Source organism: Betta splendens, chromosome 21 (assembly GCF_900634795.4).
Source record: "Betta splendens chromosome 21, fBetSpl5.4, whole genome shotgun sequence".
Taxonomy (NCBI): domain Eukaryota; kingdom Metazoa; phylum Chordata; class Actinopteri; order Anabantiformes; family Osphronemidae; genus Betta; species Betta splendens.
In genome coordinates this window covers 13,926,230-14,068,420 of record NC_040899.1, presented here as the reverse complement: position 1 = coordinate 14,068,420, position 142,191 = coordinate 13,926,230, and the positions used below count along the sequence as shown (strand labels likewise).

General features: G+C 41.7%; 7 protein-coding genes and 1 long non-coding RNA gene across 16 annotated transcripts; 2 read left to right on the top strand and 6 right to left on the bottom strand.

Annotated features, from left to right (window-relative positions):
• Window positions 1–20,762: 20,762 nt before the first annotated feature.
• Window positions 20,763–26,852, bottom strand: LOC114847181 (uncharacterized). Its single transcript, XR_003784157.3, has 3 exons — window positions 26,695–26,852; window positions 25,652–25,729; window positions 20,763–25,012 (listed from the first exon to the last, which is right to left on the bottom strand). It is a non-coding gene; the product is annotated as an uncharacterized LOC114847181 (long non-coding RNA).
• Window positions 26,509–47,579, top strand: slc39a10 (solute carrier family 39 member 10). 5 transcript variants are annotated; one of them, XM_055504965.1, is made up of 11 exons: window positions 26,509–26,553; window positions 33,499–33,576; window positions 35,698–36,939; window positions 37,187–37,364; window positions 41,368–41,543; window positions 42,007–42,171; window positions 42,247–42,355; window positions 42,430–42,738; window positions 42,896–42,976; window positions 44,835–45,025; window positions 45,210–47,579. In XM_055504965.1, exons 3-11 carry the CDS (start codon window positions 35,719–35,721, stop codon window positions 45,360–45,362), a joined length of 2,583 nt encoding a protein of 860 aa, XP_055360940.1. In that variant the 5' UTR covers window positions 26,509–26,553; window positions 33,499–33,576; window positions 35,698–35,718; the 3' UTR covers window positions 45,363–47,579. The 5 variants fall into 5 exon arrangements, with proteins under 5 accessions (XP_055360940.1, XP_028992488.1, XP_055360938.1 ...); XM_029136655.3 differs by lacking the exon at window positions 26,509–26,553 and adding an exon at window positions 26,908–27,037; XM_055504963.1 differs by lacking the exon at window positions 26,509–26,553 and adding an exon at window positions 26,923–27,037 and having other exon boundaries at window positions 32,898–33,576.
• Window positions 47,580–47,941: 362 nt separating this feature from the next.
• On the bottom strand, window positions 47,942–99,821 carry dnah7 (dynein, axonemal, heavy chain 7). Of its 2 annotated transcripts, XM_029137063.3 has the most exons (66): window positions 99,556–99,788; window positions 99,199–99,289; window positions 98,934–99,099; window positions 98,674–98,737; window positions 98,307–98,487; window positions 98,136–98,208; window positions 97,813–97,938; window positions 97,323–97,442; window positions 96,883–97,066; window positions 96,501–96,680; window positions 95,616–95,888; window positions 95,318–95,445; window positions 94,945–95,023; window positions 94,622–94,846; window positions 94,314–94,460; window positions 93,988–94,167; window positions 92,950–93,090; window positions 92,486–92,853; window positions 91,842–92,028; window positions 86,874–87,067; window positions 84,406–84,604; window positions 83,994–84,134; window positions 82,782–82,994; window positions 82,543–82,652; window positions 82,291–82,459; window positions 81,499–81,601; window positions 80,693–80,820; window positions 80,346–80,558; window positions 79,423–79,521; window positions 79,020–79,268; window positions 78,013–78,162; window positions 76,160–76,342; window positions 75,018–75,194; window positions 74,796–74,927; window positions 73,489–73,710; window positions 72,900–73,097; window positions 70,617–70,772; window positions 70,249–70,417; window positions 69,604–69,730; window positions 69,040–69,259; window positions 68,284–68,910; window positions 67,932–68,177; window positions 67,546–67,775; window positions 67,112–67,442; window positions 66,672–67,018; window positions 66,018–66,198; window positions 65,504–65,689; window positions 64,738–64,901; window positions 64,336–64,490; window positions 62,714–62,904; window positions 61,329–61,462; window positions 60,900–61,235; window positions 60,610–60,736; window positions 58,499–58,693; window positions 56,498–56,590; window positions 56,225–56,401; window positions 55,894–56,055; window positions 55,601–55,801; window positions 55,296–55,457; window positions 54,583–54,768; window positions 53,681–53,818; window positions 51,926–52,156; window positions 50,930–51,082; window positions 50,070–50,247; window positions 49,267–49,370; window positions 47,942–48,236 (listed from the first exon to the last, which is right to left on the bottom strand). In XM_029137063.3, exons 1-66 carry the CDS (start codon window positions 99,622–99,624, stop codon window positions 48,030–48,032), a joined length of 11,976 nt encoding a protein of 3,991 aa, XP_028992896.1. In that variant the 5' UTR covers window positions 99,625–99,788; the 3' UTR covers window positions 47,942–48,029. The 2 variants fall into 2 exon arrangements, 1 of the variants encoding a protein (XP_028992896.1); XR_008693381.1 differs by lacking the exons at window positions 47,942–48,236; window positions 49,267–49,370; window positions 50,070–50,247; ... (5 more) ...; window positions 55,601–55,801; window positions 55,894–56,055 and having other exon boundaries at window positions 56,261–56,401; window positions 58,528–58,693; window positions 99,556–99,821.
• A 583-nt stretch (window positions 99,822–100,404) lies between these two features.
• esyt3 (extended synaptotagmin-like protein 3) lies at window positions 100,405–108,229 on the bottom strand. The gene is made up of 23 exons (XM_029136241.3): window positions 107,549–108,229; window positions 106,943–106,984; window positions 106,715–106,849; window positions 106,533–106,609; window positions 106,399–106,468; window positions 106,233–106,322; window positions 106,091–106,146; window positions 105,900–106,020; window positions 105,643–105,819; window positions 105,240–105,322; window positions 104,926–104,974; window positions 104,702–104,791; window positions 104,507–104,569; window positions 104,361–104,417; window positions 103,101–103,172; window positions 102,901–102,987; window positions 102,461–102,610; window positions 101,929–102,347; window positions 101,749–101,847; window positions 101,518–101,649; window positions 101,335–101,440; window positions 101,189–101,238; window positions 100,405–100,833 (listed from the first exon to the last, which is right to left on the bottom strand). The coding sequence occupies exons 1-23, from the start codon at window positions 107,900–107,902 to the stop codon at window positions 100,794–100,796; spliced, it is 2,619 nt and encodes an 872-aa protein (XP_028992074.1). The 5' UTR covers window positions 107,903–108,229; the 3' UTR covers window positions 100,405–100,793.
• A 485-nt stretch (window positions 108,230–108,714) lies between these two features.
• On the bottom strand, window positions 108,715–119,112 carry parp14rs1 (poly(ADP-ribose) polymerase family member 14-related sequence 1). Its single transcript, XM_029136240.3, has 17 exons — window positions 118,938–119,112; window positions 118,739–118,839; window positions 118,329–118,359; window positions 115,817–116,023; window positions 115,454–115,675; window positions 113,123–115,371; window positions 112,637–112,870; window positions 112,317–112,535; window positions 112,117–112,195; window positions 111,722–111,868; window positions 111,467–111,532; window positions 111,121–111,297; window positions 110,799–111,026; window positions 110,108–110,719; window positions 109,892–110,028; window positions 109,528–109,702; window positions 108,715–109,435 (listed from the first exon to the last, which is right to left on the bottom strand). The coding sequence occupies exons 1-17, from the start codon at window positions 119,110–119,112 to the stop codon at window positions 109,152–109,154; spliced, it is 5,343 nt and encodes a 1,780-aa protein (XP_028992073.1). The 3' UTR covers window positions 108,715–109,151.
• Window positions 119,113–119,199: 87 nt separating this feature from the next.
• parp9 (poly(ADP-ribose) polymerase family member 9) lies at window positions 119,200–128,391 on the top strand. Its single transcript, XM_029136242.2, has 8 exons — window positions 119,200–119,331; window positions 124,005–124,901; window positions 125,058–125,270; window positions 125,437–125,661; window positions 126,264–126,342; window positions 126,760–127,223; window positions 127,305–127,464; window positions 127,611–128,391. The coding sequence occupies exons 2-8, from the start codon at window positions 124,020–124,022 to the stop codon at window positions 127,919–127,921; spliced, it is 2,334 nt and encodes a 777-aa protein (XP_028992075.1). The 5' UTR covers window positions 119,200–119,331; window positions 124,005–124,019; the 3' UTR covers window positions 127,922–128,391.
• Window positions 128,388–132,223, bottom strand: faima (Fas apoptotic inhibitory molecule a). 4 transcript variants are annotated; one of them, XM_029136244.3, is made up of 5 exons: window positions 132,073–132,223; window positions 131,425–131,555; window positions 131,119–131,347; window positions 130,220–130,269; window positions 128,388–129,996 (listed from the first exon to the last, which is right to left on the bottom strand). In XM_029136244.3, exons 2-5 carry the CDS (start codon window positions 131,536–131,538, stop codon window positions 129,847–129,849), a joined length of 543 nt encoding a protein of 180 aa, XP_028992077.1. In that variant the 5' UTR covers window positions 131,539–131,555; window positions 132,073–132,223; the 3' UTR covers window positions 128,388–129,846. The 4 variants fall into 4 exon arrangements, with proteins under 4 accessions (XP_028992077.1, XP_028992079.1, XP_028992078.1 ...); XM_029136246.3 differs by having other exon boundaries at window positions 131,425–131,558; window positions 132,073–132,201; XM_029136245.3 differs by lacking the exon at window positions 132,073–132,223 and adding an exon at window positions 131,643–131,974 and having other exon boundaries at window positions 131,425–131,558.
• A 1,954-nt stretch (window positions 132,224–134,177) lies between these two features.
• Window positions 134,178–136,759, bottom strand: cxcr2 (chemokine (C-X-C motif) receptor 2). Its single transcript, XM_029137845.3, has 2 exons — window positions 136,438–136,759; window positions 134,178–136,049 (listed from the first exon to the last, which is right to left on the bottom strand). The coding sequence occupies exons 1-2, from the start codon at window positions 136,507–136,509 to the stop codon at window positions 135,012–135,014; spliced, it is 1,110 nt and encodes a 369-aa protein (XP_028993678.1). The 5' UTR covers window positions 136,510–136,759; the 3' UTR covers window positions 134,178–135,011.
• Between the last annotated feature and the right edge of the window lie 5,432 nt (window positions 136,760–142,191).

Here is a 142,191-nt window from a genome sequence, read left to right as displayed (position 1 = left end):
TCAGGGCAGGACGACTTCCCATTCATTCTGCTCTTTTACTTGCAGCCCGTGAGCGATCATTGGATTCAAAGCATGGAAACGTAATGCCAAGCCCTCTATGTGCTGCACACAGAACAAGGCAGCAAGAGCCTCAGAGTGTGAGGTAATGATTTTGCCTCCTAGTGGAGCTGTGCCCCATACAGAGCGCACTAATAAGGAAGAAAAGAAGAGGAAAAGTCTTTTTACTTTTTATCAATCCAACTTTCAACTTTGGTTGATGCAGACTATTGTATTACTTGACTTAATTAGTCTAGTGACTTCATACTGTGCTGCTTTCATTTCCATGCCTTTCAGTGTGTTGGAGCAGAGAGCGATCAAACAAATCTCAGCTTTAAATAAAGAGTGAAGACACAAGGAGACCGACAGTGAGGATAAAGCTTTACACAAACTTTGCCTTGGATTAAAGCGAAATATGCGCCCGGTATTCCTCTCTCTGACTTGCTATAATATCCACGTTCCTCCAAGAACAGGACACAGGTGCCCTTCATTCAATCACCAAATAGCACAGGGACAAGAAAATATTTAGTGCTTCCGAGAACGACGCAGTTGCAGATGAAACGGGATCCTCGCATTCTTGCTCAACCTCACAACATTTGCAAACTCTAACCTCAGCCGTCGCAGCACAAAGCAGAGGTCTGACAGCCGCATACTGCAATCTGCAGGGAGCTAGGCTGAACATTCCTCCTCTATGAAAATGAAATATTTCAGGAGACAAAACAAGATTAGAAACCCATTCAAACTGGTTCCTAGCGAATTAACACAGTAGTTCCTTCATTAGGAAACACAATAAGTCACTCTCCGGATCGTACAGTGTGTGTCCTTTATCCTCTCATCTCAATAAGCTGAAAGCAGCATTTAATTATTCCAAGCCTTCTACTCTTAGTCATTGCTTAAAGGCGTCTATTGGCAGGTTCCATTTTTATAATTACTGGTTGGTGGTTGGATGTCCCATTTGTTTGCATAAAAACTCTCCAGATGTGGGGGTTGAGCTTCCTGGGTTTGATCTGGATGGGGTTTCTGGAAAAAGTGTGCTTGTTCTCTCTGGCTGGCTGGGATTCCACCGTGTGCTGCTGCCACTTGCCTTCAGGGCAAACTAATTGGAAGCTCACATATCATATGATACATGGTATAATATGAATGAGTTTGTCAGTTAGTAAGTTATTTGTTTCACACAGTTAAATTGGATTAAATTACTTCATTTAGGAACCGCCTGCTCAAGATCACCTGTGAAAACCCAGCTTGAGTCAGTTAGAAACAACATGGTAACCTCCAGGTTCTGCACATCCCTCACTCCTCTGTCCAGGTTCTTCCATGTTCAACATAAAGGATGAGTTCACTATACAATCATACACAAATAGTCAGACTGAAAACAGTAGATGTGTGTTATAGTCTTATAATTAGAAAAAAACTATGGACTATGGTCATAATGCTGTTGCATGGTGGATACAGTAGTAGCAGGCCACAGCCAGCTGACTTTTTGTTACAATGGACTTGGACAAAATGTTCCTAAAAACAAGCGGAAACGCTGTCAAACGTTGTGTTCCCTGAGCTAAAGGAATGTAAAACCCGTGAAAAGTGAATTTTGCATAACAAACCTTTAACTTCAGAAGCAGCTTCCTTTTGCACATGCAGGTCAGGCAGAAACAATTAGCTGCTTTTTGTGAAGAAGACAAGTCTGTTTGCAGCTTGAGTCAGAAGCGCTGGAGGGTGACATCGTTCCCGTTGTGACGAATACTCACTCAGATGTGGAGTTTGAGCACTGATCCAGATTTTGCGCTGGTCTCTGCTGATACACAGCCTCATGTCCCAGTACAGAACAGTGCACTGACATGTGTTGATCACGAGCTGATCACGACCTGGAACTGTTCTCCCATGATGAGGCCTATCCACCAACAGTAACACTACCAGCTGTTTAGTTATCAAAATAATAATGATTAAAGTTATTAAAATTATGTGCATTAACAAGTACAAAGCTACTGTAGCAGTCAGTGATCATCTAACTTCATCACTGACACATGTTGGTAACGATCACAATCCAACAACCACATCGTCCTGCGTCCTGTTATTAAATGACACGAATCGCATCGTTGCTCTTGAACACGTTGCCATTATTTCGAAGAAGCAGCAGCTGAGGCGTAATCGTGTCCCATTGTTCCATCTTGCACATGCTTGATACAGTCTGTTCTCACGAGATGAGAGCTGATTATTGAATGCAGCGCTGAACATAGAGGCACAGAAATCTGGTTGTTGAGCCGTGCTTCAATAAACAGCTGTGACACTGAATGGCACCTAATGAAACTGCTTTGTGATCAGGTCAGCGTAATAATAATCTGTTTATTGTAAGAGGAAACTAAATTATGGTCTTTTGACTGACTGACTATTTGTGACACTTCCTCCTTTAAGGGTCCTCTATAGTGTAATCACTGTGACTGGGACTTGTATGATGAGCTCGTAGGCACCTTGGTGGTGATAATATGGTTGCACATCTGCTTTGATGAGTGTTCCACAAGCTGGAGGAAAATAATCAAATCACTAAATGTAAACCTAAACTGAGTCCAACTTCACCATCATCGTCATCAGGACCTGGAGTCTTCTCAGAAACCAGCTTCTCAGAGTGGGCTTGCATCACTGCCGATCTTCTCAGGTGTTACTGCAAAATGCATTTAGTGACACTGGGAGGGAACTGATGTGTCTTTGCCTGCAAGTGCCACACTGGACAATCGATATGGACAGTAATTATGATCCATTATGAATCCTACAGTACTGTATATGCAACCAACACGCACACACTTCAGTCAGAAAGCGGTGTTGGATCCAGTGGATCATGGATTCTTGGCTGCCTTTTATGTTTCATCTCTGTGTGACAAAAGAGCAAACACAGTTTTACATGTGATCTAATTTTACTGGTACAGTAGATGTGTTCCAGACTGGTTTGAAGTGTTTGACCAGATAAGCAACACAAAATCCCATTCCTGTGTGGAGAGGAAATCAAAGTGGCTGCCTTTGCATGCTCCACTCAAAGTGCTACTCAGTGACCCACAGAGTTGGCATGATCACCTTTGAGCTATCTGCAGGTACGAGTCGCCGCAGCATTGTTGTTAACCACCCACTGGAACCGCAAATAGGCATTTCTTCAGACACAGAGGCGCATCCACGCCGCCTTTTGTTCTTTCTCAGCTAACCAAGGAGACCCGGGCATCAAAGTTGGTTTCTCTGAAAAGTTCACATTTGCATTGTGCATAGCCCGGGCCAGCTCCTTGCTCACACTCTGCTCCTCTGAGGACGTGAGGCATGAATAACACAGTAGAAAACCATTACTTTTCTTACCAAAACACCCTTGTTGCTGTCCTTCATCATTATGTAGTTCAATTCTGTTTAAATTCACATGCAACACTTTTTGTACAGTATGTGAAAATATTTTTAATGCTGTGTCTCAACGTGGCGAAACATTGTGGAAACATAGATAATGACAGTATATAGAGCTACTATACAAATGTATTTGAGGAACAAAGAGTGTGGAGAAAAAATACACACAAATACAACATATGAATATTACAGAACATCCATCATCCATGACGTCTGATGAAGCGACTGCAGTAACAAACCGTCTGGTTTTATCACTATTACAAAAAGCAAGGATGATATTGGAAACCAGTGCAGGTTTCCCCAGTGCAGCAAACCTGCCGTCTGTGTGTGTGTGTGTGTGTGTGTGTGTGTGTGTGTGTGTGTGTGTGTGTGTGTGTGTGTGTGTGTGTGTGTGTGTGTGTGTGTGTGTGTGTGTGTGTGTGCGTGCGCATGTTTGTTGTTTCCTCGTTTTCATATCACGCTGAGCATTTTACTCCCTGAGCTCCGGCAGATGAAATGTTAAGTGGAAGGAGCTGCGGTGAGACAGGTGGCTCATTATCCATATCATCAACAAAGCAGAGAGGGAAAGATGGCCACCAAGGTTTTTGACATGAAGAACGCCTCGTCCTCCTCGGAGCTTTCTTACTGTATGCAATTAGCAGCTAGGACAACATAGGGGAGACCTAATGACGCCTTCGCCTTCTCAGCCCTGTTTGAAGTCAGCTCCTGCAGCTCCTGACTTTTCATGTCAGGAAGTTAAAGGTTGTCAAGGTGAAAATCTTCACAAAGTATCTTTTTGTAGGAGACAGAAGAGAAATAAATGGACAGCTAAGGAGCGATGCATAACTGTTAAGATATAGTGATTCTGTCTGATTAACGAGTGATGATCCTGTGTAAATGCAGGAGGCGCGTGCATGAAAGGAGCTGGGTTTGTTAAGGGAAACGCGGGTCTTCATCTCTGTGATTTGAGTTAACCTAGTTTCAGCCTGGTGCCTGACGAGCAGCATTAGCGTCGCCGGCAGAGACTCTTTGAAAATGAGGAAAAAGCACAGCGGCGTGAGGTTAATCGGCTGTAACTGCTCTTACATCACACCGTCCTAATGATTCCGCAACTTGCTCTTAGTCAAGAAGTACGAAATGTGTAGTACGTGGGTTTTCACAATGATATTTTTAGCTCATTGAAATATGCTAAAAATGCACAGAAGCAGTTTTTAATGACTAAGGCTGCATGTCACGCAGTTTGTGTTATAAGGAAAGAAATGAAAGTTGAATCCAACAACTCGACGTGCAAAAGCGGGCGGCGCCATCTGCTCGCTGACGAAATAATTCAGCAGATTGTAACATTCTGTGCAGCAGAACAGACACGTCCAGCGCGCGGCCGTGTTGAAAGCAGACTCTGAGGAGCGCAGAACAAAGTGGGCAGCACAAGTTAACCTCAGTTACCCCGCGCGTCTCGGTCCTGATGCTGCGTCGGTGCTCATGCAACGTCTCAACCGGACCAGAGAGCGAGAAGACTTTGAAGAGCTGAATTTTGAAGCATGAGCAGAAGCTTTTCTTTGATTTCGTGATGTCGAGATGCCGTGGACACAGTAGCTGCAGCTCCACAAACTTATACTAATATCTTTAAAACTTAGATTTTTTTCTGGCTCTACAGATGTCACATGCTCCTTTATGGCTCATCTAAGATGCTAATGAAGGCATGAGCACCGTGCTGCGTTTACTGTGCCTGCTGGAAACAACTGCACTTACAGTAATGGGAGGAAAACAAATAAAAGGCAAATAATCTCACAGGCCAAACCTAAAGCTTATTAATTAGCATATCACATTTAGGCAACTCGTATAAAACTGTGTAGATGCTGAGATGTTGGCCGGGAGCAGTGACATCATGACGTCCTGTCACTGTAGCTCACAAACTGCCACATGATGTATATGTACACGTGGTAACACACTCATCAATATGTTTGATCTGCACCCAACATGAGGAACAAGGCAGCGCGACCGGCGCCTTCACCTGTGTGATCCCGCCTTCATTTGTACAGTGTGAAGACGGAGCAAATGGCCTTCCTCGCTAGATTCATCACCGCGCAGACAGCCAGGCATCTGCAGCGGCGCTAATGGAGGATGAGTCGAGCTGGAGGACGCTGACGGCCAATTCTCCTCGTTACCCTACCTAAATCCTCAGAGAGATGATGTCCGTTAAGGCAAACTTCTGACCCGCTGCCGTCCTGAGTTCCGCAACTACATGATAAAAACACACAACAACAACGGGGCGTGTGACGTAACGGGACGTGAGATGAGGCAAAGATGTCCTCACGCGGCTTGTCACTTTTTAGTCCGCAAAAGCGTAAGGTGAAACTAAACCCGAGTCTCTCCACTTCGTCTCATCGGTTCAGCCGGAGATGAAATCATCCAGGACAGGGCTGCAATAACGCGGCGGAGTCGCAGTGCGTCTGACGAAAGGCTGGCGGGATGCAGACGACTGGTCCACTCTGACTCCGGCCCACAGTCCCCAGCCGTCTCATTATTTCCTTTGGACGAGGCTCCTCGTTGCTCCTCATTAGGTGAAGTCTGCTGTATCTACTGTGAAAACTGTGTCAGTAATGACTATACAAATGTTCCACTGTCCCTTCAGCAGATTTCCACTGGAGCCTGTAAAGGATTGTGTTTTAAGTGCGGCGCGTACTCAGATCCTCCTCATCAGTGCTTTACATTTCACGATCGGCCGAATAGACTCGTGTGTATGAGAAGTCTCATAAACAAAAAAGGCACAACCACTATTAATTCCATTAAAAGACAGTGAAATTACACAGGAAGTACGAAGCATGTGGCTCATAAACACAAGCGATTCTCTTTATTTCACAGCAATTAAACAATTCCAGTGAGTCTTGAGCTTCAGAGCCGTGTGCAGGCAGCGAGATCTGCCATTTGCCACAAACCCCGGTTATTTTAGTTTAATCTCCCACAGATGCCGCCAACAAAGGAGCTCTACTCCAACAGCTTTAGTTCATAATGACCCACATTTTTTTTGTTTTGTTGACTTGCGCGCCGCACGCCACCGGAATACACAGAAAGCCTTTTTGTCTCGGCGCAATTGTCGTATTCCTCGACGCTTCTTTTGTGACAGCTGAAAAATGAACCCGCGTGGCTTCAATAAAAGCGCTTCTTTACTGGAGCGAGCGCCGCTGAACGCGCGGTAACCAATGTGCTCTCACCTGACGGAAATAAACACGTACAGTGGGAAAGACGCTGACGACTCCTTTCTCCCACTTTCTGCCACAGATATAACAGATATATTTAACAGTAATGTGTAATAACATCTGTTTTCCTGACAGCCCAGTCATTATTGCGAGCTGGAGACCACTCTTCGCCGGACCAGTAACGACCGGGATGCATCACAAGATGACATTAGATCTTATTGATGCCTGCCATTATCCTCTAATTCGGCCTGTGCTTGTGTGCACTTGTTGTGGCCCCTGAAAGCAGTAGGAAGCTGCGAAGATCTATGCTGGCGATTTCAATAATTTTATATTTGGCTGTTTTAGGGACTCAAGGCTAAAAACTTGATTATTTCTTTAAAAAAAATAATTTCCTTTGGGTCCCAGAATTAGTGTAAGCTTGTTTTGACAGCAAGTGCTGCTCCACTGTCATTGATTATTTTTGTCTGTAGTGAAATATTAAGGCTGGCACTTTTCAAAATGTTTATCCTTTTATCTGAATATAAAAGAAAACAGAGACAGTGAGGACGGAAATCTGAACGCTCACGCACACACCAACAAACGGGGACGTTTTTTTTACAGTGCGGCCAAAAAACAAAGACATAGTTCGGATAAAAAAAGCCGAACTGTTGCAGCCACGATCTCACATCAGCCGCCGGCAGAGGAACACAGTGATCTGGGGTCTATTGCTGAGAAAGTGGAGGTGTGAAGCCTCACTTAGGCTGATGATACTAGTCCAGTTACCGCAGTAAAATCTTATATTAGGGTCAGATTTCATTTTTCCGGAAGCACTTTTTCGTAACAAGCTTGGATCGTGACCTCTTTCATCTGGTTTGACCTGCAAAACCTGGGTGTGACCCTGAACCTGGCGTTGCGAGCGTGCCGTTCTGAAATGGACTGGAAGTTACGTCTCTGCAGCCATTTCACACCTCGTCTCATTTGTTAAAGTGACGCTGTGGCGCCAGAGGAGATACGCACGCATGTAACCAGAACGCAGCAGCACATCTGAACCTAAATCAACCCGAACCAGAAATAAAGTAGATTAATTAGAATTAGAATGGAGCGGAGTGTATGTGGTAGCTGCGGCGTGTGAGTCAAACCAAGAGCAACCAATGTGCCCCTAAAAACCCTCTGTTATTTCAGTCAGAACAACAGGCTTTGACTGGGTCAGAGTTGGTGATTAATCACCATGGCAACCCTATTAATGGCCGCATTACTGCGCTGGTCAGCTGGAAGGCATCATCACACAAAGCCACAAGAGGACGGAGAAGGTTTCGAGGATTGAGGCTGATGAAAATTAAGTCTCCAAGCAATGGTGTGCAATGCATTAGGGGAGTCCCGGTTAGCGCGAACTGGGAGACAGGGCATTAATCAGAGAGATGCCAGAGACCAGGAGAGCTCTCTGTGTCGCCACACGCTCCCACCTCCCTCACCCAGTGATTGATTTGTATTCATTATGCATCGATTTGAGCTTTTTTCTCCGCAGTCTCTTGTCTACAGTCACATTGCGGCCTCAGAGGAACTCATTGTTGTGAATCACGGCCTGGATTCACGAGGGGAAGGAGTTAAAACGGTGGCTGAACAGAATGCTGAAGAGAAAAGCTGTGATGGCTAATTAAAGCTAAAATAATAAGAATGACACTCATGGGATGATACAGATTAAGGAAGCCAGGAATTGATGTTTAATATGGTTGAGCAAGTTTAATGATAACTATGCTATTCATAATACACACAAATGTACAGGATGCCCCCAATTTTAAAAGCACTGTATCAAGAACATTTTCAACTCGACATACCAATATCACATATTACTACATATATTAATGTAATTTATCCTCATTTCCTTCAACCGTCTCACACACACAGCATCTAACTTTAGCTTGAACACCTTCCAAAGAGAAGAATCAGATGTTGAGTGAGTAACTGTGGTTGATGTGAGCGCAGGCGTCGTATTAAAACTATGTCCTCAGTCATTATCCTGTTTGGGCACTTGGGAGGAATTTTTAATATTAGTTCCACATCTGCTGCAGTTCTGATTCCTGTTACTGAAATAGGCTGAGAAAATGTGTTTCTTTAGAGATTTGATCCTAATAAATAAGAACTGTAATTATTAGCACTGCTCTTCCTTTGTGCCAGTGGAGAATAAGGAAAAGCAATCAACGTTTTTAATGTTAGACGTCCACTGGCCAATCCAGTCGGATAATTTCCTTCTGTAATTGAATGGATTCAGGGGACGCAGTGGCAAAGGTTAGAAAGAAATATGGAACACAGTCAGAATCTGCTCTGGACTGTCAATTAAAACGTGATTTTACAAATTCTCAAACACACACACACAAACACACACACACACACACACACACACACGCACACACACACACACACACACACATGCACTTCTTACTTTTAATTGGCATGATTTGAAATTGAGTGATTCAGTCTGATGCTGGTATTTTAATCCATGTTTGCTCCAGTGAAAGTTATTTAGATGCTTAAAGTGTTTTCAGACCAAGACAAAAAGTTTTGTATTTTCGTCAATTAACATTTAAGGAATTTGTGAAAGGTAAATAAAACAGGAACTGTGGTGCTTAGACGCGTCACCATGTCATGATGCTGGATCTACTAGATGAATGTTTGAGGGGTTGACGACTGCTAGCATTAGGGCTGCATTGTTCACTGTGAGCACGGCCAGCCTTGATCCGAGATGAGTGTGAACCGAGCTTTATTTTTCTCTCATTCGCTGCCTTTACAGCATTCTTTCATTTAGGATAAAATCACAGCTTCAAGAGGAAGCTGGTTGAGGTGACTCACCTCAGCAGCTTTACAGTTGTTTGCTCAACGCGTGCCTCTGTCTGTCTGTTGATTATCATTTTTATTGCCAAAGAACCGCCTCTAACTGCATCGTAGTGACAGTGATTGTCACAGACTCGCACAGAATGGAAAGAGGCAAACACACACAGGCATGAATTAAATATTTGGGAGCGCACAGAGTTAACTGGTAAACAAGTACTTCAACTCTTATCTTCAAGATCAACTAGTTAATTATCTTAACATTTTCCTGAGTAAAAGTCACTAAATCTGCGCTTTCTAATATGGCGAGAAACCGGAAGTGAGGCGCCAGCGAGTGGAGCCTCAGCCCCGATGCTTAAACTGTCAGTAAATAGACTGATACAAGGCGTAATCCCTCTCTGTTTAACATTTTGTTTCCAGTATAATGTTTGCAGCCTTCAGACAGATTTATTCTACACCACAACAGACTGCCTAATGTGTTTATCCATGTTTTTCTGACATAGTTACTGATCGCGTTAAAACCGAAAGAGAAAACTCGTGGGGAGAGGCTGGACAGGTCTGCGCCTCATCCAGAAGGGGGCGCTGCTACCACCCTTTAACGTAGGGTGTCCCCACAAATGGGTTTTAATTTTCTAAAAATCTCACTGAATGACACTAAGTAAAACAATTCAAGTGCTTGAGAAGTAAATTTGAATCTTGAGTAAAGCATTCTATGTTATCCTAATGAAGAGCAAACCTGTAAAACTGATTAAACCAAACCAAACCAAGTTTTAAAAACAACATAAAACTTCACTGAGGGTCAAAATTGAACATTTACACCTCTCTATACTTTAGAATGAGTATGAATTGTGAAAAATACATGGAGGCTACAGGTCATGTCTCTTACTGCTTTAAAAGATATGTTCCTTTAAGCCCAAATATGTTCCTTCAGGTGAGATAAGAATGATGATAAAATGTGAATGTGGCCAGAATTAATATGCTAACAATTAAATAGTGAAAATACACACTTTTAAGGTATTATGATTGTAAAATCTGACTCCAGAGGACTTTGTGCCTCAGCAGCCATGAACTTTACCACACGCCACTGTTATTGACAAGTCTGCACATAAAAAACGTTAAATATTCACACAATACTCAACTCAAAGTTAAACTAATCAGCAGTTTAATAATTACAGTTAGTGCCCAGTGATCATTTACGGAGAAAAACCACAGGGTCGTTCTTCTGCCCTCGCATTTTAGAGCTTCATTTTTCAGCTTCAGCTTTTTGAATCTCACCTCCCAAAAACCAGAGCAGCATCCTGCATGGTTTGCTCCGTGTGTAAATGAGAAGCAAATGCAGCGCTCTGAACCAACAGACTCTATAAACACAAGCATTTAACTTGCAATGAATTAACAGCCAGCGATTTTACGGCCAGGATTCAGTCTCACTGCTCTCATCAGTCTGCTTTTCAGATGCAGCAGGAAGCTGGTTTCGATGAAAAGGCTCTGATAAACACATTATGAGCTGCTGTACCTGCTCAGCACAAATAAACTGTAGTTACTGTATGTGGAGCACTAGCGGGTGAATAGGACTTGTTAGAAAGCAAAGCTCACTGATCAGGCAACCGCAAACATGGAGTTGGGGGTCTCCTTTATAATTCTGATGATTCTGAAGATCTTGAAAGTAGTTTGTTGTGAAAATATATATAACTGAGCTAAAATGACTTTCTACAAGTGACTCAAATCCTGCATCGAGTTGATCAACACATTTTACGGGGCGTTTTTTCAGGGACACATTTTGAGTAGTTTTAAAATGTGCTTTCTTTCTGTTAAGAGAAGTTTTTTTTTTTTATGGAGCTTTGGACCAGGAACAAAAAGCTCCTCTCCTGCAGTTGTCAGACGGAGATCAGAACTGGCACCGTTCTCACAGAGCGCTAAATCGCCGCCATAAACCTCGCCGTTCTTATAAATTGTGGCTCTGCACTAGCAGCATTCCATGTTGTTATCCTGGCCTAATCCGCTTTTCCTGTAATTTAGTGCCTTCCTGGATGGCAACTGATGAAATATAGCCAAGACGGAACAGGCAAAGTGCGTTACATGGGCCCTGGGTGGCGATTTGTTGCCTAATGAAGCCATTAACCTCACACCACCAAATTTGATTCTGGCAAAATAATGGCTTCATTACAGGGAGAAATTGCAGCCCCGCAAGGAAGAGTTTGAGTGCACGCGTGTTGGTGGTGCATATTATCTCACCGCCCAAGAGGAGGCTCACAGCAACACAAACACAAATCTTAGCGCGTGTTAATCACGGAACATGAACGGACGCGTAGCCGAGTACAATGTTAAAGAGCAGATGCTTCAAATAATCGCCCAGGTTTTATGGAGAGAGGATTCCTTCCATCACTCATAATGATTCATGCTTTTGGTTGCGTATTGACCTCATATTCATTATAACTGAGTTATCTGCATAGAAAATGACATCAGATACGGCTGTGTGACTGCGCGACTCGCTGTGGTTCGAAGAGCAATAAGTGATAGCGTCAACTGTTATTCATCTTCCTCTCTCTGCCATCTAATATGCATGGCTGATCAGTCAGCTCATTATAATTAAGAGGTGTTAATTAGCGAGAGCCCGAGCTGGACTTTGCATCCTAATGACGGCCGAAGAACACGTTAACACCCAAGTGGACGTTCTGACCAGCTTAGAGGTGGTGAGGCAGCTGTGTGTGTGTGTGTGGGGGGGGGGGGGGGGGGGGGGGGTTCATCTTCCTTCCTTTGCTCAGGTCAGAGGTTCCTTCAGTTCCTCCAGTAAATAACAGGCGTTGACTTTTGTTTGCATCTCCCCGCTCGTTCCTTCGGTTCTCCAAGGTTCTCACCTCAGTTTAATTTGTCATTCATTAAATTATGGAGAGCTATTAGTGTCAACATTGGGAACTTGCAAATTCTTTGTGGCGTCTTGCTTAGCATATAAAGCAGAGCTCGCCGGGTTTTATGCCCAACTAAATATTGATGACAGCCCTTGTTACAGTTGATGGATGAGCTTTATAATTAGATGGTGCCACCGCTTTTGACTATTAATGAGGGTTGTGAATCAAGTCCTCCCACTCACGCTGCTGATGTTTGAGGCGTCTCACACTTGCCAGACAGAGGAGCGACCTGCACACAATAGTCTTCCTGCGGAAAACATGAATAAACATTATGGTGGGCTCTGTTGCCGAAGACAAAAAACCCTCGAGTCGCTCTCACTTTGTTGTTGCTCTTCTTTTCCTGTACTTCATCAAGGTAATTAAGGCCCATTAAGACACCTCATCTTTCATAAATAACCCGTCTTATAATGATGGGGTAATTAATGAAAAATGATTTGAAGGTTACACAATTCCATCTGATTGTACTTTATGGTAATTGGCCTGAATAGAAGTTCCAAGGTGAGTCTGACAATGCAGCTAATGCAAGCGGCTGGAAACTTCCTGCTTCTGTCAGTTTGGAGCGAAGTGGCTGAAAACTTTCCAGCATGTGGGGCTGATCTGACCCTATTTGCTGAGTGGGAGCCTCATAACAACTGCTTCGCCCTTCGCGACCAATAATAGCCAATCACTTACTTAAGCCTATTTGACTTTTAACACCGCTCAAAATCCTCTTTCCTCTGGATCTGTCAGAATTTTCCAGTCACGGTCGCGTTTGAAGACTCTGCTGCTGGTTTGTCAGCTTTGCAGAGCTCCAGCGTCTGTTCTCCACATAAAACACGTCTCTGATCCTGTGTCCGTGCACGTCTGAAGACTACTGCCTGGGCACTAATCTTTTTGTTTGTTTTTATTTGGGAAACTAATATTGCTTTTGTGACAGCTGTGTGTTAACAGCATTTCTTTTTTCCCATTTTGAGATGTATACGTTCAACGTTGTGTCACGATATAAGAAAATGACATGTTTTCATGGGACTTCAAGAAACTAGCATAAAAAAAATAACATAGGAAATGTTCACGCTGCTCATGCACTTAAAAAGGTTGCTATGAAAGCGTAGCATGGCAGTCACACACCTCTGATCCCATATTGAAAGGATAAAAGTGCTGCTGGAGACTGTGGGAGTTACCAGAGCAGGCCGTGGTTGTGAAACTGTGTTTCAAGTATCAAATGCCCAGCAAAGACGCATGCGATTACAGCATCGGTGGCAGGTCAGTGAATGCGGGTCATGGGATGTAGCATCTTAACCTAGTGTATTCCCTGCCATGATCACAAATATGCACTGGTTATCCAAGATCAGGGATATAAAAAGTAACAAAATCAGATCAAGAAACAATGAATAGGACAAAATGGGAATGCAGCTTGGATATAAAAGTCAAAAAGGAAGTCTGAAATCATTTCCTCGCCTAAAGACTGTAACAGATGCAGTTAATACCTCTCTTTAATGTTGTTCCACATCATACAAATACGTTCTCGCGCTAATAGGAGCAGGGGAACACCTGCTGCTGATTGGATTATGAATGACCACAGGTGAAACTGTTCCCCGGCAGCCTTGAACCAGGGGATTCGCTTTCTATTCTAGCCTTAAAGAGAGCTTAGCATCAGAGCTTGCTCCATTAGGAATCGTCCACAGTCTCAGATCTCGCCACGCTGAAGCGGGAGCCATTTCCTTCCCCCTGGGCACAATTTCATTCATTTTAATGATATTTCAGAATTGCCACTAGTATGTTGTCACAGTCCGAATTTTAGGTCACAGCACAGAGCTGGAGGGATGAAATATTTAGCCAGCGCTGTTCTTGCTTTACTCTGTGTTGCATTACTTATTCATTCTGGCCCAAAATGCTTCCATGACTTACAATCTGCAGAGAAGACAGTTACCTCCCAAAGGGCTGAAACATATTGTGGGTTAGAGACGCTTGCTCTTTTTTTGCAAGGCTCTAGTCACTGGAGACATGCTGCTGCTATTTTTTGCCAAACTTTGTTTATACATAATAAATACAGTATATCTCTGTCTGGAATTAGCATTTATCAAGTGCAGGCCACTTGTTTTATGCTCTGCCAAATAAGTATAGAGCTGGAGAGTTTAGTAAACATTAGGTGTATCCTGTGACAGATACTGCACTTTGTTACAGTAATAGAAAACAGGCTGGAGTACAAATCAGTCATTATGGACTTTGTGAACTGCTGCAAGCGTAACTTAAACACCAGTAGGATGAAGGAGATGGTGATTGACTTACAGAGGAATAAACCCCATAACTTAACGTTAAGCATCCAGAACCATGTTGATCCAAAGCACAAACTGGACCGGACTAACAGCAGTGTGTGTGTGTGTGTGTGTGTGTGTGTGTGTGTGTGTGTGTGTGTGTGTGTGTGTGTGTGTGTGTGTGTGTGTGTGTGTGTGTGTATCAAATGTTCCTGTTAATTCTTTTTGATTATGTACAGTCCTGCCCATTTCTGCACACAGTTTTTTTCTATCTTGCTGTTTAAGCGGTTGCTCTGTCAATTGAATTTCCCCTGTGTGGGATGAATAAGTCTTATCTTATCTTAAAAATTAGTCCTAATTCATTTCCTCATTGAAAAAGCAAAACTACTTAGTTTGGTATGTGTGGAAAGTATTGTATTGTAAGTCTACAGGAGAAGCAATAGTAGCATACAACTACAGTACAGTATATGCACCACTTTTGGTCATTAACACTGAAGTCAAAATAAATGGAATTTTTCTTTTTTAACTGGTTTAAATCTAACAATGAAATGTCTTATTCTAAACTCAAACAATAATACAGTACAGTAATAGATGCATCCAGGAGGCACAATTGAGCTTCTGTCCCTCTTCTACACTTCTACGCTGTTGATGCTGTGCAGTGCTGCGATTCAGCCCTCCGGCCTTTCGCTTTGTGCGCCTCCGCTTCTCACATCATTTCCTGTTCCTGTTTGCCTTTAGTCTAATCATTGAACATTGCTTACAGTACCTATATTTAGTAATTAAAGACTTCACCCACTCCTTTCTTTTCTTAGTTTCTTATACATTGTCATTGTTACCAGTGAGTTTGGTGTATTGTTGTTGTACGTATTGCTGTTAGTTTGTGCTTCTTCTTTCATCCTCTTTGTAATTTGGTTCTTAGTTCTGACTAGTTTGCATTTATTGTTTTCTCTTTACCCAATGTTCCTTTAGTACAAATATTTTGTGTCTTCGTGCTTTGTACCTCATTCTATTTGGTTGTATTAAAGGTTTTATTTTGTAGATTCTGGGGCCATTTTACCCGTGAGCTGTTCTACTGCTTTAGGAGCTTAGTGCTGAGCTTGACAGCCATGAAACTTGTTGCAGTGCATTTTACTGGGATGGTGTTGGTTTGCCTGCACTGGTGTGGAACAACATTGTTTGGTTTGCTGAAAATGGCCTCTGGTACCAGAGAATCCCTTGTTAATTTGCACCTTTGTTTGATACACAAACCTTGTTAATTAGTTTGTCTGCTCCAAATCCAAAAATATTTTCCCCTCTTAATTTGCATAATTAAAAACATGTTTGTATGTGCTTGTGATATGTAACAGCTCCATACATGTCTGTTATGGTGGTATTCTTTATCAACAGTATGATATTCTAAAATTCAGTTCTGAGTCATTTATCCAAATACTTTTAGGAGGTAAACTAGGCACAGCAACAGTGTGTAGTTGTTGGAGGGGATTTTGCCCTTAACTACTGACACCAGAAATGAAGATAATGTATCCAGCATTAATAATTAAGTAAAGCCCCAGTCATTTAACTTTATAGATAGTATGTTTTCAAGTATGTTTTCAAGTGTTAGTTTCAATGCTGATATATTAACATCAATATATAAATGTAAATATACAGCAATCATATGCAGTGTCTGATCTGTGAAGGCCATCTTTAACAGTGATCCTGCTTTTATTCCATTAGCCTGTCACTCTGAGGGGAATGAAACCTTCAAGTGTCTACAGGAGGACCTGCACTAGCTTACAACACGCTACTACAAGAGGGATTTCAGTGTGACAGCATGGCAGAAACAGTGTGGGTGATGACAGTTCATTACCACCCTGCTGATGAAAAAGGTCCCTCAAACAGTATCCAGTGATATGTCCTTTCTTCAGCCCTGACTCGTTTAGCAACAGGGATGTTCTAATGGAACTGGGCCTTTTACAGAGTCAGCATGTGAGCATGTTCCACTGGACACTACTTTAGATGACTTTTATTAGTGAGCTGCAACTTTAATGCATGGGTTAAAGTGTGCGTTTGCTATTTTATTTCCATCCTATTCATAAAGTTCAAAACTGCCTTTAAGAATAAAAAACTTTCTTATTATACAATATCCCATTCATTTAATAACAGCTCTGCTTTTATGGCAGGTGCACCTGGTTTCTGTGTCATTGTCAAACTGGTGCTTGAGGTGTTGCAATTTACAGCATAAGACACTGTCTCAGATCCTCACTGTGGTGCTGGATGACTGGTAAAGTTCTCTGTGCTCTGACATCAGCATTCCTGGTGGATGGCAGCTAATAAATAATGAGAGAGAGAATAAAAGCGAGCCAGACATACAGTAAAGTTGACGAGACAGAGCTGAATGGATACATTCAATAAGATAAAAGGTGAGAGTTTATGAAAAGGTTTCTCATAAATAGACTCAGATCAAACATCAGATGTTTACTTTTTATAACGCGTGCACTTCTGACCCTGGAACAGCTCAAATCATTGGTTTCTTCACGTCCTTTCTTCTTTCTCGCACAAACAACACAACAGAATAATCAAATAGGTCAGAGAACATGCTCAGCCAAGTCTCCAAAACACAAAGCAGAGGGGTCATGACGAAACCATCTGAGATGCTGGGTGGAAATAAAGGCTTCAACTACTTCGCTTTATATTGATCTCTTAAATGGCAAGCTGTATTGATGTTGTATAAGGGGCCCGATAATAATTTGTAAGTCTGTCTCTTTGTGTGTCTGTCAGTACGTCTGTAATGTCAGCTGCAGTATGTGGTGACATGCTGCTATTGTATCAGATAAAATGATACACAAGGAGTTGCACAATAGGTGCAACTTGATAAAAGGTCTAATGCATGATATGGTAATGTACATTCAATACAATCGAAATACTATAGAAAATGTACAGCAAATACTTACAATTTACAGCACAACAAAATATATTAGTATTTAATCTGTCGAACAGTATAACTAATAAAGCAACAATGTTTGACAGACAAAATGTAAAATAATTCGGGAAGTGCAACCCAATTGATCACTTTATCACAAGAGTTCACTGTTTTGACACAATGGTGGCACGGATCAGAACAATCATCCTCCCTCAGGCAGGAATCCTAGCTAAACCATCTAAAAGCACAAAGCACTGGCGCTACAGCCAGGGTTCATGTTAGACTAATGACATATGTAAAGATTTTTCAGAGTAAAAATGTAAATATCATATTGTTTGTCAGGTTTGTCTCTAACTGACTTCTTACACAAAAACATTTCTTGTTTGTTTGAAACAAGAATTGAAAGTGCATTGTGTAGCTTCAGTATGAACATATTAAATGTTTATTATCAAAAATGTAATTAGCCTTTTTTTAGCTTTTTTCTACTTTGCTTTCATGCATTTCAAGTACAGTGATGATCACTTCTCTCCTTTAAACCTTTTCCTTCAATGAACATCAGCACATTTAGATTTGCCCATCACTTAATTGCTTGAGATCCACTTGACCTTTACATGGAAAAACTCCAAGCTATCTGCCTTCACTTTGTGTTTTAGACTTGTATTAATGAACTCGAACAGAGAGGCCTTTGCCTCCTATCTAAATGTCATCGAACATCACGAAGGTCTGGGAAGACTCCAAACTACGCTTCAGGACCTTTGAAAGAAGGTTTTGTTTCCTTCTTCTTACTTTTCTCTTATTCCCAAAATGCCAAATTGTGATGACAGACTTTTCTTTGGCAAAGTTTGCTGCAGTCTGTCCAAACCTTAAACCAGCTACACCCACTGGCACCTTTCTGACAGATTCTACTTAAAAAGTTAACAAGTCACTAAACTGCAACTTTGTTGATTTGCTGTATTGTATCGAGTCAGCTCTGTGGACTAACATCCGCTGTTCAATTTTGAGCCGATTTCCAGTTTAGGGATTTTTCCTCACGCTACAATAACATAGCTTTTAAAACCAGATTAACCAACACTTGGCTGCCTCAGACATTTTGTTGAGTGTAATTGTGTTGAATGAAGCAAAATCCTGCTGCACTAATATACCAAGTTATCAGGACAGAAAAATAATTCTAGAGGTAAGGGAAGTCAAGCTACTTTGGTTTGTCTATAAGGACTTGCATTGTGGTTAAAACACAGAAGCATCTGTCAAACAGTCCAGTCATTTTCTTTCAATGAGTACAGTTCAGTTGACCTAAGGTAAGTCAAAGCTTACTACTTATTGTGTTTTATTGGATATTAGTATTCTTGTCCTTAACCTGTCTTTTGTGTCCACCTCAGCAAAATCTCCTCTTCATCTTATATGACATTTTAAAAATCATTTTTCTTTGCATTAAAAGAAGCCTTTTCATGAAGTTGACCTTTGACCTCTGGGAAATCATTGCTATTCCAGTTACTTTATTTCCGGGGCTCTTGAGTTCCCCATTTGTGTTGAGGATGAAAGGGAAGGTGCATCCCCTTTGCATTTCTCTTTCTAGTTATTTGACAGATGAAGAATGAAACATGGGTTTCTTATTGAATAACAGCATTGATGCTTGTGGCTAAGTGTGCTTGTGATCTTTCAAATTAAACTGATGGATCCTGACAGCATGTGGCAAAACTGATTTAGGAAGACAGGGTGGAGGCAAGGATGACAAGGATGGAGGCCATCAGATGAACAGTTTCCATAACAAATGTGGCTGAAAACCCGTAAAAATTATGCTTATACTTTAGTAGTGTCATAAAATGTGTATATATATCAAACCACCTTTTGATTACTGTGCTGCAGTGCGGGCTTTCATTAATTACAGACGACTGTGGAATAGGATTGTCATCATATGTGAGCGATCCCAGACTCACAGATGAAGGTTATCCTCTGAAAGCATGTGTCGGATCACAAGACAACGATGAGCAGTGCATGTACACTGCATGAGGAGGTTACTGTACTGTACAGTATGTGCTTGTGTTTCTATGGGCTCACTAGAGATGAAGAGAAAGGGCAAGAAGGAAAACAGAAGGTAAACAAGAACAGATGAATAAGAGATGACACCCAAACTGAAATCTTGTTTTTCTGAGTGCAAGGTGTTATTATTGTTCCTCATATGTGAAGAAAATGTAGAAAAAACTGAAACAATTATTGAGTCAATTTAGCTTAGAAATAAATCACCTCACTAAAGTAAAATGAAATTAAATACTGTACACAATTAGTCCATTCATTGGGTTAAAATGTATTTGGAAAAAATATACACAAACACAAAGCTAATTTTAAAGGGTCTTTTTGTAGTTTATGATGGAACGTTGCTGCAGTGATGATGGTGGTTCCGGTTAAATGATGACGGGGTTTTAGAAACATCCACAAAATCTCGAGTCTGCATCTGCACTAGCTCTAGACTTTCCCACGGTACCAGAGTTTATCTGGGCCTTCCCTGCCATGTGCTCAGACTGACAGGGTGGTTCTTAGTTACTGTGAGTTAGCCTGATGGTTAGATAGACAGAAGCACCAGAATAAAATGTACAAACATGACATTATGCATAGTAAACTTTGCTCTTAATACATAATGAAATAAATACTGAACTACTGTATAATGCTGTTATCTCACTCTGGTGTGATAGAGATCAACAGCTGTGGCTATTGGCTTGCAGGATGTTTGCAGTGGCCACGGCCCTTTAAACATCTACTGCACCCTGCACATGCTTTCGTCTTAATTACTGTAAAGTGTCAAAACAACATAACTTTGACATTTTCATTCACAATCCAATCCTGATTCATCTTATGTTGGTGGTTTGTCCTTTGTAGCCCACCAATGAACTTAGAGATTTACTGTAAAATTTAGGGGAAGTCAAAAATGTCTAGCTGTAATTCAAGTGGTTGGACAAAACTTGGACGCGTGTCAGATCAAAGAAAATCAAAGCTCAAAGAACAACCGAAATAAATGGTTTGATTTCTTGGTTTTCACCTAAAATACAGATTTACTGTTTGCAAAGCAAAGGGGAAGTTCTGTAATTCATCAACATACACACATAATATGACTGTAAGTTGGTATTATTGAGCTAAACTCTGGATATTTTTAATCCTAAATATTTTTTCACGTAATTCTAATTGTAATTATGTTTCGTATAATATTTATGAGCTTTGGGAAATGTATGAAAATGTTGGTAATTCCTAAATGATTAAAGTCATGTTTTACAGAGACCGAATGCCAAAAATCCTCATTATAATTCAATTTTAAAAAACACAACTCTGCGTCTCACTTGTGTAAGCAGGGAGTAAGTGTTTAATGCGCAAGGATTTTACATAGAATAAAATGATCATCTCAAAAACATAATCTTCACACACTGTTACAAGAGGCAAGAACCGAACACTTGCAAAACACAATAAAGACAACACTGATGGAAATGTTTCTTTTTATCTTTGTCATTTCATTAAACACAAATGAAATGCATCTCTTTTGATTGGCCCTGTAGACATGAGAGTTTATGCACCTTTGAAATTATATTTCACTGCAGGGAGCCTTTGAACATGACAGATTCCTTTCCTATAAAATCATAAAAGAAAGACATTGCAACACAGCTGTTATTGATAGAGGGGCTGGATTTAAGGAAATGTCAGGGCTGCCAGGAATCAAACGCACTCCTTTGTGCATGGAAAAAGACTTTGGCTTGAAAGCATAATGATCTTTTATTGTGAACACTTGATCTTTTAACAAAAATCTGTTCCTGTCTCATCTGAAGGAGCTGCAGCAAACCGAAGTTTTAAAGCTGATGAAACTTGCACAAAGGAGTGGAAATAATCCCGGTGAATCTGGTTTGTGCAGAAATTGATGACTATAATGTATAATTACGTTTATTATAATAAGAATTAGAGAAAGAAAAATCAAAGGTAGGTATGTTACAATCAGTGACGTGCAGTCAGGGTAGACAGGGGAGGCGGGGCCTCACCTTGCCTGACAATACCATAACCTGAGATTTCTGTCCATTGATCTGTGTTATACATATTATACAATACATATATTTTGTCTATAATTTCAGTTATCTTAACATTTTTCCGAGTAAAAATCTAATATGGCGAGAAACTGGACGTGAGGTGCCAGCGAGTGGAGCCTCAGCCCTGATGCTGAAACTGTCAGTAAATGGGCTGATACAGGGCGTAATCCGTTTCTGTTTGACATTTTGTCTCCAATATAATGTTTGCAGCCTTCAGACAGATTTATTCTACACCATGACTTTGTACAACCTGCCTAATGTGTTTATCGATGTTTTTGTGACATAGTTACTGATTGCGTTAAAACCGACAGAGAAAACTCATGAGGGGAGGCTGGACAGGTTTGTGCCTCATCCAGAAGGGGGCGCTGCTACCACCCTTTAAAGCACTGTATCCCCACAAATGGGTTTTTATTTTCTACAAAGACTTACTGAATGACACTAACTAAAACAATTCAAGTGCTTAAGAAGTAAATTTGAATCTTGAGTAAAGCATTCTATGTTATCCTAATGAAGAGCAAACCTGTAAAACTGATTAAACCAAACAAAACCAAGTTTTAAAAACAACATAAAACTTCACTAAGGGTCAAAATTGAACATTTACACCTCTCTATACTTTAGAATGAGTATGAATTGTGAAAAATACTGTATATGGAGGCTAAAGGTCAGGTCTGCTACAAAAGATATGTTTCTTCAAGACCAAATATGTTGCTTAAGGTGAGATACAGTAGGTATGATAATAAATAGTGAAATGTATTAATATGTCATTCTGACAGTTAAATAGTGAAAAATAAACTCTTTTAAGGTATTATAATTGTAAAATCTGACTCTAGAGGACTTTGTGCCTCACCAGCCATGGACCTCACCGCACCCCACTGGTTACAATTCAGCGCTCCGACCCTTGTTTTGTTTTAGTTTGTGGATCATTTGCTTTTTCTGTCTCCTATCTCAGTCTAATCAGGATCATCACATACACATGGACTATGAACGTTGTTCTCGAAATCTGCCTTGTTTAATAATTTGACTGCTTTTGATAGATTAAATGAATTAACTAAGTAAGTGCTTGTTTGTATTTGATATTGAAAAAGTTTGTTATTTTGTCTCTGGCCTGTTATTCTGTTTGTATGTGAATCTAGTTAGAGTCGGCTTTATTTTGTATCAAGTTGCTCCTGCTTATGTTTACATTATTTTAGGGAGTAGTGTATGTGGAAATATGTTTTACAAGTGACCTGCTGCACAAGCATTTGTCAACACTGAAATGATTATTTGTTCATAAATGTATTAGCAAATTTAATGGGACTTTTGATGATGCTTCAAAATGAAGCATAAACTGAAAACTAAAAGAGAATATTGGACGATCTTTCCCCAGTTACATCGATTGAGAATGTGTGACTTGGAGCTTGTGCATGTTGGTCGGCCATTAGAAGAGAATCGTATACATTATAGCCTTGGCAAGTACAACAAAACCTGAGGGGAAACAAGCAAGGGTGCTCGCCTTTCTCCAACCTCCACCGGATTAAAGGGAATGAAAAATCCATGAGTGCTCATTAGATGAGTTTATAGGTGGCTAATGAGCTGATATTTAAAGCTTGCCACTAGTTTCTCTCTCTCCCTTTTCCCATAGTCGCTCTCCTTCTTTCTTTCAGTTTGACTTTGGCTGGCTTCCAGAACACACCAACAGCAGGTCTACCAGTGTGCCAATATTGCTCTGTATCAGCAAAATGTCAGCCAGGAACACACTCATGGGATCCTGGCTGCATATCCCTAAAGCCTATTTTCATCAAGCAAAAAGACATATTCCACATCCTCCTATAACCTTAATTTGACTCTGGTAATGGAGACTACAACTCGCTGTTGTGTGTGTGTCTATAATTATGCATGTGGTCACTGTTCAGACACTCATGGCTCCACAATGGTGTGAAAAGTTATACTTGGTGTTCTCATTAAAAAGCACCTCACCTTTTTAGTCACCGTGTGATAAATAAGCGCAATTCCACCATGGGTCAGCGCCTCCTCTTTCATGGCAGCCGCTGCTCTGTGGGCATAAGCTGCGTCAGGTAGATTGCCTGTGGCCCATAACCACTCTAGTTGCAGCGCAGGAAATATTACCTCAGTAATCTGCAGCAAGAGGCGTTTCAGCAGGAAATGGCTCCCTGTGCTGGGCTGTATATATGGCCGGGGCTGAGTCAAGCTCATAATTCAATTTGGTCGTTGGCACTTTTCATCCTTTTTCTGCTGCGGCTGGATACTGGCTAAATGACAGTGAACGCCGCAGTGGCACTTGCACTGTTGTTTTACGACTGGCAGACACCCTGGGGCACCATGACTGGAGTGCTAAGTGAGAACATGGCTGCCAATCACTTGATATTAATCTCTGTGTGATGAGGAGAGACAGCCAACATGAGTGGAGGAACCTGGGTTGGGCAGTAGACCAAGCTGGTGCAAAGCCAGCAGGAATTAGCTGTGTGTGGACACGGAGCACTGAAGGGCCTCTCGCTCACCTCGACACAAAAGTGAAGGTCAGCTGTTCGCAACCTTTTCTGGGCTGTGTTACACAATAAGCCAAGCAGTGGGAGTCTAGAAGGGCGCTTGATGGCTACATACTAGCTGCCACTGGGTATGAGAATCTGAATTCTGTTACAGCCACAGCATTAATAATGCTGGCTATCATCAGAGTGCAATAATGCGGAGCAGTGGGCAGATGTTAGTATGCGAGGGTTTACGCCACGTGACCGACGTCGCACCAGGGAAAGTACCTGCTTACCACCACATTAATAGCACCAGGTGGGTGTTTAGAATTTCATGAAAAAGCAGAGCAGTACTGTATTTCTAACATACTCTATTTTGTATTTTTGTATTTGAACAGAGCTGTCTGTTCATGTTCTTATTTAAATTGTTCTTATAGTTCCTCTCCTTTTTAATATTGAGGAACCAGAAGACTTACATGATAATACAGAGGAATTAGGCTACTTACAGTATTTATACACTACCTGCATATCATAATATCTTATTGTAGTTCAAACAGCTGTATCATTAGAGTTTAAATGTGGCACAGGGTCAAATAATTCACTGACTTAGTTAGAGAGATGAGATGAGTCATAATATAGATTTGTAGGAGAATGTTGGGGAGCATTTAATCAATATGTATTCTAAAAATGTGTTATAGAATTGGGTTCACTCAGTTCAGTAATATGCTTAAATAAACTTCCCACTTCTTTGTTTTGTTCTTTCATCTGTCACACTTTATTTTTTAGGAACTAAATCTAAATTCTTTCTGTTTCTAAAACACATTTTTTTTTTAGTTTTGGAGTAAAATAACAAGTGGGAACAAAACTCACTGCATGCTGTCACTTTCCCTGAATTAAGATTTCGCCCTTTGGGTCAAACAGAATCAAAAGGATGCTTTTTGCGTAATCACTCCTTCAGCGGTGCATTTGTCTGGATGTACTTGAACCCCCTCTTGCTTCGGTCCAGGGCTGACAACATGACCCCTGGGCAGTGGTTGTATGTGTTTTTCAGCGAGCTGAACCAGCTGCAATAGAAAAACAGGTCTGACAAACAAGACCTCAGCAATGAGGCCTGCATAAGTTGTCACAGATCAATCTGCAAGAGAAACAGAGCTGAAATAGAAAATGTCGGAGCATAAACACATGTTAAGCGACCTTTGAACGTGTACAATGATTTATACAGGATTTGATGATATTAATCTAATTGATTGATAATTGATTTTTTGGTCCTAACGTACAAGTGGAGTCTTACAAATTTCTTATGCAATTGACTTTATCATTAGGGCAGTTTCGGGCAACTTAGAGTTCAGTCTTGCAAGTTATGCTGGTTCAGCGTTGGTTTTCCGAGCACACTTTCTAAAGACTGTCTTGCTTTTCATGGGCCTGAAAAGCCATAGCTCCCTACAAGTGTTTATCCTGAAGGCTCCGATCAGTAGCACCTGGACTTGCCTTTTATTTCTTTAAGCTGTTTCACCTTCTATCCAAAAGGCTTCATACTGACTGAATGAGAACCTTCACAGACATGTACAAGTGTCACTGCTCCTGATCTTGTGAGCACACACTGGCATCAAAACATCAGTGAATCAGCTCAATGTTACCATGTAGGTGTGTGATCTCTTTCCTTTTTACACCATGTGTAGTGCTACATATACCTATTCACTCACCATCTTGGGTGCTTATTCCTCACAAGGGGCTCAGGCATTCTGGAGCCTATCTCAGCTGACAATCAGTACACCCCCGCCCTGTGATGGAAAGGTCGTCAGTCCATCGATGGGACCACATATAGAGACCTACAGACTCCACAATCATCCTAATTGCATGTCTTTGGACTGTGGGAGGAAAAAGCCCACGCAGACACGGGCAGAACACGCAAACTCTAAAGAGGCAGGGCGACCCTGAAATCAAACTCAGAGGCCAGAGTGCTAACCGCTACACCGCCGTCTAATTTTGATCAGTCCACAAAACATTTTCACTGTAGGATGCACTTTGGGAACCTACAAATATAGTGCAATGAGTGTTATTAGGACATAACACACAGCATTACATATGGTATAAAAGAGCTTGCCTATTTATTTATTGTTTTCTGGTAGTTTCACCAGTTGATGAAAACACAATTGCCACTGCTTGCCACCACCTCCCTGTGTGGGTGTGTCTGTTTCACTGGATAAAAAAATGGTGTCTGCTGATATTAGTGATTATATTACATGTCATGGTCAAAATTTTAATTTTTGTTTTCACGTGTCTAAACACTCTCAACAGAGGGTCGTCTGTGTCACCATGTGATAAAACGTCAAACAAATTACAGATTAAAATTACAGTGTGTAAGCAGGGGGTGAGTTACAGTGCTTTTCATTACAGAGATTTTAAATCTTGTAAATATGATTTTACTACTTAGCAGGACACTACTTGTTGATCGTACAGTTCATTAAACTTGTCTTAGCTCAAACCTTTTGGAACACAAGGAACCAAGAAGTAAAAAAAGACAGGTTCAGCTGTTTTCAGTTCCACATTGGACTCCTCCGTTTGCCTGTCGAATTGCAGTTGTTCTTTAGGATTCTGTTATAAGGTATGTTTGTTTGGATTTTTACTTTCAATTTATTGTTGGAATCTATGCTCAAGTCAACTTATGTATTAATGGAAAAAATAAATTTGCTTCATTCGTAAATGTTTGGATACGCTGAATAACTTTATAATCAAATCATCTTACTTTACTGATGAGCCGTGTGACTGACGAAACACAAAGGGTGTGGGTTAAAGTTACACGTATTATGACAGCGTTTCCACTCCACTGTTGCGTTTGTCACAGCTGTCTGAGCACCGTTGCCTCAGTCATATGACAGGCTAGACAACAATCTGGATGAAAAGAAACGTCAGCGCGTCCTTCGGCGTCCTGCGCAGAAAACGCAGACGGTTCTCCCGCCCCTACCTCCGTCTACGTAAAGTCCGTAGAAGGCCTTGGTGAATGCCTGGTCTTGTGGCGCGTTCACGTAAAACTGACGAAATCTTTTTGGTACCGAGCGGAGAGGAGATGCACACGGCACTCGAGTGAGGTAACTATATAAAAACCCATTCACTATCACTCACTCCCACAACATGGACTCGGACGGCGTTTGTAGAGACCGCTACATGTTGCTACAAACACTGTTTACTTTTGTTACGGATTTCGGACAACATACGATAGCGTTCCCCATTCTAGGCTAAAAGCTAATTTGTCGTGAGTTGTCTGCTAGCTTGAGGTTAGCTTATTGAATTGTTGCTCTCATTTGCGGGCTAGCATTAGCCTCGTTTAAAGGGAGCGAGTGGTGACTGGTTAGCTCTTTGGTCTCGAACTGTTTCCCGGGTCTCGCTTGGCATTTTACTGAGTAGCAGTGTGTTTGTTATAGTGAGTTTCGTAGCCACAATGAGCAGGAAGATTGGCAAGCTCGCGCGGCGTTGCATTATGCGCACCACGTGCATCGTTCAAGCCCCCTTGATGAGTGGTGGGCGGTAGCTGCGCCTCCGGGACAAACGGCGTGACTTCTATCCAGATGATAGCGCATGGCTTCTTGTTTTGCTAATTATGATGCATTCTGAAAACGGAGCCTCGACCTCCGTCCATCTTATTGGTATGACGCCGCTTTATTGGGACCCTCCGCTGTGCGGTGACTGCCATCGGCCATATGTAAATGTGATGTTTTGTCTGGTAGACAAACGTTTTCTTTCCCCGCCTGATGGCGATAATCCGGTTATACTGGATTGTAGTAATGTCTGGATTCTGAGGAATTCAGAGCTTTTGCATATGCCCAACTCTGCACAATTTACCACGCAATAGTGTAGGGAGATATTGTAACAGTCAACTGACCTTTTTTGAGTATATAAAGACTTATACAAAGAAAAAGGGGTAAACCCAACTTCCATAACAAAAGCGGTAACGGTACATGAATTTTCTGCAACATTCCACCCACTGTAATAGGTATTTTAATGTATATTTGCAGTAACTTTACATGTCAGTCTTGTCACCTTATTATTCCCAGTAGTGAATCACATACATTTCTTGCTATTTTGCGTGCAATTTGTATAACATTTGGAGGAAAAAGGCTTGTCATTCCATGTTATGGTCATGTTATTATTCCACCAGGTTACCAAACAAACTCCACAAATTAACCTCCAGGTAATACTCTCAGTCTTATTTTGTATAAACTGGAGCCTGAATCAAGATAATTCTGCATCAGATACTCCCAGATTTGTATTTCAGTGTTTTAAGCTACAGGGGGCAGAACATTATGTAAACACTTAATGAAAAGATTTTACTCCCAAAGCTGGGTAATATCAGGTAAAATGGCAATCTGTTGTGAAAATGTTCATCAAAACACAAGGCCAGTAACATACAACAAAACACAATTAAGCACAATAAAGAAACAAAATAGCAGAGCAGCTGAGTCCAATCTTGATTTTAGTGGTAGAATATCCTGGCGCTTCGTCTTCCCCTCAGTCAAACACAAATGACAAAGCAATGTATGGGCCCCCAGGGTCAGAGGTTTTGTCCAAATTAACATAACTATCTTTGCTGTTGAAATGTAATTTGATGATCATCCAGCTAGTACCCTCAAATCTATCAAATGAATAATGAGTTTTAAGGACATCCTTTCTTCTTTTCTCATTCTTTTCTTATTCTCAAGAATTAGAATTTGAAATCACAGGTGACAAGCAATTTAAAAAAAAAATGGTCAAGAAAACAAGCACCAAAGGCTGAAACAGACTGATGTGTGGCATATTCTCAGATTAGCAATGAAAGTCATTGAAAACACAATGTACAGACTGAGATTTAGGTTACATGACCAGGAAATTTGTGGGTAGTTGTGAAATTTGTAGAATTTTTCTTTAAGTGTTAAGCTGCTTTAGGAAATGTTATTCACAGCTGCGCAACACAAAGTATTTCTTTAGGATTAAAATATACAACAAGTATAGCTTAAGGCAATAAGAAGTCCCATTGTTTCATTGTTCACTGTAAAATGTTTCCATGTCAATGTAATAATGTGGCAGCCACATTTAAAGTTCATAAGATTTGCATGGTAAGATGTGATTGGGATGCGGAGCCGTGCTGGGAAGGAGCATTCAGGCTTAGCTGACACCTACAGATGGGACCTTTTTAGTCCAGCGTAGAACAATGGAAGCGACTTGATCTTATACAGCACGTACACATCCCGCCTGGAATGCTGTTGCAAGGATCGCGGTTTGGTGCTTGCTTTGCTTGCTAAACGGCTAAAGCAGGCTTACTATGTGTGGACATAGGGTTTGGTACTTATTTCTGGATTACACTGGAACACAAAGAAAACAAACACAATGAACACGGGATTCACTGGTCATGTCCTGGCTCAGACTTCGTCCACACTGTAAAATATGCAGTCTAAGGTATTTTTTAACATGTTCCAGAGGACAAAGCTTCAGTATAAAGGACATTTAACAAAAAAAACTGGAATTTCTGTGTTCTGAGGCTTTTGAGGGTAAACACACAGTTAAAATCAGTTCCATAATGATCCCTTAAAATGTATGATTGTATGTATGATCATGTATGAGGTCGTTAAACCCACCTCAGTACCTTACTGTACAAACCCTCAGTGAAAGTCACTGCTGCAGCCAGCTGCTGGTTTCTAATGGGAATCTTGGGCCTGGCTGTTTGTTTTAGCGCTCACTATGCTTACAATCTGTTCCACATGTATCACCATTCCCACGCTCCTGCTGGTTTTCATACTCTTACAATATTTATTTATTTTTTTAAACATTTTTCAAACTATAAAAAAAAAACACTTTCGTGCAATGTTTGAATACAACTAATACAAGTTTACTATTTTACAGAAGTGCACCCTGCTAGAGCTCATGCAAATATTAAATCTGTCCAACACCTGTGCAGCACCATCCTGCGTAACATAGCTTTTTTATTTTAAATTCCAATGTAATGAGTATTTTAACCTGTCCGACACAGTTGCCATTGTCCATTCACTTGTCACCTAAAACATAATCATATGTTTTATTAATTTTTTTTCTCACATTATGGCCCAGACAGTTAATACAATATTGTTGCAAGCTCAGGATGTATTTTATTAAAACTGAAGGTCAGGAGTACCTGTGGAGGACTATTTACAGGATACAAGTTCGGAAAGTGGTGAATAAGGAATCAAGTCTTAGCAGTAATTCACATGTAGCCTCACACGTACAGACCATAATTAGCTGGTCAGGTGGTTGATCTTAGACCCAGCTCCCTAAGTGCTCAAACATGCAGACACACACTCCCTCCTCCTCAGACAAATGAGTTAAGTCACTGGACTTTTTTATGATCGTGGAGTCGCCGATCCGGTTGCTTATATCTGTGCTGCGGCGCGTCTGTGTTCTGGACTGAAGGTAAGCATCGCCGTGTTTTGCCAAGGCGTGGGTCCGTTGACATGTGCACAGCGTGGTGGTCAGCGGACGGTTGCGTAGCTCGCCTCTCACTCGCGCCCTTACGTGCTCCGTGATGAGCATGCTTCCAGGCCACAGAGCATCAGCAGTGCACCTGCGTCTCACCACGCTGCTCTCCGCACGCTGGCTTCTGCTGCAGCTCCCTCTTCGTACTTGTGGAGTTCAGGAGCGTGTACGTCGTCCATCTTTCACCGGCGCTAATGTCCACATGACTCAGTGGCTTCAACTTACAAAGCCGTATATGAGGATTTGTTGTGGAGTAAGGGGCTGTTTGGCTCAGGCAAGTTATAACTAGTTTTTATTTGAACCTGCGTGTGTCACACTATCCCATAATTTTATACCACAGAGGCTTGTTGGGTAATTGTTATATGACATGATGTGTATCTATTTCCCTCACACTCTTTAACACGCTGACATGGGCATTTAAGATTGGAAAGGCAAAAAATATGCATGTTTCTTTCTGATCAATGGGACTGTAATTATGCCAGCTGCTTATTTACCACACAGGTTATGACTGATTCCTCAGAATTACCTTGGCTGATCACAGCGTTGCTGCTTTGACTTTTAAAATGACTACCTTGGTTACAGCTCTTAAATGTGTTGTGCAGCAGAAGTAAGTGGTTGACTGTGTTATGTCATAAGCGCCGTGTGTGTGCGCGAGTGTACACGCTTGCTTGTGCTTTTCAAGCTGTAATGATTTCTCGTTTTGTCCGTCAGACTTCTAAAGTCTTACTGCTCAGCCTCACCTCTGCTGAGTGCATACTTTACTGAAGCTTAAGAAACAACAGCAACTTATGCTTCTCCGAGATCCTCGTCCCATCTGCTGTGAGTTGGGTCCATGTGGCAGCTGACATCTGCCCTCTCGTGTGTGTGCCTCAGGCTTTACTAAGAAAAACTCTTTCTTTCTTCCATATGTTTTTAGTTTTATGTGTGAAAAACAAATATTCTTCTCAATCTGCACCTAATGCAAAATTTTATCTACCTTAGATATGGTTTGTCTTTAGGAGCAATAGATAAAATCATATGGGTTACATTCTGAGACCTGATAAGCTGTTTTAATGATTTTTGGGTAACCATGTGTATGCTGTGAATCATTATGTAAAGTTGGTTTCTATCAGCTCCTCACATTTTAGTGTAGCTACCATTCCAGCTGAATGTAGAAAAAAACAAACTTTTGTTTGTATTTTGTAGTTTTTTTTTGGTTTGTATTCAATAGAGGGATTAAAAAAAGAGAATCTAAATCTCATTCTTTTGCAAGATGCCTTGTTACAGTAAGCACAGGGGCCCGATGCCAGTTTTTGAATACCAGAGTAGATATTTTTGCTTCATTTCTCGTTCATTCCTCCAGACATGGGCCTAATGCTGTGATGAGAAAGATGTGTTCGGTCGTGTGAGAATCATATGAGACGGCTTAAGGGCTCAGTGTGGGGTTTTTTCCCCTCAACCTGGAAAAGACAGTGAAATGTTTTAAGGCAGAAGTATATAAACAGTTTTTTATAGTGATATAAATAAAACTGATTTAAATATTACATATAATTTAGTTTGCCAGCTGTTCTCCTTTCCAGACATTCAGAGCCCCTAGTATTAATCCCAGCCTGCAGTCAAGTTGCATTCTTTAGCAAGGGGGGGATTCATCTTTTTAAAAGGAAAAAAAAACTGCATGCTATTCAAAATCATTTAATATTTAAATGTTTAAAACTGGCAGAGAAAACCCATAACCATAAATTGTACAGTTATCTTTTTGGAGCCTTAGATGAAACAAATGAATATTACAGTACACCCTTATTTATTGAAACAGAGCATGCACAAAGTTCATATACTTAATTTAAACACATTTAAAGTTAGGAACAACGTTTGTACAGTTGTTTTAATGCCATGTTGTGTTTTCTAATGAATGAAATACATTAAATGAAAGACACTCATCACCAAATCAGCCCACTGATACGATTAATTGCTGTCAGAGTTTACCAGTAGGTGGACAATTTCTACGTACTTGAGCTGTTCATTAGATTAAACCACTGTATAATTTAACCAGAGACATAATGTCTGCTCCCAGCACAAAGGTTTCTTTTTAAAGAAAGTGTTGTTGCTTTATTATCTACTGTACAACTGAACAACTGCTTTTCTGTTGTATCATCAGTAACACAGGACTGATTGCATCAGTTACTGTTGTTGCCACTAATATCAAGTTATTTGTTGAATGGGTATTGATTGTATGGGGCACAATAGAATGTAATTACTGTTCATCAGTGAGAAGCCATTTGCTCTGTTACATCAGTTCTTCAAAGTCTTAAGAACCATTGTAGCTTTTTTTTCCCACTACGGGGCGTATTGACTGGCCATAGTACACTACTGTTACTGTTCACGGATGTCATGACAACAACAGTCCATCAAGAAGCGTCCACAACACCAGAATTACAAGAACCTAAATCAACTAAAGAGAATTAACCTCTCTATTTTCTTTCCCTCTGGTAGATACGTTTCTCTCCGCATTAACCCACTGGACCCACTTCACATTGCTCAGCAGGTTTCCTGCTGGGAGTTGGAGCGAAAGCAGATCACTGTGCCTGAAATAATGACATCCATGGTGTATCAAATCCACTAACTTGCTTCCTGAGACAAACCCTGCAGGTTGCCGACTCAGGAATGACACAGGCCTTTTATTTATTTGCTACTAGTTGTAGTAACCACAAAGCAACACATCCTCCCAAGCTGTCACGTGAGTGAGCCACAGGTCAGACACTGGCCAGACCCGGCTAATAAATGACGCCAGGAAGTGAGTGAGCTCATATTTGACATTTTGGTGGTTCATTGATTGACTCTGATTTCTAAATGGGTTTGTTCAAGAGAGTGGTGCTATCAGCGGGAGGTTGTTAAACCTAAACTGGGAAAAACAATGATGGCTGTACAGCCGCTACACTGGTAGATGCAGTAAATAATTTCTCTGTAGATGAGTGGTACTGCTTTCATCATCAGTGTTCACCTTTGATGACATGTTCACTGTCCCAGGCAGCGTACTAACAGGGAATCAGTACTGATAACCCCCATTTTCTTCTATTTGTATTTTTTTCTGTAGTGCATGTTTTAGAAGAGCTGCAGAAGCCCCTCCTAGCAGCAGCGGGACTGGGGGCCGACAAGGAGGACACGTATTACGGTGAGTTATAAGCTGTTGCCAGTCGCAGTATAATGATAGGATTATTTACTTATCTGGTGCCGACAACAAATGTGATTAGATCACAGACACTTCAGGCCAATCAGTTCATGTAACAGTCTGTTTCCTGCATTCAACAATCAGACAGATTAACGGCAGGTCAGTGAAGTTTTGTCATTTATTTAAACAATGAACAGAGAGTCAATAAGGCAGAGGGCACCTAAACTCCTGTGTAATGTTTGGGTAGATTGGGGGGTGGTCTAAGAAAGTCAAATACCAAATAGAGATTCCCTTGTTTTCCTTAAAGGCCAACTACAACAAAGATCGTAATCAGGAACACACAGCAGGCTCTTGTTTCTGCATAAAGGGTGTGCTCTTAAAATGTGCCCTGCTTTTGCCCCAACCTATCTGCTGCGAGGTTCATAGGTCACTGCCGTCTCCTGTTTATAAACAGTGTCTTATCAACAGCCGTGAAGTAGGCTCGTAACCACACTCAGTGTCTGCAGTCAGAGCCAGAACGCTTTGCTCAAATCTAATTTCACACACTGCTCATTCAAAGGCACACGGCGGTAAGTTGCCTCCCTTCCAGTTTCTAAATATAACTTCAAATAAGAGTTACAGTGTTAGACCGCAGATTTCATTTGGCAAGGTGTTTAAACCGCACTGATGTTTAAGGCCTATTTAACATGTTAAATTGCACCACCTGCTTGGATTACTGAAAGAAGCGGGTCTCGTGTGGCTGCTCTAATTTTGTTGAATGTAATTTGTGCAAAAGTGATATCGACGGCAATAATCCTAGAGAAATGCTAGAGTTACACCTTTAAAATAGGCAGTCTGCTATTTACCCAGATAAAAGGACATGTTTTATCACAAGCACCTGATGATGTAAGTTTAGAGAAAGGAACTTCACCTCCAGCCATTGTCATGTTGTCATGTCGTGACTGTAGCTGATAAGCTATAGTTGTGTCATTTAGTCAACAATCAAGGCTTTAAACAACAAACACTTTTAAACTTAAAGTGTGTTTTTCTGTAAAATGCTTTTAACCTGAAGATTCTCATCCTGTATGTTTGAAAGGTCCTGTCAGCTACAGTTAACCGTTATAGATTTAAAAACTGAATAACTGCTTCAGATTTTCTGTTTATGAGCAGTACCCTCTGTTTTCAAATGAGTGTGATCATTTTAAAATGGCCTTTTTTTGTATCTTCTGCTGAGTTTCCTCTTACTGTGTATATCCACACCGAAACCAGTGAAGTTAAGTTGTTCTCCTTACTTGCTGTGCAGTCTGTAGTTAGTAGTCCCTGTATCTGCCAGGAGGATATATCGCCCTCTTCGTTTTGGACATTTGGCTTCTAATTGCGGTCTGCACAACATACATTTATTCCCTCATAATGTGCAGGCTGTAAATTCAGTCAAACTTTGTTAACAAACAGGCTGCCGCAGACGAGCGTGTGTTGGTGAGCCGGGTCCCTGCTATTACCATATTCCAGCAGTGCTCCTCATCTGACCTCTCTTTGCTCCTCTCTTCCCCCACCCCTCACACATCAACCACCCACGGGCTTCACAAGAGACCTTATGAGGATCATTTGACTGGAGTGATATTGCTGCTTCAGGCCTTTTTACAGTGGAGGAAAACAAGCAATTTGTTACACAAATCTGAGAAGAGAGTTTATTGTGGTGGTGCTGTTAGATGTGTTATTGTGAGCTAAATGTAGCAGCTTAGACTATTTCCAGTCTTCAGTATATGTGTGATTTGGATTTATTTTTTATTCTAATGTCCATGTTACTGTATATCAGTGTATTAGTGCGTGTTTGCGTTTGTAGTATTGAGTATTGAGTATTGATCCGTGATCGAATACTTGGTACTATTCTAAACTGACTTAACTTTACAGAAAATTATATGATGTTGTTTTCATCAACAACATTTTTAGTTGCATTTGGGGGCAGTCAACACATTATTCTTATTTTTTTTCAATCATTATCATTTGCTGAATTATTTGTGTCTGGACCAATTTGTTGCAAAGATTTTTTTAATTCTTAAATTAAACATAGTAAAATTTGTATTTTTTGTTATATAGTACAATAACTAATTTCAATTCTGATAGCATTGTTGCACTTTTTTCCAGGGGATCAGAAGTGAGGAGACAATGCGAGTCCACGTGCACACCAAGTTCTGTTTCCTGTGTGTGCTCACCTTCCTCTTCCACCAGTGCAACCACTGTCATGCAGAGAAACACGGCCATCAGCACAGTGGACCTCAGCATGCCGATCACAAGCACACGCACAGCGACCTGCAGATTTCTGAGGCTCCATACATGAGGGGAGCCACTGGGCCCACAGAGTCCACACGGCCCAAAGGAGACCCCTTGGAGGTGGAGCAGCACTTCTACATCCAGCAGCTGTTCAGGCGCTACGGCCAGAGGGACCGCCTCGATTTCCATGGATTTCAGAGTCTGCTGCTGAGTTTGGGTTTGGGCGAAGTGAAGGTGGTCGGTGTGGAGCATGAGGATCTCGGTCATGACCATGTAGCCCACCTCGACTTGCTGGATATGCAGAAGGGGCTTCACTCACATTCACCTGACAGTGATGGAGATGGTCAGGGACACGGACATGACCATCGGCACCACAAACCCGGCTCCCGCCACCCACCCACAGAAATAGTTTCCACCACCTGCAGCCGACAGACTACTGCTGCCAGTCCCGCTGCAGGTGCACCTTCACACCATGAACATAACCATGATCATGATCTTGACCACAATCATGGAGCTGATGCTGACCATGATCATAATCACACTAAGGTAGATAACAATGACCATAAACATTCTGGTGTGCATGTGCAGGACACACATGAACATGGCCATGACGGCCATGATCACGCACATGAAGAACACAAACAGGAACAGGTACGGGCGCAGTCGAAGGACAACAACGTCTCCTCGCAGCCTCATGATCACCACCACCACGGTGATCATGAACGTAGCCATGTTGACCAGATACAGACTCGCACAGACATTCCTCACATCAGCCAGGAACAGCTCCTCCTTGACATGGAACAGGAGCGTTCCCAAGTCCCTCAGGAAGCAGATCCCTCTTCTGTCCCCCCAGAAAGCCTGCCCAAGAAGGCCAGAAAGCCAGCGAGGGTCAGAGGTCAGCGAGGGCGAAACAAAACCCTGCCTACTGACACACCTCTACCTCACGACACTGACCATGGCCACGAATATGAACATAGTCATGACCATGATCACAGACACGGTCACAGCCATTCTCATAAAGCTAAGAGAGAAGCTCCAGGTGGGCTTCCCACCCACACTTTGCCAGTTCCTCTCCTCTCTGGGCATCCAGGGGGTGTGTCCCACCAGCACGAGGAGGTACGACACTCACATCTAACAAGTTCATTTTGATATGTTATATGATATGTTGATATGATAGCATCATGTTGTGTCTTTAACTTCCACTTATGAATGTATTAATTCACCCCTAAATGTTCAGTTTTTGATGACTGTCCCATCCTCCTCCATAAACAAACTAAATCAATTCACCAACACACATGAATCATGTACGTGTCATGTAGTCTGTGCGTTCATCCTAATGTTTGACTGCTGTTGCCTTCTCCAGTGTTTGAACTTGACCCAGTTGCTCACCTACTATGGCCTGACCCCCGAGTCGGTCATCTCCCCCAGTCAGTTCACCTACCTGTGTCCAGCCCTGCTCTACCAGATAGACAGTCGGGTATGCATTCGCCATTACCACCAGATGGATGTGGAACAGGAAGCTCTGGAGCCCATCAGTTCTGGTAAGAGCAAAACATCCCATTCACCCTACCATCAGCAGGTATCCGCCCTAGAGGCCAGTCTGAAATAGTAGACTCGTCAAGAGTGCGTCAAAGAGTTTCTCCGTGTTGTCTGTGTGAAGCTGTGTTTTGCTGTAATAAAACATTTAGTCTGTCCTACAGTCAGACACGGCTCTTAAAGTTGTGTGAAACTCTACTGTACTGTTTTATTTTTATCTGCCGCCTTTGGCCAGAGTAAACAGACATCTTCATAAGTGGGAAACCACAGCGAGATCAGATTTTTTAATGTGATGCTATCAGGCTGCATGTCCTAGAGCTGCTGTCCTGGACCAGAGTAGAAGATCCAAAAAACAGCATGTACGTTAGAACTAATGGAACTGTTGTTAAGTCATGGCAATAACTGAGGCGAGATGGGAATTGTAACCAATTCATTCTTGGCATACCCACTCTCGTTTACCTCAGTGTTCCTTTTCTGAGCTCATTGGTGAGGTATTCCCCCTGTGAGTGAGGATAGATGTATTCAGAGCTGCCGTGAATCATCAGCGGGTAATCTAACCACTTTGAACACCAGTATTTTAAAAGGATATTACTGAGGAGCACATTTGAGACTTCATGACTCAATAAATAGACTATTTCCAATTTAGCTCAACGCTTTATTTTGTATTTCCGCCCAACTACTGCTTAATTAACTTTTATTACAGTTAGACAGACACGCAACTCTCTGATGGCTTAAAGATTGTTTGTTTCAGGAAATAGCTCACACATGCCTAAATCCTGGCTATGATCTCAGTCTCACAGTGGCACAGGCGTCGTTGGCTGTGCCATTTAATCTTGATAGCGCTCATTGTGCCCGTCAGTGTATTAAAGTAAAGTCAGCCCAGCCCCACCTCGGCGCTGCGCATGTGCGCAGGTCACCCTCCACTCCCGCTCGGAACATTTCCTGGCAGGAAGTTAATGTTTGAATGAATAGACGGCCAATTCTGCCTCGTCGCGTTCAGCTGTTCCTAGCGTGGTACATCATGTGAGAGACGTTCTGAATGAGGCTCATTCAGCAGCCTGACTGCTGCCGTTCTGATTTGTGTAAGGAGCTTTCCCTCTACAGTAATATGTTCCCTTGTTAATAAATTATTCCAGTTGCCATGACAGTGAACCATTCTAAAATCACAAAAAAAGCTTTATGTCCTTTTTTATGGCTCCGGTTCTCAGACATCTTTCTCTGAATTAACGATATTCAGAAATATTTAAATGACATAAGGGGAGTTGACAGGAGCCTGTTACCAGTTATCCAGCACATGGGTAAGAATGCAAATTCTAAAACCTTTTGTTTGTCGTTAATGAATTACAGATGCAAGTCATTTAGAAATAAAGCTCACAAAGTCATAAGCTCGTTACAACTCAAGCCAGAGCCAGTTGTGCTGCACACAGGAAAGCTATGCAAGAAGCCGCAACCGTGAAAAGATGTCTGTCACCTGGTGCCTGGAATGAAGTTATCGCGAACCTCTTAATGATCCACTTCAGTTGTTCGTCCCCCATTATGTCTCAGATGCAACTGGGCTTTAGTTTTTAGTGTGTCAAAGAAGCGAGAGGTGGAGGGTCTGTCGTTCCAAAGAAATGGGCACGATGATAGGGGGTTGAAGGCAAGATGTCCTGCATAAGTGGAATATTTTTAATTAGAGCCAGAAAGTGGGTTATTGAATAACAACAAAATCTGTCCCGCTGTTTCTTGCATTTGTGAATATTTTGGATTGAATAACTTTCAAAGCCGCGGCCGCTTAAGTGCAACCCTCTCTAGCCTTTTTTCATTAAACACATGCCCTGCTTTAGAGACACCTGTGCTGCACGCACACTGTCCAGCAACGTGCACCACCAAAACCCTCCATAAACTGGTAATAAACACGAGGAAGATGCCATGAACAAGTCAAAAGGGCAGCAGTGGTCCCTCATTAGTAGAAAACTGGAGGCGCTAGAGTCTCTACAGCGGTGGACCAAGACCCAGCCGTAGACGTTGGCACATCACACAGCGCTGCCTCTCATTTACCCCCCGCTGGCATCCGCGGGGAAGCTCACAAAATGTGTAGTTTGTTTCTCTCCGGCTCCCACTCCCCTCTCTTTCTGCACTGTGCCAATTAGGAGAACCTAAGCGACACCCTGGGCCATTTTTGTGAGCCATGGCTCACAGGAGATAGGTAATTGGAGAGAAGACACAGAGCAGTGGGTCTCCTTCCCTTCCTTTATCGCCACCTTCTATCTCCCTGCTGCAGCCCCCCCCCCCAACACACACACACACACACACACACACACACACACACACACACACACACACACACACACACACACACACACAAAACCACAACAGCATAAAGGTAATGAGATAGAGAAGTAGATGAGCTTCACCGGTGTGAAGGATCTTGGGTGATGTACTGTCTGGCTGATGTACAGGTGCCTCTCAGGGTTACACAATGTTCCGCCTGACGCAACAAATAGGAAAGCAGCCAACTGTATCAGTTTTACTTGTGTAGGACACATTGAAAATGGCTGTTACCAGTAAAACGAGAAAGCGAGAGCCGTTAAAGACTTTTTTTTTTACTCTCTGGAGAATTAGCCAGTACAGTTTGGCGTTTCTGATGACGAAGCTGTTCCCTTAATACAAAACTGTGGCAGGAGGTGCAGAGTTCACACACACACACACACACACACACACACACACTGCTTTTAGAATACCTAACTCTTACTTTAACATTAAATCGTCACAACATTAAGCTTCAGCTCAGAAAAATCTCAAAGATTTCCATGTGTACACATGTCAGGACATTGTTTAGTTTTTGTGAATTCTTCAGGTTTTGTCACCGGCTTTGACAAAAGTACTGTGTGTGACAATTGGAAAGTTTCAGGGCTCTTGCACAAAACTGCAGTGACAATGGAGGTGTTTGCCAGCAGCCCTGAAAGCTTATGATAAATGGCTACGTAATCAGCGCCGGCGCGTCGGCGTCTGATTTTCCAGTTAAAATATTCCTCCCAGGAGGATCCCGCCTCCTGTTTTTTGAGCTCGGCGACTGCTGCCTGGGGAGAGGCTGTAGTTTGGTTTCATGTTTTGTAACGCTGCAGCTGGGTAATGGCACGGTAACGGCCTCTCCACAGACCACTCTGTCAGGAAGACGTGTTTCACATCGTCCCGTCACAGGAGACGCCACCTGGGGATGCGTGGACGAGGCGGGAACGCGTGTTTGACAATCTGATTTCACTCCTGCTCGTCATTTTCCCCTGGCTGAGTCTCAGCTCTGCTCCTTTTATTTGTGCGAATTAACCCGCTCAGTGAGCCGCCAATGCTAACGTGTTCAGCCAATTAGGAAGGAAGTCATATACTTATATGAAGAAAATCCAAAAAAAGGTGGTTGATTTTCTGTACTGCAGCACGGTGGCACTTTAACATTAAATCAATAGCCGAGTGTGTTGTGAGAGGCCTCCGTGCAGTCAGTTGACTGTAAGATTTGCATTACATGCATGCTGTGCTTCAGTCAATAGACGTCCTACAGGAGGCTGCGTGTCGGCGGCGAGCGACCCGGCGTCTCCGTAATAAACACACCAGCAGTTTGGCGTGACATTGAATTTTATACTACATTAAACATTTTGTCCTCTGTGACAAAGGAATCGTAAACTTTCAGGCTCTGGCTGTTTGCAGGCGTGCGCCGGACCTGACAGCCAGACTGACAGCCTAAATGATAGCGTACCTTTCTGACTTCTCTGCTGCTTCACGTCCCGCGTCTGCGGCTCTGAATGAAAAATGAGGCGAGCGCGGTTCTGCTGAGATGTCGCTTCACGTTTCTTGCTGTAGGCGTCATGTGTCATCGCAAGGACTCGTGGATTGAAAACCTATAGAGGGCTTTTTTTCCCCATCACGTGACCTGCTAGGGTGGAGTGGGCCGGCATCTAACTCCACACAGTTTATTTCAGATGTAGTGTCATGTTTTCACATTCTGACCAACTCTGTGTGTTTCTCCCCCTCCAGTCTGGGTCTGGGTCTGGGGCTTTGTGTCCATCACCATCATCAGTCTGCTGTCTCTGCTGGGCGTGGTGCTCGTACCCATCCTCAAACAGTCCTGCTTCAAGTTCCTGCTCACCTTCCTGGTGGCACTGGCGGTGGGCACGCTCAGTGGAGACGCGCTCCTCCACCTGCTGCCTCACGTGAGTACACCACACCGGGACACTCACAGTGTGTTTGATAGGAACAGTGAGAAACTAGCCTATCGACATCATAACAGGTTCTCAGGAGAAAACAGACAATCTAGCTCATTCTCCATCTCAAGGCACTGGAGCCTTGCTTTTTGTATGTCATCATCACCATGAATCCTCTGTGTGTTTGTAACTGTCACTGAAGATGAAGTCTGAATGAGACTACGATGAAATAAAAAGGCTAAAATGTGACCAAAGCAAACGTGTGTAGAGCAGTGGTGTGTGGGGGGCTTTGTTGTGAAGACACTGTACCTGTGTAGCTTGTTTCTAAACAAGAATTTCATCATGACAAGAAGATTTAGTCGGACACACTTACATAATTATCAATCATCTATATGTGGCTACACAACGAAACTGTACGACGTACGCTAGTATTAGACTGTGATCATGTTGTCTCATCTGTCTGCGTTTTCAGTCTCAAGGACAGCATGACCACAGCGAGGCAGGAACGAGCCATGACACCGATCTGATGGCCGACTTCGATGGAGTGTGGAAGGGGCTGACGGCGCTATCCGGCATTTACCTCCTCTTCATCATTGAACACTGTATTGGCATGTTCAAGCACTACAAAGACCAGAGGGTAAGAGGAACAGGGGCCGAAGCTGAACCTCACGCTCACGAGGCTTTGATCTGATGCCGGCTTCTCTGCACGCAGGGCTCCATGAAGGCGGGTGAGGAGGGCAAGATCGGCAGGAAGCTGTCAGATCACAAGCTAAACCGACGCTCGGACGCCGAGTGGCTGCACCTGAAGCCAATCAGCGAAGGTGAGTGTTGTCGCCGGATCAGTTCGGGCCCCGTCCCGTCGGCCCTGCGCTCTAATGCCCCCCGTCTGCTCCAGATCCTGACAGCACGGCCGTCTCCTGCGACAACGGACACAACGACACCCAGCTCACGGAGCTCCAGACCCCCGATTCTCCCACCAACAAGACACCACTGGCCCCCGCGCAACCCCAACAGCAGCAGCCGTCACCCACCAAGGAGAACGGCCGCGGCTCCAAGCACCACAGACACTCGCACGGCCACGGCCACTCGCACGGCGGGAACTGCCACTCTGACCAGGAAATGAAGGACGCTGGCATCGCCAGCATTGCCTGGATGGTGATCATGGGCGACGGCATGCATAACTTCAGCGACGGCCTGGCCATAGGTAACAATTCTGGGACATGATGAATGTAAGGTTTGAATGGGAAGTGAGTGAGCCGAGCTAGCGAGCTCCAGACAGAGACAGAGTGGTTTATTGCACCTTTTCATCCAAAGTTTCAACCTCTGACGCTTCCTCTGACACTGTGAACTTGTCTCTGCAGGAGCAGCATTTAGCGCGAACCTGACCGGAGGCATCAGTACATCAGTGGCTGTTTTCTGCCACGAATTGCCCCATGAGCTCGGTAAGTGCAGTGCGCCAGGTGGAAGTGTGAAGACACCTGAACAAAACACGCCATTAACTTAGCATATATATATTCTACACTGCAGCAGCTTGGCTTCGCAGCAGACAGGGACTTTGGTTTACGTGCCGGTAATCGCTGTGCGCTGCTGCCTCTCTCTCTTTAATCTGGCTGGTGTCTCCCCAGTCGTCTGTCCCTTGAAACCCGTTAAAACCCCAATGATGTCAATAATCATCACTCTTCTCTGCGCTCCAGAAAAATGTACTTTTTTCGCCAGATTAATGGCTTTTTGTCTGACAGCAGCGAAATGGCTTGTCAGGGTGTCTGTCAGCGAAGATGATGCAGCGCGCCTGGCACGCATTGTTCAAAACAGCCCGACTCAAACGCGCCGCAGCCGCCGGTGCGTTCATTTGCATTCAGATCTGTTCTCTCCGAGGACCTTTTTGATTCCACGGGAGTGAGCAGTTTTGTTCAGCGTCATGTGTTTCCTTTTTCCACTAACTAACACTCTCCTCAGCCTGTTTGTTTATAGTGGGGGGGCAAAAAAAAGGCAGACAATGGGGCCATCCACAGCAGATCAGTGCTAATGATGTGTCTCAGCGCGGTGCAGCTTCCATGCCTCGTTTGTGTGCTTGATGAATAGAGCAGTGTCGATTATTGGCAGAGAGTGAACTGGTGAATAATAGGTTATGTTTGTCTGCCCCAAGTGCCAAAATATCAGCTTTTATTGGCTGTTGCGAGGCTTCAGGATCATATAGATTCGCGCCCGAGCTTTGATTCCGATCCAGCGTTTTGCTCTTTTCTGGCGTTATTTTTACTCCACTCCAGCTTCCAGATGCTTCCCTTGTGTCTCTAGCGGCGCCGTGCACATGTGCGGGATCGCTCGCTTTTCGCACCGTGTAATTTAGCATTTCCTGTTGATTTGGACGCTGGTCGGGAGCAGCGGTTGTCGCGCGCTCACCCCCGTCGGGCCGCTTGTCAGGCAAACCCAGCAGTTTGACGAGTGAACCTCTCAGCTCCCCCCACGAACACAAAAGCCGTCCCCACGACTGGCAGCTGGATGGCAAAGATGATGATTATGAGGGTTCTTTAACCACCCAGAGAGAAGCTAATTGGCAGTGATGGGTGTGTTAATTGCAGTAGATGAGGCGGCGGCAGGCGTGTCTGAGTGTCTGAATGACTGGAACTGGGAAGGCAGGAACCGCCACAGCGAGTTGAAGAGGGATTTAAAAAAAAAAAAATCCATTGAAGTGAGGTGTGTGTGGACTGTCTTTAATTCCCCCACCCCGGCCCTTCTCTCCGGCTTTGATTGATGGATGAGAGCAGAGTGGTAATACAGTCATTGTGGTAATTAGCGAGGAAAAGAGGCCGCTTGTTACACGGCGCAGCCAATGTAGGCCACCCTCCTCCTCAGCATTCATCTCTCTCCCCAAAACCAGGGCGTTTCCGCTGAGACTTGGGCCTCTTCCCACATTTGGCCCAGCAGTGATTGAAGAGGTGGCAAGGCTACGGAATGCATATGTAATCATAAGTGTATCACAGGGAGCTAAGGACTTGTTTCTTATAGAGCAACTCCTGGTCTGTTTTTTTTTTACACCTACCTGAGACTGATTGCGGCGGAGAGTTTTAAACATGTTCACCCTCATCGCTGGCGGCAGCAGAATAGACGGAGAAATAAAAAGGCGGCCTGACGCGCGTTGAGTTGCAAACTGTGAACGGAAATTGGACACGTCGCTGTAACCTCGCACGTTTGCGCCGCTTTCATCTTCCAGCCACTTGTGAACAGCAGCATTTAGCAGCGGCGCGTGTGCATGGGAATGGCTGTGATGGTGTGTAAATGAGTGTCTCTCCTGGCTGACAGGTGACTTCGCCGTGCTCCTGAAAGCCGGGATGACGGTGAAGCAGGCCATTGTCTACAATCTGCTGTCCGCCCTCATGGCCTACGTTGGCATGCTGATCGGCACAGCTGTGGGCCAGTACACACACAACGTGACCAACTGGATCTTCGCCATCACAGCTGGCATGTTCCTTTACGTGGCTCTGGTGGATATGGTGAGTTGGCCCCATGCACAGCCCCACGGTGGCTATTATCCCCCTCCACTAACATCAGTTTAACTTTCACTGCTCCCTCTCCCACGCCGCCACTCAGTCCTTTCCTCTCCGCCGCCTGATCTGCAATGCTAATTCCAGGAAAGCGCTCTCTGATCCCAACTGGTTACTCTGTCTCTTTTCGTAGCTGCCAGAAATGCTTCACGGAGACAGCGAGGACCACAAGCGCTGCCAGCTGGGACACTTTATCCTGCAGAACCTGGGCATGCTGACCGGGTTCGGCATCATGCTGCTCATCGCCATCTTTGAAGACCGCATCGTTTTCGATTTTGGCTTTTAGTGGAGGAGCGGGGCAGGGGAGAGCTTGATGTTTCCGTGTTGTTCATCTTGGCCTTAACACGCTGTTTGCAGTGTGGCGGCCCAGTCTTGCATGCAGCGTGAGCCTCATTCATGGCCTGTGCCTCCATCCGAACCCGCGGAGCCTGCTTATGCGTGTCTCATGACTTTGCTAGTAGTGTTTACGCTCTGCTCCTCCATCACCTCCACTCTGTCAGGTACAATCTGTCGACTCCCTGTGAGACAAAAACTGAACTGAATGAAAGAAGTAAGACTACACTCCCCCGGAAATCACCTCCTCTGAACCACTAAACTCCAGTGGAACACAAAAGGCTGTAGCCGTTGAAGGTGGTGGAGACGCAGCTGTCACGGGCCGGCAGCTCATCGGCCATCTATCATCACCTGTTGTTAGCATGTTGTTGTTGTCGTCCTGCGGTCTTCGTCTTTCATCCACCCTGTGCTGTGTTCCATCATCCGTGCCTGGCACATCTGTGGTGTGCGTTCCACCTGCCATCCATCACCAGCTCCGGATGTCATCGCACGGCGTATCAAATGTCTCGAGTCCTCGTGTGCCGAGCCTCGGCCACTGGAGCAGCACCGCAGCTGCAGCGTCCTTCCAGAGGCGCAGAGCCCTGTTCTGTTCGGTGCTGTGTCTTTGACAAACACTTTAAGACGTCGCCTGTGATGCACTGTGGGTTCACGGTTTCTGAGCTGAGTGTTAAAGTGCAACTTTCTTCAATCATTACTTCAGTATAATGAGTCTCATTTGATTGATTAGAAACCTTTACTTTAGAGTCAAAGCTAGCTTTTTCCAAGAATGTATCTTTGTTTTTTGTTTAGAAAGTAGGTTTCAAGCATCGACCAATTTCTGTTAGGCCTTTACAATCAGTCCTTGTAAGAAAACAGCTTTAAAATGTGAAACTAACTAGTTCCTCTCTACTTCATCAGTGTTTTAGTTATCGTGCCTCCCCAAGCTCCTAAATGGTGCTTTCCATCCAGACCCACCTGAAGTGAGTTGTTTAATTACAGTGGGAGGTCGATTCTTGACATTAATGCTGATTTATTGATGTACTGTAAAACAGGAGGTCTGTCGGTAGATGAGCAGCTAAAAACAATGTTCTTCCTGTTAATAGTTTAGAAGGTACTTAAAGAATCAATTAATGTCCTGACAATCGGTGAGACAGACCAGGCAAATGACAATACCCCGATGTCACAGCAGAACGATAGCTTTGGCACTTTGAATAACCCCCAAGAAAATATTCTTATCATGTTTTTATGAGCATTCCTAATGTTTTTCTCTGGCCGTGGACGTCGTAGTCACTCTGTGACTGTGCCAAACGGAGCTCACACTGACACTGTGGGATTTCAGTGGCCGGTGCTTGACACTGCCTCCTCCCAGACATTCCATTGGCTGTACCACTCACGTGTGCTCACGTGACAAGCCAGCTCACGTAGAGTTGGCTGCTGGAGCACAGAGACTTGTGTGTGGCATCATTTATCCTGTCACTGTGTGACATCCATCACCTTTGTCTTAACTGGCTGTACATCATCCTAAACCAGACTGAACCTGTGGGTGATCCAGGTGGATTGTGCATGGATGCATGAGTGCAAACAGTTCAGACATTGTTGAGTGTAAATTCGTTGTCATTCTTTGTACTACAAAGATAAAAATATTGGCAACCTTTCTTGGTTTTTAAATGAACAGTATGAAGATTACGGTGAGCTTTTTGGAGCATAGTGAAACTCGTGAGGAGCCTTGTTTTTGTTAATAAAAAGAAAATTATGCAGGCGTCGGAATAAAACCAATCACCTGCATTGTTTGTGTCTTTTTACTGGCATTTTATTATTTCATCATGTGTTAATATTTAATTTAAACAGAACCTGTAAACATTACATGGGACCTGTTCTAACTTTTTTTTTCTTTAACTACTTCAAGCTATCCCGAATTTCTCTTTTTAAAGATTAAAAGGTTGTTTGAGACCATATCTGTTTTGTAATTTATTTTCTTTTGATTCATCCCATGTTTGAAAGGACAGATACGTAGGAATCTGAACCACAAAAGCAAAATGTCTTCAACGAAAACCAAAACCCACTTTTCCCATTTTTGCTTTGTTGTAGTAATATTTGTTTAGTAACCAGAGTAGGAAATGTTAAATGTGACATATGTGCTATTTGCCTGTCTGTGCGTTGCCATTATGAAATAAACTCCCCTGGAACAAAACATCTGACTCTGGATTTTGCGTCAACTGCAAATTCACCACAGAATAACAAAGCTGTCAGTCAAAAGCTCTGTGAAAGGAGCATAAGTGTAAAAGCCGCATGCATAAAGTGGCACCTGGGATGTGGAGCAACCAGGATGATGCAAGAGTTTTGCAACCAAGCTTGTTTGAAAAAACGATACACCGTGCTTAGTGGTTGCAGTAGAAAGTAAAGAAGTGAAATCCTTGAGTTGTTTAGCAAAGCCTGAAATTAAGTGTAACTGATTCTTGATATTTGTACCAAAGTTCAGCGTGTAATTGGAAATATGTAATTAACTGCTGCAGTTGTTTTCATGTAAAACAGCCCAAATCAAATTAAGGAATCTGTAGTTTCACTCTTTACTTGTTTAATGTAAGCAGCTCATACACTTCTTTATATAATAGTTATATAATAAATGGAGGTGTAGGACAGACTAGGAGCTGAGCTGGCAGAGCAGAGCGACCCCTCGTCTGATCCAGTGCTCAGCAGGTACGTCGGAGTTCAGGGTCATGGCTATGACATAATTGGTGGAGTGGCCAGTGGTGGACAGGGTCCCACGCCGCTCGCTGGTCTTGTAGACGGGCGCCAGGTAAGACATCCTCTGAGGAATATCCTGTCGCTTGACGGGCTTTAGCCACATCTGATGGAGAGAGGTGAGGAGGGTGATCACAGCATTTCAAAGGTCAGAACGGGAAGTTGAACGTGTAGACGACTAACCTGCATCTATATTTATCTAAACATCAACTTTAAGAATGGAACTTTGTAAAACAATAACATTAACACGGGAGACTCCCTCTGGGCTATTAAGAAGTCCTGGTTGTGCAAAAAAGATAAACTGGGCCACTCTAAAAAACAGTTGCATCCAGAAAAGTACTCATCTGGTCCAACAGGCGCCTCTGTGAACATTTACATTTCAAAGCCAGCACGACTGTTGTGTTTTTCCCCACCACAAATAATAAACACATTTTTAATTAAGTTCCGGTCTTGTCAAAAACTGATTCTGTTAATAACTTGCCCTGAAATGTCTGAATATTAAAGTCAGTCTTTTGCATTATTCATGATGTCTGAAAGCGCTGTGAAGAAAACAGAGGAGGAAGGAAAACAAAAGAAAGGCAACTTGATCGAAGGCAGCCTTCGCTCTTTGCCACTAGTGCTGTGTTTCCATCAGTGTCAGTGAGCATCAATAAAACATATCAAACTCTGTTAATTAATAGAGAAGAACGAGAGAACGAGAGCAAAGGAACAGGGCTTCCTGGAGGCACAATGTAAAACAAGCGCACAGAAGAAAGGGCTGCAGCTGTTGGAAGGTGCCTGTTGTTCTCGTCTCCTCGGTCCCAACATTGTTCAGATGAATACAAAATTAAATAAAATGCTGAATTATTTTATATTATATTAATATTTATATAATATTAATATTGATGGAACCCATTTTGATAATTTAATATGACAAGATAATATGACTGTGGTGAATCAATAACTTGACTATCATCACCTTACAAGGAGACAGGAGGCAAAAACGGAATGTCCTATTTAAAGACTTTGATCGTGGAAACAATTGATTAAACAATTTTTTCTTTGGGGCCATTTAGCAGCTGGTTCCGAGCTTTGGATCACGTAACACAATCCTTGTCCTCCGTGTGTGTGTGTGTGTGTGAGTGTGTGCCTCTCACCACAGGCATGGGGTCGTGTAACTCTTTGGGGTGGGACTCAGCCAGGAGTTTGCTCTTCCTGTCCCAGCGAGCGCCATCGAGGAACAGACCTCTGATGTACACACCTGTATATGATCATAATCAGATGTCTGGAGACTGTACACAACTAGATCCACAGGCCTGACTACAGCATATAGAGATGTTGCTGCAGCAACAATCAAACCTCATGACTGAAGCTGAACTGACCTCTGGGCCGATACATAAATCATGTGAGTGCAGTTACAAGTGTGGGAAAACATGTGAAATCCAGATGCCTGACGGTTCGCTTCCTGTCAGCACCGCGAGCGCATTGTGAGATCCTGAGCTTGTGTCAGTGTGATGGGGCCACAGCTGGCGGCTGACTGAAGATGAAGCTTTATGAGGGATTTTGACTGAAAATCTCTCAGCAGAACTGGTATCACAGCGAGGTGCTGACGCAGACCTGAATGTAGATGAGAGGAAGCGAGGCTTTGCTTGAACTCGCTTTTTCAATCTGCACTCACTAATATACAGTCGGCCTAATGTCAGGCTTTATCTGCCTTTTGCTTCCATCCTCCCACTGCTTCCTCCCTGGTTCCTCGTAGCATCCTCTTTGTCATCTCTCTCCAAATCCTGACTTTCATCTGCTTTCTATTCTCTTTTTTTCCTATCTTTATCAACCTAGAGGACAGTTTCCTAAAGCACGTGTCTAACCTTTAAGCAAGAATCTGCTTTAAGTACCCTACCCACCCTACTTCCCTCTACATCTCTCACTCATCCTATCTGCTTCCACAGTAGAATCCTACCATCCTCTGGTGGCCGGTTGTATTGAATGTCCTCCAGGACCTCAAAGTCAAACCCGAGCAAGTCGATAGGGACGACGTGTTTCCTGGCATAGTTCTGCTGGCTGCCTGTGAGGAAGGCCTGGGTGAAGAAGAAGCCTGATATCCAGAACACAGCGGGCGTGCCCTGGTTGTACCAGTCCTGAAATCACACACACACACACACACACACACACACACACACACACACACACACACACACACACACACACACACACACACACACACACACACACACACACACACACACACACACACAGCATAGAGAAGGACATGATGTGGGGAAGTTTGAAAAGTCTGTCAAATTATTACTATTGTAGACAAATCATTTCTGAGCACAACCAGACAGAGAGGGGTACATTCCTTGTAAATCTTTACCCATCTACTGCCTGTTGCCATTTTCAGGCTCCGCTTTTTGGTTTTAGACACTAATAAATAACAGATTTCAGTTTATTTATGAATAATTGAATGAAGGCACGTTTAAACTCCAGGACCATCACATGAAAATCAAAGTCTCAAGATGTGAACTAAACCAGGACCCTCAGCTTTAATTCTGTTCGGGAATTTATCCATTTATATGACAAGCAACAAATGGCTGACAAGCAGCCTGCTCTCTTATTACTAAATGAAGGAATGAACAGGCAGCAGCGACAGAAAAGCTCTCAAAGAAAGAAGCCCTTAAACATGCCAAAATTACATTATATTGATTGGTTCCAATTAAAAGGATTTATATGGTCTTACCTTGTAAAGTAAATAAAAGTGAATGAACTCACAGTGAAGTGCATAATGGCATAAAGCCGCTCAGAGTTTGCTGGTTTCAGTACCTGTAGGAACTTGAGTCGCTTCAGGAAGTCGTTCACGTAGCTCCCCAGAGGTTTGAGACTCGGGTAGGACTTCTTCATCCACATGGCCGGGATGCGGCCCTTCAAGATGCCCGTGACTACTTCCTCCAGCTCTGCAGACATCACCACCAGCCCCTGCACATCAACAAATAGTCTTTTGCTCATTCAACCACCATCACATGATTACCATCTTCACAACCCGGGAATGTGGAGTTATTTAAGCTCCGACAGTGAAATCTAAGATTGTCACTTAAAAACCTCTCTATGGAGACAGGTGACACACAGGCACATAATAGAGACTCTTATCACTCAGTAGGAGGCCTTTGATGCCACTATGAAAGATGTTGTGCTTATTCCCCATCCTGACTCTTTTATGCCCTCTCCACTTCAATCCCATCAGACTGGTGCATCTCAGAAGGAGAGGAAACGAGTTCCTTCGCTAAATGGTATAACACGTGTAAAAATACACATTCACAAGTTGTTATCTGCTCCAAACATTTGAGGTAAAGACACTGTGGATATAATCCTAACATCCTTAAGCTGCTTGTATAGGTAACAACATTCATTTCTTTAAGTATGTCCTAATGAAAATTCATATAGAATAAAAACTATTAGTACTACTTAAATTCTCTTGTTTCAGTCAACCCACAAGTTATACTATTTCTTCACAAAACCATGCAGGTGTGTAAAGTTGGTGACACCACTCCTTAAAATTCATTTTCAGCTGGTGTGTTGCTCACCTGATAATATCCCTTTCCAAATAATTTACTGTAATGCTATAGTGCATTTTCCCATACTGTACACAATAGCTATAAAATGCATATAAGCAGCCTAATATAGAATAAATATGTATGTATATGTGTGAGATACTGCTGCTACACTATAACACTATGTGGTTTTCCACACAAGCGGCTGTTGAAGAAAGCCCCCCCCCCCCCCCCCCCCCCCCCCCCCCATCTGGCAGCTCGCCCCGCGTACCTTAATGGCCTTCTGAATGTCGACACAGGAAGCGCGGATGGTGTAGAGCAGGTTGTTAAAACGGCCCATCTCCTGCACCAGCACCGTGTTCATGCTCTGATTGTAGCTGGTGGGGAAGCGCCTCATCGCCGCTTCCAAGTCAAAGTCTCCAGGCAGCTTGCTCAGGATGTCAGCCGCTACATCAAAGACCATGTCATCCGAGGATTTGGCGTCTCTGCCTGAAGAGCGTGACTGATCAGAGACACACAGCGACAGAGGACGGATGAGAAGGGGAGATGGAACCCATGACTCGGATTGATTTGACAGACCATAATTTTTTGGGAAAATGTTCTTCTGCTCTCTGACATCAAATTACAGATTCCTTCTTAGGATTATTTTACATCAGTTATATTTTGATCTGATGTTAAGAGGTTCTGACTTTGCTTATATTTCATCATTTCGGTGCCAGATTGATTAAGACTTGAGGTTTTAAAAGGACACAACATGACACAGAACATCACAGTCTTCTTTTACCTCTTGCATTTACCTTTACTTCTTAGTTTGTAGACATTTGCTACGTTTTTACAGACACTACTAATAAAACCCTGTTCAGAGACACATCCTTGCCAGTCTAATCATAGGATGCCATCGTTACACAAACACGCATTTTCAAGCACACTCTCCCTCATAAGATGGGAAACTCAACAATATATCCTCAATTTTCTCCCACACAGTAATTTTACACAATCTTAACAATTTTAATAACCATTCATGCTAGAAATTATTCACTCTCATCTCCTGCTTTTCCTCTCAGTCCTCACACTGTTTACCTATTTGATGCTCAGTCAGTAGCCAGCGGTAATGGATAATCATTGGCTAATGGCGCTGAGGTTACAGTAGGGGAATGACAAATAGCTACTTCATTCCATTTGAGGCGTCTCCGCGTTTATCGGTCATTGAGACGGATGAGATCGTATTAGATGCTAATAAAGTCCACACATGACTGAAGCCATTATTAATCTTGTTGAATGGAGTTTATATGAATAAATGCCAGACTCTATTGAGCTCTATTTTTAACTTGAAGTCTAGAAGTTGCATTGCCTTCTGCTGCTCTGCATCTTAAAATGAAATAAATAAATGGATACACATATTAATATTTCTTTCCAATTTGCAGCAGAATCTGTAGCTGGGACAAGTCAAGGATATAATGCTCAGCACAGAGTAAGACAATGGTCCACTGTGTGTCTCTGCGTCAGCACTGCCACATGAAGTGTCCTTAAAAAAGGTCCTCTAAGAACCAACTGAAATCGGTTTTTACAAGTTTCTCTTTAATTTCTATTATAAAGTATATTTTCATGAAGGGTAGTAAAGTATGGCTGGCAGGAATTTTCATTAAACAGACTCCAGGTAATTCAATGCTTGTACTCCAGCTTGTTTGTTGGTGGCAGGAGTTTACGGAATGGGAGTGTGATGCATTTTGGGCAAAATCCAACACTGTTACTAATGACATTTCAGCTGAGCATCTATGATAAAAGGGTGTGTTGTTGTGGCAGATGAGCCAAGCCTGCTGACATTAAAAGCCTGAACCCTGGGCCACATCATACTACTGTACAGTATGTGGATGCAGTTTTTGAGCTTGTTTTGTAGATGATGCCTGGTCCTAGTGAACATGAAGTCCTGGTTCTTATTAGGGTGATTAATATTCACTGTGTTTGCTGGTTTATCTTTGCGAAAGATATGTTTAAAATGGGTGTTTGTGTCCAAACGAATCAATACCTGTGTGAGTAAGATGCTGTCAAACAACAGTTGCGTCTCAGCCTGATCCTTAGTGATGTCGGCATTAGCGTTCATGCCAAAGATCTCTGGCGACGGGTTGAGCGGCAGCGACCTGGTGTATTCTATGTAGCTGTTGTACTGAAGCAGAGAGGCAGAGGAGAGGAATGAAGTACGAGGACAATTTTTAACGCAACATCAGGAAACATCTCGAGTAATAACGCTCATTGAAAAACAAGTCGGCTCCTTAGATCGCTGACATTTATTATAATGACTATGTAAATGCGACTTCATGAATAAAAGATGTGGTTGGAGGGGGGTGCAACACTGGAGAACAAAATGCCAAATAAAATGGAGCGTGCCATAGATTGCACTTGTGTTAACAAATATATCAACCCTCGCTGATGGTGGCTGCCTGCTGTGCCTTGTTACACACATTTTATCTCCTAATGACTTTTTAAAGGTAGCTCAACAACAGCGCTAAGCAACTGTGAGTCCTCTAATATGCTTAGTTTAAAAACAAATACATTAAAGTTAGTTGAACTTTTCTTGAGGCTTTTAAAGAAATAAAACTCTGCGCTGTGTGTAACTGATGAACCTGTGGTCAAGGAATTGTTTCTGCTCTGCTGCTGAAGTTAAGGACAGATGCACTGCATGTAAATAAGACTTTAATCAGCTTTATTATTATATTACTGTATATTTCAGTAACACATAATGAGCCAACTCGGTTAGAGTGTAAAAAAGTGTTCATCTGAAATACAAGAAAAATATTGTGTTAGTGATGCAAAGCTCAGACCTCATGCCTTTTCTGTGGTTTCAGAAAGAAATTTGCTAAACCTTTTCATATTTGCGCTAATTGTCTGCTATGATTATGTGTAAGTGTTTGGTTACGTATGGTTCCTTACGTCTCCCTCAGCCGGAGCATGGTAGAGTCCACTGGCATCAAACTTGTAGTCAGGATCGTCGATGACCTGTGACGTGTAGAAGATGGAGAGGATGGTGCGTAGCGTCCGCCTGTCCCAGTCGTCCGTCACACGCCCTCCGTAGTTACATTCACCAGTCATGTAGCGAAGGGCGTCGAACGGCACCTCCTGCTCAACACAAGCAAGCGTTTTACACAGGAGTCAAATAACAACCAAACTTTAAAGCCTGGGAAAGTAACAGCAGGCAAAAAGGTGGGGTTGTGATCCGAGTGGGACTTTGTGTGGGAGAATTTTAATTATAAATTCATTGAATAACAGTTGGTAACATGATAAAATGTCACTCAGTCATCCTCAGTAATTTATTCTCAGTTAAAGCAGAGGAACTGGGAATGGTGAGTGGTTGAGAGCGATTTGTGGAAAAATGTCAAGAGGGTTTCTGAATATCGCTGATGAAAGCAGATAGCTCAATGAAGAGGAATCTACTTGTAAAGGGCTCATTGCTGGATACTCCATACAGTATATAAAGGCATGGATGTGCACGTGAATTCCAATTTGATCTGAATTCCAGGGATATGACATTTGATAGTGACATCGGTTTTACTGGGTTACAAGTGTGAGGAGATATCATAAGTTTTACTATTCTATTGGTTATTTAATTCTATTATCATCAGTGAATAAAATATAGTTAAAAAGACCTGGTACTGTTCCAGGAACATGTGCAGCTGTTGTACAGATATCCGAAGGTCGGTCTCATTAAACTCATAAGGAATGTTCCAGCCTAACGGCCCGAACTTCTTCCTCTCCTGGACCAAGGCGTGGAAGAAACAAAGGCCGTACAGCAGTTTTTTGAAGACAGCCTGAGGTGGACAAACAAAAACCATGGGCTACAAAAAGTTGTAATGACAATTTAGTTTCCACAGCAAAGTAACACACTAATGTAGGTATTTATGCACCCAGAGAGAACCAGCCAGACATTTAATAGACACAGACAGTTACACACCAGCTTGCTGCAGCTTCCAAAAAACTCTGGATCAGAGATGGGGTCCATGAGGAAGGAGCGCACGATGTTGGCACGAAGGCCCTTTGGAGCCTCGTTGGTCATTTTCACCCCGTTCTGAAGAACAGCCACAGGGAAGGTGGGAGACGGGTAACTAGTGAGCCACAGCCTGAAGTCTGGGTGGGTGGTGTCTGGGTTCAGCTCCTGCACTCAGCCAACAAGACAAAATAAATCTGTTAATAACTTAGAAAGAGGGAATTCCTATAGAGTAGAGAATCTGGGTCTTCTGTTCTGACCTCACAGACTCTCTCCAGTGTGGCCATCCATGAAGTGGCCAAGTGGCAGTTCTGCAGAACTACCCAGGTGCCCTCTTTAATGCCCGTCTCAATCATACTCATAGCGATCGGACCTTGGCCTTGGCCCAGAGAGAGTGAGGTCAGCTTGTTACCAGTAAAACCCTGAGGAATAAGAAGACACACACATTTACTCATGTGGCTGCTTTTTGACCTAGTAGAAACCAAAATAATTTTTGTGCTTATAAGACCTGTGTGAAAGTTTGTCCTTTCATTTTAGGTTTATACACATAGAAGGCTTCAAAGCTGTCACATTTTCCAGACGTCTCAGTACCTTTTCATCTCCAAACTTGAGCAGTGCCGCCATGGGGTCGGAGCCAGGGGAGAGGATGAAAATGAGGGGTGCGCAGCAGTGGCTATCAAAGAAGGCCTCACTTAGATTGAAGGGTGGAGCTTCAATGAACGGGCGACCCAAACTGTCTGAAACAAACTCCTGTACCATGGGAATAATCTGAGAGAAACAAAATATTTTAAATAAATATTACATGAAGTAAATGAAATGTTTAAGGAAACTCATTTACAATTAATCAGACAAATCGTAACTGACTCTGTCTGGTCTGAGACAACGAATCACCAGCATCTTCTGAAACTGAGTGAGCTTCTCCTGCCACTCATCAGGGAAAGGAGTCTGATGAGGGTTCTGTAAATATGCACATCACAACACAGAGGAGACAAAGACATAAATAACTATGTATAAAAAAGGTCATAGTGAGTAAAAGAAAAAAGGGACAAGACCAAAAAAATGGGGAGCAGAAAAATCACTGGGTTCTAGGTCAAAGCAATAAGTTTGATTAATTTGTGAAACAACTGTAGCAGGGAAAGGGAGGCAATGAACAATGGTAGCCGTAACTTTTGGAATTATTTCCCCCAGGCTGTCTGCTGAGACACTTCTGGCTATGTGTGTTGGCAGGTGCTTTCAGATGGATACACCTATTTAGGATCTCCTGGGGATTCTCCGTGTGTGCAGGGGTGTGTTCGTGTGTGCGAGCCCGAGTGCCTGCGTGCATGATTGAACAGCTGTTGCTGCATCAAGATTGAATAAATGTGAATTCCACAACTGGAACAAACCAGATTTAATTAGAAGTGTTGTGGCTGATACTGTTGATTATAAATCAAAGATGGTGGTGGTGGTGGTGGTGGTGGTGGTGGTGGTGTGTGTGTGTGTGTGTGTGTGTGTGTGTGTGTGTGTGTGTGTGTGTGTGTGTGTGTGTGTGTGTGTGTGTGTGTGTGACAGCAAAGATACGTGAGCGTATTGCACGCTTGTGCGCCACACGTTGATTAAACATCTGTTCTTGCAGCTAGACTGCATATATGTGACTAACACAACAGGAACAGAATAGACTTAATTAGATAAAGCTTCAGTTTTGGGTTCTTTATCATTCAAAGATGGAGCATGTGCATATACCTCAGAGCCTAATTATTTTCATCTTTCACTGTTTGTTCTCATTTTGCTTCACACTTTAACTAATTCAACACAGTTACTTTAATAGTTACATTAATTGCAATAAGAAGCTAAACATATTTATTTTATTTGTATTTTATAACCTAAAAACTATTAATATATTGTATAATCTAATACAAAGCCAGTTAGCAAAGATATCGTATAAGATAAATATAGTAATATTACCACAATGACTAAGACTTTAACTCAGGAGATATTAGACATGCTATTAGACATATAATAAACAGTCACAACGTTTGTTTGCTAGTTTTGTATTTCTGTACATTCTGTACAGTGCAGAGAAGGTAGCAGATGCTCTCATGTGTATGCGGTAAGTTTATCCATGTGCTTGTCCAGAATGGGGGTGGAATCCCACTGAACTTCCCCGCTGAAACACAGGGTGGGTGAGGCTGACCTTTGCTTCATGTGCCAAACCCAGTAGAAAATAGGTTTAACCTGCTCACTCTGCCCTTGTTTCTCTTCTCATTCCACTCCACATCTCACACATACACTCCTTCCTGAAGTTAACCTGTATTTTCTTTTTTATATTACATGATATTACATTTCTGTAATGCTGAACATGGCGGTTTGCTGTTTCACATCTCATCAAAGCCCACTCTTTCATATGCAAGAGAAATTCGATTTGTCTGCTGTCCAAATTTAATTGCAGCAGCTTTTATTGGAATGTTAAACAGTTTACAACACGAGTAGTTTGAGTGAGTGTCACTATTGAATTAGGTGCATGTGATGTGTAGAACACTGTCCAATTATTTTTAAATTAGGCTACTGTACATGCATATGTAACACTGTAGATCTTTTCTCCACATTTAACTACTCTCACTCACTCACTCACTCACTCACTCACTCACTCACTCACTCACTCACTCACTCACTCACTCACTCACTCACTCACTCACTCACTCACTCACTCACTTTATTAAGACAGAGTCTTTGGCAAATGTTCTTTTAACCAGCTGTCAGCGTAACACTGACAGTCCAAAGGTTCAGTTTGTAACTCGGGCAGCTGCTAGATGTGGCATTTTGTAGTCTTTTAGTGAGTGTGTAGTCTTTTTGCAGCTGGAACAAAATCAGTTTGCTGACACTCACTGGGCTGTTGTAGACCTTCTTCCACTCACTGCTTAATCGAGTCATGTCATGACGCAGACCTTTGAAACACTCCATGTCATCCAAGCGGCAAATCTCATCCCAAGACTTCTTGGAAAGCCAGGTACAGGGATTGGAGAAAGGGTTGTCCAAACCTACTCCACCTGTCAGAAGGAAACGCCATTCCCCCTCATCCACCTAAAAATCAAATCAGACGAAAGCATGCAATTTAGTGATTACAGTATTATTATAGTTATTTTTGGATAAAAATATTATGCTAATAATGCTAATTAAACTCACTAGGGACAGAGATCACAATGAGAATATATACAGTCAGGACCATAAATATTTGGACAGAGAAACATTTTTTCAAATTTTGTTTCTGTACATTACCACAGTGAATTTTAAATGAAACAACTCAGATGCCATTGAAGTGCAGACTCTCAGCTTTAATTCCATGGGTTGAACAAAAAGATTGCATAAAAATGTGAAAAACTAAAGCATTTATTAAACACAATCCCTTCATTTCATGGGCTCGTAAGTAATTGGACAATTGACTTCCATGCTATTGCATGGGAAGGTGTGGACAATTCCCTTGTTATGTCATTATGAGTGAAGCAGATAAAAGACCTGGAGTTGATTAGAGGACTCGTGTTTGCATTTTGAAGATTTTGCTGTGAACAGACAACATGCGGTCAAAGGAGCTCTCCATGCAGGTGAAACGAGCCATCATTAAGCTGAGAAAACAGAAAAAAAACATGGGAGAAATTGCTACAGTATTAGGAGTGGCAAAATCAACAGTGTGGTACATCCTGAGAAAGAAAGAAAGCACTGGTGAACTTAGCAACGCAAAAAGACCTGGACGTCCACGGAAGACAACAGTGGTGGATGATCGCAGAATCATTTCCATGGTGAAGAGGAACCCATTCACAACAGCCAACCAAGTGAACAACACTCTTCAGGAGGTAGGCGTATCAATATCCAAGTCTACCATAAAGAGAAGACTGCATGAAAGTAGATACAGAGGGTACACTGCGAGGTGCAAGCCACTCATAAGCCTCAAGAATAGGAAGGCCAGATTGGACTTTGCTAGAAAGCATCTAAAAAAGCCAGCACAGTTCTGGAAAAACATTCTTTGGACAGATGAAACCAAAATCAACCTCTACCAGAATGATGGCAAGAGAAAAGTATGGAGAAGGCGTGGAGAAGCACATGATCCAAAGCACACTACATCATCAGTAAAACACTGTGGAGGCAGTGTGATGGCCTGGGCGTGCATGGCTGCTAGTGGCACTGGGACACTAGTGTTTATTGATGACGTGACACAGGACAGAAGCAGCCGAATGAATTCTGAGGTGTTCAGAGACATACTGTCTGCGCAGATCCAGGTGAATGCAGTCAAACTGATTGGGCGGCGTTTCATAATACAGATGGACAACGACCCAAAACATACAGCCAAAGCAACTCAGGAGTTTATTAAAGCAAAGAAGTGGAATATGCTTGAATGGCCAAGTCAGTCACCTGATCTTAACCCAATTGAGCATGCATTTCACTTGTTGAAGACTAAACTGCAGACAGAAAGGCCCACAAACAAACAGCAACTGAAAGCCGCTGCAGTAAAGGCCTGGCAGAGCATTCAGAAGGAGAAAACCCAGCATCTCGTGATGTCCATGAGTTTAAGACTTCAGGCTGTCATTGCCAACAAAGGGTTTTCAACCAAATATTAGTAATGACCATTTTATTTTCAGTTATTTCATTTGTCCAATTACTTACGAGCCCATGAAATGAAGGGATTGTGTTTAATAAATGCTTTAGTTTTTCACAGTTTTATGCAATCTTTTTGTTCAACCCATGGAATTAAAGCTGAAAGTCTGCACTTCAATGGCATCTGAGTTGTTTCATTTAAAATTCACTGTGGTAATGTACAGAAACAAAATTAGAAGAAATGTGTCTCTGTCCAAATATTTATGGTCCTGACTGTACTTGACCGACCAGCGATTTACAAATGAATTGATGGCATAAATATTACATTCCTTGTAAGCCAGGTGTTTTCAATAAAGGTTTTTAAATGTGTGCGTAGATACTATATGTGACTAGGTTGTTTGGATTCCTACCAGTTTGTTGTGCAACAGCAGAGCAACACTGAGGCAGAAGGAAAAGAGCAGCTTATCCTTTTCAAACAGCGAGCGACACACATTAACATACAGTGTGTACGTAAAGTGGTCTCTCAGGATCTGTAGTCTGTGAGGATGAGACACGTGTTAGCATTTTAATAATCTCATTTCAAACCTGAGGAATTTATTAACATATCTACTCGCATGCCCTATTATTTGCGTGGTATCGTTCAATATTTTACGACAAACAGTTAAACGAGGGAAGTTTCAGTATTAGCGCTGGTTGTTACCTCTGCTCCAAGACATCGCTCTTGTCTGAGTTTTCAATGGAGCTGATGAACAGGTTAATGAACCAGGTGAGGGAGTATTGGTACATGGGCTCAATGTTAGCCAGGTCAGCGATGGAGAAGAACAAAATGGCTGAATGCACAGCAATCGGCGTGTAGCCCATGCGGGTTTCATCAATCTTCTTCTCTGTGATCTCAGCCACAGCCTGCTTCTCTGTGATTTCATTGGCTAGCACCTTGGAGCAGGAGAGGATATTGACGGCTGTCTCATCCTCCAGGATGTTACCCTTAGAGGAGGAGAGGACCTCCAAGATTTTGTCCTCAATCTCCTTAAGTTGTCTGCAAAAACATTATGTATTTATTAATCTATACAAATATTCATCCAGGATTATAATGCATGCATGATAAACTTATTCATTTATTTAGTTTTACCTTTTGTTTTCTGCTCCTTGCAGGATGAGAGCCTGTTTCTCTTCCTCTAGATCAGGCCTTTCTCGGGCCACCACAATGCCCAACAGTTGGTCCTGGATGCCCTCTGAGGTGATCATGAAATTCAGAAGGGTCACCTACAGCACAAAGATACATAATTAGAAACATAATCCTACTTAAATGGGTGTGTTTAGGACTAGGGGTGTCTTGCACCACTGTAGCTACTGTAGCTAACTGTGTTAAATAATGTTGTTTACAACAACTAACATTCCACCCAATCAGTTCTAATGAGCATTCCAGGTTTGACACAGCACAAGCAGGATATGTTTGATTTTTTTTAAGTTTGAGAGGGAAGCTGACTCTTCTACCACAGCTTTAGTCATTCCACTTTGCACTTACCCAGGGGTTAAAAGCTTGTATCTATTATCTGCTCTCTGCCCTAATAAACAAGTGCACTTCTGTGAAGAATAATTCCATTTCTATTGATGCCGTGGACCTACTCAGCTGATGGTAAAGAGTCAGAGCACATATAAATCTCCCGTTTGTCCTCTTCACACATACACCCTCCTTCTTCCCTTCCTTTCGTCCCTTGAGCTCCTTAAGGGTTGGTTTACTAGATACTCGCTTGTTGTATTTGAAAGTGCTTCATTTGAAACAGGGCTTAATGGGAATAATGGCAGCTTCACAGTGTACTGTGCTGCAGGCAAAAAAGACTTATGCAGAGAAAAAAGGGATTGAGCCAGTTGTGAAAAATGAGTTGAATCTATCTAATAGCTGGCCATAAAGACTAGGGTCCCTGCAAATAGATGCTTGAAATGTGATATGCGGTAATGTTTTCCAACCCCTTGCCTCTCTGTAATGTAATTTCCTTTAATGTTGCTTTTCTTGGAATATGTTTTTTTGAGCGGCTGTGTTGCACTGGGGTGATGGTATCAGTAAATAATAATTCACTGTGTTGCTGGGGTAAAAGAAGTGCTGCAATACGTAAGAAGGAACAAGTGAAAGTAAAGTTTGTCTAATAGTAAGACACAAGAAAATGCTTCTAATCCAGATGGTAACATTGATGACGAACTAATAAACAATGGGCCTCAGTATGACAGTAATGACAGTAATCTTGTTTTTTTGTCATGCCAAAAAACATGCCAAATATCCGCTCACTATAAATTAAGATGATTTGTCTTCTCCAAATACATTTTATAATTTAACAGTTTTGTTACCGTTGGCCTACAGCAATGTATAGGAATGGAGTAATATTCCTCAGCAGTTATAGTTTTTGCAAATAACTGCAAAACATGAAAATACTGTGGATGGTATTTCATGTTTTTCTACAATATTAAACAGATGTAATATTAAAAAACCAAAGAGTGCCTGGGGCAGCTTCCCTTTACCTTTACAGAGGTCTCGGGCAAATAGTGGGGATTGCGCAGCTTGGTGGTGATGTAAAAGCGAAAGTCAGGCGCATATTCAATGGTTGTGTCTCCCAGGCGGATGCACATGGCACCACCCTGCTTAAAGATCTGTCTCAGCAGCAGGGGCTCCAGGATGGGGTCCAATTCCTCACCAACATTCTCAAGCAGGACTGAAAAAGCATATTTAGCAGACAGGACTGAGAGCTTTCTTTACACCAACACATTTATCAACAATCCTAAATGTGGTCTGTCATGTTCAGTCATACTTGATGATGACTTGCTTTATTGTCTCAAGAGTTTTGTTCTGATCTTAAAGCCTTTTGTCATCAAAGGCTATGGATCACTGGACCAACAGTATATGCAATACAGACATTGTAACACACACATTTTAGTTGCTCTACAGAATTTACAGCTTCTTTACACTTGTTAATATAAAAGACTTATAAAAGAACAACCTTCATCTTCTTTCAGCTGAACAGTGAACTTCCATGAGCCCATTTGCAGATACCTTATTCTTATTACATGAATGTTAATATGATTTCAAATTAAGTATGATAATGCTGTTCTCATGTTGAGAACGTTAGCCTATTCATGATTAATATTATGCCCAAGGTGATATCAAGTTTTTATACAACATTCAGGGGCAGTGACAGCTGATAAAACTTCTTTCAAAAGACGATACAAAATAAGGTGTGTGTTTTTTTTCCTGGCACATACGTACTGTAACATCAATATTGCTAATATTTAAATCCACTAAAGAATACCTTGTCTTATTTATTAAAATAATGATAAGTATGCTGACAGGGGATCCTCACTAGATGCAGATGTAGAGACTGCGAGCACGTCATCAGTATTGTAGGCTGTAATACAATCAGCAAAAACATTTACCACTGACATAAGAGAACAGGCCACGGGGGGTGAAACTGGACCCTCTGACGGCGAATTTGGCCCGTGCAAGCATAGACCACTCTGCTAGCAAGCAAGGATACAGTGGTTTTGCCTCGTTGCTGTATAGCTGTCTTATTTGGTTTTAAGTCTTTGTTTTATTTCTTAGTATTTAAGGGGAATTTGTGTATGCAGTATATCTGAGAGTACTTTGGAGGGGTTTGTTGTGACGTTGTGTCTTTTGTACATAGACGGTGAGTTCTATTTTGAAACCAAGCTCACATTCACATTATCAAAACTTGTCATTGACTCAAAACCTTTCCACCTAAGGCTACAACATGATCCTTTTTGAAGACGCACACTCTGCAGTCATATCTGCCTAGACAGGGTCAATTAAACCCTGATATGGAGTCGCAACAAGGTTAATGCAGAAGACATACTATATTCCTCCTTCAATTAGCAAGATTTACAATAGTTTGACATTTCATGGGTGTAGCTGGCCTAATGCACATGCTGTATGTTTTATTAATTTTTAACTACGTAAGAGAGAAGAAAAGAGGAAAACATTTAGAGCACAACAACAATTAATCCCTGTGGTAAAGAGAGACCTCATCAGACAGTAAAAGGAACTGCAACAATGTGGATGAGACGCACTGTCTCTCTCAAAGTCTAGGCAGCAAGGAGAGATATGAAAACAGAGAAATACTGATCCTTACCCGGAGTGCCAAATTGGATGCAGTTCTCCAAAGTGCGTACGAAGTCAGCATCACTCAGTTTAATGATATGCAGGCTATTGGCCTTTTCCATGTTTTTCACCCACTTGTTGGCCTGGCCTTGGGGATCAATCATCAGAGGCCACCTCCTAGCATTACTACAAACATACAAACAGAGTAGTAGATGATCAAATGCTGCCACTACATGTGGCTTCAGAGGAATAGCAGTATAGAGTAGAGTAGAGTAGAGTAGAGAACACAGTTACTGTATATAGCTCACAATACCATGACCAATTGCTAATGTTGCAAATTCCTTTACCCAAAACAAGCAGACTGTTTTTTTCTATTTATTAGAATTGTGTTTCGATTGTGTTAGAAAATGTCAGCTGGGCTTAGAGTACTTACGAGATTATGATTCCGTTGTCTATGGAGAAGCTGTCTGACGGTAGGCCAGCAATGGTCCATGCACGAATCTTCACTGGATCACCCAGAGACCTCATGAGAGACATGTTGGCAGAGCAAGGGATCTCCCTGCTCTTACAGAGACTCATCCACTTCTCTGTCTGTTTCTGGCCAGGTGAACATTATAACATTATAAAATTATTCATATTCATTATTCACTTCAAATTATGAACACAAATGAATAAACACACATACTAACCTGCAAAGACATGCAAAGAAATGTTTATAGATTAGGATATACAGTATATTAAAACACATTCAAGAGAGAAACTTTGAAAGAATTTAAAATCAACACATTCATGACCAATTAAGCACAGCTCTATTCACACGCACAGAGTGCCCTTGCATGGTAAGAATAGCAAATTCACCCTTTTCTCTTTTCTATGACCAAAATAGCCCAGCATGCAACACAGTATAAAAGATAACCTTTAAACACTGCCTTACTCCCGGAGACATGCTTCTGGGTTACTGGTCTGAAATTGTGCTAGGAATTTTAATGATCACCAAATTGTAGGACAAATAAATTGTTATTCTCACTATAAAAAAATGACGCTTAAACAGCAGTCATGCCTCTGTATGAAGAACATTTACTCAGAAATGTGCAATGTGTACAACACTTCTTTGAAAAGGAGACTGTTACAGTACTTTCTAACAAAATAATATTATCCACTTCCAGGCATGCCCCGTACTTCTCAGTACTTCAGTGTACCTGTCTGTAGCTGGAGGTGAAGGCTCCCAGGTAAGCCACAATGCCTGCTGAGATAAGGATGTCTCCTGTCAGGTTTTTATAGAGCTCTCCTAGATTGAAGGCCATTTCACTCCAGCGTGTTTTCTCTCCACCCAGGCCCCCAATCAGCTGCTCCGCTCGCTCAAGCTTCTTACTGCACAGATCTACCTGGAGGGCATCATTATGGAACAGAAATAATTTAGTGAAATGCAGTTATTTTGACAGGTCAAGGAAGTGAGTAAAGAGCAAATTTGTGTAATTCCATAGTCATTGACTTAGCCGGTAGTCTGGTCTTCAAGTAGACTCAGTAAAAAATAATTCCCAGTATTTTAGTCAATGGCATATTTTCCTCATCATAATGTTCTTCTCTTTTCTTTATTTTCAGACTTCAGTTATAGTTGCAATTTGTGTGTCATTCATTTGCTAGTTGTTCATTCATGTCATTCATGTGAAGTTCCAACAACTACCTACTGTACAACCAAGCATAAGCACAAACCTGAGTCTCCAGGTCAGCCTTCTTGTTTTTATTAGCTTCCAGTGTCTCCTGCAGCTTTGCAAGTTTATCTTGAACTTCTTTGAGGGCAGCCTGTTTTTTGTGCAAGCTCTGCATGGCTACGCGCAACTCGCCCTCAGCCTGTGCCAGCTTCTCTCTCTTTGGAGCCACCACCTTGGCCACTCTGAAAAACACATGCAGCATCGCAATTATACACATATACCTTCCTATTCCAATTACCTAGACCTGCTAGTAACACAACTAATCGTAATAATAAAAAATATATGTTTTAAAAGTATTCTAAGGTAACTGATATTCATATATACAGGTGATAGCTCTTGGATGCAGTAGACTGGGATGAAGTGTGGGCTATAAATATATACAGTGTTGAATGTACATTAAATGATTTAAAATTGACATTTGGCTAATTTAAATAACATATAAAATCACATTCATACTTCAAATAATTAGCATTTTGGATTTAGTCACAAAGTCAATAGATCCCTTTTGACATGGTAGATGAGCATGACTGATTACCTTCAGTCTGCCACCAATAAATGCCGTCACGATGACCACTAATGCACATTGTAACTTCTCTCTCACACTCTGTCAATATTAGAACATTTTTATGCCCAAAAACATGAGAACTTTACTCACTTGTCATACTTCTCCATGGCACACACCCACTTACACATGCCTTCAGCGGCAGTGGACGCTGTTCGAATCTTCTCTGGCACAAAGTCTGGATTGGTTATGTACTTGTTGCGAATTATGGCAATGAGATTGGGTGGAATGTTATCCTTGTCGTACTCATGGAGGCTTTGGAGAAACCTCATGTCTCCCAGCAGCTTCTTAGCAGGACCCCAGAAGTCTTCCACCTTTTTACCCGAGCCTGAGGGGTCTGGCACGCGATCTGGTTTGATACCTTTCAGGATGCAAATTGCCTCCATCACCAACTTGACAGCTGTGGGTGGACTTTTCATTGACTTCACCACTGTGATATCCTTCAAATGAGAAAAGGTATACAGTAGGTCTGCAACCTTTACATACTGTAAAATAGTTTACTACTATGAGGAAAATAATTCTCATTCTGTTACCTGGGTGGTGAGAGTATTTAGCGCAGCCAGGGCTGACTCTAGGATAGGCATGGCTTCAGCGAGGTCCGCATCACACTCATCCTTGATGGCTTTGGCAGCCCTGGCCTGCTCGTTGGCCACGGCCTCATCGTCTTTCACTACTTTCTCTGTCTTAGCAACCTCCACGGATTCATGCTCGATCACCACCATCATTTCATCTACTTCCTTGCTGGCCACAAGCAGCTGTGGTTGCAGGGCTTCAAGTTCAACTTGCATAGCAGCCACTTGATCTGCAGCTGACTGAAGTTTCTCAAGGCCCACCTCATAACGACTTTTTAGTTTCATTACCTCACTGAGTAAAGGACACAGAGGATAAATCATTTGGTATTTTTAGCTGCAGTTTTCACAAAGTTACATATTTCCACGTAATATTATACAGTAAATCCTCTTCCTACACTCTTTTTGTCTCTAGCAGGGCCTTAAACGTGGAAATCAGCTCCAGGTATGACGTGGGGGTCACGTAGTTGTGGCGCTGCAACTCAGTCAAAAAAGAGGCTGACAGCTCAATAGTGGAGGTGTGGAAGCTCTTGCACATATCGATGCAGCCTTCTCGACTCTCATCTGTCATCTCAACATCCTCCAGGAAGCGGCAGGCGACAGCTTGCAGAGCATCCTCTGGCCATGTCTAATAAGAGAGCAATGCTATCACTGCCAACATGCTGCTGCAAGTTTAATATTTAAAAAGGTGGATTAATAATGAAGTCAGTTGTAGTCAGCCAATTCCACAAATAAAACATGCATCTCTTTCAGTGAACATGTAGAATATGGCATATATACCCACCTGGAACCAGTTAATGGTGCAGCAGTTAATGAGTGCGGGGAAACGTCTCAAGCGATTTCTAAAGGCGTCTCCAATTGGACTCATAGCCAAAACCACATGCAGCTGTGTACGACAGCGCTCTACAAACATATTGAATAAAGCCAAGGAGCTGCCATCTGTTTGCTTGTCACGGTCACGCTGCCGATCCAGCACACGCATGCGTTCACATATCTCCTGCTTCTCGTCCACCGCAAATAGGTTGGGCACCTGGACACAACCAAAAGGGAGCAGAGCTGTCGTAGTTGTTTATCCATGTACATATGCATTAATTGATCTGTGCACATGAACATCTCACTTTTCCCATCCACTTTACCTCGCCGGTGTTGAGCAGGTTGCCAATGTCTTCCAAAAATGATTCCACTTTTATCTGAGTGTCAGTAAAGAGGAAAACACCGTGAGCATCACTTTGCGTAGACTTCGTCATGATCTGCTTTAGGTCGTCGTGCCATTCAGCAGTCCCATACGTCTTGGTGATTTCCACTTGAAAAAGTTCAGATTCTGCCATGTAGGCAGCTAAACGAGTGAGAGACTGTCTCCCGCTGCCACCCACGCCCACCAGCAAGGCATGTCCTCTGGGCTGCTTGAGAATGCGGGAAATGCGGCACACATGCTCAATAGCAAAACGGAAGAGCACCAGATTCATGGGCGCTTTGCTGATGTTGTTGAACTCCTCCAAGTGAGATTCCACCACCTGCCGTAGCTGGTCAAGGTTGTGCACCTCTCGGTAGCTGCGGTCTTCACCCTTAGGGTCATGGAAGTCACAAAACATAAGGCTGCGCAAGTCATCCTCTGTGACCACTCCGTCCTGGTCCTGGTCCAGATGTTGGAAGAGCTGATGGAAGTTTTCCTTCAAGTAATTCTGAGATACCACCTGCAAGTGGCTCACAAGCCACGACCGATCTGTGTCATGGACAAGTCGATCATAGTAAACCCTCAGGACCTGAGATAAAAAAGATGGATCAGGAGGTTAGTGTAAAATGTTTGCAAAAGTTAAGCTTGACTAACAAATTAAACTTTTGTTTCCATGTAGCTATATTTTCCATTATGTATCTGTTATGCACAACAGCACCTCGTGCACCCAAAGTCGTTTGATGACAGATGGCTCCTCTGCGGTCTCAGGCCGTGATAGACAGATGCCCTGGATGACCCGGGAGACGTCCCGCAGATTGAACAAGTAATGGGACTTAGTGGGGGTTGGTAGGAGGTTTTTGGTGGCCTCCTGGTACACTGACAAAGTGCTGCTAACAATATGAGAAGTCAAATCTGCAAATGGTTTGGGGAAAGCAAACCTGTAGAGGAAATAGTATGACATTTCAGATCCGACTCAGATTCACTTTAGTTAGAAGAATAAAGGATTTAAATTCTCAGATGCAACGGCTGGAGCAAAGAAGATGTCTTTGTTCACAGACAATGAATTAATCTGATATAGGAAAGAGGGAGTAGTAAGTAATAACTCATAACTCATTTGTAAAATAATAGCCCCTAATGATATCAACATAACATTTTTGCCATGCTGTTCTCTGTCAACCACAATATTAAATCACAAGGTAAAATATATACATGGCTGCTGCTGGTAGGAGCAACAATTGTGTTCCTAAATAAGCACAAACACAATCATAATCTGTGACGTTACCGTATGGTAAAATGCCAGTCTGTGATGCTACAGAAGATCGTATACATCGTCTTTTCATCAAAATCATTGATAGTAATCATGTTGAAGTGGCGCAGGTAACGAGGGGTGATAGGGTTTCGTCCTCCACCTAAAACGGAAACAGGGTAAGAAATAATGACACACAGATGCCCAGTAGTAGTAGTACTACTACTACTGTACCATTACTAGTACTATTACTACTAGCCTTAATTACAGTAAGATAAAGACAGAAAGCCAACTCTAACGTCAAGTCCAAGTCTAGCTAAATTCTACTTTCCTTGTTATTAGTTCAGTAGTTGCCTTTCTCTCCCCACTCTCACTGGGTGGCAGCTAAGAAAAGCTAAATAGCAAATGCACTGTGTGGGCACCAGAGTGGCAGCCACCTCCTTTGTCTCACAGCTGTCACTGCCAGCTGCTTCAGCGGCCGGGTGGTTGTGAGTTTACATTGTCAGTTGTAGTGGAGGCGGTAAACATTTGCCATTTGTAAGCACCTCAAGAAAGTGAAGAGCTCCACAAAACAGCAGGCAGTGGTTTGTGACGATGGCTCAACAGCACTTGACAAACCAATTAGGATTGGAGAAAATGGTTCTAATTTAACAGTTGATGAAGTAGGAAGCTGATACTCACCAGGTGGTCCCATAGCACATATGACCTGGATATCCACCAGGTTTATCATAGAGCAGTCCTTTAAATCGTACCAGTTTCCATGATCCAGCCACTGTCGCAGCAGCTCTACAGGGGGTTGGGCACCATAAACCTCTCTGGCAGGCATGTTTACATCATCCACAAACACCACCTGATTTGATAAGATATGATATTAGTACTGGAATAAAATTAAACAGTGATCATACAACAAAATATGACAAAGCCACAAAACACTCAAATCCATCTTCAAATAAAGTCACGTTATGAAATGAACAACATCAAAAATACTAATCTTCAAACAATATATAAAAAAATGACATCAACATAACAATGGTGGGATAATGATGTACCATTTTCCTTCCTAACGGAGGCCCAAACACTCCTTTGCGCCGCCTATCAAGCTTAGACATTATAATGTTCTGGGTCTGGGCAGCTGTAGTCTGGGCCGAAAAGTTAATGAAGAGAGGGCTGTACAAATCCCTTTGCAGCCGATTCAACAGGAAGTTCTGGGCAACAGATTTTGGAAAAACAAAAAGCATAGGTAAATTAGTAGCACAAAAACATGCAAATGAAATGAAAATGTTTGTTTTGAAAGTGACAACACACTGACTTTGGAAAAATGTGTGTATGTCATACATCTCCTTAACTAACTTGACCTAAAATTTCATGGCAGCCTAAACGAAAAAAGGCAAATACATCTCAACTGAGTTGAGTTGGCTCAGTTGACTGATAATTGTATCACAGTGAGGAAAAATGGTCAAGAAGGATTTCCCCTCAACAGTATACTCTGAATCAGTATGCCAAACGCAGCTTGTACAGGTAGAGTACATAAAATTATAATTTCCAATTTGATCCTGGCAAATGGTTATGATAAGCTTAATAATCTAATTAAATGTGGCATTTAATATGAATTTCATTAGATAAAAATTGGATCTCAGTTAATCCCTGAAAATGACTTTGAAATGAAGTAGGAAATTAGATGCTCTATGAGGACATAATCTAAAGTAATGTTCTGCAGGTCAAAAGGGTAAAACCAATAGATCTTAAATTTTTTATGAAGGTTTACTAAAGGGCATTTTCTAAAACCTAAATGACGCTTTTATAAAAGGACATTTTGATGAATTTTGGACAAATGTTTTAAATTTGAACAAAAAATATGGTTTTAAAGAATTTCATTTAATTTAGTTAAAAACCTTTAAACTTTACCTTTACATATATTGAATATTATGTAATTTAACATACTGTATATTAAACCTTACTGTATACAGGGCTCCTGTTCATGTGACTATTCCGTATAATTAAAGTGGACTTGTGATGTTGAATGATCACAGGATGCAACTATATCATCTGCCTCTTGTTTGAAGTCTAAAGCAGTGCCACAGCTTGTCTCTATCTCACTTCACAGGCTTTTACAGCAGGTGATGGAGCCCTGTGTACAGTTGTCAGATGGTACCACCGCTGCCACAGCAGAAGCTATAAGCTTGTGGTCTGAGTGCTGGTGTTCCTTTATTAATCCTGCCAGATTTGGGATTCAGCCATGGTCTGCTGGCTGCAGCATGGAACAGAGCTTTTCTACCTCACACACAGGCAGGAAGTGAGGAGCAAGGCAAGTTCCCCAAAGAGACAATCTTTATTCACCCCAGAGTCTCGAGTTTGAGCACACTAATGGATGAACTAATGAAGCAAGGAGGGGGATTAGTCCTTGATATAAATAGCCGAAGGTCTTCTGTGAAATGCTCAGTATTCCTTTAAGGTGGCCATTTCACATCTGGGGTCTAAAGCTGCTACGCTTCCAAATGGCTTGTGTGTGCAGAGCACTGACCTTAGTTCAATTTAACCAAGGGCTATAGTGCTTAAAAAGAAATGCTCACTTTTTACAGGAAAAGAATGATATTGGTAGCTTAGACATTCTTTCCCTGAATAAGATAACAATTGTGATTTCTGCTTTTAAAAACATCTGGTCCAATCATAAAGTCCTGAAACACAGAATCCTAATGTGAAATGGAGACAAAACAGTTCTAAAAAGAATTCACATGGGGTGAATTGTGATCATAAGGGTGTCTTCTTTTTTCGCTTGAAGTTTGAGGCAATGGTTTGATAAAAAAAGATCCAATGTTCTATTTATCTTGTGCATATGCACATGGGCGCTGTAATTGGCAAGCGGCTGTAAGTGGAGCAATTCACATTCCTGTGAGCTGATTTACATTTACTGTCACCACAGTAATGTGACAGCAAAGGTAGTGAAGAAAACGCTTATAGTGAGCAAAAATAAAAGAAACAAACAGACAAATCACAAATCTTTTTGAGAAGGGGAAGGTGTGTTGGACGTCAAGGATGTGCACATTACACCTTATATAAAAATAAATTTGATTAATAACTGAAAACATTTATGTTGAGATTACAGTATGTTGATAAATACTGCTGTTTATAATTCTCCATGAGGATGACAGTTTTTGACTAAACCACATTGATTCTATAGGCAGTAGTCAATAAATTGATCTAGTTACTGTAAGTGTAAAGTAATTAATTAAGTGATCCACATCCCAGGATGTCAGCTTGTCATGTTCCACATGATACCTAGTGCATCTACAGTACTTCAGTCACTTTAAAAATATAATGCCCGGCAGACGTACTGTAATGTAGACACTTTTGCCAGTACCAGTGGGACCAATAAAAATAGTAGATTTCTGGTGGGTGAGCAAAAGCTCCATCAACGCCATGTAGCGTACGGTGTTCTCTGTGGGCACAATGATCTCACTGAACTGCATGTCTTTGCTTATAGGACTAGCAGCCTTTAACTCATCTGTCCACAGCTCCCACCTGCCTGGGCCCTGAAGAGAACAGAGACATAACAATAAGAAACACTAAAAATATACGAGGAACTGTGAGTTCATTGAACCAAAACCCAGCAATGGGGCCATTTCAAATGGCCTGTATAGGTACACATACAATAACAACTCCAGAATACAGATAAGAATAAAAATGATTCACTGAAATAATGCAGTAGTTCAACCTAACTACAAAAAAATGATACCCTTTAGACAAAACTCTAGAACCAAGGTCAGACATACAGGTACAGCAGACCAAAGCTGAGCATGCTTAAGAATTTTTGTCCAGTAAAAAAGCAATCTTTTTTATATTTATTCAATATCTTATTATTTGTGAACTGATATACTGTATAAGCTTACCTACAGTGAAACTTTCTACTAGTGAAAGACCTACCTCCTTAATAAAGCGGTACTGATAGAGTGTTCCCTCAGTGGGCAGGGCAACTGTCAGTTCTCTAGTTGCAGATTCAACAGTGACTAAAATACCATAGCAGGTCTGGGTCTTCTCACTCAATGGACCATTCAGGACTTCTCGTACTACAGCATCAACTATGATCCGACCAGAATCATCACAGCTGCCACCCACTGACCACACCAGGCTGAATACAAATATACCCTGTGCAAAAGAGACAGAAAGGTCAATGTTTGCCATTACACAGCAATCTGCATGAAGTAATACATCCTCAATACAATTTGGTTTGATGATGTTTACAGCATAGCCTGTAGTGTCAAAATATTACAAAAACCCAACCCCCAAAAAACTGCAAGACTTGCGGTTGCTGGATGGATTAAAATGCACAGTAAGCATGTACAGTAAATGCTTTAAATACTGTACAAATTATCTTATCTTAAGACATAGAGTGGAATCCAGAGAGGAGAGATGTCTTTGTTGGCAAAAAAAAACAGCAGGGATACTTCAAGAAGTGGAAATGAGGCTTAGCATCCTCATGATAGCTCCTGCTGTTAAAAGGCTGATTAATTCAACACTTTGATAATGACTGGCTGGGAAACATGGGAGGGAAGGTTGAAAAGCATTCATCAGTGCAGTAGGCCACTGGGGTATAATAGCAAAGCTTTCGGAAGACACGATTCAGAGACAAAAAAAAATCAATTGCAGCTCAAGCAGGGGTCTAAAGAAAAGACTCATCTGCTAAAACTTTTGCATTCTGTGTGGAGGCAGACCTGATTAGGACAGTACAGTTAAAGATTGGCTCTTTGTTGTGTTCTGTACATACTGCAATGTGTAGTTGGATAATGCTTCAAAACATTTTACTGTATTAAATGTATACCTGTCCTTGTAGCACTACAATGGGTTCACATGGCAATGCATATTTAATATTTATTTATATCAATCTCAATTAGAGTAAAATTATGTGACATTAGACATTACATAATGAAGAGGAATGTATGTATAATTGTATATGATCTGATTTTTTTATTTTCCAGTCAGGGAGGTCCCAGATTCAACTTTAGTGGTACCAAGATCATACGGAGCACTGCAATGGATAAAATTAACACTTTGGGTGTGCAGTCTCCTTTAAGGATTAAAGGATTGACTTTCAACAGCTAATGAATACTTCAAAACTATCTACCAAATGTTTTGTGGCTACCTTTACAGTATATGGTACAACATTTAGTAATACTACAACAATGAATAGTAGCAGTAGTAATAGTGGTACTAAGTACTGTACAGAAACAAACCTCCAACCAGGAGCAAATATCTTTGTCATTGATGTTTTTTATCTTTCCTTCATCATGAAATTCATCCATCATGCAGTCCATCATGTTCATCAGGGACTTGACTAGATTGGTGTCAGAGGTAGGGGACAGCTCCTGAATGAAAGCAAAATGGGGACAGAAAAACTCATTTGCAAACCAGTTACAGATGAAAAATTAACAGGACTTTTTGAGGATGTTTAGTACCTTGGTGGCTTTTCGAACAAGCTGCAGGCACACTGGAAGAGCCTGTTCAAAAAGGGCAGAGATGAGGTCTTTGTGCGTGGTGCTGACTGTGGTTGGCAAAGTACTGAGCCAGGACTGCATTAGTGGCCGCCAGCCCAGCATATGTGGCTCCATGTAGATCATACCACAGCGAGACACCTGTGACATAAATATATTATATGAGAAACAAATCACGCAAACTAACGGAACCTTACTAATAAAGAATAATCCGTTGGAAAAAAATGGGATGATTCTTGATGCAGTACATAACTTAATTATTCAGTAAAGCTATCTGACAAGGTCCCAGAAATAAAGCAGGTTAATTAACAGGAATCCACCGGAGGGTCAACATGGAGTGCAGTGTATATTATGGCCGGAACCTCGTAACAATTCTGAACAATTCATCTCAGTGGTTTTATGAAGACTCATTAATGCAGTAAGTTAGAATAAGCTGCATACTGTATGTATCTCAAGACTATATTACTTTCGGCATTAGGTCACAATAAAGGAACGTTTTTTTCAGAAGCATAAAGAAAAGGCTGAAGAAAAGTTGAAATTGTGTCAACATAAAGTGAACTGAACAGTGCACAAGAAGACACTGAGTAGTAAGTGGGGGAGTTCATTGTGATTGTCATTGCATTTAAACGATGGAAACAGCAGGTGCATAAATTGTACAATAAATACAGTCATCGCTTTAGTGAGATAAAAAATTTAAGTTTGAATTGATGTCTGATCTTAAGAGCAATCATTACAGTGATGTCATTTCACAAGTGCTAGGGTTAAATGTGATTTTCAAATACAGACTCAATAATGATGATGAAAATATTTAGTTTAATGTTTTTGGCAAATAAAACTTGAGTAGATTAAAAAAAACAACTGGAAATAATCCTTGGAAGAAAAAGAGAAAACCTGACCTGAGGAATGACTTTATACATGAATCTAAACCTGCAGCACCATAATGCAGTAAAAATACCATCTGTGAGGCAAAAAATAGATGTTTTCTTATGGGAAGACTAAGTGATCAATCTTTAACACTATGCAGCTTGGAAACTATTACTGCCACAACATAAAAAAGGCAGATACGCTATAATAAAGCCTTTCATCAAGGTAAAGGTGCTTCTCACCGTGGCTGGCGATGCCACCTCCAAGTCCATGGGCTCGAAGATGAGGCTCATTTGCGGCGACATCTGAATGATCTCACCGCTCATCAGACACAGCTTCTTATTGTCGTCGAGTACTGTGTTCATGTTCTCAATCCACACGGCGTCCACTGGGCCGTCAAAGATAAGCCATTTCCTTTCCGGGCTCTGACAAAGACAAGACAGGATGGCTCCCAAATTGAAGGAATATTTTCTGCAAAATCTGTGGCACAGTTACGCAGTACTGCCGTGTGAACATACATGTTAACAACAAAGTATTTCTTCATGCATCATCAGCTTCAAACACCACACTCTTGGCTAGTGATGCATTCCTATTTACTCTGTATCAGAACCTGGGTATAAAGTGGGTATAATGGTAAATGAAGCATGATGAAAGTCAAAAGAAAAGTCAGAGTAACCTTTGCTGTCCACATCGCTATCTTAAAACTTTTACTGAATGTAACTAAACATATTCAGCCAACCTTGAGCTAAATAGGCCGTGCAAAGTAATGCTTCTTTGTATTAAATAAGTTTGACACTTTGTAAATGAAATGTGTGAACATAAGGCCTAATCCCTGGATTTTCAAGGTCCCAAAAACTTGTGAGTATTTCACAGTAAGGTAAAGGTAAAGGTGTTTGCCAAGGAATTGAAAATAACATATACACTCTTGTAACAGAGGGTGACAACAGGCGTCAATTCCCCAGTTAAATGTGCTGCCAGGAGCTGCGCTTTAAATTGATTTGTTGTAATATAAACAAATGGAGATGCCTGGGCTGGGGCCATCTGGTGCTTGAAAGTAAAGTGAATATGCTGTAATATAATGATCTGACAGAGTGCTGGCCTTAAAAAAACTAGACTCTCTATGCAGAGTTTAATACACCACACTGCTGTAGTCTCGGCAGCTCCAAATTAGCGCAGGAGAAATTGGTTTAGCAAAATATGATGCAGAAACAAAGATCAAAACAAAGAAACTATTTTGCCCAGAGAGGAGAATTACTTTTTTGAAAAAGAATTAAGACAAGCGCTCTTGGTTTCCATTTTCATTCATGCACTGCCTTGGCTGTCACAACTATTCCTCACACTCCTTATTTACTGACACAAAACTATTTGTAAAATGACAACTTTATATACTGAGACAATGTTTACAATGACAAGTTCATTTGGAAACAATTTCCGAATAGGGTGAATAGATGATTTTCCATTATGACATGCCTCCACTGCAATATGTAAATTGTCTGCCAGTGTGGTTCTAGCGTGTGTGAGTTCTGTGTGCACATATGAGAGAAACAGAGTTATTAGAGATCTAAATTTAACAAAACAGCAAAACATGCTTTTTTTCACTCTGTCAACACAGCCTCTTCATCTACCAAGTCACACTTGAATACTGGAATACCACGTTTATTGTACAGTGATTATTGTAAAGCACACATGAGTAGAAGCACAGCATGCTTTAAAATACTGTACCTTATTACTAGTACTCATTTAAGTCTGCATACCTCTACTACTGTACAGCAAGTTTAGTTTAGGTAAACACAGCATTTACACAAACCAAATTCCTAACATCTGTTACTCAAAAACATATTAATCTAAGCTCTTTTCTGCTTCTAGTTTTTCACAGTGACTGCACTCATTATCTAAGTACTAGATACAGATACAGTAACCTGTACCTGTACTGTATCTCTACAGTACTTATATAATGAGTTTTCTTAGTTTGTTTAAATACTGTATCTGTGTACAGAACCACAGTTTAAATTGTAAACATAATAATGGGATATTATAATAATCACAGGTTAGATTTTTCTAATTTTAATTCTAATTTACCTGGGAGCCATCTTACCTGGGAGGCTGCAAAATCTCGGTAGCTGATAGCCAGGATACCATCAGACCATTCATGAGAGACAGGGTCAAACTGGCCATACAGCTGGCCCATAGTGATGGATTTGGGATTAATAACTGTGATCAGTACCTTGTTCTCATCCATTAGACCCTTTGGAACAAACACATAAACATAACAACATACTGTAGCATAAGTATAAGAGAAGTTCTTGTTGTTTTATGTTACAAAGAACTCCTCTTTGTTGATGCTACCAATTCTCTGAAGATCCCTGTCTCCTTCTGCTAACTGAAGAAGAGGAGCAAAACACTGCAAACCACTTTTCAGACAAGATGTCACTTTGAGTTAAAAAAAGGGAGAGCTACTAAGAAAAAAAAATAACAATACAAAAAGGAGACAGGAGGGGGGCTTGACATGATCAGTGAACGTGTGGATGTGCAGCAACAAGGATGACGATGATAAATGTGGCATTCCTAGGCGTTTTATCAGCAGGCCTTCATCTGTCTCCTTGGTGGGATGCCTCTCAGCCCTCTGAGCCATGTAAATACAGCAGGCCAGTTCTGCTCGTCTCCGTGAGATCGATAACTACTAAACAAAGACTACAGCTTTGACAAATTGGATGGATGTGTTTACTTGGGACAAATGTGTAGCAGAGATAAGCCTTGGATATGGAGTGTAACGCATATTTTTATTTGACCTGAAGGGTTTATTACACATCACACAGCACAGGAGGTTGATTAAAGACTGAATAAGTTGTTCCAAGGACTTAGAAAATTAAAAAAATATTGAAATATAATTTAAGAATGGCATGGTTGGCCATCTGCACACAGGCGTTTTAATCCAAAATGTCTGACAAATCGACCAAGCTAATACCTGACACAAAGACGATAAATACGATAGGTTGGACCTCAAAGACAACTACTGTACCACATGCATAATTAGGTTAAATAGCATCTTTACAATCTACAGCTTATTGGTTATTGTTTAATAAACAGGATGTCACACTGTACCTTTTCAGAGACGTCATGAAGGGCTGCTGCCAGCACACGATAGGCACTGGTTTTTCCACCGAAGGGCTCACCCACCAACATGAAACCGTGCCTCACTATCATCATCTCAAAGATCTGCAGGATTTTCTCAGCAAAGAAATCAGTGACTTGCAGGTTCATGCGTCTGCAGTTTTCCTCAATGGCCTCCAGCAGAATACTATAATCTCGTTTTGGGAGCTTGACCCCTGGGAAAAGGTCAGAGGTGATGCCCTGGGAAGGGAAGGTGTAAAGCAGATATCATGATTGAGTGAAGAACCCATGTATGGCTCATATGATCAATGTACCCTAAACTGACAGAGATTAACATGGGCTAAATTTTAGTGGTATGAAGTGAATCAAGAATCAAGTAGCTCCACAATGAAACCTCAAAGAGCTTTAGATCATGGGCCAAGAACTTGGGTAGATTCACATCAATTATGGATCTCAGCAACAGTGTGTCTTCATTTTCCTCTGGGAAAGTGAGCTATGGAAAGGGAAAAGAAAAAAATATATGAGCTAAATAAGATTAACACAAAATTTGTTAAAAAAAAGTTGGAGTGATAAGCAGCTGAATTATAAAGTATGTAGGTATTCACCTTCTCTTGACAACCACAACCAATTCCAAACATTTAGAAGGATTCTTAATGTCATCTTACTTTTCAAGTACTTCTAGGTAAAATGACTACACTGAACACACGGCTACTGTAAGTGATGGTAAACATAAGGCAGTAGGTAAACAGTAAGTTGACTTGTAATGGATGTGTTGGGAGTTCCCGAGAAGAACACATTGGAAGGACCTTATCACTTGGGCTGAATAGCCAGAGCTTACTCGGGGTGGTGACCCAGTTCCACAACAAAATGCCCTACAGTGGGCAGGGAGCATCATAACTGTACCATGGAAAATGTTATCATGACCTGTCCTCATGAATTACATATTACTTTACATTGTGTGAATTGTCCAGTGTGTGCATTACACCAGGTAAGGTACAGTACAGGGAAACACTGTGGGAGTCTGGCTCACTTTACAACTTGAAGGGCTTAAAAGTTCAACTGCCAGCATCTTGGTTTCAGATAACATATTCTAGAAAAGAATATATTCTAGAAAAGAGGTCTTGCAGAGTCCATGCCTATATGTAGCAAATATTGAATTGGCCAAAAACATTATATGCAACAGACTGGGAGAAATGTCTGATGTTTACAGTACATAAAATATGCCTGTACTAATACTTTATTCTCTAAAGGCCAAACTAGTCACACAATAACTACTCACATGCCAACTTTCATCAAAGTGAGTTAATTTTCACACACCTTGAGATTTCCAGCAGCAGTTAGGACAGACTTAACAGCCCTCATCCCATAGTCATAGTGATGCTGGGAGGACAGTTGCTCTGAACAGAGTCGATAGGTAGCCACAATTTTCACTGACAGGGGTCTTGCAGTAACAAAGCCGCATGAGTAGAGAACAATCTCTGCAATCATCGCATAGTCCGGCACCATCATAGCCACAGTCCTGAACAGAGCCTTGTTTGAACAAACAGTTTGAGTTTAAAACCCCATATTTCAGCCAAGAATCACTGAACACTGGTCTCCAAACTAATTTTAACTTAGTAATTACTATATGTGTTAAATAGGAACTACTCTTGAGTATATTGTACCTTGAGGTTGTCTGGGAGTTCAGAGCGCCCAGCATAGCCAGGATTCATAGTGATGAACACAGCACATGAGGGGTCCAGTTTTAGTTCTGTCCCTTCAAATGTTAGCATCTCTGTATGCGCAGAAATTCCTAAACACACACATACTTTCAGTTATCTTATGTATTTGCCAAATTCTTTTGGACATTCTGACTGGAATGTGAACAGTTAAAAAGCACAGAGCAGTGCCAAGATGAAAATCAATAATTGTTCTCCAGCCTATTATTCCCACTGCATTTTAAGGCTGCTCCTGCATCTACAGACACTTTGTGGAATGAGCATAGTGGTAACAAATGCATTTCTAATATATTATTATATATTATATAATATTTATTACAGCTGTGCAAATCAATTTTATTTTAATCACAATTACTAATTTGGTTAAGAAGGCTTAAATCTGTACAATCTACATTTGCATTAACATGTTCATGATACAGAAAGCAAAAAGGCCCAGTTCCAAAAACAACTTTGAAAGTTTAGAAATCTTTTAGTGTTTTCTACATTTTGTTTGGTTCTAAACAAATAGCCTTTGGTATTTGTATCTTATGATGCAATGATTTAACATCCATAGCTCCAGTGATGTAGGAGATGGCTCTATGTTGCTGTGAACAAAGCTGTGCTTGAAACTTTGCTGGGCCGCCTACACAAATTGCCTTAGCTCAGACTCGTCCTGCTTTGAAGTTCCACAACTGGTGAGAATAGGCCATATTTGATTATGATACAGATGCAAGGTTCAATGATCAGAAGTAAAACAAAAACCAAAAACAAACCTCTCTGTATAGTAAGAATCTGTTGAGCCACAACAGACAACACCTCCAAGTCGATGCGGTTAAACTCATCAAAGCAGGCCCAAGCTCCACAAGACAAAAGACCCTGGACACACATGAACATGTTGTTGCACACAAACGCAACACAAATACACATAAATCTCATCAACATACATATAAACAGAGCATGTGATTTGGGATTTTAGGACAAGAGATGGGAGCTTTTAGTAATAAGCAATAAGCACTTTTGAGTGTAAACAGAACTGTAGTAGTTGCAATCAATAACCGTGACTGTTATGACTTCCCACATTATTATAATTTAACTGGTGGGTGTGGGAAGGGGCTGACTGAGCTATCAGTGTAGTGCTATTTTTTTTAATGACAAATTTAAATATTCTGCACTCTGTTATAAGGCAGTTGTGGCAAGAGCAATATACAATAGGAAATGACTAAATATATCTGTCTGCATAATGGTGAGCTAACACAATGTGTGGGCTACATTATATCTAAGGCCTCATTGTAGTGATGTCTAGAGACTGACATTTAAATGTTTGTATGCAATTCAAGTACAGAATAGAAATAAGAACAGAGAGGATGTTTTTTTTATCTGCATCTCATTTTGTATTATCAAAGTCATTAAAATAGTGATAGTTACATGGTTTCTTAGAGTGGACGTACTCCATGTACATTGGAAAGGGGAGTGCATCAGAAAAGTAATTACATATAAACTAATTACAAGCTATAAAACATTTTAAAGGACTGAATGTAGAGCTTACTAAAAACAAATTCACTCACTTTGAAAAATTTGCCCAATGCAATGTAGTCCAGTCCATCAGAGCAGTTAAAGACCACACACTGCTTGGCCACTGCCTTGGCCAAGTCCTTTGTTGTTTCTGTTTTTCCAGTGCCAGCGGGACCCTCAGGGGCCCCTCCTAAATGGAGGTGAAGGGCACCAAACAATGTGCTGTAAGAAAACAAAATCTATTAAACTATTTATAGGAGATATGTAACAATTAAACAGCGAAGGGTTAGTGGTGGTGGCTTTACCGGTAGCAGCGGTCAGTTAGTGGGGTTATAACCAGGCGTGGTGTGTTCCCCAAGTACTCATAACCATAGGGCAAGCCAGCGTTGATCATCTTTGTCTGGAGGTGGTTTTCCTGCACAGGGTGTGAAGAATTAGAGGCAACCACTCTTTATAAATAGAAAACCATTAATGTAGGTAAATAAATATAAATGAATCATTTAATCATTAACTTTGATGGATTAAATGTACCCCTAACACCTACCACCCAGTAGTAGCGCAATTGGCTAAGCCACTCAAAGTCATTCTCGTCACTAATTCCCTTCTGCACAAGCGTAGCTAGCACATCCCTGGCATGGACATCGAGCACAACCAGGGCTCCAAGGGTCACTCGATTCTGCTTGGATAGCTTGCCACGTACAAGAGCCACAATGTCGTCAATCTGCCTGTTGTTCTGCTCCAGGTAGGCATCTAGGGCCTGAGGGACAAACATATCATACAAGACAAAAAGCAGAGCGTGTAGAAGTATCAAAGCAGAAAAAGAATGATACCTAGACCCCATGTATGTATGTGTTTGATCTAGACAACAAGAAAAAAACTGTCAAGACATCCATGAGAAAGCCACCCAAATTCTCCCTGTTTTCTAAGTAGAGTTGTCAGCTGGACACTGCCTTTGACCTACGAGGTAAAATACACAAACTCCTTTTTCTTGTGTAGAAAAAGCTAAGCTGTGATGGAGGGGATGTTCTTGTTACATTATATCAAATCTGGTGAGTATATCAACAAAAAAGAAATAGTCAGCTAATTAACTCTCACTCATTCCCATTGTAACTTTCATTCTCATCAGCTACAGTATTTATACTGTACATATATCTGTGTGTATTAATTGAACTGATAAAAGCACTTCAGCTAGATAGCTTAGAGTCAAAAAGTGAGATATTACATTATAAAACATATTTACTCATTCAAAGTAACTGTTTACTTCATCTAAGATGCTAAGGCTTCACACTGGGAACTGTCATAGAGTATGGTTTGCTTGTGTTGTTATGCTTTGAGATTATAACCTTAATACAGATACCATGAAACCTCAGAGAACAACGCACAAGTGCCCAACTCTGTTGCGCAACCAAAATGTATTTAATTGTAATCTACCCCAGACCTAAAAGTTGAAAGACTGTGTGACAAATAGTAATTTCCTTCTGTTCAGATGATTAGGAGTGAATTTGTGAAATGCCTTCAAAACAGTAGTTGGTGTCACAGTAAATAATCTTGTGGGATTGTAAAGCTTAACTCTTTGGCTTAACTGTAATGAGCATACTGTAAATGAGCTCCATAAGCTGGAGGTGAACTACTGTAAAAATGGCACCAATATTAATTCACTAATGCTACAAAAAAACATTATTACAGTCTTACGTTTTTAACTTGCATAATTCTGAATTAAAGCAATGAAATAGCAAATAAAGTCACAGTTTATCACCTTCTGTCCTGAACTGATAGCTTCATGGATATACTTTGTCCAGTAGACCTGTGATACACATAGCACAGTCTGGCCTGGCCAAGCACGCACCCAATTAATCCTCAGCTCTGTGGGGTAAGCCTGGATCGCCTCTCCAATTACCTACAACAAAAGAACAGAGGCTGTAACTTCCTGATATATTAGAAAGGATAAGCGAAAAAGCCCTGAATGTGTAGGTCCAACGTTGTTGGAAAACACTGAATCACAGAACAAAGTAAAGTCTTATCACAAACCGTATTACAAAAACACGGTAAGAAACTGAAAACATATATTGCCTGAGGTATAAAGGCAAGCTTATCTTTGCAGTGCATTACATTTAGACAGCAATATTTGAAATAACACCAATAAAGTGCTGCAATAATCCAAACAACACCTTATGCAGAGAGGCAGTCATGCCATTCTCCAGCTCTAGAAGCCACTTCTCCACCTGGCCCCTGGCTTTAGAGGTGGAAATCATTTCCAGGAGCTGAACAACTTCACCCTCACTGCTCTTCATGTGGGTGATGTCCAGTACATCAGTGAACACCACGCTGCCAATGCCTTCAAAACATTTCTTCAGATGTGGCTGCACCCTAATGGAGACAGACAAAAGGCACCACAATAATTTAGGTTCTCTAAAGTCTAATGTTATGTTGGTACAGTATATCTGAACTAAGTTGTAAGTGAATTTAAAGTTCAATGTATAATGAGTAACAACACAATTTAACGTCAATCAGTTTAAGCCACCTGTTTTTCATTACAATACCAAGTTGCAGTGTAGACAATGATAAAGGACTTGTTGTTTATTTGCTGATTTCAGTGTGTAACCACTCAGATAAATGTCACAAATCTATCAGCACAGATGGAGGCATCACAAGTGTCAATCGTACAGCATTAATTAGCCACTTTTGCTGCGATTGCTCGTCATCTTTGCTGAAACACAGCATGTGCTACATGATGATGTCTGTGGGAGGGGCACGGTTTACACGCAGCCCACTGTGAGAACACAATGCATGCCTTACAATGACGCATGCAAACTGAGAAATGTACAAAAAAGTACTGCGGTCAGTATTAAGGATTATTACTAAATAATGAAAAATTATTACTGAATAATGTTTATTATTAATGAAGCAGCTGGGTTTGATTCCCAGGGTCACCAGGTGCCCTTCTATGGGGAGTTTTGCCTGTTCTTTATAGTCATAACTGTGCACTGGAATGTAGGTTGTTTATTCTGGCTTCACATTTCCAGTCTTTTAAACTGCTCTAAACCAAATAAATTTTGATCTGCCTAATTCTGTATGAAAAAGTGTTTTGTTTACAGACTTAAACAGAAACCATTCAAAGGCTTTGTACCAGCAGCAGGACCACCTGCAGGCTGAGTATCCAGGCCTGAACAACAAATGTCAATAACAACAACTAAAGAATTGCTGTATGTAAGTATAGATCAGTATTTAGTGGACCAGACAGACCTTTATCCTGCTATTAGTTACAACGTATAAAACTGACACTGTAGGACAGATGTTCCAACAGAACTTAAACTGTTTTACAAATGTACAGTAGATCATTTAAGGCACTATAGTCACCTAACTAAAAGCATGGGTTTGAGTATACTGTAGTTAATGATTTGACATTTACCCTAAGTGCACTGTACATAGGACACAGTGGATGTTTTACTGGTTTTGCATCCTGTGACTTATTGTGAGTCCTTTCATATATCACCTTTTACTTGAATCTAAATCATAATAATTGTAATTGTAGCCAAAATGCAATGCTTGACATTACACAATCATCAACAATGATCTTGTTTGCACATGATGCATACAACAATTTGCAAGCAAATGCATGTGCATCATTTTAACTCTTGATTGAAATGGGATGGTTCTCTATGTGATGCCTTATATCAATCTAGCAATGTATTCAGGGATCGTTATCTCAGTGGTTGGGTGCTTGGACTGTTTGCACACTTACTCATCATGTACAGTAGATGCAGCAACAGAATATCTAGATAAGCCAATTGAGGTGATATGTTACCAGTGGGAGTGATGATTAATTAACTTACTCAGAGCCAGTAACTTATTGACGTGCCAATCGCAGTGATTCATGACAAACAGAGCCCTCCTATTGGAAACCATCCTTTTGTCTAGATTGTGTTAAGTATTATCTGAAGACACAACATCTCCACCTCAAAAGGGAGATGCTGAAGATTTTACTTAATTTAAGCAAAGATGACATAATTAAATAATAAATCATATGGTATGAGCTAATTAGTAGAATATTTTGATTTCCACTGTATGTGTAACAATAAACACAACATACCATGGCCATTCCATACCATAAGTCACTATATATAGAAAAAAAAAATAGATATAGCCTGAGGGACCAGATGGGCAAGATGAACTGTTAAACTGGATGTTTAGGTCATTTTAATTCTGCCATTTGAACATCAAATTATAGAATTATAACGAAGATTTGGTGGTTTCACTTTGTAGCAGCCTGGTGTCGTCAAATGAAAATTAACACTGTGGACAAGCATGAAGAATGACGCAATCAACACAATTCTAATCTTTACTAACGTGTTCGCACTCCTAGCAGCCAGAGCTGAGCTGAGTGCAAACATACAATAGGAAGAGATTAAAAGACGATGATTTGTTTTGTCTAGAATCACATTAATTATTAATCAAGACACAATACCCTAGGTGAGTTGGTTATCTGTAAGACTGTAAAAAACTCTGGATGTAAATGTATTTACCATTCTCAAATGTCTACATATGTGCACTAGTTTGAACTCTGTGTATTCATGACTCTCGATCCTTATAATAAACGTACTGTACTGTATTTTTATGACAACTCAACACTGTTTACCTTGTGGGGTCTTTGGTCTGAGAGAGGATTTCCAACAGCTCCTCATTGGACAGAAAGAAGAACCGGGGGAAAAAGAGACGCTTCTTTTCCAGGTAGTTGTTAAGACCTTTAAGGATCATCTCTAGAAGCTCATTTGATTCTTTTAGTTTCTCCAACATCTTGTTGATGGATATCACTGCTAACACATGCTTGTCCTACAAGACAGAGTGCAGAGAGCAAGTACGTATGTGTCTACAGACAGTTCATTACAACAGGTGAGATATAGGTTTGTAGCACACATGGATCTTTTATTTGATAATTATATGCTTTTTTACTATAATGGTAACATTACAGAATTCACAAAACTACTAATGGCTACATTAGAAATTATGCAGTGTTCTGATTCCTCTGCATATCCTGCAAAACAAAGAATAGCTGCTGTGCTCATATTTCTCCGTCTGTGTTGTCCTTTGTGTCTCGGGAAGTCCAAAAACTGCTATGTTTCCCTTCAGCAACATTTGCTCCATGTTCCATAGTGAGACCCACTTGTCACATGCCACAAAAAAAAATCCATGACAGGAGAATAATAGAGATTTCACCTGAGGCCTGTCTAGCACCTATGAAATATTTGTGGTCTCATATCTCATCAGTACACTAATTTAATATCCTCTGCAACTGTCAGCTCCAGGAAATCCCTAAATAAAAAGTCTATCTAATCTTCACTGCTGGACAGCAATGCCTGAAACTGCTCAGAAGTCTGTGGAGATTCTGTAAGGACGTACATAGCCCGATTCTACCTTCTGAATTCAATGACTGTAAATAAAAAGCAGATTTGAGCATAATATACAGCCACTGTGGAATCCTCTTTCTGTTGCTCGGTTGTTTTTTAATCATCATCAACCCACCCTGTTTAAACATCAAATTTATATACTGTACTATACAGCTTAACCCTCCATGAAAACTCTTATAACTGGATGTTTGAGAGTTTTTTACATTATCAGTATCACTAGTAGAACAAAGCCATCTACTGTACATACCAGCATAAGTGGTCTAAAGCAACAAACTCATCAAACATAATTGTGTGAAAAACAGGGTATAAATGCAAGTCATTTTACAGTAGCAGAGGCTCTGGACAAATCTATAATCGAAGCTGTTAGGAAAGACAACAAAGCAGGGAATGCACAGCGTTGCTCTGACTTGGCACACCCTCTGCTTTGTAATGGGGTCACTGTCTATTAAAAAGGAGGTGCAGCCACTGAAAGACACTTTAATCTCCTCGAGTTGTGTCCAAAACTACGCTGTGGAATCACAAAAGCTATCTGGAATGAGATAATAATTATATTTGATCTCTCATGATTACTATTGATTTTTTTTTGGTTGGCCGATTCTTTGGTTGAAGGGACGGCAGCGACTGTTGCTCATTCCACAGTGACTTTTATTCCCTCCAGGCTCTGCATATGATACAAGCAATAAACAAACAGAATGAATGGAAGATGAAAGCCTAGATTTTATTAATAAATCAGTAGAGACTACTGGATGATTTTAGGGGTCAAATAAAATAAATGTGTAAATGTGCTTGAATGGTCCATACAATTGCACTGACTAACGATGCAGTAACCATGTAGTTTTACAGAAGCTTTTCATAGATTCCATCAGACTCATAATTCTGGCATTTTTTTGAAGGGATGATGTAACAGAAAGGCTGCATTCACTCAACCAGCTTAACACTAAAAGTATATTCAAATGTAAGTATTATAAGTCATACTTTGATTCTGATGCACTAAACAAATGGCTGAAATTATGCATGAGAGGTGATATGACAATACTTCAGCCCTTGTTTAAAAGAAGCAAAATGTTAATAACTGTTTTCTGTTTACAACTGACACACATCACGTTTCCTTGACATAAAACATCTTCCAGAGTCAAGTCACCTTCTTTGGAGTATTATATCTGCAGGAGAGTGTTATTCTGTTGTATATGTTTTTATTACAGCAGGTGAATCCAACAGTGTATCAGTATACCACACGTCAGTCAACACTGCATGGGCTGCAGAGGGTCATTGCTTCTTGCTTTCTCAGCTCATTAAAAGAGGAAAAGATTGTGGTGTGTTCAAAGGAAACAGGTTTATCGAATAATACGTTAATTAAATAGATTCCGTCCTGTTTTATGTGAAAGTGTGCATGCAATTGTAGTTGAATGACAACCAGGTAGCAAATAAAACAAGAGCAAAATGAAGTCACGATGTGGATGCTGTAGCTCTGTAAGATCAGTGGATCTTGAGCAGCTCCTAGTGGCTGATCTGATGTCCCCAGTGTGGACAAACACACAACGCTCTTGTGTGATTTTTCAGTAGAGACTGTTGTATTTTTGCTCACCCACCTGTGTGCTAGTATGACATTGAAACCAATGTCATATTAGCACACAGTCCAAGCACTGCTGATCAATGCTACGCTATGCAAGGTGAAGGGGGTTATTAGTGTCAGTTTGATGTGACACTGTTTATAATTCTCCTTACAGTACAGTAGGTAGGTTCAACTAGCTATACAGCACCAGAATAAATGATTTCAGGAGTGTGTGTGTGTGTGTGTGTGTGTGTGTGTGTGTGTGTGTGTGTGTGTGTGTGTGTGTGTGTGTGTGTGTGTGTGTGTGTGTGTGTCTAAAGGACAACTGGGCATCCACATAAGCCATATAAAACACTTTCAGAATCAAACAGTTCACTTCACTTCTGAGACTCATGGGTATGTTAGGATAGACAGACATGTAATCTAGCACTATTGTAGAATATTCATCTAAATTTACACATGTAGTCAAACAGTCGTACACTGTATTTTTATAGCTCATACTGTGACTTATTAATGTATAAATATTTATAAATGGGCACAACTCATCTTGATTGGCCACTCCAAAAACCAAAAAAGTCCAGATTAAATTTCCTTGAGTATGGAACTGTGATCAGAAAAACCCTTAGGTCTTAATTTGTAATCTTACTGTGATGTATTCATTTTTTTAAATGGGCCAAGATTTCACAGTTTTGTAAGTGGAGCATTGCTGTTTGATGGGAAACAGCTCTTCAGACAAACCAGTCCTTTACCTGTTACCAGACAGATCCACCATCCTCTGACATGCTTTCTTTGCCTCAGTAACTCATGTTGTGAAAGTTGTTTTGTTTCGTGGATTTTAGATTCTAGACCATACCCTGTGTTCAGACTGCCTTTGGATTTTGAATCTGGCAGGTGTCAAAGAGATGGCCCTACATTTGCCTCTAGGTAACTGCGATATACAGAGGGGTTCATGGTCGTCTCAGTGACTGCAATGTGCTACAGTCCTGAAGAGGCAAAATCAGCATAAATCATATACATACACTGCTGCTTTACACCTGACAGAGTGTACAAGGTACTTATTTGTTTTTAGTCACAGCACTGTGAATTAAACTTTGGTCTTGTCTGTCTATAGTACAGTGTTCCACAACTGTTGTGGTTTGTGCTTTCACACACAAAACAAGATTTCTACTGGGAACCTTTACAAACCAATTATATTCAGTTCTGTCATTAATAGACCCACAGCTGCTGTGTTATTTGTTATTTCTCTGAGCATGGAATGATCCGACACTGGGATACTAGAACACTGACACCTACTGTACAGTAGGAATATTAGTGATTGTTTGAATGCTCTTCAATTCAAACATTAATAAATGTTTGAATGCTGATCATTAGACTCCCACATGTTTGCAGATGGTTTTGCATCATTCCGTTGCTTCATTTACACTAATTCTCATGCCTCTCCCTTTTGTGATTGTAGTGATGCACACCTACTTCCAAAGACAATCAAGCTGCCAAAACCTCTGCTGCTATAGAGGTCTGGACTCCTGCAGCTGATCAATAAATCAGGAGCTGATGATTAGCAGCTCCCTGTGTGACCTAACATCTTAAAACAGTATGATAGCAGTACAGGACTAATCAGTATTCTCCACATGTAATAAATACATGGTACAAACAAACAGTGTCATTACAAATAACATTTTACAAATAATTGACACGAAACATTTAAGTTGCATAAGTCAGTTTCAAATTACTTTTCTGGATGCAATGGAAAACTGTGTTTTTTCCAAAGCAGTCCCAAACCCATGTCGCTGCATTCACCATGTAACATGAGAGTTTACAATGATGATCACATGCATGACCATCAAGCCCCTGAATATATTTACACAATATATACTATAGCTTGTGAAAGACTGTAATCTGCTCACAACATTTTAGCTACATTATTGCTTTATTCAGGAAAAAGTACTAATACCAAATACCCTATTTACTTTATATTATTATTTATATTAGGTGTTTATTTGTTTATTTATACTGCTAATAAAATTATTAATAAGCTTCAAAGGAGGAACCCACTGTATTTTAACAAATCTGGGTGAGGGCAAAAGCTGGTGTATTAAGAATTGTACCAACAAATACTGCCATATACTACAAAGTACAAACTTTAGAGTGCACTAGACAGTATGCATACACATCTGTGTGTGTAGGCTCCCTGTCCCATAGTGACCTCATTTTCTTTGTGGCTGAGTACAGCCCTGCCCCTTACAGACAAAATCCATAATTTCTATTTGATGGCGCAGTCAGCCTGGGCTTTCTGGAGGACACTGCCTGAAATTGATGTGTCTCATTTCAGGTCTACTGGGGATGCCAATTACCCTTTTGGAAACCCTTTGAGGATGCTGGTGCAACACTTGCTTTCTGTCCTCATCCCATTGTTTCTACATTGCTCTCTGTTTGCTTATAAAGCTTACTGCTTTTGTCTGCACTACCATAGTTTTAATACCCAAATATTTATTTATGCTTCTACTACATATTATTCTCACACTACTGTAGTTGTAATTTAGGCTTGTCTAAATGTTTGTAAGATCACGACCGTTTGCTACACTAGCTACCACACCACATTGCCACAAAAAATAAAACTCTACTAAACACATTAAGTCAAACAACTTACCATCAACACTTGTCTCATGGTTTCCCTAAAGTTTTTGTCAACAGCGGTGAAACGGCGGCCCTCTTCAGGCATCTGAGTCATTATATCTGGGGAGCTGAATATGGGCTCAAGGTAAAGCCAAGTGGACTGCACCTTTAACCATTCATCCAGGATCTCTTGTAGTAGAAGCAACTTGCTCTCCCATTCCCTAAAAATAGGAGGGAAAAGTATTATAACTGTCATGTGGTAAAAGTAGTTCAAAATCCCAGTTGCGCATTTACAATATTTTCTATTTAACACCACATACATTATAAGGTGAAATTCAATTCAGAAAGTTGCAGGATGAAGACTTTTTAAAAACTAATGACAATCAAATCTCCATAGGCTCATGGGCCCACCATGGTGTTATTCCTGCCCAGCCACAGAGCCACATTATCGATTTAAAAATGTAACATGACATTACAAAAAGGATCTGTGTTTGAAGTGCAATGCTACAGTATATAACTGGATTGAGTTACAGTATCATTGCCAGTGACAGTAGTGGGTACTCACCCCCACACTAGTTCATTTGTGCAATATTTCTCCTTTGTTCATATCATTAGTGAATTGGAGCATTTCTTTTCCAAACAAGCTAAACAAAATGGTTCCCAAGCAAACGTTCTTACCGTATCTCCAAGTCAAAAGGCTTTATGAAGGGTGAGCCCCTCATGGTTTGTGTTTTCATAATATGATCATCCAAAAGCATGTGAATTTCCTCCACAGAGGAGAGAATGAAGGTGCCTGTTTCTCTGTAAGCCAGGAGGCTGAACTCCTTGTCCCCCCACTCGGCAGCCATTTTCTCCATGGCCTTTTCTAGAGAGTACTCCTTACTTGCTGCCTCGCTGATGCCTTCGAAGCTACTTAAGTGCTGGTCCAGGTGCATTGACAGGAAATCAGCCACACAGGCCTGGTTGTCAGCTGGCTGCAGGGAGACTTTAGCAACCTTGGACATGGCATCCCAGTGGCGATCACGCAGGCCTGGGTTGCACAAAACCTATATGTGGAAGAGTTGTACAAATACTAGTACAAAGAATATAATGTTGAAGATACAGTATTTCGACATGAACATAGAATCCATTGTTAGTATTACCTGCACCATAGGAATGTGCTTCTTGAAGTCCTCCACCTTAGCCTTGATAGTGGTGGCTATGTTTAAGGCATTGGGAGCTTCAGCGAAGGCTTTCTCCAGCTTGTATAGAGTGCGCCAGTAGTTGCCAACATCTCCTTCTACCTGTTTGGGGGATTTTACATTACTAAAACACTAAAACTAGTAACTGCCAATTTATTTATTATAATAAAACAGTTTTTATACTATTTATAGCAATAAAAAATGAATCAGCAAGAAAAGGTCAGTCTAAAGTCAGTTTCTTAAAGTAAAGTAAGTAGCTATAAAGTTGCTTGCAGTTTTTTGTTATTAGGCTGCATCAGATGGTCAATAACAGTTGCTATGACACTATAACAAGTCATCTAATTAAACAGTTGTGCCTATTTCTTAAAGCAGTACCTGGTAGACACTAGTGCAGTATTGTCAGTAGTGCTCTAGGACAAAATCTGTGTTGTTTGCTTGGGTGATTTTGGACAGAGGGAAGGACGTTTGAACTAGACAACAGCATTACAATTACTGGCTGTAATAGGAGCAGGGGCATTGCTTAGGGCAGTATCCACACTCACAGAGTTAACACTGAAAGGTATAACAGTAGTAACTGGCTTATTGCTATCCTATAAGCTGTGTGGTGAAGTTGCTGCATAGTAACTGAACGGTATTTTCTGTTTTAATTACCTTTAACATTACATTTAGTTCTTTTAATTCAGAATTTACATGTGACCATGTTCATCTTTTGTGACTTCTCAGAGGATTCTAATTCTTGAAAAAAAAAGTCCTATACAAAAAACATACTTTGCCTTGTGGTTGTTATGCCAGGACAAGATAAGATAAGGAGTTATCTTGTTTTAGCGATACCACATTTCACCAAACAGTTATGTAGACCCAAATTAAATTAGAAAAGATGTTCCTAAATGTGTCAGATAGCATTACTGGTAATGAAAAGATTTAGCACATGTAACCAATGTATATTCAATTTGATCAGTAATGCATCATAACCCAACAGTTTTTTTCTAATGCTCATACCTTGTCTGGGTTTACACCAGTGAGTGGCCCGTGAAGCCACTGCTCATACTGACTTAGGAAATCTGTTGCTGTCTCATAGAGACGTAGAAAAGGTGTGAGCCTGTCCACAATTCTCTTCCGCTCTGGGTACTGGGAAACAGTCCAGCCATAGGCCTCCTCCTCTAGACTGAAATCATTAATCTTTCCAGATACAGGTAGATATGTTGGCAGAAAAGTAAGGATGGAAGAAAGATAGAAAGACATTTAATGGACACGATAAAAGTCAATGGATCACAAACAAAAAACATATACCTTTTATGATTTTGTTTTCCGTATTTAAAATGTACCTTTTCCATCGCTAATTCCAGTTTGGCATTGAGAGCCTGAGCTTTCTTCAGGTACTTGCTGAGATCTGCCTGCTCACCAAAGGCAAGAAACTCTTCCACCTGTACACCGTAGCTCTCCAGTTCTTCCATAAAGCGATCTCGGCACAGCTGGAATAAGCGAACAAACAGAAGCACAGCAACAATATACCTTAGCTTGACATTAACTAGTCAATAGTAGAGGTTTACACTAGATAAAAAAAAAACATCAAGTTACATTGAATTACGTTCAACACTGAACAGAAATAAACTGAAGACATAGCAAAATAGACCTTGAGGGCACTCTGGTATTGCTTTGTCTTTTCAGTAATTATTTGTTGGTGTTCTTTAAAGATGGATGGCATGCGTCTGAACCACTGAATGGTCTCTGCATTGAGTTTCATGTCCAGTGGTGAGAGAGTAGCAAAGTCCATCAGGAAGCACAGTTGTGTGTTGGAGTCTGCCAGTCGTCGCTCCAGCAGTGGCATCTCTGTCGTCTCCACCTTATTTATGTAGGCCTGGGAACACAGGGCAACAAACATTAGTGTCATGTTTAATTCATAGTGAGAAATAATTAATAAAAAAGGAATGGTCTGCTCTCGTGTGGGGTAGTTACCCTAAGCTCTGTCAGTTTCTGTGTGTCAGGCGGTGTGCTTAGAGCCTGCTCTGCAAACCTTTCAAACTCTTTGCAGAGCCTGTGAGAGCGAAAGCATTAATGAGACGCTGCATATGAAAGATTGTATATAGTGGCAAACAGAGCTGGGGTAAAAATGGCAAACAAAAAAACCTACAGTACAACTGTAGTTACAGCAGCAATGAAGATCTGAACTGTGAATGCTCATACAGTACATAGGCACTGTTTCAAAGAGAAACCGCTATTTATCACTGCCAATATTTTATGCATAATGAACAGCTTTAACATCATTTTCAAATGTTTGCGTAGATTATGGATATGCTCATGCAGTGAATGAAGAATTGAACCAACTGACCCCTTATTGATTTCCTGATGTTCTTGCAGAATGCGCGAAACCAGCTTTTGCTGTAGCTTCTGGGCACGTTCGATGAGAGAGTGGATTAGTTTATGGCACCGCACCTCAAACATGCCAAGACGCACCACCTAAAGCCCACAGTATTACAGTTATTATTAAGAAATAATTTGTTGTTGTTGGGATATGTCATTTTTGATTTCAAGTAAGGAATTTATTATACAACAGTCTTTCAAACATGAGTAAACAATTTTAATCAATGTAAAAAATGAATGTAAAATAATTTCTCGGCCCACCTTACCTTGCAAGTTGTGTATTGAATCTGCTCAGCAAGATGTTGGTAGTGTTGCACCTCTTCCATGATTTCCTGAAATGAGTGCTGCTCACTTAGGAACTGCTGCACATCTTCCTCCGACTGCCTCGATATCAGTGTGGCGTACTTCTCATATTCACAGACATACTCCTTGGGCCTGTCACACTCAGCCCAGAACACCTTACGAACCTCATCCACCTGGGTTTCGAGCGTCTGGGGCAGGATGATGGGTCTAAGGAAGTTCTCAGACTGAGAGCCGGGCTAGAACAACATACACTTGGGTAAAAATCCCACACAAAGTGGTTTCTAGTGGTGAAATACAGTGAGAAATAAAACAACAGGATTAAATAAAATAGACAGTCTAAACAGCAATAAAAGAAATATATATGATTAAAATGCAAATATTAATTAACATATGTATGATTATACTGTAGTATATGATGTGAAGGAGTTTCAATATCAAAAAACTCCCTTTATAAACAATAATAACAAGTTGTATTTGAAGCATTGAAACAAACACATTATGCATGTTAGAACATCTGTGACAAGAACATTGTCAGAAGAAGGAATAAATTACATTTCTACAAATATTTCTGCTACTAATTCTGTCACGTTACACTAATCCGTGTCTCTGTTCTCCTTTTAGCCTAAGTCTCCATTGTTTCCATCTGTCTCACTCTATAGAAAGCATAATTCACAGTTTAACATGTCGTCTACACATGGCATCGTCACCATAAGGATGAACAACAATAATAAAGTGATTTAACAGCATTTTTGTATCAGTACAATAAGTAGCTTGTCAGGGCAAAATGGGTCATAGCAACTCTACTTATCACAATTAGTTTCAGACACACAGTGCATTTTGTCTCTTACCCAGTCAGGGTACAGTTTGGTTTCCACACGAGGTACCATGCTTATAGACCTAAGCATGAACTCATACACATTAAGGAGCGTTTCCTCATAAAGTTTGAAGTCAGGTTCAAACTTAATGTCCCTGTCATCCAGGATCAGTTCCAAGACAAAGCCTGGGTGCTCGAAGGCTCGTTCCGACTGCTAAAACGGTGGAGAGCAATCAAAACAAAGAAACAACACATCAGCATGGTGTGTGCTTCTGCTCATCTAGCTCAATATATAGAATGTCTATTGTTTAGGCCATAATTAATTGTTTAAACCCCACAAAAAATTAATCATCTGACTGTTTAAATGTTGGGGAAATCCAATGTAGACTGGTCTGAAATCTGAAACTGCCTCCTACCGAGTCTTGTGAAATCAGCTTTGTATAGTCCCTCATTGAGTCAATGGCAAGGTTCTGTAGCTGAAAGGTCATCAGGGCAGCCGCACAGTTAAAAAAAGACTGCAGCTTGGTCATGTTGCTCTGAGAAGGTACCAGCTTGCGTCTGCAGCCCTGGAAGAAAATGCTTTGAACTTCAGGGATCCAGCTGGAATGAAAACACAAATGCGGTGATTACATTTCCTATATTATGTTGCATTCTGACTACTGTTCAGTGTTGTACTGTGCAAACTCAACCTAATTTGATTGATTTGTTGCTGAACTTCTCATTTGTTACTGTAGTTTTCTTCTATGTATCATGCCTTGTGCTGTTGTGAAATGGAATTTCCCTATTGTGGGACTATTAAAGGCTTTCTTATTCTTATTCTTATTACTACAGTCTATTGATAATGATGTGAGCTCACTTTTTAAGAATGATTCCTCTGGTATTATCAACATGTCTGGTGACAATTTTCTGAAACACAGACATCTCCATTGATTGCTCTCTCGCGTGGAATTCATCTACATCTAGCAGGCGGAGACTTCTGCAAATAGATGAACACCAACAGGATATTATAGACAAAAAGACTTTGATTATAGCAATTCTATAAGTTTTTCAGCTTTGTGTAGCATAGTAGAATTCAGTAGTGTCACAAAATTTAGAAAAGGATAAAGCATGAAAACGTACTGTAAAACAATAAATGTCCTAAATGTGTCATTAACCTTTAGCGTACTGGGAACTTAGATATGAAGTAAACTGTTTAAATGTTAAAAAATATATATTGCCATTTATAATTTACCAAAAAAGAAGAAAAAATATTTAGAACTTCAATAAAATAACGCCTACATTACCTTAGTTTAACACAATAATAAAAATGTTTTTTAACCAAAATACAATAGGATTTGTATGCTTACTTGTATGAGACATGCCAGAGAGACTGCACTTGAAGCATAGTGGGGTTCACAGAGTGAAGCTTTTCTTTCATCTTTTTTTGCACATGGACAAAGTCTTGATTCCATGGTTTTGGCAATACTTCCAGTCTGACAGTATAAAGAACAGCTTCTTTAACTCTGGCATACATAAGTAAATCTTAGTTATTTTTGTAGACTTTGGAAACCAGGAATCTAAGTGTGATCTGGCCATAACAGCCATAACACACAACACACACAAGTACAGGCATTGCTTACTTCTCACAAGACAAAGCAACAGAATTCTCTATCACAACTCAGTGACTTACTCAAGCCTGTGTGAGGGCAAATCTCTTGACGTGTCCTGAGCACTTTTTTGTGAATCCCTGAATGTATATTTTACTGCAATCAATATAAAAAACACAATTTAATTTTAAAATCTTTGTTAAATTACAAATGACTCATTTCTTATGTATTTTAGCTTAATAAAAAAAACATACAGATTGCAGCCTTAATGCTGAACAAGTATTCCTCCTTTATTTCATCAAGGAGCAGCTCCAGTTGTCTACTCAGGCCTCGCAGGTGGTAGGGAACTTTTCCCAAAATGTTTTGCAGCCAAACATCATCCAGAGGATAGACATTCTCCAGGTCTATGCCTTTTTGGATGTAGTAGTTATATCTCTGTCGTAACATTGAAAAATACCAATTATCAGTAACAGGTAGATCATTGTAATATTTTAAACCAATTACACTGTTTCAGTGACAATGCTGATTACAAACTATCCTGGAATTCATTAACAATAGGTTAAATATTTGTTGTGTCCTTGTGGTTTCTTCTAATATATGGTGTTGTGTTTATCATCTTACCATTTCATTGTCATCCGTTGCAGTAAATGGTGAAGAGCTGCTGTCCCGCTCCTCACGCTGCTGACTAAAAACAATGGAAAACACGCTTCAGTTATTGTCACCCTGCAGACATGAATGCACCTCCTGCTCAGCAGTGTAATTTAGCTCAGTCATGGAGTATAGCATTGCATTTGTCATTCAAATAGAGCGTTAATTTAAATAGCTAGGGCCCTGTGCTGCTAACCCATAACAGAAAGCCGTGCCCGTGCAGGAGAACTCACCATATGAACCTAATAAGGGTTTCACGCAGGTTCTTGCTCTTCTTGTTTTTGAGCTTGGTGCGCGTGACGCTGCCGTGCGTGGAGGTCCCGGGCACGTGCGGGGCCCTCACGCTGCGGAGCAGGCTCCGGCTGGGTCCAGCACCGGCCCCGTCGCTCACAGCGCCACCTGCAGCACAGGCCGCGTAATTCAGGCCACCGCACCTCCAAAGTCCTAGTGCTACTTGTAAATCAATAAAAGCATTTTATCCCAGTGAAAATAATTTACCGTAGTAACAACCTCCCACAACCGCCACGGTTCCTTGAGATTTCTGCTGTAGTTTCGGCTGGTTTTCCGTCCACGGCTCTTTCCTGTGTCCCTGGAAAAGGAAACCAGTAGTGTTCTGTTCATTTAGCGCTGGTGGCAGCTGCTCAAACCAGGCTGACTGCAGCTAAAGCGCAAAGTGCACAAATAGTCAAATACCAAAGAAGAAAAACTGACTTTTAAATGATAAGTTTCTAACAAAAGTTGACCGTCGTCTTGGCTAGTAGCGTTAACTTTACGTTATATTGCAGATAGCACCGTCAGTTACTTAGATAGTTACTGTGTTTATTTGCCAGAGCTGTTGGCCTTTAATAAACTTACCTGTGGCGGGTTTGGCGGTCGGAATGACACATTATCAACAAAATTCGTTTTCCTCCGGGCTAAACTCATTTGGTAGCGCTGCGAAGTTACCGTAAGCTAACTCGCGCTTGTGTCGTTGCTAGGGTCGTTGCTAAGGAAGCAACGGGCATAAAGGCCCGGTGGTGGGAGCACTTAGCGGCGACAAAGGCTGATGATCGTTGACGTTAGGGGCAGAAGAATGTAGGGTCGAATGGAGGATAGTAACAAATTGTATTAAATTAAATTAATTGTAACAAACTATTTAACAGTGACTTAAAACGTTTTGTAAGTTCTATATGCTGAATCTACGCTACGTGCACTAGCCTGTTTCTTATACTACTAACTATATTTGCATGCTATATTTGCATGCAATGTATATATATATATATATATATATATATATATATATATATATATATATATATATATATATATATATATATATATATATGACATTAAAAAAATATCATTTGGCAAATATTTTTAAAATGTGTCGTTTATTCTTCAACTGATGAACAACTTAAACAGACAAAACATAAATAGATTCGGCAGCTCACACTCTGCCAACTGTAAATGCTACAGTCAAATGCATTGCAACGTATTGTGGGAATAATATGCTGTAGGATGTTGTTTATGTCTTCGTAAAGTAAATATGGTTTTAAAGGGTTGTGATTTTTTGGTGGTTCACTATTGAGTTCAGCGTTATTGCAGAAAATCGCTGTTTTGACCATTGTGTATGTTTATCAGCTCCACTGTGATGAAAATCATCTTTCCAAAAACAAATTCAGCTGAAACATTCACCATGTACAGATTTATGTGTTAGTGCACAAATATATTTAGGGTCCTTTTATTCCTCCACACAAATAACGAATAAAACTATTTACATGTAAAAATACAGGTAACAGATAACTCTCACAAAAATATGTAAAATAGAACATCTAAATTAAAAACATTCCAGCCAGTAATATTCTTCTTTATAGAAAATGAAATAGATGATCATTTTTGAGGCTAATTCTTCACTCAATATAACTTAGACCAGTAGATTTTATCTAAACAGCAGTGATCATACAGACTTCAAGATGCAATACTGAGCATGCTCAGTATTCAAGGTAAGCTTGGAAAAACAAAAGCTGTGATGATCAGGAAGACGAATAAATCTGCTAATCTCCAAGATGAATGGGCTCTTTAAGCCACAAACACAACTTTTACACCTTAACTTCTTAGATGGACTTCTTCAAACCGGAAAGTGTGAGCTCAAACCTTAAGAAGAAAACAAAAGAAACATTAGTATAACACTGGAAGCGCACACGCACGCACGTGCACAGACACACACGCGTGTGCACGCACGCGCACAGACACGCACACGCACGTGCACGCACACACAGGAAAAAGGTAAATCAAGTTCTTTAAAGAAGTTAATTACGTAGGATTTACTGAAGTAAGTAACGACTAAACATATACAACTATGACATACGTACTATACGCTTTATATTAGTAAACTTCAGTCTAAATGTGATATAACACATCAAAATCCACATGTCCAAAATTGGCCAACATACATAATATATAGTAGCAGTGGTACATGTATATAAAAGTAGAAAAGCAGACAACATACCATTCTGTGACACCTACAGTTAGATTCATCTGTGAAAGATCTAACAAGACCTGTAAACAGAAATAGCTGAAGTTAAAGAAATCTGTCAATTATGCAGATTGAGTTGCAGTCGGGATTATTGGGTCAATCACAAACTGGATACCCACCATTCCAATGTCCTTCCTCTCCCGTCTGTGAAACATTTTGTTGTTCTTCACTGCCACGTCCAACTTCCTTGTTTGAGCCTCCTCGAGTGACACGTCAAACTCAAACCTGTGTCGAAACAAGTGGCAGATGCCGTCTTATTATATGCAGTAACTGGATTCAGCCGTCGGGGACGCGGGACATACTTGTCATCGAAACTGGGGTTGACCGTCTTCTTCTTAACGGACGTCCTCTTCCGGTGTCTCCAGGTTTGGTCAGGGAGCAAATACAGACGAACGTAAGAGTCTGTGCCGCTCTCACTGCAGGGGAATAAATTCCTGTAGGCAACACATGCATTCATTTACCAGGTTTGCACTTTGTCATCAAACTAACATGTACAGTATATGCTCAAGCCGTTTTATGTGATTCTGGCATACCTGCAAGCAATAACCTGGACGATGAGCTTGTGTCTGAGGTTGGCGTAGCGAACAGTCAGGTGGATCTCTCCAAAAGAACCCTGATGGTTCCTGACGGCCCTGTAGTAATCAAAGGATCATTGCAATAAAAGTTTGAAACTCAGCACAGTGGACACACACAGAACAAGGATCTACACTCACTCTGGATACATGGCGCCCTCCGAAAGGTCAAAGCGGGACGAAGCGATGGAGTTGTCCGACAGCAGGCTGTGGGAGTCGAACCGGCGCATGTTCGCCAGGGAAGGAGAGGAGCGGTTGGTCTCAGAAGAGAGGAGGGACCCACGGCGGGGGGACAGGGGGTCTCCCTTGGAGCCGTCCTGAGAGTCAGGTGTCCGGATGGGAAGGGAGGCCTGGGGTGGGGCTTGAGAGGGGGAGGCGCTGCTGGAGGACAGCGGTTTAGAGGAACCAGCAGCAGCAGGAGGGGCAGCGCTGGGGGTCGGTACAGATCCATTCTTTTCTTGGGTAGGGGGTGGTTTCGCTTGTTGTTGTTGTTGTTGTTGTTTTGCCTGTTGAGGAGGACTGACCGTAACCTTCGGTTGAGGCTTTTCCACGTTCAGAATCTGTTGTGAGACAAAAGAAACCAGAACCAGAAGCTAAATGTAATGTCCTGTACATAAAGCTAAAGCTAAAGTAGAATCAGTGTGTATATCTGTGTGTATCACTGTGTACCCACCCTGAGAGCCGTCTTCAGCTTGACCTGGCTGTTCGCTCCAGAGCGCTCCAGAGGGAAGCGCTGGTCCAGCGTCATGTCGGAGGTGCCCAGGAGCCGATTCAGGGGCAGCACTAGAACTCCAAGCTGCGTCTTCTTCTCAGGCTCTTTGACCTAAACAACAAAATCACAACAATACAGAACTTTTAAATGGATATATTCAAGTTTAGAGCTCCTGACAATAAAAGATTACATGTAAATTACATGTGCTTTAATAAATAAATAAATAAATATCAAACCATTGTTTTTGTGTATTTCTCAGGCTATATTAAAATTAAGATGTGAAGCCTTAACATTAAAACTTTTATTAGAATACTATTTATACAGCAATGGCCTATTCAGATCCTTGACTTGTTATATAAGGAAGAAACATTTTCTATGTATTTATGAAGTTATTTTATTACCTGAACAATGAGTTGCTGTGTTTTAACATTATGCACAAAGAAGGTGAAGCCCTCCTCCCACACTGGATCTTTGGATGCAAACACAATCTGTGATAATAAGACAATATCGTGTTTTTTACAACTCCAATGCTGGCACCACAAATATTTTAAAAGGCCAGGGACAGAATGAGAAATGTGTGGTCACAAATGGAGAGCAGTACCTTGCTTTTCTGGATATGACTATCAACCGAAAGCTCCACAAAGGAGTTTGGGTTTTGATTTTTCTTTGTGATCTGAAAGAAAAAAATAGAAGTGTAAAACCCACGCCATTGTAAATAGTGATTGATTTGGTTTGACTAGTGCTTCAGTGAATAAACTATTTTAATTAAAGTCATATTTCAACTGCTTTTCATGGGTGTAACCCACAAAAATTAAAATGCTTCAAGCTTGTGGCAATGACTATCAACAAAAAACAGATGTTTACATGAGCAAAAACAAATGTGTAGCCTTAATACTGGCTGAAGAATGTGCATACTAGTGGAAGCAGACACAATTAGCCCAGTAATGAGCACTGATCATGTTCAACATTGATCTGATCAACATTCTAGGAATAGGAAACTTAAACGTGAACACATTCTTCTGAATGCTTTAGTTTGTGGGTGTTATTTTGCAGAGCGTCCAGCAGAGGGCGGTGTTGAGACGCTCTCCTGGTAAAAAGCTTGATTAGATATAATTTGTCAGTCTGCTTCTAAAACTTGAACATGTCCAACGTTCCTCACAGAAAGTAGAACATTGTCTGTGACCTTATACATGGACTTGCCATGTGTAAATGGACGTTGATGTTTATTCAATGAAGTAATAGAAGGAGCAGCTCCCAAAGTCGCGCCCACATAAATTGGCAGTCAAGCACCAGACGAACCAGAAATACCAGTCTGAGGCCGGCACCAGTTCACCTGAAGCCTCAACAGAAAGCATCTGACTGACACTTTCATTTAACAACAAGACACTAACACATGACTAAGCGTTCAGGACCTCAGTCCAATGCTCGTTACCTGACATTGCACTAGTTCTAGAGAACCCCTTCCAGTACAGCGCAGTATGTGTAGGTTTTCAAACTTAAAATCAATAGATACATATATTTACATTACAAGTGTGCAGAAAAGGCCAGAAATACAACAAGAACTAAGTGCCCTGTGTTGCAGAGAGTCTGGACGTCACCACACCACGACATTCTTGGTCATGCTCACATTTTTGGTGTCAGTCTGGATGTGTCACCAGCTCACAGTCACTAATGGCTGTGCTACAAGTCCTGACAAGTCAGTTTAGGCCTGACAGTTAATGGCAGCATGAACATTAGGGTGCTCAAACCTGTGCACGTGACAATTACTGTTCAGGTTTATTGAATCAGAGGTTACATGAACAGACCTCAGAGTCAGCATGGCTGTTTCTCGCAGGTTGTAAAGTGAATGCTCTGCTCTTACCCGGCCTTCCTTCACATGCTTCCCATGCTTCTGATTCTCTGTGAGCTCGCTGTGTTTCTGCAGACAAACACACCAGCACGTGGGTTTAACCTCGTTGCACATCTCCTGCAGACCAGAATCCTTGTTAGAGGTCAGAGGTCACTTACTGGTAGGTTGGAGGCGTTGTCCAGATACACGGCAAGCATGGCACAGGCGAGGCCATTATCTGACTGAGACGCAGGGAAGGGAGACGGTGATTCACACTGGGTCAGTCATTCAGGTTACACACATCCATGTTCACCAGCACAATAAGAGCTGGGGAAGTAAATAAGCCTGATGAACATGAATGGAAGTGAAATTACCTCCTTCAGCAGGCTGGAGTCAGACTTGAGGGAAAGCCACTGAAGCTTCAGATGAATATTTCCCTTCTCGATCCCTTCCAGAGGATACCACTAACACAGCACGAGTTCATCCATCAACATGCCATCGATCCAAGGGCCACAAAAGAGTCGCCCATGGTTTCAATAGAGTCACATGATGCAAAGACCCTCCTCATCCTCTGTAAGGACACCACATAGAAACTCACCTTGTCTATTTCCTTCTCCTTCTTCACTTCTCCCAAATCCAGGTTGAACCTAATGCAAATGTGAAGAATTGGTTTACTTTATGTATAAAAAATCAAGACAATATCAGTATGAAAACGTGTGTGACGTCTGAAAAAGCTTGTTTTTTGTCTTTGTGCAGTGCATCGTACTTCCACAGCCCTGAGGCAGAGCTGACCTGATAACAGGGGTCAAATATGCTAAACATTAAGTGATAAAATGCTTTAGATGGCGTCCAAAGATGGTGCACAGCCAACAGTCAACAATGTGTGCGTTCATTTATTAGACCGCGTCTTACCTTCCAAGGAAATCGTCTTTATCCGTGTCCTCATCAAATAACTCTATGTCCAACTCCTGCCCTGGGGCTTCATGGACGACATACTGCAACCAAGCGAAGAGAAGGCCAATATTGATAAAACGTCTTTTGCATCAAGACAAAGACTCGTTCTGTTCAGTGACCTGAATACAGAAGAAATGACTGCACAGAACAGGTTGGACAGATTCAGTAGAGCTCAGCGACGACGTGATCGAACCACAGGTTGGACAAAAAAAAACTAAAATTCTACGTTACTTCCATTATTTTACTTTTGCACATTTCAAATTTAAATCATCTGTAAGAAAATGTGCTACAGTGAAGACACCAAGAAGTGATGGTTTTTCATGGTGCGGGTGGAGGAGGTGCAGTCCGTGAACAACCCTACCTCATACACTTCGTTCCATATCGGGTTCAGATTCTGTTTGATGGTCTTGGTTTTCAGAGTCCGATCGCCGACTCTGACTTTTGCGTACGGGTCCGATTTGCCCTTCACCAAACCCATCATGTACGTGTCCTTGGCCACCAGGTTTTGGGCCTCCACCACGTAGACCCTGACCACGCCCTGAGCAGGAGAGGTCCGTTGTTTAAGTGGGTCGGTGCAACAGCTAACACTGAGACGGCTGCAGTTGAGGTCGTACATACACGAGGCAGGGGGAACCGCATCTGGTCCATTTTGACCTGGTCTATGAGGGGGAAGCACATCCGGTTGGGCAGCACCATCAGAGAGGCCACGATGTTGATGACCGTTTCCTCAGAGAAGGTGCTGGAAGAGGAGAGGCGCGATGAGAGACGCCCACGGCTGAGACCAACATCAGCACCGTGACAACACTCACCCAAAGGCCGGGCTGTCCAGAATGTTGGTGGCGCCGGTCCAGTTGATTTGGAGCGTCTGAACATGAAACGCAGCCTCACAGTCACGTCCACGTCACAACGAGCAAAACTGCACACGAACGGAATAAACATGCGGACGCTCACCGGGCGGCGGATGAAAAACAAGGTGACCCCGCCCACCAGCGGCGCTTGACCAATGAGGGGCTGCAGAATGACCCTGAGCATCCCGGTGAGCTGCGGAGCACAAGAGGGGTCACGAGCTGCGAGCTGCAGCGAGAAGGAGACGCGGGCGGGAGAGGCGGGGGCTCACTTTGAGTTCCTTGATACCAGCGGTGATGGGCGGCTTCACGGTGGCCTGGATGTCCACGTCGCCGTTGTAACTGAAAAGCGAATCATGAGCCCGGAACACACTGGACAAACCAACGGGGCCACGAGCAGACTCACCATATGCTCATGTCCATGATGACCTCCTTCTGATCCACCTCGTGCGTGTACACCTTCATCCCCGTGATCTTGAGCGGCTGGAATGGGCAAAACACATTCAAAAAGAACCCCCCCCCCCCGCCTTCAGGTCCGTGGGTCCGGTTGCAGTGAAATACACTGGCGAGGGTTCGGTTCCAACTCACCACGTGTCCGAAGTGGACTTTGGTGAAAGTGAACATTCTGAGCGCGGCGTTGGAGAGTCTGACGGTCGGCTGGATCTTCTGTCTGAGGAGTTTGTCCATGTACATGCCGAAGAAGGGCCAGGCCTGCTCCAGAACCTGGACGTGAGAACCACCGGCGGAGCGTCAGCGCGGAGGAGATCACATGCCGCACGCACGCACGCACGCATCAGAGGCAGCGAGAGGCTTTACCTTGTTGATCCAGTCAACCTTTTCCACTTCAGAGAACTGAACCTAAAAACAAACACATGCTCTGTGAGATTTCACGCTTTTTTCATTCAATTTCATGACAGACTAGGATTTTTTTAGTTTTATTCAGGCTCTTGACAGCTTTAAAACACTGTGCCTGGGAACCAGGGACGCAATCAGTGTGTTCGTGCTGCAACGCAACCACAAAACCTGCATGTCTCAACTGCACATTGCTTCAGCCTTTCAAACCATCACATTCTTTCACAGTCTTCCCTCACCAGTTAAATCCGACTACACAGCTACCAGTTGAACCATTGCGACCGCGTTGTGTGTTTTGGTTGCCACAATGAGTCACCGTGTCAGTGGGTGTGGCGCAATCAAATGTGGAGAGGAGCGACATCCTGCAAAATAAGAGCACGTTCGACCGGATCAACGCTCCTGGAGGTGACGCCGTGTCACGCAAATAAAGCGTAATGTTGTCAGGTCAACAGTGAACGTGGAGTGGGAGGCTGGTTTGAACATATGTTACTGGGCTCACGCCAGTTCCCCCCCATCAGCTGCTCGGGGACAGCCTGTGACGTGGGTCCGCCACCCCGCGTGGGTACGTACCCACGAGGCCATCTGTAGGGCGCTCCGCAGCTCCTGGTCGATCACGCTCGTCTCGTTGTCCACGAGGTCGATCGCGGTTCCGATGCGCGTGTCCTTCCACTGGCGGTTCTTCTGCCACCAGGTGACCATCAGCATGCACAGCAGCACCCAGCTGATGCTGAGCCCCAGGTAGCCCGTCAGGTACACGGGGTAGAAGAGCAGGAGCGCTCTGCCCACGTAGACGAGGAACTCCATCAGCATGCGGTTCACGGCGGACGAGTTCAGCTTCTCCGCGCTGCCGTCAAACGGCTCCGTCTCGCCGAGCGTCTCTCCGGGCGTCGGGCCGCTCGGCAGCACCGGTTCGGCGGTTGCCATTGGGGTCGGAATCCCGCCGGGGCTCGTGTTACCGAAGTCCCGAGTTGTTGCCGTTGTTGCTGTTGTTGTGACTGCGTCCTGACACAGACGGACGCGCAGCACTCGGCGTAGGTGCAGTAGTAAAATGAGCCGTGATGCGCTGAAAACTTCCGTGTTTGAAACTTCCCTGCGCGCACCTGTTAGACACACCTGCGCCCACGGGTGGAGAATGCGCGCAACCCAAAAGACGCGTCCTTCTTCACCAACGTCTCTAGTTCCACTGGTGATTGTTTTTCTTGTACAGCCCTACAGTTAATTTAAATTGTCCGATGAGGCCTGTTTGTGTGCTACACTGTACCGTTAAGCTGCCGCCGCTATCGTCAGTACATAACAAACTACACCCGCTGCGTTGTAGTCACGCTGCATAAATCTCAGCCTGTGACACTGCGGTGCTGACGCTGAACGGCCACTAGGTGGCGCTAAAAGACGGCACACGGGTCTCATTTACGCTGAACGGCCACCAGAGGGCGGCACACGGGTCTCATTTTAATAAAGCTGTGAAGCGATGAGACGATGATGATGATGTCCCAGGTTTGCCTGTAATAAAAATGCGTCACTAAACATTGAGAATACCCTAAAATGTTTAATACCCTAGTATTATGGCAATGGAGAGACATGTACATAACAGATAGAAAATATATATATAAACTTGATCACCCAGAATTTGAAAATTAGTAAAAATGTAATATACTGAGTTATTTTCAGATATTCTACACTGACCAATCTGGAATAATTACCTTTCTCATAAACACAAAAAAACACAAACAGTGAAGTCATTTTTGGGTGATTGCAGCTTTTATTTGAACAGGATTGTTTACTGGAACAGCAGTTAACTTTCACTTTTTCTTTTTAAGACCAGAAGTGTTTGAAAACCTGATGTATCACACCCAGTACACCACAGATAAGCCTTGGATCGGAGCAGGTACTTTCCATGAGCCTCTCCACAGACAAAAACTGTGTATTGTGTTACAATACGCATAATATATAAGAAAACTATCACAGTAATCCTACTTTTAGGTTTCACTCATTCACTGGTTTTTGCTTGCGTGATTTATAATAATAATAGCATTTTCACTGAGAGATTTTCAAGGCACTACAGTATATAAACAAGGAAATAAGTCTTTATTCTTTTTGATTAACGATCATTAGTGATTATTATTAGACAGTGTAAGGTGAAAGGCTTTTGACTTTTCGTCCATGCATTGTCGCATCACTTGAATGTAATCAAATATTCAGGATAAGCCTGAGCATCATGGAAAATAATAAACATGCTGGGTGTCGGCAGTCTGTCCACAACACTGTCGTAAAGCTGAAAGGAGCCAGGGGTCTTCTCTGGTGGTGCACTCAGGCCTGCGCTTCCAGTAGTAAATTCCCCCGTCAACACTTGGCAGAGGTACATGTATTTCTCCCCACTAGGTTTTGGCTTGGAGTAGGTGTCAGCAGCAGAGTAATTGGCATTGACAGCAAAGTATGTGCCATTGCCATAACATGCAGCTGAAACCATAAAGCACAAAAAGCTCAAGTTTCTATTTAAGACCTTTGCTTCAACTCCACAACATTCAAAGAAATATGTAAGGAACTCTCACCATTCTTTCCTGCGTAACTCCTGTTGAAGCCATATTTGTTGATCCAGTCCACAGTGGTGTGACAGGTGCCGTGGAACAGACGCCTCATATTGTTCAAATGGCCGTTCCTCTGCTCCATGTCGTACTTCTTGACCAGCAGCCCTTTCCACATCCCACGGTTCTGTATCCTCTCAACCTAAGCAAAGAGGAGAATACATTTCATGCATTCTGCTCTATATTAATGTCTACAACACAATGTAACACTACAAAAATGAGCACGGTAGTCTAGAGATTCTGCTAAGAATAATCAGTAGGTGAAAAAAAAAGGAAGCTTCATTAACACTGATCTAGTAAAGTAAAGCAGTGCAGGTTAAATGAAGATTACCTTAATAACAGTTCGGGGACACGTGGCCTTGAACAGATTAACAACTTCGTTGTACTCTTGTGTTCCTGCATTGATGGGGACGACCTTACAAATATCGGTGTCTGGCATTGGATCCCAGTGTTCAGGTATGTCCTCAGCTAGTGGCATAAACAATATCCTTTATATAATGATGAATAATAATGAAACTATTGACGACTACTGCAGACACTGAAATACCTTGGAGTTTGTTGACCCTCTTTATCTGCACGGTTTGTCCCTGGCTGTTGGTGGCCTGGTTCTTTGACATGGTGACAGTGTAGTTCTGTCCCTTGATTTTAACTGTTACAGTCTTTTTCTTGTCGTTCATCGCTTGCTCCAGGTGATAATTGTCTGTTTCATCAAAATGCTCATACTGAAGCCCTTGCGGCTGGTACTGCCAATCTACAAGTGAGCTCGTCATCTCAATCTTCTTCTGCAGCTCCTCCTTGTTTTTGGCCTCCCACATCATTTTATGAATTTGGGTGGAGGCTTTGAGCACATCTTTGCTGAGTCCTTCAATGGTGATGGAGGCATCACCATTCTTGCTTTTGGTTCTTATGCTCACGCCCAGGTTCCTCTGGATATCAGCTATTTTGTTGTAGTCTGCGTCAGAAAAGTGGAGGATGGCCTTTTCTGAAATGGTGGTGGCGTTTATCTCACTGGATATCAGCTCGTTTATCCGCGTCTTGACTAAATCTACATTAGTCTGTGTGTCGCCACAAATGTGGAAGCAAGCAGGGTCTACTTTTAGTGCCTCTATTATAAAGTCTTCTCCATCCTGAGGTGGGGCAGCTCCACCAGTAAATAATGCTGAAAGAACAAAGTTCCAGCTCTATGTCAGAATTTAACATTCAAAACTCATTATGGGAAAAATATATTTTGTACTTACACATGAATGCAGAGCCAAAGCTTGCCAACAGCCCCTTTTTCCCCTTGGCATCAGTTTTGTCTGTTTGCACTCTTTGGTCCATACTGTTGTAGAAGTCGTTCAGCATAGGTGGTTGGAAAATGACTATCCGAACTGTTTTCAGTGAGCTTGAAGTGTTTTGGGTCAGCACTTCAATCGCTGCATCCAACATGGCATCTGCCACCTGCCCAGCCTGCACACTCCCCTGACCTAAAATGATACAGCATGAATTATAAACCATTAAAATTATTTACCGTAAGTTTGACTCAGAACCTTTTGGATCAGCTCCGCTGACATGTCTCACCTGTGCCAATGGCTGGGAAAGACACCGAGGTGTAGCTGTGTTTCACACACATCTGAAGGGCATCTTTGACAACCTTTTTTATTTTTAATGGGTCCGTCTGTCCAGCCAGATGGAGGATCTTCTTACACTTGAGGATACCTGGCTGGGTCATTATCATGCCTTGGTTGGGCTGAGCAGCTGAGGATGTGAATAACAAACCATCTTAATCCTTATACTGTCTTTTGAATCTAGGTCACTTCTGTAATGAACCATCTAGTGTTATGATGTTGATGTGAGAATATGGTTAATTATTGCCTTTGTGAAATCCAGGCACTGGTTATTGATCAACTGTGACTTATTTGCTTACTGATTAGTGTTTGGCATTCTGCTTCAACCGCCTGTCCAGCCGCATCCAGAATAGCTTTAGATACACCTAAAAGGACAGTGAGTAATACATTTAATATACTGCTCATGTGTATTATCCACTCCACCATCCAGACATTTACTGTATATATCAATCGAAATAAAAAGCTAGGAAATAGTTCTTCGAATTTAGTTAAATTATATTCTTCAATTATAATTGTTTTGTCTGACAATCAATCAGGTTGTCACTGTGGTTTACCTGACTTAAGAGAGAAGCTTTCATTGGAGGAGTTGACGATGACATCAGTGTTCTCCTTGGTTATGTCTCCTGTGACAACCTGTATGGCCACATTTCCCAGTTTGGTCTCATGCATTCCTGAGGTCGAGACAACTTTAGAGAAGGGACCTGGACGCAAAGGGGACAAAGAATCAGCAGTGAAAAAAACAGACGCTGCCATGAAGTAAAGGTCATTTTTGTTGTCTTGTAAAAATATTATACTGTATACTTTAATAGTATAATATTCCTTGATTACTAGTCAACGTTGTGTAAATGTACAAAGCCTTTTTTTATTATTTGCCAAACACAATAAACAGCCTTTGTTCAGTGAGCAACTGTAGAATTTCTGATTAATGTGTAGAGACAATGTTGTGAACCTTGACTTTGTGGAGGATTTGGAGCCGTTTTAGCAGCAGTGGCAGTGGGGAACCTCTTCTTAAACTCATCACTGAAAACCTAGCGACAAAAGGAAGACAAACGCAGACACGTTCTACTTTGAGCATAGCATCAGTGCTAGCGAGAGCTGATTAGTGAGTCAGCTGAATTAGTAACGTGTAAAGTACTGTTGTTTTCTTACCTGGATGGTATTTGCGTCTCCAGAGTAAAGGACAATCATCACCTTTTTCAAATGTTTAGGTTTCTTACTGCTAAATGTTAAAATTCTATCCAACATCAAAGTGGCTACACGGTCTTTAGGGAAACCCAGGTTTCCAGTGCCGATGGCGGGAAAGGACAAGGAAGTGAGACCAGTGTCCTCTGCTTTGTTCAAGCAGTCTTTAAAAATCCCACTTAAGATCTGTAAGGTAAAATATGAATGATGTTTAGACAGAACCACAAACTAAGACAAGTCAAGATGGATTGAGGACAACCTGAGCAGTTCTTACGGCGACTCATTACCTTTTCAGTTGTTCCCTTTCCTTTGTCCCAGTGAGGAGTAACTGCATGGAAGACTTGCTTGCTCTTCAGGTTGCCGCCAGCCGTGATAATAATTTCACCAACAGCACCGGTGGCATTCTGGGCTGTTACCAGCTGTTGAAGGCTGGGCCCAGCCTCACGAAGGATGGCACCTGAAACTGCTCCTTGGCTCAGGTTAAGATCTTTACCAACCACAGAGTTCACGGTCACCTCCGTCTAAGGATGTGTTAACAGGAAGTTCTCAGTTTTTGTCATGTTTTTAAGTAACTGCTTTAACAGTAGATGTGATAATATGTGTGCAAAGATTCTTAGGTTAGACTTTAACACAAATTTCTGTTCAGTAGCAACTTGACCTGTTTGAACTTTAAATGTCCAGCTGCCACATAACAGCACCTTTGGTCTGAAGGCAACTGGAATGCTTCCAATCATTTGTTCTTATTGTAACATAATAAAAGAAATGCTAATTACCGTTGCCTTCTCAATATTTCCTTTCATCAGGATGAGGTCCAAGCCCTCCTTGGTTTGCACTTGTCCCAAGCAGTTTGGGTCAGAGCTGGATGTTCCAGCTTGTTTTAGGGGAGACTTTATGGCTTTGGTCTGGGGGACCTGCTGGGAGGGATTGACTCCATGGTTTCCAAACTCCTGCCTCACAGCGGCCTCCATAGCCTGGACCACAGTGTCCTCATTGTTCACAAAATGGATACTTTTAATGCAGTTGTCCTCATACTTCTCATCACAGAACTCTTTTACTGCTTTGACAATCGTGCTTGCACAAACACTGAGATTAAACCCCTGGCTCCTGCTGATGGCCGGCAGTGCCACAGAGACACAGTTGTGCTGTTCAGCAAGTTCCAGGCTTCCTTGAACAGCTTTTCTCAACTGTGCCACAACCTTTGGATGCTTATTGGAATCATAAAGGGGTCCCACTGCATGGATGACTTTTTTGCAGCACAGCTGTCCTCCTGCATCCGTTATGACACATTCTCCAGGACTGAGCTGTCCCCTCGAGTTAAATATCTTGTTACACTGATCCTGCAGCTGAGGACCTGCAGCTTTTAGAAGTGCTGCTGCAAGGCCACCATCAAGCTTTAAGTTTTGAGTCGAGGAAGTAACAACCGCGTGCACTGGGTAGCTGCACATATCTGCCTTGCAAACAGCTATGTCCACTCCATCGGGCGTCTGGAGCTGGTACACAGGCTTGGGTCTGTTGGCCAAGTCATCCTGTCCATCATCAGCGTCATCACCCAGTTTAACCAGGCATCCAGTCTCCCCTCGCAGTAAGTCAGTATACATGCCTTTTTTATCCTTGAAGAGCTTCTTCACTCCAGGCTTGACCACTTTAACCTCTTCAAAGACGACAGAACACACCAGGTCCTCAACCCGGCTCTTGCACTTTGAAACATCAGCTCTAGAACCACTTAGGCAGATTAAATCCTCTGTGTAAGACACTTTCACGTGTTTGACCACTTCCCCCAACTTAGAGATACGAGGTTGAACGTATTCCGCTATGGCTTTGTAATTAGCTGAAACCACCTCCTCAATGCTGGCATTCTGTGATAGAAAGTCCTCCAACTCACTAGTGACCAGCTGGACTCTCTGCCTGTGGCCACACACCACAACTTGTTCACCAGGTGTGTGGATTCTGATTTTTCTCCATGTTCCACTGTTATCAAACTCAAACTTGTCCACTAGTCGCTTCCACTCTGGCATTTTCAGAACTTTTTCATCTTCAACATCAATGGGCTCAGATATTAACATTTTCCTCAGGTGCTCTCCTGCATTCTTCAGATCTCGATCTGACACAGCCAGAAGCTGGACACTGTGTGGGGTTTTCTCAAATGCTGCATTCATCCCATCAGATATGAGGAGAACCTCAGAAAGCTCCTCTAGATCTTCATCTTTCAACAAGTCAAGTACAAATTCATGTAAATCTAAATGCTGACGTTTTAAAGCTAATATAGCGTCATATATGACTTTGTTTGCTGCAAGAATCTCATCCTTTAAGCCAGTTATCGCAAGAACTGATCTGTCCCTGATGAACGACATTTTAAGTTCTGGGTAAACACGTAGCAGCTTCTCCTTAAGACCGTCTTGATACAGAATGTGGAAAGTCGATGGTGACATTCTCATTTCGTCAGTTAAACTAGACTTTTCTCTGTGCACCCTTCTGCCAATCTCATTCAAAACTTCAGAACAAGCTTTCTCAAGCCTGGTGACATGATCCACAGGCCCAGCCACTAATATAACTCCACTGGCTTTATCAGGCATCACGGCCACGTCCTCCCTCTCTGACAGCTGTCTGATCTTGTCCTCAGACTCTTGCCACGCCTCTGACTCTGGATGAAACGTCAGAGATTTGAATTTTGACATGGCTTCAGCGAAGGTTGACTTCACGGTTTGGTTCCATTCTCTGATGATGGCTTTGGCCTCTTTTTGTTGTAGCAAAGATGCTTCAGGGCTCAAGCAAACAGGAGACTGGTTGAAGTTTACTTTACAGAAGTGTTTAGCCAATTCATTGTGAATAGCTGCTGCCACTGACTGACTGCGACTTAAGTATCTCCGGAGACTTTCATCAATAGTTTCTGACACACAGTCAGGGAGTTTCAGTGAAGGTTTGTCTTTTCCATAAAGAGCTGTGTCCAAAGATTTATAAAAAGGGTAAACTTTGAGCTCTTTATCTTTAAAGTGCTGCTTTTTCTTCAAGATTTTCTGAACATCTGTGGAACAAATATGACAATAAAGGTCACATTTCTCTATTAACACATTACTGTAGTTTAACATGTCCTGTTACTGCTCTACCTTTATGGTCTTTAAAGGTGATGATGGCAGACTGTTCCACTTGATTAAGCACAACTTTTTCCACAGTCCCGCCTGCATTCTCAAAAACCATGCGGAGGATATCCTCACCCAGACTAATGTCTTCAGCCAACACTTGGGTTGTGACTTCGAGAGGGCGGACTGATAACTGTTGATTCTTGAATGTCCTGTTTTCAAGACATTTCTTCACAAAGTCTGTGTTTTCTGAGACAGTGATAAAGGTTAAGATGAATTATAGATTAATCATAAAAAACACAGAATTTAAACATTACAACTATGTCTAAAAAACTAGACAAAAAAACTACTCTATAAATAAACATAGTTATAACTATTACAGAGCTTTACCTCTTGGGAAACTGACCACAGCAGAGAACGTGTAAGGAATGATTTCCAAAGTGTAGTTTTTGGAGTCAGCATCCTTTACAATATTCTCAACAAGCATCTCCAAAAACTCTTGGTTTAACTTGGCAATATTTCCTAAAACGTAGTTGGAGCACAGCTCCTCATCGTCTTTTGCCTCCTTCAGAACTTCAGCTGTGGCACCTGAGGGTACTAATGAGAATAAATGAGAAATTAATACTGAGAGGGTGAACACATCCAACATTTCAATATCCAGGTGATGCCAAATAATCTGAAGGTCAAAGACAACATAAGATGTTGACTCCTTGCCTTACAAAAGAAATGAAATATTAGAAAGAAAAGGTTTTGGAAAAGACCAAAAAAAACAACCGAACCTGGGGAACGTTTCGGAAAAAACATACCAATATTGCTTATAAAAACTAATCTTTGCTCATGCACAGTATGTGTGTGATCAAAAGTCATTTAAAAAGACAGAACATCTAACAATGGACCATTGTGGAAGTGCCAATTCACATCCTGCATCCAAATATAACATGATGATGAGTACTACCCGAAGAGATGTGCTTTATTTTACATCTGTCAATACATAAACATTGTGTTATTCATTGCTTTTGTTCATGTAGGTGACTATTACCTGCTGGTCCTTGGTGACTGGTGGCAGTAAAGGTATTAGTGGAGGTGAGAAGGCTTGGCCATTTCTCTTCGTGACATTCTAGGACTTTCTGTGACGCGTGAACTCGCCTTTTTTTTCAGCAGGGGGTGCCGAGATGTTCTGTACTACTATAGGCTCGACTGCAATAATTAATGGTAAATGTTAGTGGCCAAGGTCTGGAAATACTCATATGGCCAACCAACACCTGTGTCATGGCCGTGCATGCAGTACCAAAGTATTAAGGTGACTGCATTCATTAACTAGAAAAGGTGACGTGTAATCACGTTTCACCTGATACTAACTTTCTAAAGAGAGCCAAACAATTTAAAGAATACAGGCCCTACCCAAATACACATACTGTAAAAAATGTTCTACCCTGGTTGAAAAGGAAAATATTGCAGTTCTTACTATATTTTACCAGGTGTATCTACTACAGCTACTTGCTGTGTAAAAAAGGGTTTAATAGGACACAGTATGAAGTGACTACTGTGCAAACAAATCATTCATAGAGTTACAGACCTTTTGCTTGTGCTGCAGTGTAAGTATCTGGGCACTGGGGTTGACAATAATTTGGGCTTTGAGTCACAGGTTGCTACAGTATGTGCAAAATTACAGCATATGTACTGTATGTTTATCAAAAGCTTTATGAGACCATTTGAATATTGATTATTATTAACACCCTAATATTTGTGTGTAGGTTAAACAGTTTGTGTAAAGTAGTGTTATGTAATGTAGAACGGTCACGTTTAACAGGTGATTTGTACTTGTTCCCTGCTTCCGTCTGATTCATGACAACATGGTTTGTGTAAAATCTTGATTATTATGCGTTTTATGTATTTATTTTATTTATTTGATGCCTGTGAACTATTTTCCCGCCCTGAGGATAATAAAGGTACAATGGACCTTGAACATGTACAATAGGAAAAAAAAGAGCATCATGCATAGCAGCTGATCTGCGCCCAAGCCTTAGAAACTTACCTTAAATACAAATATTAGAAATCATTTGTATTATAAATGAATGTTAAACAAAAGAAGTTTCAAACTGGTTGGTTGGATTAGGAAGGGAAAAAAATGAGATCAAATCTAGGTCAAGAGTTTTTCTTTTACTTTGCAGGACACTTCTACTTCATGTTGGGAATCATCCATCCCATTTTTTTCCAGGGCACCCGTTTGTATGCTGAAAAAAGATGAATGGTTAAACTCTGCCTTTCCTTGAGCTATGGCTGCTATCTGGTAGTTGGCAAAGGTGTTTGGTTTACTTTTCAATGACAAGTCTTACTGGCATGGCTTGAAATCAAAATGAGCCCTGATAATAATCTACTGTAAGAAAACACAATAGTTGGTAGTTGAGGATTGCATTTTTGTTTTCTTCTTCATAGGCCACAAACTATTTTATGGTTTTAGAAAATAGAAGCTTATATATTTGTACAACTTAAACAGAAACTCTTGTCAACCCCATGCACTTATATACTATGTGTACATTCCATTGTTTCAACAGGAAATTGTTGTTTATGCTACATTTCCTTTAGGGGCTGTATGTCAAGCGCTGTGAGCTCTGTTAACATGTCATGCAGTAGTATCCAATACCATGCACTGTCAGATGCCTGCGTATTTACTGTATTATATACCCCATGACAAGCACTATCCACCACTACACAACAACAACAACAACAACAACAACAACAACAACTGTCACATTGTCAGGTGTTATATGACATGCAGTGTGACATTAAAAGAAACGTGCCTGTGTTCGTGCCTCGTGTCACAACATTGACATTTTATCTTCATTGTTTCATCCTCATTCAATAAAAAAAACAGTAAAACGTTATTTTACATGGAACTTACATTTCTTTTGGACTGTGTTGGGTGGAGCTTCCTAAGTAGAACAAACGAAAGCACAGATTTAGTTCGGAATTATTGACGTCTGACTGGACCTGAGTACGAATCCAGCTGAACAGGTAATAATAATTACACTACAAGAAAATAATAATAATAAATTCTGGATCACGTGACCAAATAGCTCAAACTCACATTTCTACCAGAGACATATAAGCTACAGAGGCCTCTTCCTTACAGACACATGCAGATGTGACGTCGAGCGTTAATGTTATAGTCAGGAGCAGGTTTCTCTTTGGCTTTCGCCCACATAGAATTATACGATGACGTCACAAAGCGTCTAACGACACCCACACCAAGCCAAGCAGCTGACAGCGTTTGTTTTGATGCCATTTCGCGTGACTTGTGTCATTTTGTACCTGAGCTTTTTTCTCCTCCGTGGGTAAGCGGACCTTCATCCTCAGGACGCTTGTATCCACTTGGATCTCATGCGTCTCCTTCTTCAAAACATTTCGCTGATCTGTGAGGAAATATATAAACACCAACAATTAAAAGCTAATATGATAATAACTCCTGCTTGTGTGAATGACAGCGCACTGTACCGTGACCCACACTTACCCTCCTCTCTCCGGAAGCGCAGCGTCGCTGTCCCGCTCCCATTTTCATGGTCAACTTCACAGTCGCCACCGTTGGCTTTCTTACTTTGAAAGTATTTAACCAATTTGTTTTTTAATTTCGGAAAGTTGTTGTCTTCCAGCTCGACGAGCAGAGGGAACGCATAGACGCCAGCCATCTCTGCTGGAATGACGGGCTCTCCTGACTTAACTTTCACTTTTGTTTCTCGCGAAACGAAACGGTGATTTGGTTTGTTTTTTTCCAGATGCGTCGTCGTCGATTGTGTCCGTGAAGTGTTGGGCACAACGTCGGTGGTCACAGGAAAGAAACGTCGACGTTATAACCCGTCCATGCGCTTTCACTTTCTGTCTACTCGGTACTTTCCAGCAGAAAGTCGGTAAGTATTTCAGCACAAACTTTAAATGCGCATTGTTTATTTAAATTATTACCAGCGTCGACACGCTCCGAGTACCATGGTTTTGTGTTGTTAAATTAAGCTAACTTGGATTGGTGTCGCGTGCACATATTGCGTCACCTAGTTCTAATGAACAGTAAGTATGTAGCAAATGGCGGGTAAATAAATCCACGAACAAACTAAACTGCAGTAAGAGTAACCTTTGAAGTGAAACATTTTCGGTCTGTTCCTGAATATGCTGAATGTGCTCAAGGATAATCTGGAAACAGATTAACACAAACAAAACACCATCACTGTGTTGCCATCTGGTATTGCACAACATGGCAGTATTTTTCCACGTTTTGTGAAAAATTGCTTATTTTGATACTCAAATCCAGACGAAGACGCTTTCTTTTTGTTTGCGCATGCGCAATGCGCATAGTGAACAGTAGCGCGCTCTCGGCTGCCCAATAGAGACAGTGCAGACAGTGAAGTCGCTCTTAATTAAAGCATGTTGTATTAATACGAATTATACGAGATGCCTTCACTTGCAGGTCCATGACCTTTTCCTTCCTTTTCATTTTTTCCATTTTAATTATTAAACCAACATTAAAATTAGTTGTGTCCTCACCAAGCAATTTCTATGTTAAATGACTAGATGATGTTATTTCCCATTAAAAATTGAAAGCGCAAATACACGAGTTGACATTAGTTCTACCGTCACCAATAAAACTGCTTAAATGGTTTGTGGCCACCAGATGTCGCTGTTCTTCTCAAAGCTGCAGTAAGAATCAGTTTGGAAAAGAGTGACTGCGTTTTCGTTCAGTCTGCGCATGCCCAAAACCACCTGTGATCTACTATAATCAACAGAAAACCTAAGTCATTTACCTTTTTCCAATGACAAAAAAAAAATATATATATATATATATATATATATATATATATATATATATATATATATATATATATATATATATATATATAAAAAACTCCCTTCTCACCCCACGTGGGTGGTCTCATCCACTTTCCAAGCTCGGGTCCTCTACCAGAGGCCAGGAAGCTTGAGGGTTCTGCGCAGTATTCTTGCTGTTCCTAGGACTGCACTTTTCTGGACTGAGATGTCGGATGTTATTCCAGGGATCTGTTGTAGCCACTCCTCCAGTTTGGGGGTCACTGCCCCCAGTGCTCCAATCACCACAGGCACCACTGTGGCCTTCACCTTCCAAGCCTTCTCCAGTTCTTCTCTGAGCCCTTGGTATTTCTCTAGTTTCTCATGTTCCTTTTTCCTGATGTTGCCATCGCTTGGTATTGCCACATCCACCACTACGGCTTTCCTCTGTTCTTTGTCCACCACCACAATGTCTGGTTGGTTCGCCATTACCATTCTGTCAGTCTGGATCTGGAAGTCCCACAGGATCTTGGCTCGCTCGTTCTCTACCACCTTGGGAGGTGTTTCCCACTTTGACCTTGGGGTTTCCAGTCCATACTCTGCACAGATGTTCCTGTATACTATGCCAGCCACTTGGTTATGGCGTTCCATGTATGCTTTCCCTGCCAGCATCTTACACCCTGCAGTTATGTGCTGGATCGTCTCAGGGGCCTCTTTGCACAGTCTACACCTTGGGTCTTGTCTGGTGTGGTAGATCTGGGCCTCTATGGCTCTGGTGCTCAGGGCCTGCTCCTGTGCGGCCAGGATGAGTGCCTCTGTGCTGTCCTTCAGCCCAGCCCTTTCAAGCCATTGGTAGGATTTGTTGAGATCAGCCACTTCAGTTATGTTCCGGTGGTACATCCCGTGTAAGGGCTTGTCCTCCCATGATGGTCCCTCTTCCAGCATCTCATCCTCTGTTCTCCACTGCCTGAGACATTCACTCAGCACGTCATCTGTCGGGGCCTTATCCTTGATGTACTTATGGATCTTGGATGTTTCATCCTGGATAGTGGCTCTCACGCTCACTAGTCCTCGGCCTCCTTCCTTGCGGCTAGCGTACAGTCTCAGGGTGCTGGATTTGGGGTGGAACCCTCCATGCATGGTGAGGAGCTTTCGTGTCTTAACATCTGTGGTCTGTATCTCTTCCTTTGGCCACCTTATTATTCCCGCAGGGTATCTGATCACTGGCAGAGCGTAGCTGTTTATTGCCCGGGATTTGTTCTTGCCATTGAGCTGGCTTCTTAGGACTTGCCTTACTCGTTGGAGGTATTTGGCTGTTGCCGCATTCCTTGTTGCCTGTTCAAGGTTGCCATTTGCCTGTGGTATTCCAAGGTACTTGTAACTGTCCTCAATGTCTGCTATTGTTCCTTCTGGGAGTGAGACCCCTTCTGTGTGGATTACCTTGCCTCTCTTTGTCACCATCCTCCCACATTTCTCGAGTCCGAATGACATCCCAATGTCCGAGCTGTAGATCCTGGTGGTGTGGATCAGTGAGTCGATGTCTCGCTCACTCTTGGCGTACAGCTTGATGTCATCCATGTAGAGGAGGTGACTTATGGTGGCCCCGTTCCGGAGTCGGTATCCATAGCCAGTCTTGTTTATTATTTGGCTGAGGGGGTTCAGACCTATGCAGAACAGCAGTGGGGACAGTGCATCTCCTTGGTATATGCCACATTTGATGGATACTTGGGCAAGTGGCTTCCCATTGGCTTCAAGGGTGGTTCTCCACAACCTCATTGAGTTTGCAATGAAGGCCCTTAGAGTTCTGTTGATGTTGTACAGCTCCAAGCATTCAATGATCCATGTGTGTGGCATTGAGTCATAGGCTTTCTTGTAGTCGATCCAGGCTGTGCACAGGTTGGTGTGTCGCACTCTGCAGTCTTGGGCGACTGTTCTGTCAACCAGGAGTTGGTGTTTGGCTCCTCTGGTATCCTTACTAATGCCCTTCTGTGCTTCGCTCATGTATTGACCCATGTGCCCACTTATCTTAGCTGCGATGATGCCTGACATGAGCTTCCATGTTGTGGAGAGGCAGGTTATTGGCCGGTAGTTGGATGGGACTGCACCCTTTGAGGGATCCTTCATTATCAGGATCGTTCGCCCTTCGGTTAGCCATTCAGGGTGAGTCCCATCCCTTAGCAGCTGGTTCATTTGTGCTGCCAGGCGCTCATGGATTGCAGTGAGCTTCTTTAGCCAGTAGGTGTGGATCATGTCAGGGCCGGGTGCTGTCCAGTTTTTCATACCTGAGACTCTTTGTTGGATGTCTGCCACTGTGATAGTCACTGGATTCTGTTCAGGGAGGTTGCTGTGGTCTTCCCTCAGATCCACCAGCCACTGTGCATCACTGTTGTGTGATGCCTCCCTCTCCCATATGCCTTTCCAGTACTGTTCAGTTTCCAGCCTTGGTGGGTCTGCTCTGTTGTTATTACCCTGCCATTGAGAGTACACTTTCGCAGGTTGTGTTGCGAACAGCCGGTTTATTCGTCTGGCTTCGTTGTCTCTGGTGTATCTCTTTAGGCGGCTGGCCAAGGCTTGTAGCCTTTGCTTGGCAGTTTCGAGTGCTTCAGGTATGGTCATCTGGCTGTACCTCTTGGGCATCAGTCTTCTCATTGCACCTCTCTGGGCCTCTGTCATTTGGCTCACTTCCCTCCGAGCTGCCTTGATTTTTGCCTCCAACCTTCGTTTCCATGGTGGGTATTGTTTCTCATGGCTCCCATGGTTGCTCTTATAGCCAAGCACCTCTAGGATCACTGATGCTGAGGCGTATACCAGCTCATTGGTTTCCGTGATTGTTGTGGTAGGGATCGCTCTCAATGCTGCATTCACATCTTCCATGAGACTTTCTGATGGTACTTCACTTAGCCGTTGTAGTGGGGTTCGGGGTTGCCTGTTCGTATCTGTGCTCATTGGGGCTTCGTACCCAATTTCCGGTTGGGGAGATGGTGAAACCTCCCCTCTGACCTGGCGTCCTGGCTCCCCCTTGCCGTAGCATTTGTGTTGTATCTCGTCAATCTCAAGTTGTGATAGCAGTTGCCGTTTGTGGATGTTGGAACACTGAGCTACTAGTTGCTTCGCCGTCAGCCTTGAATGTGGGTTTCTCCGTTCCCATTCACCACACATTCTTTGCATGTAACCCCTCTGACTAGGGTTACTTGAGTAGTAGCATTCCAACAGTTCTCTGTTCTCGCATCTCAGCCATTTCTTTCTTGTTCCAGTAGCCCACTTCTCGCCAAGGTGCTCTGGTTCCCCAACACCTGACGCAGACCTTGTTAGACCGGGCGACGTCTGAGCCGGTATCTCATGTGGTTCATTGTCTCTCATGATATGAGGTAGGCGGTAGCTTGAAGGGTCTTGCCCAAGGACCCACACTGGATGCCTATGCGCCCTAACGGGGATTCGAACCGGGGACCACCCGTATACAAGTCTTGCGACTTTTACCGATTGAGCTATCCAGTGAGCATAATTAAACTAATTGTGAGTCAATTGTTCACACCTTTGCTGCAGGTACTGTTTAGCTCTTGAACACAGTGTTTGCACATTCTGTAATCAAATCTTTACTAACACGCAAAGACAAAGTTTGTCTTTGATTTATGATGATGACTTCTGATTTATTGCTCTGAATACCTAATGCCAAATTTGACAGTTATAAGCTAAATCAAACCTGTTTTGTTTCAGAATCATATTTATGATGTTTTGTGGTGTGACACCTCTGAATGCCAAGTGTGTTAATGTAAGATTTTTTCCTTAGCTCTGTTTAGGAACCATGGAAAGCTGGTTTGAGCTCCCTCTTGATGGACCTGCACTTAACATTGTGAGACAATGTGGACCCGCTCTGGGTGATGCTCTTTACAGCAAATTTGGATGTGTTGCCACCTTTGATGGAGTGTCTTTTGACAGTAGTTCAAGCAGTGGACGTCAGAAAAAGCCACTTGTTGTCGAGGAGAAAAGGTTTTCAGTTGACCTGACTGGAGGGGTTAGGGTGTCTGTGTGGAGGGCTGATCTCACAGATTTTAAGGTGGACGCCGTTGTGAATGCAGCCAATAGCCAGCTCCAGCATTATGGTGGTCTTGCTCAAGCTCTCTCTGAGGCAGGCGGCCCTCAAATTCAGCAAGATAGTGATGATTACATCAAATCAAATGGAGACTTATCAACAGGACTTGCAACCCTGAGTGATGCTGGGTCACTACCCTGCAAGAAGATAATTCATGCTGTGGGTCCACAACTGTCCTCCCGTTTCTCTGATGTTGCGAAGGCTGAACCCTTGTTAAGGAAGACCATCTGGAGCATTCTTGACATAGTTAAGCAATGCAGTATTAAGACTGTTGCTATTCCTGCTATAAGCTCTGGACTGTTCAACTACCCCCTGGACCAGTGTGCAATGACCATCGTGTCAGCTGTGAAGGACTACTGTGAACGTCAGCTCACTAGAGGACACGTTCTGGAGATCATGCTTGTGAACCATGATGAGCCTACAGTCAGGGAAATGGAGAGAGCCTGCCGTCAGATACTAACCCCCCAAATGTCCCCGTCATACAGTCAGGCAGCAGGAGGCGGCAGAAAACATTCTGCTAAAAGCTCAGCTCTTACTGTACAGATTAGAAATGTCCTTCTCACACTGATGAAGGGTCACATTGAGGAACAGCAGGTAAGAATGTATAGTATGTCAAGAGTTTATAAAAGACTGGCTTAGTTCTGAATTTTACTATAAGTGGGGGGTTGTGTGAAAAGTTTATCTGAGGATGACAAAATATTAACTTGTTCTGACATGTTTATTTACCATACTGTTTTTTCATTGTTTTAGACAAATGTGATTGTAAACACGATATCACCTGATGGAGACTTGAAGTTTGGTGCAATCTCCAAGGCTTTATTTACGAAAGCTGGTGGCAAAATGCAAAGAGAAATACCTAAACGCTTTCCAATTGGATGTATCATTACCACGAGTGGCTGCAATCTTCAGTGTTTGGAGGTGTATCATACCTGTTGCTCTGATATGAAGATCCCTCAGCAGAAGGTACTGTATGACTTGTTAGTAATGATAATGAAAGTTAACGTACAGGGGGGTTGAGACTACAGCTGGAGGTTGAATTATTCAAAACTCCCAATAAACTACATTATATAGGTCAAATACTGTGTAATAATGAAAACTGCCAAATAAAAGCAACTTTTTTAATTCACAGGCATTACACATCCTCTATGTATCGGTTTTGGAGTGTTTAAAAAGAGCCGTTTTTAACAGGCATACGTCAATCTCCTTTCCTGCCATCGGCACTGGCCACCTTGGGTTGGGCAAGAAAGATGTTGCCTTGAATATGTTCAAAGCGGTGGTCGACTTCAGCCAGGGGAGCCACGAAGAGATTGCAGTCAATTTTGTGATCTATCCCTCTGATGCCGGCACATATGAGGTTGTATGCGAACCGTTTTTGTACTCGTCTGTTATCAGCATGGTGTCTTCAACCCAAGGTCAACATTGACTAACCAATCAAGCTATATTATTACAATAAATCTATTTATAGAACACAGGGCCTTTTCTGCTTGATTAAAATGATATGAAATCAACTAAATGGACCATGTAAAACACATTTCTGAAAAATATGAATTGACACCTACTAGTGTCTGTAATGTTACATATTTGCCACATTGGGTGTTTCTGATTAATCTGAATCAGCTTGGGAGTTTTGTGCATTAGTTTTGGGACATTTATTCAACTAAATTATTAATAGTTTTCCTGAATTAAAAATCAGAAAAAAATGAACATTCAGTTGTAAAATGTGTGACATGGAGACATTTAAAAGCAATTTTCATCTATACCTGAAATTGGAAAATACTGAAATCAACTACTACATCATAGTTACAGGAGTAAACGATGTTACATGTGGTGTGTTGACTGTTTCATTTGGCAAAACCTTTTTAATACAAGAAAAGTTTTGATGTATGATTAGGGTGTTTGTCTTGCACAGAGAAAATACATGTTGATGAACCTTTTTTTTTTTGTTGTTTTTTCTAGGCTTTTGAGACACAGATGAAATATCTTCAGCACCAAACTGCTCAGTACAGCTTTGCACATAGTAACAACAAATCTGATGGTTGGTTGTGTTATCAAATGAATAAATCTTAACCCCAAACATTTTTTTTTCTAGGCAGTCAGTTAGTTATGAATAACTAATGTGAAAATTAACATCATAGTATGGATTTACAGTCCTCTCTAAAACTATTGCAGGATTCATTGCTCGTTCAAAGATGTTTAACTAAGTAATAAATATGAGATGGTCAAGCCTGTGACACCAAAGGTTTTGTGCTTTTTAGTCAAGCATTAGTTGGTCTTTCATTGATTTCTTTAGCATAATGTTGCCTTGCCACTTGTATTTGCCTTCACTTGTTTAAGTTAATTTTTATATCATTAGTCCTTAGATTTACAGTTGTTTGAAAGGGTTTGTATGTGTTTATGATAAAAAAAAAAATAATATGAGAAGTGATAATTGCCTTTATGTTTTATTTTCTAGCATATGAGAAAGATGACGTCAGGCCCCCAATTCCCAAGATTGGCCTTATTGCCCGCTCAGATGAAGCAGCACGTGAGGCCACACAATGGTTAAGGAACCTTCTCTTCGAACCTTGTCACCAAGTTCCTATTTACAACAACTTCATCCAGCACTTTGATGAACAAGCATACAACCGGCTGTCACGTCTCAGCCAAAATGGAGTCTCTGTCCAGGAGTCCTTTGCAAAAGGCCGTGCGAGTATAACTGTAAAGGGGCATAAACAAGAAGATGTAGTTGTTGCTGCGTTGCAGGTAGAAGCAATGCTCTGCCACGTGCAGAAGGAGTTCATAAGTGAGGAAAGGAGAATGTTTCAAACGCTGTCCACTGACAAGATTTTCCATCAAAGAGAGGAGACAAGCTTTAAAAACACAGTGTTTACAGATGTGCTGCGTGACTTCAAGAAAAACGGGCTGCAGGTGGTGAAGGTACAGTGTGTGCAAGTGTTTACTGTCTTTTTGTCATTACTGTTAATAATGATTTTTATTAACAGAGATTTTTCTAATTAGATTGAACGAGTAAAGAACCCTGCACTAGAGAAGCTGTTTGAGCTCAAGAAAAAACAGATCAAGTGCCCCAAACCTAAAATAATGATTCAGCGTGTACCAGCCCAGTTCTGTGAGATGGTCTGTGATGTTGGATTCCATGCTGAGTGTGCACCACCTGAAGGTAAGAGGCATTTGATTGTGTAACAGTGTAATCTTAGTGTGATATTTTAGTTGGAATTACAGCATTTTGCATAGATACAAAATATTTAGTGTAGAAAGAAGACTAAAAAGCAAAAAAATTATTTACCTTAAACATGTTGTTTACAGACCCAAAACTTGGAGAAGGAATCTACTTTGCCCACAAAGTCGATGCAGCCATGAAATTATGGAAGAAACAAAACGAGGTGTACCTCTACTTCGTGGAGGCTGAGGTTCTGAGGGGAGACTCCACCCGCGGTAAACCAGGTCTCATTCTACCACCTGCCTTAGAAAGTGATCCCCAGTCTCTGTACGACAGTGTACACGGAGATGATGTTACTGTCATATTTAGTACTTACCAGGCTCTGCCCAAGCACATTTTCACATGCAAGATGGAGAAGAATGACATCTTGTTTCCTATGCGGGCTGACTTGATGTGATTCATACAAAAAAGCTAAAGTGATGCAAAATACTGTACAAATTAGCAGAAAATTATGGCTGTTTTCATTATATGTTCACAGAGTAATTTTGCTTGTCAGATGAAGCTATATTTTGCAAAACTGCAGCTTGTAAAAATCATTATTTCGAATTTTTATTTTTTACTATAACACTGCAAATCCTTCATATGTAAAGACCTGAAGAATTGACTGGTCTCCTGTAACAGAACTATCAGTATGTTTAGTGACACCACATAATACAGTATCTCACTACAGCAATTAGATTCACTGTTAATTGTTTGCTGACATAAGTGATTTGGTTTTGTTTTGAGGATACCTATAAAAACACCTGAATGTAAAAGATACATGTTTTTGTTCAGCATATATTTCTTTTCTACTTGTCATGAAGTTGTGGAAACCATCAATGACAAAATGACACAAGAGTTTAAATAAAACTATGCGAAAAAAGTTGATTCATTGTGTTTTTTATTGTAAGAATCTAGGCATTTTCAATTGAGTCCTAGTTAACATTTTTATATTATAACCACCATAACATACAGTAAAACATCTCGTTAAACCTGATCGTTGTATGTTTTAATTGAATTTAAATACAGCTGACATTTTACAAATTACTGTAAGAATAAATGTGATATACAATGATAAATAAAACAAAGGATTTAGGTTGTTAATCTTAATGATTCAACCGTTCAGTTATCACAGGTTATTAAGTATATCACATTGTCTTGGACATCAGATATACAAGTTTAAAGATAGAGAAAAACGTAACGTACGTTCTGTATGATTTACAATCAATTCCAACTAATAGCTCAAATGTTTCTATTAGTAGAAATGTATGTGAATTTTACCACAATAACTAAAAATAACTTTTTGTTTGTTAAGGTTACAATTGTTTATGAGGAGAACAACAATTTGACATCACATCAGGACAACAGGGTGTCTCTGGAATGTGTACATCAGGAAGTGATACAGTGTATGATCCATAAATGGATATAAAGTCACATCTGACTGATCGTCTATGAAGCCGTTACAGTTGTTGCATTGAACACAATGCACAGTAAGATGTTTTGGCACAGCTACAGCAGTTTTCTAAAAGCTAATTACATATTGTACCACACAAACACATCAGCATATCACAATGTGAAGATCACGCCTGAGCAGTGCACACTGGAATGATGCTGCATTTAAAGACCATTTCTGTATCCTGACATTTGGTCCTAGTTGGCTATAGTGAAAAACAACAATGCATGATTAGCAAGAAAACCAAGTGGGACTTATTGAGCTGACATTCTTTGTAAAGAAGGTGTCGGTTTTAAACAATATGATAAATGGTGCAATACATCTCTATAGTTATCTAAGTTGTGCCAGACTGACAGATATAAATATGACACAGTCTTACCACACCAGACCTAAAGCTACAGTAGGAAACTGAAGCTGAAACATAAGGAAAAGACTCCAAATTAAATCCACTCAGGTTGACAAATACTAAAAACTAAATTCTTCATCAGTGGAAAAAAACCCTTGGCCTTCTAAAGATGATGCACAGGGTTTGACCTTTTTGACTACTGGAGGACAATCAGGAGGTTTCCATAAAACATTCATATCTCAAAGATGTTATTGTAAGGTTACAATGCTTGTGAGTGAAATGTGCTTGCAACATGTCTTCTACACTGTCCAGACTGTGGACCCTGTCTATAACTGTTGCATTACCTACAATCTTCACTAACATGGCTGATACAAGCTGCACAGTATCAACAGTATTTAGGAGGTCAAGTAACTGCCATTCAGTCTCTCGCTCCAGCTACCGACAACGTTCCTCAACTCTTCGTCCTCCCTCGTTGTTGCAGATAAGAAGAGTCACATGAACAAACTAGTTCTCTGCTCCTCCAGGTGTAAGCGCACTCACGCAGTCACTCGGTGCATTCGGCTATCTCAGTGCCGTCCACGAGCAGCGTGTGTATGATTCCGTCACGCCTCTTCCCGCTGCTCACAGCCTTCACACAGCAGCCGTGGTGTCCGAGTGTGAAATGTGTCTCTGTGCCGTCGTCCACAAACTCCCCCTGCAGGTAAAAAAATGCACATAAACAAAAGTGTGCACAAAGAAACTGAAGAAAGTTTTAGTTGGACAGCTCTGGTGCTGCTCTGAATGCAGACAGATGCAGAATCCAAGAATATGTGAGGATTTCTACCAGTTTGGTGCTTAAAATATCAGTTGTGGACCAAGATTTTTTTTTTTATTCTCAAACCTCAAACCAGTGAACAGTAAATAGGTATCATACTTACAGCAGTTTCAATTTTTTGTCCATTACACCAAACATCCATGGTGTCTTTTTCTAAAACAAAACAAAGACATATTGAATGAATTAAACACAAGATAAATTAAATAAGTTTGTAATGTTATTGCCAGTTAGCCATTGCTATACAAGTACAAATACACACTCTTTGCAGGGTCACCCTTGTAAAAGAGATTGCATTTTTTAGACTTTGTCAAAAGCATGATGATCAACTTGAAGTAGCCTAAAGAAAAGGCTGGATAGAAATTTTGTGTCTTAAATTATATACTGGGCTTTGTAAGATTAAAAGAACATCTAAAATGGCAAATCTATATAAAATATTCATCCTCCAATGATATGCATTTTAATATTTAGTGTTAGGACCACAAATGTATAAAACAGTGGCTGATGACAAAATAACTAGATTAGGAGCAGCAAACGTGGTCCTTAAGGGCCAGAGTTTGTTTTTCTAGCTGTACAGTAAGTGTAGGTAAAACTGGAAAACAAACAAGAAGGCGTCCTTTGGAGGGTTCGCCACCCCTGAATGTGATTATGGAACTGATAAAACATATAGTTTGCTATTGCAAAAAAATGCCCTTGGTGTTGTACAAGCTTCAGGTGGTACAGCAACTGTGGTGTAATTGAAAGGATTATCTGGCCCCGATGACAGAGGTGGCTGAGGATGGCGTGTAACTAAAAGCAGTTTAAGAGCTTAGCGTCAGCGCTGACATAATATGTGTGTGATTCTAAAGGGCTATAAATCGCACCATGCTAAACATCCATATGAGAATTAATTAACAAATAAATCCAGCAGTAAGTTCAATTGTACAGAACCTGGCAGATGTTGTTGAAATCAGCTGTGATTGGAGAATATACAAAAGGACATAATACAGGAACACAGAGTCTTACCCAGGACAACCCTGCAGTCAGTACCGTCCAGGTTGAGCACCCAGGTGCTGGTCACCTTCGATCTGTTCTCCATGTACTTCTTCAAGCTCTTCCCGTCCACCTCCAGCGTGTACTCGTAGGCGAAGCCACTGACCGCGTCAATGTTGATGGTCGCCTTGGTGTCGGACTTGCCCACATTGAAGGTCTCCTTCCCCACAAGCTTGAACATCCAGTCGCGCCTGAGCACCTCCTGAAGGAACAATCCGTTCATGTCAAATCAGAAACCGTTTGCAGAGTATTACATGAAGCCCAGACTGTGATTTCTACCTTCCCATCAACGTAGATGACCCTCTTTCCGGTGGTCGTCCCATGTTCAAACTCTATTCTGTGGACTCCATCGCTCAGTGCCACCTCCCACACACCGGCAAGATCACTGGACATGTTGGTTTCCTTTTACTCTGCTGGGCACAAACAATAAACATAAATAGGAATAAAAACGTGGCAAACGTAGACGTGAAGCTACCGCTAAACGCTATTTATCTAACCTGTTTGTTAGCTGGATTATAAGGCACGTTAAAAACATTTAGGTCTAGCTATATCCTCCCACTGGTACTTTTATATAGCTTCGATATCCCGAAATAACAGCTCATAATTGCAGAGTTGTTTAACTCGTGGTGGAACCACAGCTGATAACCTATTAAAGTTATCACTGCTTGTCCTATTAAACTTCCGGTATGACGGATTCCTTTTCAAAATAAACACTAATGTTAAGTATAGCACGCAACTCAATCACGAGTAGCAACATTTTATTTTGAAACAAAAACGGAAACTTTGGCGTTACTGGATTGCTTTAAATGGAGTGATTTTCCCCATCCGCTGTAGCTAGTTCTTATCCCTAACAATGCCTTCTGTGTTTACATACTCATTTCAAACGTTATATCGGCGTTATGATCCGTCAGGATACATCGACGTTACCTTATAGTCCCGAACCAAAACCTACAGCTTCGTGGTTAAATGAACGGCGGAACACTTTAGCGCAGTTTCACAGAGAGTTAGCAAAGGGAGACTGTTGAGCTGTGACTACGCTGTTACTATGGCAACATCCGCTTACGCGTACGTCTGGTCATTAAAGGGGCACGAGCACACTGAACGTGTGCGCCGCTGCCCTCACAGGGCTAATACATGTAATGTACCGAAGCTACTGTGTACCAGTAGCCGTTTTCTCCCTCGGAGTGAAAGGCTGGTGTAAAACTGTGCATTTTAACATCAGAACACAAAATGCGTGAACTAAACTACTATTATTATTACTACTTATGAGCAGTGAAAGGCTACTGAAATGCTGGTAATCGTAATTATATTCATTCGGAAACCAATGAGAAGTTTAAAAATGTTTCATTTAATCTAATGTTTGTGCTAGCAAACACAAAATATACAAAATAATCTGTAAATCTGTAAAAAAAAATATGCAGTTCTATAGGTTGATAACCAAAGTATTGCAATTACTTATGTACCTAGTATTAAATATGAAATGAAAATAAAAATATTAAACTGCTCATAGGCACTAGAATCCCAGTCAGTCAGTCAGTCAGTCAGTCAGTCAGTCAGTCAGTCAGTCAGTCAGTCAGTCAGTCAGTGTTTTATTAACTATTTTGGAAGAAATAATATTCTTGTGATTCCGAGCTTGACTTATTTCCATGTTGTTTTAAATCATTTCATAAATAATAAACAGAAACCAGCAGTTTTGAACAAAGTGTGTATCATAATGTTGACAAATATATTACGAAGTGTGTTTCATAATGTAGACGAATATATTACGAAGTGTGTTTCATAATGTTGACGAATACATTACGATCATCAAGTTTCTTAAACACCAGTAAACGCCATCCCTCACAGAGTTACAGTCGCCGTGTTGTTTCATTTTTGAAGTTACAGCAAACCTTGTGCGCAGGTTGCAATGTGGTTCACCACAAAGTTTCAGAGCATCAGGGTTTTTTCGGCGAATGATCATCATCATGAAAAAGGTTAAAACTATAAAGGCCAGCTATAAAACTGAAAAAATCTGAAAAAAACACACAAGGGGAAGTAATAAAAACTTTTATTTGTATGTTGCTCATTTTAGGATTAAAAACCAACTAACTGTTTAAAGTTATGTGTGTTATAATGTTATAATGTAACTTACTTCCCACACAATGCATTAGAATGAGCCTTTATATGATAGAACATCTAACACACATCTTGATGTTTCCTCCTTGTCATGGCTTGTTTAACATGTTGAACTTGGCTTGGCCTGTTTAACAGTGCAAAAATGAGTAGAATGGTGATTTCATCACAGCACAAATGTATTTTTACACTTCTCTTTCTCAATCTGTTGTCCTAACCTTTCAGTTTGAAAGATATTGTTGTGAGAGTCATGTCTGATGTAAGTTTACAAAGAAAAAAGCAACACAGCACTTCCTCAAGTCAAAGAAAAGTTCACCCAGCTCAAGTTTTCAGACCAAACACCATTAAGGGTATTTTTTCCCATCAAAATCTGTCAGAATAGAAGCAAACAACAAAAGCACAACATGACGATAGACGGTGATTTTCCAACAGAACATGATGTAAAGTCACCTTGGCCATTAGCAGGATATGAGTGTCAAAATTTTAGTCAGTTTAGTTATTCTCGGGTTTTATTTTGTATCCATCATGTAATCAGTCTATGTATTTAGCCACAGGTACTCACCTTAGTCCTCTGCCAGATCGTTGTGTTTATCACCACCTTCCACTGTTATCTAGAACACCTTGATTGTCCTGTAAGTGGCCGAGCCTTTGTGGAATCTGACCGATCCGTTGCCGACCTGTGATCTGTAAGACCTTTAACCTGCTGCTTACCGGTACCTGCCGATTGCTCCCGTGTACCGACCTTCGCCTGTCATTAAAACACTCATTGTCATCCACCTGTCTGTCTGTGCATGTGGGTTCCTGACAATGAGACCCTCAAGCATCACAGAAAGACAATGTGAGATAGACCTAATTAATCTATTAAAAGTGCGTTAAATAAAATAGAAAAGTATGAAGTGTCATAAAGAAAAGGAAACAAACAAGGTTTAGGTTTTATTGAAAATGTTACATCAAATCAAACTATAAGCAGTGCAGATACGCCTAGAAGATTAAGAACACAAACTCTACATCATTTAGAAAACATAGTGTTTGAGGAAAATAATAGAATAGAGCGTTAATATATTTGGAACTTATAAAAACATCCCTTTCATAATTAGATTTTGCAATATACTGTACAGCTCTTGCTCCATTTCTTTTTCTGTCTTCATTCCGCCCTCACACGTGCTCATTGACTCCCTGGATGTGAGCGTAAACATTCAGGTAAATAAACCAGACAGATTGAATCAGAATAATCACAGTCTGGGGTGATTTTAACGGGTTAGGTTGTGGGAAAATATAGCATTTAATGGCACTAAAATGAATAGTCAGAGCAAAAGTATGCTTTGGAAACAGAAACCTGATGTAATCACCTCTTCCTGCCTAAGAAACTGAAACGTTAATACCACATTATTTACAAACTGAAAAAAACTCATCTTTGTCCTTTAAGCTTTGTACAAAAACAGCACTAAACTCTCTATTAAGTAGAAAGTATGGCTTCCCATTAAATCAACTCTATTAACAGCTCCTGTTTTACAGGGTTTTAAGGTCCCTGAGCTGTTTTCCCACATCTGACAGTTACAGTAAATGACTTATATTATTATTTTAAACCTCTCAGCATCAAATAACACAGAGGTGAAAATATTTTCGAAGAATAGTCCAACTAGTAGCTATGCGTATAGAACACACACACACACACATTACCATACGGGGCTGCAAACCTATTTTTCTATTCATATTTCATTGTCTGGTGTGTTGTAACGCATAATGTGACCTCCCTACATTGTGACAGAGGTGTTTCTGGACCGGAGGCTGCCTGCGCTGGTGGCGGAGGTTTTCGAGAAGGCCACCCGGAGCCTCTTGCTGATCAGGCCGTGTCTGAACAGGGCCGAGAGCAGCTGGTTGCGGAACTTCTCCCCGATGAACGCGTACAGCACCGGGTTGACGGCGCAGTGCGTGAAGGCCAACACCTTGGTCACCTCCAGCGCCACCTCCAGCGCGTACTGAGCGCCGCACGTCTTGATCTCGAACACCCCGCCTCGGCTGAGCGTGTCGAGCAGAACGGCCACGTTATACGGCAGCCAGCACAGCACGAAGGCCAGCACCACCGCCAGGATCACGCGCATCGCCTTCCGCTTCTGCTGATTGCGCGCGTGGAACAGGGTCGCCACGGTCCAGCCGTAGCACACGGCCATCACCGCCAGCGGCAGGAAGAAGCCCACGGTGTGGCGCAGCACGCTGATGCCCACGCGCCAGCGGCCGCGGCTCTCGCCGGTCATATTCTCGAAGCAGATGCTTTTCTCCAGGTATTCGTCGTACGCGCTCTCCCTCTGAATAATCACGGGCAGAGACAGGGCCGCGGCCGCCAGCCACGTCACGCTGCACACCACCGTCACCAGCAGGTGGTGGGAGGGCAGCACGCGCGTGGCCCGCACGATGGCGAAGTAGCGGTCCACGCTGATGGAGGCCAGCAGGAAGACCCCGCTGTACACGGACGCCTCCTGCAAGCCCGACAGCGCTTTGCACAGGAAGCCGGGGAAGATCCAGCCGAAGTGATGTTCCACCGCCCAGAAGGGGAGCGTGAGCGTGAACACGAGGTCCGCCAGCGCCAGGTGCATCAGGTAGACGTCCGTGCTGGCTCTGCCCTTCGTCATGGAGCCAACCACGTAGACCACGACAGCGTTGCCTATCACGCTGAAGGCAAACACGATGAAGTAGGTGACCATCAGGCCCAGGGAGCTGAATCCAGGCACATAGATGTCACAGGGTTCAGACGAGTTATAGTCCAGCGTGGAATAATAGTCTTCATCTGTTCCCTGCAGCGGAATTAGAATATTTGGAAGTTCACGTCCAGCAGATTCAGTATAAATACAGTATAATGTCATGTTTGCTAATAGGAAAATGCATGTGATCATTTTATGTGCTTGTAGGTGTGGATTTTAAAGAAATCAAGCAGATTCACATTTACCACTGTGTTATAACAGTAAATCTGCCACTAAAGATATAACCTGTTCTTTAGCCTTACAAATAAGCAACTCAATAACACCATAGCTATAAACGTGACTACTTTTTTTTAATTTTCCATTCTTTTATTCTATTTTATCTTAATTGTTAAGCACTTTGGTCAGTCTGCTGTTTTAAAAGTGCTTTATAAATAAAGTTGACTTGACCTGACTTGACTAATTAGACAAAAGTGGTTCCTACCGATGCGTTCTCCTCCTCCTGCCTTGTCAGAACTAAACACAAAACAATAAGAATGAAAACTTTTATCTCCATCTCCTCTGCAGGTCTCGTCACAATCGATGTTGTCTCTGCTTACGACAGGTCTTGTTTAAAGTAGGTGCAGAGAAGTGCAATAACTCCAATAGCAAAAGTATCACTTTAAACAGAGTAGGAAACCACAGCTGTTATCTGTGTTGGTCAATCAAAAAAAAACAAGTCTCGTCAAGACAGGTAGTTCCTTCTGAAAACCACAACCCTGGTTAATCTTACAGCAGGATGTGAGAATCATGGAACAAAAATTTAGATGGTGCTTAAAATAAGTCACATTTTGCAGTAGTTTATTTTAAAAAATGCAGGTAATCAAATACAAATGATCTTCCGTAATTACCAATGCAGAGCAGGAAGAAGAACTAGTATGAGAACGTAGATTAGCGAAAAGCCCTAATCATTATGTACTTGCCTTTTCTGCAATGTTTTTTTTTTTCACAAGTTAGTGTAACATTATTTCATTATAGTGACATTATTTCTTACACAGTCATTGAACCCATGTTTCGAAATGCAAGGACAACTTGATGGGTTGATGTTCGTTTCATTCTATGATGTAAACTATCTATAATCTACTTTTCATGAATTCTGCCATACAGATATTACAACAATCCTTAAAATTAATTCTAAAATGCATTTGGTTAACTATAACTATTAATATTAGTGTTATACGTGCTGTAGTTGAATGCTGAATGTTCTACACGAGAACAATAAACTGACTCTACATCTGTGTTTATTCTGATTCTTCAGGAAATACATGTGTTAATAATACACTGGAAAGTTATACGGAGAGTATACTAAATTAAAGTTCAATATACTTATAGTTTTTAATCATATTGTCCCGCTATAGTTTTTATTGGGTGCTTTTACTTTTCTGTCCAGAAGGGGGCAGCAGTTGTTTTAAATTCTCTGTCGTGAAATAACAAGAAAAATTAACTTAATTATTTTTTGGATAATATGTTTTGCAGAACAAAAAAAACACACATATATATATATGTATATATATATATATATATACTTATATAGATAGATAGATGGATGGATGGATGGATGGATGGATGGATGGATGGATGGATGGAGGGAGGGAGGGAGGGAGGGAGGGAGGGAGGGAGAGAGAGAGAGAGAGAGAGAGAGAGAGAGAGAGAGAGAGAGATAGATAGATAGATAGATAGATAGATAGATAGATAGATAGATAGATAGATAGATAGATAGATAGATAGATAGATAGATAGATAGATAGATAGATAGATAGAAACATAATTTTCTGGGGGTCTGTTGGAAGTAAACTGACAGAAGTCTAATGAAAGGCTCTATTCAGCTGCATGATGGGACAGTTAGGGACAGGATCTATATCTATGGAATTTGACCCTCACTGGAGACTAAAAGTCAGGATGTTCCAGTCTTTTGTCCCATCTTTGTTTGGAACTTCAAATTTAGTTGCTGTTTAACACAAAAAATTATTCTCTAAATAAAATGAATAAATCATCATTTCATATAATAACTGCAGCATCAACAAAAACACAAGATTGCAGCAAGTGTTAAAAGCAGTAAAATTCTTAAAACTTGCAGTTATGTGTGCTTGTGTGTTACCGTGTGATAGCGGTAGACTATCTGTCTTTGCATCTTGGACTGACACAAACAAGACAGCAGGAATGTAAGCACCTCCCAGCACAGATGTTAAAGTGAGGCCGACACCACCACCCCTGCTGGTGACCCTACATCTCCCTCCTGATCTGCAGCGCCTACTAAAAGGAAACGCTTCCCAATATATACCTGTGTCTGAGCGTGCTGTCTTTTTATCAGCTGAGCCACTGGCTGCTCCCATCAACACTTAATGTAGACGCCTTGTCAGTCAGCCAGTGGTGCAGTTTAACCAGAACCAGACTAACTAATGTGGAAGTGACACACTGTAAGGCCTTCATGGCAAAATAGAAAAAGTTGTGAAACACTGTCTTGAGAAATCAGCATCAGGGTGATTTGTTTTCTCTGTGTAGATCTATAGAAATTACTATTTTCTTTAAGTCAGTGTTAATGACTGTTGTAGGCAAAATTGAAAACAAGACGTCTCTCATTACGATGTGTTGAAGACAAGTCATGAAATATTTGCAGGCACTCTTTGTCACAACAACTGCACAGAGGAAAGCGTTCATTCAGAATAATTATTTGATTCATAGATCACATTTCAGAGAGGATCCGGTGACTTGCTGTGAGCTGCTGCAAATGAACAAGCACTTCAGCTGATTATAGGCCACATCACAAGCTGCTGCTTTACTGGGGTCACATACCTGGACTAACGCAGTCCTGTAGACCAGTAGCACAGTTTAATATGTTTGTTACTTCATTTGGCAAGATACAGAGACAACATTGGTACCTTATTCCTGCATAACCTATTTCTGATGTTTGTACAAGAATTCTTGATACTGTTGTTTTCCTTGCACATGCTTCTTATTTTTTGTAGGTGTTTACTCTCCTGTTAGTGTTTCTACTGTTGTTTACTGTTGTTTTTCTTGCACTATTATTACTGTTTTTCTTTAACACAATTTTTTCATTGCTGGTGTTCTACTTTTCTTTTGTCCTTCATGCTGCTGCTATAAACACAACAATTTCTCCATTGTGGGTTTAAATAAAGTCATATCCTATTCTATCCGTTAGGATATACGGTACAATGCAGTACATTACAGATATAGGGTACCTGGGTCAATGTAGCTGGCTGCAGCAGACAGCATCTCACTGAGGACATAAGCAGCCATGAAGCTCTTTTCTAGGTCTACACGTCAGTTTGTGGTTAAATATACTCTGACTTCTAAGACAGAAGCCACATTTCCAAATGTTCAAATAAGAGTAACAAAAACAGTTTGAGTGTGGAGACTAACACTATCGTAAATATTAACATTCTCCAGTAAGATTCGTGCCTTCCCTAAGACGTCTTTATGAGCTGTCGTCTGCTCTGTTTGCTCCAGTGTTTGCCTGTGAGCTAGGTGTGGAGACGCCGCTGGCAGGTTCTGCGGGTCCCAGTGGTGGTTAGGTTTGGAAAGAGAACAGTACGCACTGGTGATGTCTGCTTAGTCATTGTAGTGACAGCGGCCCCTCCCTTTGGCATGCGCTGCCTACCGTGTCCTCACAATGACAAACAGGCAGTAGTAGTTTGTAATTTGTGTCTAAAGAACCAGTTATGAATAGTCTCTAAAATCTTAGAAATCTATGTCTGTTTAACACATGGGTCTCAAACCAGTTCCATCAAGGGCCGCTGTCCCTGCTGTTTTTCCAGCTGCCCTTGATGGAACCAGTTTGAGACCCATATTCTTAAATTGTGAAATGAATGTGACTCTGACTCAGCACTTTCTTTAACAAAAGCCCACATGCTTCGTTTTATTTCCCGTCACAGAACCAGAACCAGCTCTCCATTGTGAGGCTCTGTACGAGCTGATGCTGCCCACAGGTGCGCTCCTCAGTGCAGAACGCCGACTGTTAGATCAAACCAAGACAGTTGGTTAAACAGTAAAAGCGGATTTGTTCACACATGTACATGAGTCACTGTGACTCGCACGCACAGTGACTGAGTAGTTTAGTTCTAGGGAACTATGTGTAGACTCTGTGCCTTCTTTGTTCAGTCAGTTAAATGTGTCACTTGAGTTTGTCAGTGCTACAAGATGTTGGTACACATGTAAAACCAGCAAGCACGTAGTTCACTGAGGTTTTCATGCTTTACAAAGGATAAATAACACACACACAGTACGGGAAAATAATGCTGTCTGACAGTTTACTTTTAGAATTCTGTTTTTCACTTTCAAAGACTTTAGACCCTGGTTTATATTACAGCGTGATTCACAAAAATCCAAACCACAGGAAGTATGTCCCGAAAAACCAAGTCTTAATCAGCGTTAACCACTGGGCCATTTAATCTGTGTGTAATGTGTTTTCAAGCGTCAGGTCTAAAATAGCATGTCTGTTTTCTCAGAAAGCAGAAATGGAGAAATGAATAGAAAAGTCCTGGCGGCACATACAGTGGTGGTGTGTTTTGGGCCAGAACAGAGGGAAATCTGTGCTGATAAAGGCTAAGGTAACCGGGTTTCTGTAAAAAGTGTCCCCAGCCCAACGGGGGAATGTGGCTCTAACAGAATATGCAGTCGTGTACAGCATCATGACGCCAACCTCAGACCAAGCTGAGGCTTAAAGCTGCGGTATGTGCTGTTTTTGGCCACTTGAGGGCAGCAAACGAAGTTGCCAACACAAAACTTACAAATCTGTGTAGTGTATTAACAAGACTTGTTGACCAATATTTACTCTGGCATCAGTTCTTACATACATACTTTGTGGTTGGGATAGGCTTCATCGCGTTCCCCAGCGAGTGTTAGGATTTGAGTTCTGGACCAAAGAAACACGATCAGAAAAACAACAACAAACAAAAACTCTTTGCCCACAGACTATTATATTCAAAATAAAAGGGCCAGAAAGAAGTAAAGCTGCCAGTGCTTAAAGCTAATTGCTAATGTAAAGTGCTTTGAGGTGACTTTGTCTTGAACTGGCGCTATATAAATAAAACTGAATTGACTTAATGGCTGGTGTTGGGTGTGTGGCAGCGTGTGGTGCAGCACAAGTCTAAAAATGAAAAGATATTGCACAACCTAGAGTTGTGATTAAGTGTATGAGCCTCTCAAGCCACATCAGAGAAACACATCTATTTTAGTTTAGCTGAAAATAAGCCTGTGGTCAACAGAGTGATATTGACGAAAGTCAGCCAAGAGCTCGCTGTTGTCGCCAAAAGAATAAATAAATCTCTGTTACCCAATAGGTTTGCAGCAAATGCTATATTTCACATAAGCCACAGTGCAAATCGTCACAGTACATAAAAATAGGGGCAGCCTCTTTAATAGCGCAGTTCATTCAGTGACCTGGGAACCGTATTCTTCACAGTGGAACCAACTCAATTGTCCATCTTTAACAAACACACATTTCTAAACAAGAATGAAGCACACATTACATGGACAGAAAGAGGCTGTGACATAATAGAGTTGTGGACGTAGAACATCTACAGCATCCAATGAGCTACGTTTTAACCAACGCTTTATGTGACGATAACCACATGAACACATTCAGTGAATAATGCCTTTGTCCTTTAACGTGAGCGACTGGTGACTCTGCAGCAGCGTGGTTGGGAATGTTCATGTGGTCCATGGCTTTGCATAGGATACCTGTCTGACAGGAGGCTGCTGACTGGACGTGGACCAGTCACTGGGCCCATTGTCACCTCTTCGTCACAGAACACAACATCTTTGTCCTTCTGGATCACTTTCGCAAGCGCTCCACAAACCCTTCACTCTCCAACACCCACTAACCAACACACACGGTCAGTACGTGTCACAGTTGAGCCACGACGCTCCCCACCAAATGATTAATGAGCTGGGATGTCGGGATGTCATCACTGCAATGCATTATTGTGAGTTACTTTCATGTCCGCAGTTACTTGTTTGATTGCTGAAACCGCCCAGTTATTAAATAGCAGAGAGTTAAAGCACTTCAGAAAAGACTTGGCAACAACAAACATCCGTGTCAGCGTGAGATTCACTTTGGCAAACAGTCAGCATGAAGCGCTGGTGTGCAATGAACTGCAGGACCAATCCACCAACACAGGTCCTGTATCTGTCAAACCTGTCCACTAACTCAGTCAGTCACAGCTGCTTATTAGTGTTT

Bases quoted from the DNA above. Each gene is read 5' to 3' on its own strand.
- faima (XM_029136244.3), bottom strand. From the start codon at position 131,538: ATGTCCAGTGATCTTGCCGGTGTGTGGGAGGTGGCACTGAGCGATGGA. The intron at 131,348-131,424 runs GTAGAAATCACA...TTGTTCCTTCAG, and splicing joins TCATCTACGTTGATGGGAAG to GAGGTGCTCAGGCGCGACTG. The intron at 130,270-131,118 runs GTAAGACTCTGT...GTTTTGTTTTAG, and splicing joins TGACTGCAGGGTTGTCCTGG to AAAAAGACACCATGGATGTT.
- dnah7 (XM_029137063.3), bottom strand. From the start codon at position 99,624: ATGAGTTTAGCCCGGAGGAAAACGAATTTTGTTGATAATGTGTCATTC. The intron at 80,821-81,498 runs GTTTGTTTTTGG...GTGTGTGTTTAG, and splicing joins GATTCTTACTATACAGAGAG to GAATTTCTGCGCATACAGAG. The intron at 49,371-50,069 runs GTAGGATTCTAC...GATCATATACAG, and splicing joins CAACCGGCCACCAGAGGATG to GTGTGTACATCAGAGGTCTG.
- slc39a10 (XM_055504965.1), top strand. From the start codon at position 35,719: ATGCGAGTCCACGTGCACACCAAGTTCTGTTTCCTGTGTGTGCTCACC. The intron at 42,356-42,429 runs GTGAGTGTTGTC...CGTCTGCTCCAG, and splicing joins CCTGAAGCCAATCAGCGAAG to ATCCTGACAGCACGGCCGTC. The intron at 45,026-45,209 runs GTGAGTTGGCCC...CTCTTTTCGTAG, and splicing joins ACGTGGCTCTGGTGGATATG to CTGCCAGAAATGCTTCACGG.
- parp14rs1 (XM_029136240.3), bottom strand. From the start codon at position 119,112: ATGGCTGGCGTCTATGCGTTCCCTCTGCTCGTCGAGCTGGAAGACAAC. The intron at 115,676-115,816 runs GTAAAGCTCTGT...TCACTGTCTCAG, and splicing joins TGTGGTCAGTTTCCCAAGAG to AAAACACAGACTTTGTGAAG. The intron at 111,298-111,466 runs GTAAGCAAATAA...TCACATCCTCAG, and splicing joins AGAATGCCAAACACTAATCA to CTGCTCAGCCCAACCAAGGC.
- esyt3 (XM_029136241.3), bottom strand. From the start codon at position 107,902: ATGGCAACCGCCGAACCGGTGCTGCCGAGCGGCCCGACGCCCGGAGAG. The intron at 106,147-106,232 runs GTGAGCGTCCGC...TTTCATGTTCAG, and splicing joins TGTTTTTCATCCGCCGCCCG to ACGCTCCAAATCAACTGGAC. The intron at 102,611-102,900 runs GTAATAAAATAA...TTTGTTGTTTAG, and splicing joins CACAGCAACTCATTGTTCAG to GTCAAAGAGCCTGAGAAGAA.
- cxcr2 (XM_029137845.3), bottom strand. From the start codon at position 136,509: ATGGAGATAAAAGTTTTCATTCTTATTGTTTTGTGTTTAGTTCTGACA. The intron at 136,050-136,437 runs GTAGGAACCACT...ATTCCGCTGCAG, and splicing joins AGGAGGAGGAGAACGCATCG to GGAACAGATGAAGACTATTA.
- parp9 (XM_029136242.2), top strand. From the start codon at position 124,020: ATGGAAAGCTGGTTTGAGCTCCCTCTTGATGGACCTGCACTTAACATT. The intron at 125,271-125,436 runs GTACTGTATGAC...TTTAATTCACAG, and splicing joins TGAAGATCCCTCAGCAGAAG to GCATTACACATCCTCTATGT. The intron at 127,224-127,304 runs GTACAGTGTGTG...TTTTCTAATTAG, and splicing joins ACGGGCTGCAGGTGGTGAAG to ATTGAACGAGTAAAGAACCC.